Genomic DNA, 129981 nt, shown 5'->3' on the forward strand with positions numbered 1-129981 from the left:
GCAGCGGGCGGACTGCGCACCCATATCACAGGCTGTCAGCTGGAGGAGCCTTATTTAAAGGGACAGTCCTCCAATGCTGCTCCTGCAGCAAAGAACCAAAATTATAGAATGGAGCAGACCAGGGGAAAGGCTGCTCCCAGATTTACTGATGCCTCACTCCTGGTCCTACTGGATGGGGCGAGGAGGAGGAGGGATGTCTTCTACCCGGCGGACGGGAGGAAGTGGCCTGCTTCTACCACCAAGAAGGCTTGGCTCGAGGTGACAGAGGAGGTCACCAGCAGCAGCGACATCTCCCGTACCTGGATCCAGTGCAGGAAGCGCTTCAATGACCTAACTAGGTCAGCCAAAGTGAGTACACTTATTGATTCTCCTGCACTCCGTCTTCCACATCACCGCCCCCACCCCACAACTCCTTCTGCACTGCCAACACTACTCTATCACATCACTCCTCACACCCACTCAAAGCTCATCCTCAACTTACCTGCATTTACTCACCTCCCCAGTACTCATCCCACCACTACCACTCAACCCAATCCTCATACAATGTCATGGCTCTGTCTCAGACTCATCCTCTGATGCACCTCTTTCACGGTCAGCCTCACCCAAACCATTGCATTCAGCGGTTGGCCACATCACCATCCCTCACTCACACCTCTCTACTTTCTCCCCTAATAAGAGAAGAGAGCCCAGAATGCACGGGAGAGGGCGAAGACCGGAGGGGGGCCGCAACATCAGGTCGTCCTCACCGACGCAGAGCAGGAGGCTCTGGAACTAAGCTGCACCCTCGAGTGCCTGTCCATCAGGGACGCCGAGACTGCCACCCGACAAACGGCTGGTGACAGAACTTTAACATTCAGCACTCACAATAGCAAAAGATGTTAACATGCCTTGCCATCTTCAGCACCTCAACATCTGTCATCATGCTTAATATTGCTTTCTGTTCTCTTATAGGGCCTTCAGCGACCGCCATGATGGCGGTGGGCGATTCCTCAAGGGACCAGCCAGCATCTGAGGGGGCACCGTCACACCTGAGCGAGCCATCCACCAGCGCAGATACACACCCCTCCATGGGTCCCCGTCCTCACTTAGTTGGGGTCGCACATGGTGAGTCACCACACACATGTGAGCACGAGCAGACACTGGTGGCAGGGGCAGCTGTGGAGAGTCCGCGTTGGTGGGAGTACTCTTCTCCAGGCTCTGCTCAGCTGGACACAGATGCTGAACCCTGGGGGCCATCCATGAAAAGGAGAATGATCGAGGGGCAGCAGTACATTTGCGAGGTGCTGGAACAAGTGCCATGCGCACTCTCCACAATCGCACAGAGGATGGAGGAGTCCAACTCCTGCATGAGTGGAATGGTGGCACAGGTAAGGGAGGGCATCTCTGAGATACTGTCACAGGGACCTGAGGGCATCTCTGAGATAGTGTCGCAGGTAAGTGTGGGAATGTCTGCGATGGAGGGAAGGCTAGCCTCCATGGAGCTTCAAGCATGGATCACCAATGATTCCAATAAGGCCCTGACAACGGTCCTTCGGACTCAGGGTGAGCAATTTTTTGCCACCTTAAACAGGCAGGCAGATAAACTAGCGCTGGCCTTATAAGGCTTCACACATGTCTTCCAAACTGTCGTCCAGCAGAGTGGTGGGAATGATGTGGGACTAGCCCAGGAAAGGGAAGATGGCGAAAGGGGACATGGAAGTGGGGACACCACTCAAAGCGCCCCCCTCTCAACCAGTACCCGCAATGCTGCCTCCTGTCCAGGTGGTCGAGTTTGCCCCATGCACAAGTGCAGGTGGAGCAGTCTTTGGAGGGGCCCTCACGGGCACTGAAACCCAGAGGCTGTAGCCCAAAGCATGAGGTTCTCCGTGAACACCCATACTTGATGCCACCCATTGGGTCACCCTACAGTGGGTGTATGTATAGTTGCACGACTATTTTGTGCAGGTGCCTGTGGCGCAGCACTGTGTTGTGGAGCTCCACATGGCGGAGGTGGACAGAGTGCCTGGCGAGGCTGGTGATGTTGCTCGTCCTTGGATGAAGTGATGAATGCAGCTATGGCGCCCCCCTATCCTGACAGTGTGAGTTTGAGGGGGTCCGCAAAATAGGTAAATGTGTTTGCACAGCAGAGTTTAGGGTATAAATTAAGCATTTTGAGTGGAAAGACAAAAGTGTTGCAGTCAAAACTTTGTCTGAAGTGCCAGAGAGCCCTGCTGCAATAAATGAGGTTTTCCCCCCACCTGTCAAATAATCCTTTGCATCTCCCACTGGCTGCTGGCTGTAACACGTCTGCTACAACAGGGAGTGTTTCCCACAGCACGGGAAACACGCTGAGGATCCTTCAAAATTGCACCCCTGCCAAAATCTCCACTCAATGAGGTCTGTCAAGTACCTCAAGTATCTAACTAATTCTGTAAAGCAGCATCCCGCCAGCTTTAATTGCTCCGAACCCGCTTTGGGATTCTGCCATTTTAGGAGCCCCCCTGCCCCCAACGCACTTGCTTGGCCATCTGAAAATTGGCCCCCAGGAGACAGTTTGGAAGGTGTAGGTGAAAAGATGGGTTTTGGGAAGGATTTAAAGGAGGGGATAGCAGAGTAGGGTAAAGCAAGGCCATGGAGGGATCTGAAGATGACAACATTAAAAATGCCCCATGGTAAGTTTGTAAAATGCCTAGAAAGTGCAATGGATGTTGAGTATTTTTTTAACCCTGGCTTCATGCCATATTGGAGTTATATATCACATGGTGTCGAGGCCAAGCGGATCTTATACCACTTGGCTTTAGTGCATTCCGGGGTCAGATCAGTATCTGACTGCAAAGTTATGCTGCCACTTTTGCTTTGATGCACATCTGAAACTGTTTTGTATCAGTGCTGATGTGGCAGCATAATGCTACTCTGAAACTTAACAAAATTTCAAGTTCTGATATAGTAATAATTAATGTGCAACTATCACCAATACTGGTAAAAAGAAGCGTACCCAGCCTTTGCCACAGTGATAATATGGCTGGTCCAGTTAAGCTTCTGATTCCCCAAGATATTTATCCTGGGGGAACTTGGCAATAGTGGTGCTGTTGAAGGTCAAATCTTGAGCCTTGAGCTTCTCCTGCCTTGGACTTCTCCCTCCCCGTGACCACATCCGGTCCCCCCACAATCCACTTACCTGACAGCCAGAGACCGTTCTTGTGGGAACATGGTGGCAGACTCTTGCCACGCTTGCTATGCTCCAGTCTACCGGCCTCCATGCCATTCCCGTTGGGTTCGGGTAAGAGTCAGGCCTGGACTATGGCAAGTATAGACAAAATTGACTCAGAGCCAAAGAAGGAGAGGTGACTAAAATCTTGGGTCAGAGGCAGGTTTTAAGGAGGGTCTTAAAGGACGTGAAAAAGTTGGAGAGATGGGGAGATTTAGGGCGGAAATTCCAGAGCTTAGGGCCAAGGTGGCCGAAGGCATGGCCAATGGTGGGGTAAAGAGATAGGAATTCGCAAGAGGCCAGAGATGGAGGGACATAGAGCTCTTGAAAGGTTGTAGGGCTGGAGGAGGTAACAGAATAAGGGAGGGGCAAAGCTATGAAAGGATTTGAGCATGGGGATGAGAATTTTAAATTAAACGGGGAGCCAATGTACGTTAGCGAGCACAGGGATAATGAGTGAACGGGATTGGTGTGGGTTAGGTTTCAGGCAGCAGATTTTTGGATGAGTTCAAGTTTATGAAACGTGAAGGATGGGAGTCCGGCCAGGAGAATATTGGATTAGCCGGGCCTGGAGGTGACAAAGGTGTAGATGAGGGTTTCAGCAGCAAATGGACTGTGGCAAGGGTGGAGATGGGCAATGTTACGAGGTGGAAGTGGGCAGTCTTTGTGATGGAAAGCACCTCCACCTGCTCTATAAGTTGATATGAGGAATCATGAGGAGAACTTGTCTTTGATTAAGATCCTAGAAGTGAGAGGACAGTGTACTATCTCACTGCACAACCTTATTCCCTTTGTAATTAATGGACCAGAATTTGCTGACAGAATAACGGCAAGTTACCCGTTAAAGTTGAAACATATAAAATTCTGACAGTGCTAGACAGACTGGATGGAGGGAGGATGTTTCCCCTGGCTGGGGGGTCCAGAACAAGGGGTCACAGTCTCAGGATATGGGGTAGGACATTTAGGACTGAGATGAGGAGAAATTTCTTCATTCAGAGGGACGTGATCCTGTGGCGTTCTCTACCACAGAAAGCTGTGGAAGCCAAGTCACTGAATATATTTAAGAAGGAGCTAGATAGATTTCTGCTCCTATTTTCTATGTTTCTATGTTTCTTTATGTACACCGTTATTAGTGTGTAAAAAATCCAGCGATTTGTGGCAAGGAAGAGACACGCCGTGAATTGTGAATCACCATAAATTGCTGGATGATTTGCATCGCTCCGCCGATATCCTTGCAAAAATGGGAACTCGCTATTAATCTCCCCATCAGTTTCAAGAAATTGCTGCATTTGCAATGTAAATACGAATTAAACTCACCGCAGAAAGTTAGGGCTGGTATTTAAAGATGTAAGGACCCTTTTAATTACGAGATTTATATTCCTGCAATGCTACTCAACCTCAGAGGCTCAGAAAGGAAACAATTGAAACTGTGGAGTCTCACTCCAGCAGGTAGTAAATTGTTCCTAGAGATTTTTTTAAAAATTCTTACTTTTCCTTTCTGTCTCTTTTCCCTCTCTTTATCCAATCTTCCTTTCCCTCTCTTCAGTTCTCTTTCTGTTTCTAATTTGACACTAATTCACCCTATTTCCATCTCCCTTGTGACCCCGTTTCTTTCTCTTCCTTGAGTTTCATAGGTTAAGGAGATAAACTACTGGTCCTGTCATTCACCAAGGTCCCAGATCCCCCATTACCCGTTAACAACTTGCACTTACAGCGGCGCAAAAATTTTTGAGCCGAAGGATGAGGGAAAAAATCCAACTCATAGGGCACGCTGCGAGATGCTACACTCCAGCAAATTCTGGCCATTTATGTACTAGATGGATGAGTTTTACTGGGCCAAAAAGTGTTTTATCATCCCTGACATCTTGTGCTCTTCTGTCAAGTAAACAGACAACACCTCATGAACCTACATTACTGTAAGTACACATTGTCTTCTGATTTTAGCCTAATTGACAATTTAACCATTTGATAAGTTACAGTGAAATAATTTCAAAGTAAAATAAATGCATTTAGAATTGTTCTATTCCCTTCAAAAGATAACTAATTCAAGATTGCTACAGAGCACGAAACTGTGTGATTACATAAAAATAAGTTCAGACTGAAATGTTTCTCAAAACAAAGGTGAATTCCAGGTTCTTGGGTGTGGGGGGTCGGAGAGAGATTAAATAGAAGGAGAGAGAAAAAGAAAATATTTTGAATATAATACTTGGAGGATGTATGAGAAATTCATCTTTCAGCGTTCCTAACATTTCTCATTGCTCAGTACTCAAAAGAATATTTTCTGTTTTTCAGGAAATGTGAGCAAATTCACACTGCAGAAAGGGTTACGCTGATGCATCCCAATAAAGGATGCGTGCTGCAATATTTTGCAAACTTGATTGTCAGCAAAATGTCTTTTGCATACATTTCTGGCCAGGTGGTCTCAGTGATTCAAACACAGAAACATTAAGCATCATTCTGCTTATCTTATGGATACAGCAATAAATAGCCTGATTTCTCTTCACTAATACTGTTAACATTCATTTAGAAACAAAACATGTTTGGAAACATAAAGTAATTTTTATTGCACGTTATTAGTAGTTCCGTCTACTCAATCAACAAAGACTGAAATGTAAATTACACCATTGACAGATTTAATTGAAAATAATAATAATACACAGATTGTCACACTTCTACATAAACAACTATATTATAATTATGAACACTGCGTGTTATTGATGTACCAAAGATTGTATACACCCGGAATGCTGGGGCTTGTGTGATAATGCAGTGGTATTCCATATATTCCTTGGCAAATAACAATTTCTGGAAAATTTGGTCTAGATTGTCACACCAATTGTCAAATAATCATTTACACAGGTGGATTTTATTTTCATTGGTGTGATTTTTTATTCTACTGAAAGCAACATTTTTCATTCCTAAACAAAAAAGAATGATCATGAAAGAATAAGTGTTGGCATTTCCTTATCGTTACGACAATTGCATTAATGATATTTTACCATACAAAAACTGTTAAAGGAGTTTAACTGCCTTTACTTCTGATTGTTACCACAGACTTTAAAGTGATTTCAAATTTAAGGAGCTATGTCTAATAAATACATCCTAACAAACATATTGAAAAACAGAGGGATTTAGTGAAATGCTCACCCTTATTTTCCAGGAGCAGAATTTTTAAAAATATGCCAGCACAGACTAGGGATAAAACCTGGGACCTCCCCAAACTGTACAGTACAGTACCATACAGACAGCAGGATCCATTTTCCTCAGCAACTTTAATTAAAAATATAGGTTACTCTACACTAAGTACATGTTAGGATAGCTCGGTGCTTAGCGTTCTGACATTCAAACAGCATTCCTGGCAATGTTAGGGAGAGCACAGGTTCATCGATTTTTTTCCCACAATAGCAGCACGATAGTAAGTAAAAACATTTAACAGATTCTTCTGACAGGGTCTAGACATCAAATTGCTAAAATGTTTACCATTTTTAATCACTGCATGTAGCTCATTTTAATACTGAGCTCATTTAATGTGTTAATTTTTAAATGTGGCATAAACAGGTTAGATAATGGAATTCTGAGTTTGTTAATTTCTACATAAACCACTACTTATGAGCTGAGCTGAGTTCATCATGTGAGATAAACCGTGGATCCCACACACTGTTCACTACTGTATACTTCATATATATTCTATCTTTAGACAACAGGTAAGGAAATACAAGAAACTGGAGTTTCTAAGATAATTTGTCAATAATTTACAACCTAATTAAACAAACTTAACACAGCAGTCTTCATTTCATAAAGTTGAATAGCTTAAATGGAATCAATTTTTGGCAAAACGTCACATAACGGTAACTCTTTCCGGAGATGCTTGAAGAACTATTGTTGAAGTGTCATCTGTGAATTGGCTCTTTTCCCAACCCTTGCGTATTTTTCTCAATCTCCTATTGACGCACGGAAGCAGCAAAATAAGTTTCCCAAGGATGACTGTGAAAGGCAGAATAAGAGCTAGCACAAAGTTTGGTGGTGTGTAAAACCTGTAGTACTGCTCCTCAAAGGCTCGCTTCCATCCATAAATCAGAACATGGAAGGTGCTGATAAGGAGGGCCACGTAACCAAGTGTAGACTTCAAGAGAAAAGAAAGGATATAATTTTCTTAGTAAAATCCATTTTCATCATTCAATTTATTACATTTTGGGCACATCTCTCTAAACCTTGAGTAGAATCACTTCCTATGATGAATGAAAATCTATATATTTTAATTCTGTATCATATGCTTTTCTTTCCAAATATGACCCATTGTTTCATCAAGTGGAAACACTATGGAAACCCATAGTGCATTAGTCTTCCCCAGGATATAAGACCTATGTGAGAAAAAGGAAGCATTTTTGCCTAAGATGTATTATTTATTGGATTCTGTCTTGCAGGATTAAAATCAAGGGTAATTTGAAGAAAAAAAGCACAGGTTTTTTGTTGGAGTCAGATTATTGTCTCCATGACATCTATATCAGACATAGACTTGGTCTGAAGCAGTGTTATTCTTCCACTTGCCAAATTTGAGGATATCATGTAGCTGGAGTATAGTGCCTGGAGTTCTGTTTCATCCCTGAGTCTCATTATGTTTATCTAGGTAAAAGCACACCCTGGTTCTTAGGAGACGCAAGATCTGCTTAGAGGGGTAGCCAGTAACACTTAACCCAAGACCTCTCTACCTCTCCTCCTTTAAGACGCTCCTTAAAACCTACCTCTTTGACCAAGCTTTTGGCCATCTGTCCTAATAGCTCCTTATGTGGCTTAGTGTCAAATTTTGTTTGATAATCGCTCCTGTGAAGCGCCTTGGGACATTTTCCTACATTAAAGGCGCCATATAAATGCAAGCTGTTGTTGTTGTTGTGGTTGTAGTAGTATCTGCCATAAAAACCCAAAAATGTAATAATTGGATATAAAAACCTGTCCCATGATATCCATATTAATTCTTTGGTGTTAAAAATTAATCTGTGAAAGATTTTGATAGATTAATGAGAAATTAGTGGTGCATTTATGTGTTATAATTTCTGTGTAATTCACAATACTATTATATTGTGGATTTGTTCCAGTACAGCTGGAACCAGTGGGATGTTGTGTGATGTAGTGCAGGAAATGTTTATGCTTTGAACATTCTGTTCAAATGAGCTTAGTGGAAAAATAAATTTGAGGAACTAAACCCAAGAACGTCAGCAGCTCCAGGAATTTCCTCTGGGCTGACAATTCTTTTTTAAGTTTCAGCTCACATACTATGAGACTTAAAAATTGTATAATTTTACAGTAATAATGCCAGTCAGATGCAAGGTGTAGCTTTATTACTGTAATATTGTCATGCTAAATATATACAAAGATTTTTTTTAAAGGTTTAAAGACTTTACTTCTGCTCTGCCACTGTTTTTTTTCTCCTTGTTCTCTTTGGCTATTATAAAAACAAGCTTTTTTTCTTTCTTTCTTGCCTTCCTTTGTTCTTCTTCCACCATTTAACTCTCATTTGAACTTTTCTTTTATTCATTTTACTTTAAATAACAACTTTTTTCTCACCTGCCTCCATTGACCAGCTGTCAATTTTGGAACTAAAACCCTTATCTATCTCAAGGCTACATTTATATTACAGCTTCTAGAGTGGTAGGTGCAGTGTAGGTTCTAGCCAGGTAATACAGTGTTTTAAAATGTATTTTACAAAGCATCTATAGCACAGAAACAGGCCACTCAACCCAACTGGTCTATGCCGGTGTTTATACTCCACACGAGTTTCCTCCCACACTAATTACCTCTTCCCACCCTGCCCAGTATCTCTCTATTCCTTTCTCCCTCATGTATGCATCAAGCCTCCCCTTGAATTCATCAATGCTATCTGCTTCAACCACTCCATGTGGCAACTAGTTCGACGTTCACACCACTCCGTGTAAAAGAAATTCCTCCTAAATTCTTTATTTGATCTGCTAGTGGCTATCATATTTATGCCCCCTTCTTCTGGACTCACCAATAAGTGGAAACAATTTCTTCACATCCACCCTTATCGAACCCCTTCATAATTTCAAAGACCTCTATCAGTTGTCTTCATAGTCTTCTCTTTTCCAAGAAGAGCCTGCTCAATCTTTCCTGATAGTTGCATTCTTTCAATTCTGGCAACATCCTCGTCAATCTTTTCTGCATTTTCTCCAATGCTTCAATATCCTTTTTGTAGTATGGAGATCAGAACTTCACACAGTGTGGTCTAACCAGGGTTCTACATAAATCTAACATTATCTCCCTGCTTCTGTATTCTATTCCTCCAGAAATGAACCCCAGTACTTTGTTTGCACTCTTTGTGGGCCTACCAACTTGTGTTGTTACTTTTAGTGATTTATGTCCCCGTCTTCCCAGATCTCTTTGCTCCTCTACCCCATTTGGTTTCTTACTTTTCAAGCAATAAGTGGCTTGCTTTCTCCTCCTACCAATATGAACTACCTCACACTTTGTTATAATGAATTTCATTTACCATTTATCTACCCACTCTGCAAGCTTGTTTAGGTCTTCCTGTATTTTGGACAGTGTGCCACATTATTAACTAAATCCCCAAATTTGGTATCACCTGCAAATTTCAACACCATACCTCCAATTACATAAGAACATAAGAAATAGCTGCATGAGTAGGCCATACGGCTCCTCGAGCCTGCTGTGCCATTCGATAAGTTCATGGCTGATCTTCGACCTCAACTTCACTCCCCTAGAGTCCAAAAATCTATCTATCTCAGCCTTGAATATACTCAATGACTTAGCATCCATAACCCTCTGGGGGTGAGAATTCCAATGATTCACAACCCTCTGAGTGAAGAAATTCCTCCTCATCTCAGTGTTAAACGACATTATCCCTTATCCTGCAATTATGCCCTCTAGTTCTAGACTCTCCAGTCAGGAAACTACCTCTCAGCATCTATCCCGTTGAGCCCCATCAGAATCTTATTTGTTTCAATGAGATCACCTCTCATTCTTCTAAACTCCAGAGTGTATAGGCCCATTCTACTCAACCTCTCCTCATAGGACAACCCTCTCATCCCAGGAATCAATCTGGTGAACCTTCGTTGCAATGCCTCCAAAGCAAGTACATCCTTCCTTAGATAAGGAGACCAAAACTGTACACAGTACTCCAGATGTGGTCTCACCAAAGCCCTGTACAATTGTAGCAAGATTTCCTTACTCTTGTACTCCAATCCCCTTGCGATAAAGGCCAATATGCTATTTGCCTTCCTAATTGCTTGCTGTACCTGCATGCTAACTTTCTGTCTTTCTTGTACGAGGACACCCAAGGCTCTCTGAACATTGAATACACAGAAACATAGAAAATGGGAGCAGGAGTAGGTCATTCGGCCCTTCGAGCCTGCTCCGCCATTCAGTATGATCATGGCTGATCCTCTATCTCAATACCATATTCCCACTCTCTCCCCATACTCCTTGATGCCTTTTGTGTCAAGAAATCTATCTAGCTCCTTCTTAAATATATTCAGTGACTTGGCTTCCACAGCCTTCTGTGGTAGAGAATTCCACAAGTTCACCACCCTTTGAGTGAAGAAATTTCTCCTCATCTCAGTCCTAAATGTCCTACCCCGTATCCTGAGACTGTGACCCCTCGTTCTGGACCCCCCAGCCAGGGGAAACATCCTCCCTGCATCCAATCTGTAATAGTTGCTCATCATTTAAAAGATATTCTGTTTTTCTATTCTTCCTACCAAAGTAAATAACCTCACATTTCCCCACATTATACTCCATCTGCCACCTTCTTGCCCACTTACTTAACCTGTCTGTATCCCTTTGCAGACTCTTTGTGGCCTCCTCACAGCTTACTTTCCCACCGAGCTTTGTATCATCAGCAAACCTGGGTACATTACACTCGGTCCCTTCATTTAAGTCATTAATATAGATTTTAAAAAGCTGAGGCTCTTGCACTAATCCTTTCGGCATCCCACTAGTTACAGCCTGCCAACCTGAAAATGACCCATTTATACCTATTCTCTGTTTTCTGTCCGTTAAACAATCCTCTATCCATGCTAATATACCATTCCCAACCCCATGAGCCCTTATCTTGCGTAACAACCTTTTATGTGGCACCTTATCGAATGTCTTTTGAAAATCCAAATATACAATATCCACTGGTTCTCCTTTATCTACCCTGCTAGTTACATCCTGAAAAAAATCGAATAAATTTGTCAAACATGATTTCCCTTTCATAAAACGGGTACGGTAGCATAGTGGTTATGTTACTGGACTAGTAATCCAGAGGCCTGGACTAAAAATCCGGAGTCATGAGTTCAAATCCCGCCACGGCAGCTGGTGAATTTAAATTCAATTAATTAATTAAAAATTCAATTAATTAAATAAAAATCTGGAATTAAAATACCAGTATCAGTAATGGTGGCCATGAAACTACCGGATTGTCGTAAAAACCCATCTGGTTCACTACTGTCCTTTAGGGAAGGAAACCTGCCGTCCTTACCTGGTCTGGCCTATATGTGACTCCAGACCCACAGCAATGTGGTTGATTCTTAATTGCCCTCTGAAATGGCCTAGCAAGCCACTCAGTTGTAAAATCTCGCTACGAAAAGTCATAATAAGAATAAAACCGGACGGACCACGCGGCATCGGACCACTAGGCACTGGACATGACAACGGCAAACCAAGCCCAGTCTACCCTGCAAGGTTCTCCTTACTAACATCTGGGGACTTGTGCCAAAATTTGGAGAGCTGTCCCACAGACCAGTCAAGCAACAGCCTGACACAGCCATACTCACAGAATCATATCTTTCAGCCAATGTCCCAGACTCTTCCATCACCATCCCTGGGTATGTCCTGTCCCACCGGCAGGACAGACCCACCAGAGGTGGCGGTACAGTGATATACAGTCAGGAGGGAGTGGCCCTGGGAGTCCTCAACATTGACTCTGGACCCCATGAAATCTCATGGCATCAGGTCAAACATGGACAAGGAAACCTCCTGCTGATTACCACCTACTGTCCTCCCTCAGCTGATGAATCAGTCCTCCTCCATGTTGAGCACCACTTGGAGGAAGCACTGAGGGTAGCAAAGGCACAAAACGTACTCTGGGTGGGGGACTTCAATGTCCATCACCAAGAGTGGCTCGGTAGCACCACAGCTGGCCGAGTCCTAAAGGACATAGCTGCCAGACTGGGCCTGCGGCAGGTGGTGAGCGAACCAACACGAGGGGAAAACATACTTGACCTCGTCCTCACCAATCCACCTGTCGCAAATGCATCTGTCCATGACAGTATTGGTGGGAGTGACCACTGCACAGTCCTCGTAGAGATGAAGTCCCGTCTTCGCACTGAGGACACCATCCAACGTGTTGTGTGGCACTACCACCGTGCTAAATGGGATAAATTCAGAACAGATCTAGCAGCTCAAAACTGGGCATCCATGAGGCATTGTGGGCCATCAGCAACAGCAGAATTGTATTCCAGCACAATCTGTAACCTCATGGCCCGGCATATTCCTCACTCTACCATTACCAACAAGCCAGGAGATCAACCCTGGTTCAATGAGGAGTGTAGAAGAGCATGCCAGGAGCAGCACCAGGCATACCTAAAAACGAGGTGCCAACCTGGTGAAGCTACAACTCAGGACTACATGCGTGCTAAACAGCGGAAGCAACATGCTATAGACAGAGCTAAGCGATTCCACAACCAACGGATCAGATCAAAGCTCTGCAGTCCTGCCACATCCAGTCGTGAATGGTGGTGGACAATTAAACAACTAACGGGAGGAGGAGGCTCTGCAAACATCCCCATCCTCAATGATGGCGGAGTCCAGCACGTGAGTGCAAAAGACAAGGCTGAAGCGTTTGCAACCATCTTCAGCCAGAAGTGCCGAGTGGATGATCCATCTCAGCCTCCTCCCGATATCCCCACCATCACAGAACCCAGTCTTCAGCCAATTCGATTCACTCTGAATGATATCAAGAAACAGCTGAGTGCACTGGATACAGCAAAGGCTATGGACCCCGACAACATCCCAGCTGTAGTGCTGAAGACTTATGCTCCAGAACTAGCTGCGCCTCTAGCCAAGCTGTTCATTACAGCTACAACACTGGCATCTACCCGACAATATGGAAAATTGCCCAGGTATGTCCTGTCCACAAAAAGCAGGACAAATCCAATCCGGCCAATTACCGCCCCATCAGTCTACTCTCAATCATCAGCAAAGTGATGGAAGGTGTCGTCGACAGTGCTATCAAGCGGCACTTACTTACCAATAACCTGCTCACCGATGCTCAGTTTGAGTTCCGCCAGGACCACTCGGCTCCAGACCTCATTACAGCCTTGGTCCAAACATGGACAAAAGAGCTGAATTCCAGAGGTGAGGTGAGAGTGACTGCCCTTGACATCAAGACAACATTTGACCGAGTGTGGCACCAATGAGGTCAATGGGAATCAGGGGGAAAACTCTCCAGTGGCTGGAGTCATACCTAGCACAAAGGAAGATGGTAGTGGTTGTTGGAGGCCAATCATCTCAGCCCCAGGACATTGCTGCAGGAGTTCCTCAAGGCAGTGTCCTAGGCCCAACCACCTTCAGCTGCTTCATCAATGACCTTCCCTCCATCATAAGGTCAGAAATGGGGATGTTCGCTGATGATTGCACAGTGTTCAGTTGCATTCGCAACCCCTCAAATAATGAAGCAGTCCGAGCCCGCATGCAGCAAGACCTGGACAACATCCAGGCTTGGGCTCATAAGTGGCAAGTAACATTCGCGCCAGATAAGTGCCAGGCAATGACCATCTCTAACAAGAGAGAGTCTAACCACCTCCCCTTGACATTCAACGGCATTACCATTGCCGAATCCCCCACCATCAACATCCTGGGGGTCACCATTGACCAGAAACTTAACTGGACCAGCCATATAAATACTGTGGCTACGAGAGCAGGTCAGAGGCTGGGTATTCTGCGGTGAGTCATTCACCTCCTGACTCCCCAAAGCCTTTCCACCATCTACAAGGCACAAGTCAGGAGTTTAATGGAATGCTCTCCACTTGCTTGGATGAGTGCAGCTCCAACAACACTCAAGAAGCTCGACACCATCCAAGATAAAGCAGCCCGCTTGATTGGCACCCCATCCACCGCCCTAAACATTCACGCCCTTCACCACCAGTGCACTGTGGCTGCAGTGTGTACCATCCACAGGATGCACTGCAGCAACTCGCCAAGGCTTCTTCAACAACACCTCCCAAACCCGCGACCTCTACCACCTAGAAGGACAAGAGCAGCAGGCACATGGGAACAACACCACCTGCACATTCCCCTCCAAGTCACACACCATCCCAACTTGGAAATATATCGCCGTTCCTTCATCGTCGCTGGGTCAAAATCCTGGAACTCCCTTCCTAACAGCACTGTGGGAGAACCGTCACCACACGGACTGCCGCGGTTCAAGAAGGCGGCTCACCACCATCTTCTCAAGGGCAATTAGGGATGGGCAATAAATGCCGGCCTCGCCAGCGACGCCCACATCCCATGAACGAATTTTAAAAAAATGTTGACTCTGCCTATTCATATTATGATTTTCTAAGTGCCCTGTTACCACTTCCTTAATAATAGATTCCAGCATTTTCTCGATGACTGATATCAGGCTAACTGGCCTGTAGTTCCCTGTATTCTCTCTCCCTCCTTTCTTGAATAGTGTTGTTACATTTGCTACTTTGCAATCTGCTGGGACCTTTATAGAATCTCGGGAATTTTGGAAGATCATAACCAATTCATCCACTATCTCTACAGCCACCACTTTTAGAACCTTAGGCTTACTACTGTTCTTCGCAACATTATAAGTCTCTTCTTTTAATCTAATACTATCCTTAACTTCTTTAGTTAGCCACTGATGGATCACTTTTCTTGTGGAGTTTTTATTTCTCAATGGAATGTATAATCGTTGATAATTTTGAAATATTTCTTTAAATGTTTGCCATTGCTTATCCACCATCATACCTTTTAATCTAATTTCCCAATCTACCTTTGGCAACTCGCCCCTCATACCTATGTAATTGGCTTTATTTAAGTTTAAGACTCTGGTTTTCGACTTAAGTTTGTCATTCTCAAAATGTGAAATTCTACCATATTATGATCACTCTTCCCCAGAGGATCCTTTACTAAGCGATTACTAATTAACCCGGTCTCACTACACAAGACAAGATATAAAATAGCCTGTTCCCTGATTGGTTCCATGACATATTGTTCTAGGAAACTGTCTCGAATACATTCCATGAACTCGTCCTCCAAATTACGTTTGCCAATTTGATTTGTCTAGACTACATGAAAATTGAAGTCCCCCACGATTACTGCATTACCTTTCTTATAAGCTCCTATTATTTCCTGATTAATACTCTGTTGAATGGTATGGTTACTACTGGGGGGGTCTATAAACTACTCCCCTCAGTATTTTCTGCCCCTTGTTATTTCCTATCTCCATCCACACTGATTCTACTTCCTGATCTTCCAAGCCAAGATCCTTTCTCACTACTTATGTCATCCTTTATTATCAGGGCTACCCCCCACCCACCCTCACCTCACCCCAACAGTTTTTCCATTCTACCTGTCTTTTCAAAATGTCAAGTACCCTGGACTATTTAGTTCCCAAACTTGGTCACCTTGCAACCACGTTTCTGCAATGGCTATTAGATTAAACCCATGTATCTCTATTAGTGCCACTAATTTGTCTATCTTGTTACAAATGCTTTGTGCATTCAGATAAAGCACCTTTAGTTTTGACTTTTTACCATTTTTCCCTGATTTGACCTTCTTCGCTGATGCACTATTACCGTTAAACTCTCTGTCCCTTCCTGTCACACTCTGCCTATCTTTACCCAAGTTGCAACACTGCTCTATTGCCTTGATTTTTCTCCTTAGATTTCTAAATTTCCCTTCACCTGATGCCCCCACTACCTTTTTGGTTTGAAACCCTATCTAGAGCCCTAGTTATTCGATTCGCTAGCACACTGGTCACAGCCCAGTTTAAGTGGAGCCCGTCCCAACGGGACAGCTCCCTCTTTCCCCAGTACTGGTGCCTGTGCCACATGAATCGAAACCCCTATCTCCCACACCATTCTTTGAGCCACGCATTTAACTCTCTGATCTATTTGACCCTATGCCAATTTGCACGTGGCTCAGGTAGTAATCCAGAGATTATTACCTTTGAGGTTCTGCTTTTTAATTTGGTCCCTAGCTCCTCAAACTCCCTCAGCAGAACCTCTTTTTTAGTTTTACCTATGTCGTTGGTTCCTATGTGGACCACAACAACTGGATCCTCCTCCTCATGCCCCAAGTACTTTTCCAGCCAAATCATTGTAATTGTGGATGACGCTGGCAAGGCTGCAAGTATTGCCCATTCCTATTTGAGAAGGTCTTCTAATGAGAAGATGGTGGTTGGCCATTGTCTTTGTAGTGATTGTTTGTACAATTGAATGCTTTAATGTATAATGGCAACACTGAGTTAACTGCCCAGCAGTGAAAATTAAAATCTAGCCCATAATCTTAAATCATCTTTGTGTAATATGACAAATATTCATGGAAATTATATCAAGATTATCCTAAATCATCTACAGTGTGCTAACACCTAAACCGGATTTAATCTTTTCTATGTTTCTAACATTGGGGTTTCTGCAGGAAGTTGTCTTCTGAAAAACACTTCTACCCCATGTGCTATATTTTATTCTATTTTGCTGTGGTTGTGTTAAGCTTTTACATTAGTTCCTAGCCAATTGGCAGATTATTTCAGAACATGGCTATTTCTAAGTGGTGTTATAGATCCTCTATTGTCGGTGAGATTTTATCTATTCCTTTATGCTACACCTCAAATGTCTGTAAACTTGTATTGGCTGCTGAAATAGTTTTCAAGAAAAAACAGTACACAACTTGCTTCAAATTTATAAAACCCTTGCTGGTGGTGGGATATGTAAGAAGGACTTTATATAATTTATATTTAATTACAATTTTTGAGATTGAGGGCCAGAAATTCCTGGGGCCGGGAAGGTCAGATGCACACAGATTCCAAATCTGCCAGGGTTTCACCCCTTTTCGGCTCCATCAAAAAACCCGGTAGTTTCATGGGTGGGCGCATAATACGCCTCCTACAAATGGGCAGACATATTACAAAGGAATGCAAAAAAGGAAAATGCATCGTAGAACACATTTTTCTCATTTACATCCTTAGCAATGCTTAACAATAGGGATGTCCTGAGACTCCCTGGCATTCAGAGTGATTGACCGGATTACCTAAACTGGCAGAAGAGGAAAGCCACATTTTCAGTATTTTTTTGGAGACCGTAGTTCACTTCAGCATTGTGCTGCAGAGAAACTCCAACCCCCACCACACATGACGGGCAGACAAAAAGGGCAAGGGGGCCAACCCAACATATACAAGGGGGCCAACCCAACCCCATGGTCATCCACTGGAGGCATTCACCAGCTCCGCCCACTCCAAAGCCTCCCCTTGAATTTCAGTGCCATAAAATTTAAATATGGGAAAGGACATTTTAAGGACATCTTTTGTGCTGACACCATTGGGGCAACATAAATATAAAACATGGACATTGAATGCCTCTGGAAAAACAATTTTAAGTTGCACTTTCAGTTTTTAACAGCAAATAATATTCTCATTTCTCAAGAAGGGACCGACTGCCCCAACACAAATTCCAACTTTCAGGGACAAGCTAATAATACACCCGCCCACAATTGGAAGAAGCAAACTGATGATTTTAAACAAAAAACTGCAGATGCTGGAAATCTGAAACCAAAACAGAAAATGCTGGAAACACTCAGCAAGTCAGGCACAATATCTGTGGAGAGAAGTGACAAGTCAATGTTTCCGGCATTGGCCTCCATTAGAACCAGAAATGAGCAGCTTCTCAGAGCCAGGGAAAGGGGAGGGGGAAAAAGACATGTACACAAGAAGAAAAAAAAGATGAGCTGTAAAAGTGATTTAGTAGAGAGCAGGAGGTGGTTAACATACAGAAATTATAATAACTTAAGTCGAAAGGAGGCACGATAAGAGAAATAAAAGACATATATGAGACCCAGAGAATGTGTGAATAGTTAAAGCCGGTTAGTTAAGTTGGAGAGGTGGACCATGAAAACCTAGCAAACCCCTCCCCAACTTATTTATGGTTTTCACAGAATAATGAACAGAGTTGTGGAATTTAAGCTCTAAAACACCTGGAAAAATCATATGATACCATTTAATTAAAAATGGAATTTGATTTATTGAGTCACTGTAAACCAGTGGCCCCGATATTACCCCCAAAATTGAATACACACCCACTTGTTCTAATGCTATATGAGATCTGCTAATGTATATTTAAATATAAGAAGCTCACTCCACAAAAATGCCTTCCACAGAAATTACAGGACTAACAAACTCAGTGACCTTAAAGATGGAAATCCATATGAACAGCTTAGGATAAATATTTCCTAATCTCTGAATTTTCTTTGAAAATCTTTGTTACAGCTGTAGGCTGGATGGAAATGCTGTCCTTCCAAAAAGAAAAAAAATCTATTAACTTCTACTACACATGTGACTTGGTAATAAAACTAAAAGGATCAATTAATGTAAATGAGTTATTTTCCTAATACCAATTTCAATGGTGCATTTTATAACAATTTAGATTTAAATTTTTGAATCCTTTGGGGGTGGCAGCAGTCTTGAGAAGTAGCACAAAACAGACAACTTCAATGGAAAAGAAAATCAAGCGGGGTGTAAAACGAGCTGCCAATTCGCTATCACCTGTTTTGTGCTACCGTCTAAGACCAACGTCACCCCTTTTGTGTCCAAATTCAGGCCTTATTTAGTAATGGGCCAATTGCTGCTAATGTAGCAGTTGTATTTCATGTTCTCTGAATACTGCACTGTTTTTGTAACATGCTCTGATTCTCTGTGCTGACAGTCCTCTCCTGCTCTATTTGAGATAACAGTTCTTAAAGGAGTAGTTACAATCATCCACATCCACTGCTGGGAAGTCTAAGGAGATATATTTCTAAACAGAATCTCCAATTATAGTTTAGGCAGCTGACTTCAGTTAACTCTGAACATTCTGTAATCTGTCAGTTCTCATCAATTTTCCCCATTTCTATGCAAGTAGCATTTGTGTACAAAGGAACTTTGTATTCATTCATTACTGCAGAACATTCCAGCAATGGCTGGTATATTTATGAACAATTAGAGGGATGTGTCAATGCTGAGTTGCATGCTGTAATTAAAAGATTTTTGTTTAATTCTAAGACCAGCACAATAAATAAGCACCATCTTGTAATTATTGCTAACCTAATTTATGTAGGCACATGATGCACAGAGTGTGTGCGAAGGGCGTGGAGGCAAGATTTCCTGTGCCAGCGTTTTGAAGGGCTGCTGGCTACCCTGAAAGATATGCTTCTTTTTTGGCTGAAAGATGGTTGAGGGCAAAATGGTTTTAATCAGCAATCCAGCTTCAGAGCTTCTGCAGCAAAAGGTGGCCCTATTTGGAAGAAACGGCCAGACTGCGATAGAGTAGTACCAGAACAGCGCGGGTGAAAGTGATGGGATCACATAAATGGAGTCTCATCTCTGGCCTAAACCTGGGAGCAGGTAAGGAAGAAATATTTTGGCCAATGCAATGTTGCCAAGGTAACAGTGTAAACGTGGCAGCATGTTAATATGTTATGTGAGGTTTCACTGTAAACTTGGCACATCATCACAAAGGGAGAACACTGTGAACTATGTCAATGTTCATTTGGCCGGCTGCCGGATGGGAAACGGATCAAAAAAATGTTAATGAGGTCCTGCCGTTTTGGCCTCCCCGCACCCCCATAAATATCAGGGCCACTGGCTCAAGTAGCAGTCATGCATTATATCCACCAACTCTGACTCTAAACTACTTAGGATTTCCTAGTTTATATTAGGTTGATTGAGGTCTCCCACTGAAACAATTTGCCTGTTGTCACATATTCCCTTTATCGCTTCATAGAGCAAACTGTCCTTTTTATGTTGACTGTGGGCACTTATCTTTCTTGCTTCTTTTGCCAACCTTAATCCATCCAATATCTCCATTTCCTTGGCTTTCCTCAGCACTTGTCCCTCTGACATGACAACACGGTTCCTGATTGTACTGGTCTCCAGTTCCAATCCCTGAAGGTTCACTCTTGAAATCTGATGTTTGCCTGGCCATATCACTTATCTGAGATGACTTGCTTACTGAATCTAATACTATTCACTCATCCTCAAAAATCTCATCCCTTCTGTCTGCCCTTGTAAGTTTGTGTACTTTGCTTTCTTGAGTCACTATTGGCACTGACCTGGCCAAAGTTCACAGGCTCAGGGGGAAGATGGTCGAGGGAAAAACACAATTGCTTCATCTAAGGCACTCTCCTTGTTAGACGCCGGAAAGTCTGGTGCAAGTAACCAGGTCTGGGGAAGGGGTGCTGGTTTCCATCACCCCCCTCAGAAAGAAGAGACAAGTGCCCCCAGAGGCCACTTTGTAAGGTGACCATAATTAAATTGGACACTGACACCAGTACTGGGGAAAGAGGGAACTGTTCCGTTGGGATGGGCTCCACTTAAATCAGGCTGGGACCAGTGACGTGGCGAATCGAATAACCAGGGTAGTAAATAGGGCTTTATACTAATCAGAGATGGGGAGGGCTCAGGTAAGGGTAAATTTATAAGTATAAAGAGAAAAGTCAAGGCTGTAGAGCAGAGTAGCGATTTGGGTAAAAACAAGCAGAGTGTGTCAAGAAGGGACAGAGAGTTTAACAAAGATAATAGGGCATTAATGACGAGGGTCACATCAGGGAAAAATAGTAAAAAGTTAAAATTAAAGATGCTGTATGTGAATGCACGAAGCATTCATAACAAGATAGATGAATTAATGGCACAAATAGAGATAATTGGGTTTGATCCGGTAGCCATTACTGAGACGTGGTTGCAGGGTGACCAAGGTTGGGAACTAAATATTCCAGGGTACTTGACTTTAAGAAGAGATAGACAAAAGGAGTGGTGGTGGGAGGGCGGGGGTGGGGGGTAGCCTTGATAATAAAGGATGAGATAAAGGCAGTAGTGAGAAAGGATCTGAGCTCAGAAAATCTGGATGTAGAATCACTATGGGTAGAGCTAAGAAATAACAAGGGGCAGAAAACACTGGTAGGAGTAGTTCATAGGCCCCCTAACAGTAGTTATGGTGTTGGACAGAATATAAATCATGACATTAGAGGAGCATGTAACAAGGGTAATGCAATAATCATGGAGGACTTCATATGGATTGGGCAAACCAAATTGGCAAAAGTAGTTTGGAGGACAAGTTCATGGAATGCATTCGAGACAGTTTTCTAGAACAATATAGAAAATAGGAGCAGAAGTAGGCCATTCGGCCCTTCGAGCCCGCTCCGCCATTCAATATGATCATGGATGATCCTCTTTCTCAATACCATATTCCTGCTCTCTCCCCATACCCCTTGATGCCTTTTGTGTCTAGAAATCTATCCAGCTCCTTCTTAAATATATTCAGTGACTTGGCCTCCACAGCCTTCTGTGGTAGAGAATTCCACAGGTTCACCACCCTCCGAGTGAAGAAATTTCTCCTCATCTCAGTCCTAAATGTCCTACCCCGTATCCTGAGACTGTGACTCCTCATTCTGGACCCCCCCCCCCCACACCCAGCCAGGGGAAACATCCTCCCTGCATCTAGTCTGTTTAGCCCTATCATAATTTTATATGTTTCAATGAGACCCCCTCTCGTTCTTCTAAACTTGAGTGAATACAGGCCGAGTTGACCCAATCTCTCCTCATACGACAGTCCTGCCATCCAGGAATTAGTCTGGTAAACCTTCGCTGCACTCCCTCTATGGCAAGTATATCCTTTCTTAGGTAAGGAGACCAAAACTGCACACAATATTCCAGATGTGGTCTCACCAAGGCCCTGTATAAGTGCAGTAAGACATCCTTGCTCCTGTACTCAAATACTCTTGTAATGGCGGCCAACATACCATTTGCCTTCCTAACTGCTTGCTGCACCTGCATGTTTGCTTTCAGTGACTGGTGTACAAGGACACCCAGGTCCCTTTGTACATCAACATTTCCCAATCTATCACCATTTAAATAATACTCTGCCTTTCTGTTTTTCCTTCCGAAATGGATAACTTCACATTAATCCACGTTTTACTGCATCTGCCATGTATTTGCCCACTCACTCAACTTGTCTAAATCGCCTTGAAGCCTCTTTGCATCCTCCCCACAACTCACAATCCCACCTAGTTTTGTGTCGTCAGCAAACTTGGAAATATTACATTTGGTTCCCTCATCCAAATCATTGATATAGATTGTGAATAGTTGGGGCCTAAGCACTGATCCCTGCGGTACCCCACTAGTCACTGCATGCCACCCCGAAAAAGACCCATTTATTCCTACGTTGTTTCCTGTCTGTTAACCAATTTTCAATCCATGCCAGTATATTACCACCAATCCCATGTGCTTTAATTTTGCACACTAACCTCTTATGTGGGACATTATCAAAGGCCTTCTGAAAATCCAAATAAACCACATCCACTGGTTCTCCCTTATCCTACCAGTTACATCCTCAAAAAACTCCAGTAGGTTTGTCAAACACGATTTCCCTTTCATAAATCCATGTTGACTTTGTCTAATCCCGTTGATATTTTCTAAATGTCCTGTTATCACATCCTTTATAATAGATTGTAGCATTTTCCCTACTACTGATGTTAGGTTAACCGGTCTGTAGTTCCCTGTTTTCTCTCTCCCTCCTTTTTTAAATAATGGGGTTACATTTGCCACCCTCCAATCTGCAGGAACTGTTCCATAATCTATAGAATTTTGGAAGATGACAAACAATGCATCCACTATTTCCATGGCTACCTCTTTTCGTACTCTGGGATGCATTATTAGGCCCTGGGGATTTATCGGCTTTCAGCCCCATTAATTTCTCCAGCACTATTTTTTTCACTAATATATGTTGAGGAATCACCCAGGGAACAGACTATTTTAGATCTAGTATTGTGTAATGAGACAGGGTTAATTAGTAATCTTATTGTTAAGGATCCTCTGGGGTAGAGAGATCATGATATGATAGAATTTCATATTGAGTTTGATAGAGATGTAGTTAAGTTTGAAACTAGTGTCTTAAATTTAAACAAAGCCAATTACATCGGTAATGGGTGAGTTGGCTAAGGTAGATTGGGAAATTAGATTAAAAGAAATGATGGTAGAAAAGCAATGGCAAACATTTAAAGAAATAATTCATAATTCTCAACGAATATACATTCCCCTGAGGAATAAAAACTCCACGGGAAAAGTGATCCAACTGTGGCTAACTAGAGAAGTTAAGGATAATATTAGATTAAAAGAAGAGGCTTACAATGTTGCCAAAAAGAATAGTAAGCCTGAGGATTGGGACGGTTTTAGAAATCAGCAAAGGATGACCAAGAAATTGATAAAGAGGGAGAAAATTGAATATGAGAGTAAACTAGCAAGAGGTGTTTGACAAATCTATTAGAGTTTTTTGACGGCGTAACTAGCAGGGCAGATAAGGGAAAACCGATGGATGTAGTATATTTGGATTTTCAAAAGGCATTCGCTAAGGTGCCACACAAGAGGTTGTTACACAAGATTAGGGCTCACGGGATTGGGGGTAATATATTAACAAGGATTGAGGTTTGGTTAACGGACAGAAAACAGACAGTAGGAATAAACAGGTTGTAACTCGTGGGGTGCCGTAAGGATCTGTGCTTGGACCTCAGCTGTTTACAATATATAGCAATGACTTAGATGAGGGGACTGAGTGTAATATATCCAGGTTTGCTGACGATACAAAGCTAGGTGGGAAAGTTAGCTGTGAGAGGACACAAAGAGTCTGCAAAGGGATATAGACAGATTAAGTGAGTGGGCGAGAAGGTGGCAGATGGAGTATAATGTGGGGAAATATGAAATTATCCACTTTGGTAGGAAGAATCAAAAAGCAGAATATTTTTTAAAAGGTGGGAGATTAAGAAATGTTGTTATCCAGAGAGATTTGGGTGTCCTTGTACACAAATCACAGGAAGCTGACATGCAGGTACAGCAAGCACTTAGGAAGGCAAATGGTATTTTAGCCTTTATTGCAAGAGGTTTGGAGTATAAGAGTAAGGAGGTCTTACTGCAATTATATAGGGCACTGGTGAGACCATACCTGGAGTACTATGTACAGTTTTGGTCTCCTTACCGAAGGAAGGATATATTTTCCTTAGAGGGTGTGTAACGAATGTTCACTAGATTGATTCCTGGGATGCGAGGGTTGTCCTATGAGATGAGATTGAGTAGAATGAGCCTATATTCTCTGGAGTTTAGAAGGATGAGAGGTGATCTCGTTGAAATGTATAAAATTCTTAGAGGGCTTGACAGGGTAAATGCTGAAAGGCTTTTCCCCTGGCTGGAGAGTCTAGAACTAGGGGGTCATAGTCTCAAGACAAGGGGTCAGTCATTTAGGACCAAGATGAAGAAAAATTTCTTCACTCAGAGGCTTGTGAATCTCTGGAATTGTCTATCCCAGAGGGCTGTGGATGCTCAGTCATTGTTTATATTCAAGACTGAGATCGATAAATTATTGGACACTAAGGGAATACAGGGATATGGGGATAAGGCGGGAAAGTGGAGTTGAGGTAGAAGATCAGGCATGGTCTCATTGAATGGTGGTGCAAGCTTGATGGGCCGTATGGCCTACTCCTTTCTTATGTAAAACATACCTTCATGTTAGCCATGGGTTAGCCATTTCTGCCTGTGTCACCAGGTGTACCACTGCCATCCCTATGCCCGGTTTCTTGGAGGCCAGGAAAGCAGGAACTCTCAATGTAGGGAGTCCATGACCCTGCCCCCTTATGCCGCAGGTTTTGTAAGGGATGGGCAGGAATTCCCTTCCAAGGCCAGGATCTGGTGTAACCGATTCCATGCCTAAATTCCAGCACTTCCGATGTACTCTCACCGAAGGTACAGCAGGAGTGTGCCAGAAGGGTTACGGATTTTCGGGACCAGGATCTATTAAAATTAAATGCATGTATTTTATGCTTTGTTTTCCTATCTGATTTACAGCTTCAAAAACAACACACAAGAAAAATTGCGTATTGGCTTCTAGCTTGCTGATTGTATTAATTCCTATTGGAAACAGAAACACCTTTTCCACATATTTTGTACATATTTCCACATAATATGGTTCTAATGCATCAGTCGATCTGAAAACACAGCTAGAAGTGGCAATCAGATTTATTACAAAAAGTTGCACATCATTAGGAAATGAAATGAAAGAGAAACATACATGAATAAAGCTGAACTCCCTCCAGTTCAGAGAACTGCTGACTGAAGGGAGTGATGTAACTGCCAGCAATGAGAGTAGGCCCAGACTCATAATTCCAAAGGAGATATACATTTCCATTCTCCACACCTCCTCCTCATTCCAGGAATTTTCATTGTTGACATGAACCTATGAAAGGAGCACAATAAATGCATCAAATCCGATTCAGACATTTTTATCCAAGCCAAGCACTTAAACATGGCTTGTAAACTTATAAAACTTTGAGACAAAATCAGAGTTTGCTTCAATTAAGAATAAAATGAATGACAAGATCAGAAAGTTGGAAAAAAAATTAATTAAAAAATATTATGCCCTGACACAGTAGGAATAATGCTTTAGTTAGTTTCAACTGGATCAACAGGGAAATGGATACATAGCATCTGGGTCACTGTGTCTGCCTACTTAAGAATAGTCTCTGCTCATTAAATTAAGTTAATGCATGTGACGTGTTCAGAGATATTTCTGAAGAACGTGATAAAGTGTTGTATAAATGTAAGTCTTTTTCAGAACATTATACACTTGAGATGAAATGAACTCTCCCACATGCACTTATTTGTTACTAATTCTGTTCCAGCTATACAAGATGCCTAGTAATATGATCTTTAACTGTTACAGACGTCATTGGCAAAGCTTCGTTGTGTTGGAATCTTGTCCCTTCTGGGTAATTTCACCAATGCGCACGACAGTGTTGTAGCCCTAACTCTGGAATGCCTTTCAAGTAGGGCTGCCTGCTGGGAGCATAGGATCAATGAATTTACCATAACAAAAAGGCATTTTACTTAAAATAATCAATTTAAAAGAGTCACTGTATTTGTCTTGAATGCTGCAGTGAGCTGGGAATAAGACAACTCCTCTGCCCTTTAATAGGGGAATTGAACGTAATTTGGAGGAGTGTGAGGAATAATGTTAATATTTCATTTATAAAAATCCACACTTCACCAACTGTTCCTAAGCACTGCAGTTAAAACAAGTGTTACCAATTCCAATGCTACAACTTGCATTTATTTAGAGCCTCTCATGTAGAAAAACATCCCAAGGGGCTGCACAGAGGCATAATCAGACAAAAATGGGCGCAAAGCCAAAGAAGGAGATATTAGGAGGGGTGACTGGTGAAATGATGTGGGTTTTAAGGAGGGTCTTAAAGAGGGAGAGGAAGGTTGACAGGCAGAGGGTTTAGGGAGGGAATTCCAGAGCACGGGGCCTAGACGACTGAAGCCACAGCTGCCAATGATGGAGCTAAGGGAAGAGAGGGATGCACAAAAGGCCAGAGTTGGAGGAACAGAGAGTTTGGGGGCATTGTAGAGTTGGAGGAGGTTACAGAGATAGGAAGGGCAAAGTCATGAAGGGATCTAAATATGAGGATGAGAATTTTAAATTTGAGACATAGTGGAACCAGGAACCATTGTGGGTCAGCAAGGATAGGGGTGATGGGTGAACAGGACCTGGTGTGGGATAGGATACAGGCAGCAGAGTTTAGGATGTGCTGAAGTTTACTGAGCGTGGAGGATGGGAGGCTGGTCAGAAAGTATTGGAATAGTCGAGTCTGGAGGTGATATAGGCATGAATGAGAGTTTCAGCTGCAAATGGATTGAGACAGGGGATGTTATGGAGGTGGTAGTGGGTGGCTTTTGTGATGGAGAGGATAAGGGGGCGGAAACTCACCTCAGGGTTGAATGGGGGGGGGGGGCGGAGATCGTGGGGGGGGGGGGGCTGGAGATCGTTGCCGGGGAGGGGGGGGTTCGCTGCAGATAGGCTTGTTGGGCCTGGGGGAAGTACTCCTGCTCCTCCGGGCCCACAAGCAGCTCAACAAAGGCACTTAACTGCTGTTTCGGGCCTTCTCACCTCCTCTCATGTGGCGTGAAGTAGAAGGCCCGGGAATCCCGGCCCCCGGGGGTTAAAAATAAAAAAGCTGTAAAATGGAGGCCCGCAGCCGCCTTGAAAGCTTTCAGTGACCAACCCGCCTCCTAAGTGCGGGTTGGTCGCCCGCCCCTCGTCCCGCCCCTGTTAAACCAGAAGTAGGCGGGTTGGGATCGGGTTTTAGATTTTTAACATTTTTACTGTCCCCCTGCCTCCAACCCACCCGTTCTTCCGGATTAAAATTTGGGCCCCAGTTAACCAAAAATTAACTTTTTTTTTAAAGACAAGATTCATAAGGAAGTAAAACAGAACTTTAAAAGGGTAAATTTTCATCTTCATCACATGGGCGGTAATCTGACTGAACAGATCACCTGCCCATTATACGACCGATCGGAATCAATAAATTGAAATCGGGCAGATTCTGTAATGGGCAGGCCTGTTCCATCCTGCCAGATTATTGCCCATGCAGGGAAGACGTGAATTCACCCCTAAATGTTTCACAGATGTCTTCTATATATTCGTTTAAGTTTACAGAAGGTAACAGGTAGGAACACAAGTGATGCAATATTTCTACAGGTTGTGTAAATATATAATCACTCGGGGTGGCTTTTGTTGTTATCAAAATGTCCTGAGAATCATGGGTAAATCAGTTGTGGGTAAAATTGGGGAAAAAGCACATTCCTTGACAAGAAAGGCTCGGTTATATTTGCAGCTTACCCCCCTGCTTTGGTTTCATTATATTCAGCTACTCACATTTTGCAAGCTGGTTCAGTCAATTCATTAAAATGGGTAGCTAGCTCAACTTCAGAAGGTAGGGTACTTTAGTATTTGCTCCTGTTGCTCTCTTCTTTTGGATTCTCAACTTTAGTACTGGCTCCCGCTACTCTCTTGCACCTGACTCTTGTCACAATAGATTCTGTCTTGGGATGTCATGCCTGACAAATCACCATTTTGAATAATCGCAGGTAGCTTGGGGCTATAAGTTTAAGCAATATATTACTTATATTGTTACTTGGCTTTTACCAAGTGTTCTTGAGCAGGCCTTTGGAGATGCAGTCTGGGGTGATACATCCTTCAATTTGTCCATTCCTGTGGTGAAGTACTCAGTCTTTGCTTGACAGCTCTTTCAGCAACAATGGAGCAATCTTGGGACAGCATTATCTACATATTTCTTATCAGTATGCTCAAATCTATGTTAGAAATAACACAGCCCTTTCATGGCTTAGTGAGTAAATACATTGCCTGGTGTAGGCCCAAACTACACAGACAAAGAAAGCTCTCGGTTTTATGTCCGCTCTGCACTGTGTTAGTTGATCTCAGCTGGATGGTAGTACAGGCACTACAAATAGCCTCAATGCCCCTGGACTGGGGCTCAAAAGAATTAACCAAGGTTCCTACTTGTGATTGTTATCCAGTCACTCCTGCTGGAAAGTGCCTATATGTGGATGTTAGTTGAGCACGTGAATGGCCTCAGTTTTAATGCTTTCTATGGTTAAACATTCCCAGCCTAGGCCATAGGTCTCCAAATTGAAGTCCATGAGGGCATCAGATTTCTATCTATCTGGGACAGGTACCTGAGAGCGCACTATCCGAGGAGTCTGTATTTTATATTTTTCTCTGCATTTGTTGACTTGATTATTTATTTTACTGTACTGGCACATGTAGGATCATATAGGAATTAGTACAGCTGATTTTCCTGGCTCTGGCGCTTGGGGAACTAAATATTCTCTCGGTGAAAAGGTCCGGAAAGAGGAAGGAGACCCAGATTATCGGGTTCCTCCATCCCTTTGACGCCACCCTGTGATTCCTGGGGGTGGTGCCAGGCCTGTGCCTGCAGTAGGCACAGTTTAAATAGGCCAATGGTGTGAGGAGATAGCAGCACAGTACCAAGCAGTGAAAGGATGCAGGGCTGATTCTCCACCCTCACTTCTTCAAGTTCCCAATCGTGCTATAGATAGAGGCTTTAAGCAGAGGATAGGCAGAAGGGAAGCGGAAATTTGTTAGGGCATCTTCACCAAGCCACTTTACTATATCTTTTGGGAGCCAGTTCAGAGCAGCAGTATTAATGGCCTGGGAGCTGGCCAACTACCCTGCCCTATTGACCACAGCAGATGCATGGCCCGGGACAGAGGTGCAAAGGGGGGAGTGGGGGGTAAAATAGTATGGTAACATCATCTCAGGAAATGAAGGGAAGAAATACGGTCAACAATAGAGGCATTTAAAAAGAAAAGGAGAGGCTCAAATTCTCTTTTTTTTACCTGCTGATAAGCCATGTTAAGGTAGAAATATCGCTCTGAACGTCGCATTGGAAGGCAGAGGCTGTACATTGTGTGAACAGAGGCAAAAAAGAAACTCAAAAGCCCGAGCTGCTTGCGACACTGCAGCCAATGTTCCAGCCAGACAGGAAATCGACGATATTTAGTTCCATAATTCAGCTGGTAAGCAGCTGCCAGCAATCCTGCCAGGTACACGAGTGAGAGGAGGGTAATAGAAACTACAGGCAATGTCTTGTTCACAATCTCAATTGGAATTTTATAGAAGTCACTCTGTTTGTTCTTCACATAGGGGTGTACAATGTCTCGGATGAATGAATATATATAGAAGAAAATGGCTACGCCAATTGCCACAAGCACAGGGCCTTTCCACAGGGTAAAGAGATGCAGGGGCATGTTTTCTATCTCCTTCGCCGAAGACAATGTTCCCATGTCAACCGGAATAAAGTCCAGCTGCCGAGCAAGTTCAATTATCTGTTGTCGGGCTTCCATCACATTGCTGCAAATGTATATCTGATAGACAATCGACAACAAAGCAAGTATGATCAAAGCCCCAAACTGTTTCTCACTGAAGGCCTCATTTTATAATGTGATCATCAAACACATCCTTATTTTTAAGGTGACCTTTTACATATTCTCCCATTACATGAAAATAATTAAATCCCAGTATCACAGCTGATCAAGTCATTTTTCCGTGACACCCCTGCAGGCAAAACATAAAACAAAGATGAAAATGACAGTAGATAAGGTATTTGCACGTTGTTCTTGAAAAATTACAGTAGATTTTCCTCCACTCTCTATTAGTGAAAAGATATGTGATCATAAAGCAGGGCCTAACATTAGGGAATGGAGGAGAAGTTAACCCCTGTACTTTGGATTGGCTTGAGATGACATTGCTAAACTGCTGCTGGTACACAATCAAAAACTCAAAACATCATGGGTTCAAATCCCACTCCAGAACTTGAGCACATAATCTAAGCTGACAATTCAGTGCAGTACTTGGACTGTGACAGGGGTGTCACCCAGGCAATTTGAGTAGTATTCCCAGCTGTCCACCCAGTTGCCCCACTGACCATTTAGCTAAACATTCAGTCAGTGCAGATTGGGGAGACAGAAATACCACAGGGCTGATATCTGAATGGGGAATGAGCAGTGAATGCCCAGGACACACACACAGGATGCTACATAGCACCCCTGCTGTGAACATCACTAACTTAAACAAAAATAGCAGGGGCTGACCAGGTACACCTGGGGGTTAGAGAACTTGGAGCAGTCTGGGGTCTTCCAATTGCTGTGTATGAGGTTGAATGTTACCAATCTTACATAGAACCATAGAAAGGTTACAGCATAGAAGGAGGCCATTCGGCCCATCAAGTCCATGCCAGCTCCAAGTAAGAGCAATCCAGCTAGTTTCTTCATCAGTTCTCCACTATCAATCTTTCTCACAGCCCTACATACATAACTTCTGTTTTATCTCAGTTCTCTCGTTAAACCGAGGCCCTGTCTGCACTCTCAGGTGGAAGTAAAAGATCCCATGGCATTACTTATCCCTCAACAAACACCTAAAAACAGATTATCTGGTCATTATCACATGGCTGTTTGTGAGACCTTGCTATGTGCAAATTGGCTGCTGCATTTCCTATATTTCAACAGAGACTACACTTCAAAAGTACTTAATTGACTGTAAAGCGCTTTGGGATGTCCTGAGGTCATGAAAGGCACTATATAAATGAAAGTTCTTTCACTTGAGCTGAAGAGTAAGGGGTAGCCTAATAGAGGTGTTCAACTTTTTGAAAGCTTACGATAAAGGTAAATAGTAATAGATTGAAATGAGGGTAGAAAAAAATATCTTTATGAAGAGGGTGGTTAGAAAGTGGAATATCTGCCCCAAAGTGTTATTGAAGCAGAGTCCATAAATTGTTTTTAAAAGAAAATTGGATAGTAGCTTGAAAAAGAAGAGAAATATTAAAAAAGGATGTGGGCAGTGCCAGGAGAGTGGAATTAAACTAGGTGGCTGAAGTTGAGAAAAACAATGGCAGAGACTTGATGGGCTGAAGGGCCTTTCTCTACGCTTTAACATTCTATGAAATCTGAGAAACAGAAAACTTCCAAGTTAAGGGGTAATGTTCTGAGGCTAGATTTGAGAAACATTGTTGGAGCAGAACAGATAGAGCTTTACTTTGGAATTGGCTGCTCTTTAAATGTTCCAGGAGTGCTTGATCACTACTGGGAGGATAATGCAGTTCTGGTGCAGTGGCACACCTATGGTATTTCCTACTGACCCTGCACTATAATGTAAGAGTAGATCATTCTAATAAATATTTGGCATCCCGGGTCTCAGCACATGATGCAGAGAGCACCACAGGATGGATTATCGGGTGCAGCCATGGTTACACCTAGAGTCCTGAAACTGAGGGGGGGGGGAATAGCTGGGGCAGACATGGGATAACAACTGCTCCATTTATAGCTTTGGAGGTCCTGCTGCAGGAGATTCTGCAGAGAAGGCTTACTCTTTTTGGTGGTGAGGACCATTCTGTAATAAGGGGCAGCGCAAATGGAGTATGAGTAAATGCTGTCTTACCTGTGGCCCAAAGTTGGAAGCAGGTGAGAAAGAAAGCTACTGGACTATGCAAGGTTGCCAAGGTAAGTGCACTAAGGTGGCTTGATTTCAGCATTGACTTTCAATGTATCGTAACTGCACTTCATTCTAAACTTGGTACATCATAGTGGGAGAATGCATTGCACTTTGCCAATTGTTCATCTTTCTGAGTGCACAAGCATGTGCGTGTTGTTCCTGAACGCTGTTTAATATTGTCATATCAAAGTATTGACCGTGTGGCCCATGAAAAGGGCACGCTTCCAGCACAAGGTACCTGAATGCTACATAAGTCACACACTCACATAAGGATGCGGGTATTCTGGGCACATGGGTGCCACATCTTCTGTAATAAAAAAAACTTGTGGTCTTATCCTGGACCCCCGTGTTGGCCCGATTTCCACCAGTTATCAATGAGGTACTCCTGGCTTCACCACGTGTGGGGAGTCCCCTGCCCTAGCCCTGGCCCTGTCCTTCTTGTGCTGATGGCTTTGTTTGGGGTGGGCAGAGGTTCCACCCCTGAGGCCAATCGGATGGATATTCTAACCTTAGGCAGTGACACAAAGCTATGCCGGGAGTAATAAGTAGGAGTTACAGCACAGAATCAAGCCATTCGGCCCAACCATTCCATATTGGTGTTTACCCTCCGCGTGAGCAAATAGCTCTAATCACATTTACCCACTCTATTCCCATAGCCCTTTAATACGTTTTCCTTAATCCACCTATCTAATCTAACCTCGGAATCCAATTGAGTACGTTGGAAGGACTTTGGGGCCACAGCATTTACATTTTTGAGCAACCAGAATAAAATGGTAGGTACCAAGTGGTAGTGTTAGACTACCAGGGTTTAATATGAAATGAGCTTGGATAGTCTCCACTCAGTGCATACTGGTGCTACTTTTTGTAAACCTTAGATCCTAATCAGCATTTTCTAGTATGAATCATTTATGTTTTTTTTGTAATGAATTATTTCTGAAACCTTGACTATGACTCTTAAAACCACATCAGACACACACATTCCTCCTTGTCTATGACAACAGATTTTTAAATCTGTTTTCCTTCCAGCTGTCTTCTTTGGTGTATCTTCCAGTTCTGCAAGATTACTGCTGTTATAATTAAATACCAAGAAAATATTGTGTTGGTATTTTGTAATTTTTGGTACCGCTTTGCAATGTTTGCACTTGGCAGCTTGCCCCATATTCTCACCAACTGTCACATGACAATCACAGTACAGAAGGAATGTCCAAACTTCTTGTTTTTGTAGGTCGCTTAGATGAGTACTAAGGAGCCACATTTAAAGCTTAAGATCAATGTTCCCATTAATTTGCATATCTCTCAGCCTGTTTGTAGGAATAGATGTTTGTTCTGGTGGATAAGGGTGAGGCAGTGGATGTTATCTATCCATATAGATAGCAAAGTATTAGGTTGGACTGATGTGGGGCTGAAAGATAGGGAATGCATGGGGAAGATATCAAAGTAGATAACAGTTGCCTGAGGTGTTGGGGCTAATGTTGTCTATAATTTTTACAAATGAATTAGAAGACTGATTATTGTCCAAGATGTCTTAAGATTGCAGATGACTCCAAATTGGGTGCAGTGGCAGTACTAATATGCAATAATCCAGAGGAACCTGGACAGGCTAGATCAGTGGACAGAGAGGTGGCAGATGGAGTTCAACATGGATAAGTGTAAAGTCAGGAGATTAGGAAGAAGATGCGAGAATGTGGATTACATGTTAAATGGCAACATGCTTAAGGTAACAGAGCAGGGAAAAGATCTGGTGGATAGATTATTTAAACCATCAGTTCAGTGTTCACAGGCGGTCAAGAAAGAAAATAAATTGTTCGGATGCGTAGCTAAGGGTGTGACTTAGAAGTCAAAAGAAGTGATGTTGAAGTTGTATTTGGCCTTAATGAGGACATGTCTGGAGTAGTCTGTTAGGTTTTGATCTCTTTATTACAGAAAGAATATAGAAGGCGGCCAGAGGTGGGCCACAAGGCTGATCCCTCAACTGAAGGCAAAGTTATGAGGAAAAAGATTGTCTACCCTGAGGTTTTACCTTCTGGAGAAGAGGAGAATGATTGTGGTCTTAAGATTTTCACAGGAATGGAGAATTTGGATCCAAGAAACAAGATTCAAGAATAGAGGACACAATTTCAAGTTGTGTCATAAGAAAATAGGAAATGTAGGCAACATTTTTTAGTAAGAAGGTGTTAGAATTGTAGAACAGATAATGCACTTGCCAATACAAGTGCTACTCTGGTGCTGACCTGCACGGGGCAGGGGAGGAGAAGGTTTGCCTGGCCCCTCCCACCTTGTGCAAGGGGGTCGATTCAATGAATAGTTCTTTTAAAAAACTAACTATTTCTTCACGGGTCCAGGCTGCTTCCCGTGCACATCGCCCAGCCCCAGCGCCCCCCACCCCCATGCCCATGGGGCCACTTCCACATAATCTGGAGGCCTGTAAACCTCATCTCAGTCACTGTACCAGCCTCCAGTCCTATACCAGGTCACAACTGAGTCAGGGAAGTGGGAATGCCCAGAGTAGGGAGCTGTGGGCCCTGGGTTGTCCCCTGCTGTCAATGGCCTTGTAAGGGGCAGGTGGAGGTTTCTGTTAAATCCCAGAAACAGCAGGAACTTGTCCCAGACAGGCCATTGCCATTTTCCAATGGATTCCCTGAGGAAATTCAAGGCCAATATGCTTTCTTTTTTTGAAAAAATGAAGTCTGTTTATACAAGGTATAAAAGAGAGATGGAACAAGACGCAATGCTTTATGGAAAAATAACCCCCAGAGCTCAAATTATAAGCCCAATATCAGTTAGTGGGAGTGCAAAACAGACAGTAGCAGATCAGCCGCCCATTATATACCCCCCTGACTTTCCTTTCCACTGCGGTGTGTATAACGTGTGGCTGATCTGCTACTGTTTGTTTTGATTTGTGTACTTAGAGGTGTAAAGAGAGCTAATAGTAACAAAATATTAAGATACCTATAATGTGGAACTGAACTATAAAATAATAATAGTCCCAGGTTTGATGCTCAGTCAATGCTAAGATAGCTGATCTCATCCATAATGCAGTAGGGGTGCTGGAATTAATGTCAGTATTTCTGAACTGGAGGTGGGGCAGGGCAGGTTTCCCACCCTTCAGCCTTATCCAGTATTTTCTGAATGTGTGCAGACATAAGGTGAGGATAGCGATGTGCTCAGCTGTGATGTCCCTGCAGCACTCATTGTTGAAGCCAACACATGAAGAACTGTGACTTCAGAGAGGTGCTGGAGGGCACCCATTGACTATAAAACACAAATCAGCACCTTCAGGAAAGGGAGAGAGAAAATGCACAGGTTACAAGAAAACAGACATCCGAAAGTATATTGTACAAGACAACATATTGTCTGCACTGTGTTACAAGACAGTAAAAGATTGAGGTGTTGAGATGACATAAAATTGCAACAGTGAAACGTGAGAGATTTAACGGAATCTCAATCCTTCGAAGTGTTAGTGCCTTGGAACATGTTCCAGGTAGTGTTATTGAGTATATTATATAAACCTAACATCAGCTAATGCCATTTACAAGTTTCTACTTTTGACAGCAGGAGTGTTGTGGCCAACAGTGGTATTTTGCCACCTATGATTAAACACATGATTTGATCAGAAGTGATACAGTGCTCTGTTTTTAATGAATGCCAATGCATCTTCAAGGAAATCTCACAGCAATTCAACGTAAGCCTGCAATGGAAGGATTTAGAAGAAGTTATAATAATTCAAGGCAGCAAGTTCACAAACTTTAAAGGTTTTTAAAACACTAATACAATGTGTGCCCAACTCAAACCTAACTTCCTAGTTTGAGCCCAATAATTAATGTGCATTTTATTCATGCCAGAGTAATAACTGCACATTTTGTTAATAAATTAAAGCACTCTAAAAAGCAATGTTAATGTGTTTACCATTTACAAAATACTGCACCTTTAAATTTTGTTCCATTTATAATATGCAGTTTGGCCCTATATTAATAAAAGACTTCCAGCACTGGTTACAGGACACTACTCCCTTTATTATCTGCTTTAGGCATCAACCTTGGCTCAGCAGTAACACTCTCGCCTGAGTCAGAAGATCGTGGGTTCAAGCCCCACTCCAGAGACTTGAGCACATAATCTAGGCTGACAGTTCAATGTTGTCTTTCGGATGAAATGTTAAACCGAGACACATCTGCTGTCTCAGGTGGGCCTAAAAGATCCCATGACACTATTCAAGGAGCAAGGCAGTTCTCCCAGGGTCCAGGCCTATATCTATCCTTCAACCAACATCATTAAAACACACTATCTGATCATTAATCTCATTGCTGTTTGTGGGACCTTGCTGTGGGCAAATTGGTGACCACATTTCCCTCCATTACAACAGTGACTACATTTCAAAGTACTTCATTGGCAGTGAAGAACTTTGGGACGTCCTGAGGATATGAAAGGTTCGAAATAAAAGACAGTTTTTTTTTAGTACTAATGGGGTAAATTGAAATGTTAGCTGAATGGTACTAAATTACTAAAAATAAATTAAATTTTACCTCCAAGAATCAGCAACCAAAACTAAACATACCAGCAAAATTCTATTAACCTGAATACTGGCACAAAATAGTTCACTACATTTGCAAACGCTGTGAAGGATAAAAATACATGACCCAGTTTCTTCACTGTGCAGCGTGACAGGGCAGCACAAACTTAAAGTGACTTTGATAATAAATACAAAAGAGTAGTTGGAGCATTTTAATAATTAATATTTTAATTGTGGCTTTTCTGGAGAAGGGAAGAAACATTACAAACTGCACCACAGGCCTAATAGATGAAGAAACAAGCTGCATTTGAATTGCATTAAATTGTGTACTTCAGCCTTACATATAGTTTAGTGATACCTTCATTGGAACAGGTTATAGGCTAAAGTCAATTTTACAAAACACTTCAGTACTTTACTTCAACTGAGATGAATAAGATTTACTGAACACAAGCTTCTATGATGAAATGGGCCTGTACATCTGTGAATTTAGGAGGCCAAGTTTAATGAATGCTAAATTCCCGATTTATTTGGAAATATTTTATTCTTATCTTTGTAATCTATTTGTTAACTCGAGTATTATTAGTCAGATACTGACCACAGATTTACGACTGAATTCCCCCTAATTTGAAGCAGCAAATATAACATTCCTACCTGTTGGTTAGCATCTTTTGGACCAGACTGCAGCGCCCAGGCAGATATTACATTAAAGCCTTTTACCACCATGGAATCTGGGAATAGTGAAGCAAGATATTCTGCATTGGCTTCTGGGTACTGGTTTATTCGCACATTGTTACTCACATCCACAAGGATTTTGCCTACCAGTAAGTGCTTGAGATCCCACAAGGAAGCATAGTGCTCTCGATGTATAGCAACAAATATGAGATTTGTTTTCGTAACAGCATCCTCCTGATGCGTGATATCAGCAAGAGGAGGGAAGAACCCAACAGCTCGTTTGGGGTTTCTGCTTCCTATTACAACTGAGTACCCAGACCGGATAAATCTGATCGCCAATGATTTGGCAAAATCTCCACTTCCCAAAATCCCTATGGCAGACTTGGACGCTTCCTTAAAGCCACTCATGCCATTTGGTAAGAAGGTCTCACTGGCATCTTTTGCATTTCTCATGATGGAGAAGGAATCCATTGCTGCAAGGCAGAAACTGTTATGATGGGGGGGAAAAAATGGAACAAAATTATTTTAATTCATGAACATTTCACAGTTGCTTTTCCTATTTAAATATATGGCGATCCGTATATGACTAAATGACTGATTTGGCAGAATATTTGCGAGAAACATTTAGAATCACATTGAACTTAAGTGGAGCTGCAATTTGACTGAAATCCAAAAAGTTCCTATTTTAAAAGGGCAACTCCAAAAATGGAAGACATACTTCACAAAACCACAAAGGATTGGTCATGCATCCCACAATCTACTAGGGATCAGTCACATTCCTCTCTTCCCCTTCCAAAACCACACGACTGGGAAACCACACTGTACTTCCCCACCGAGACCTGTTGAAATTTTATACATTGGAACTCTATCCACTTACCCCTACTCATATATGCAAACACTCCCAGACTGCTAGTGATCTGACTCACTCCCTCCCCTTCCACCCCACTGAACTAGACAGCTAGGGATTAGGCATTTGATCATGTGTGTGAGTGCTACCACTTTCTTTTGATGTGGATGTCTAAATCTTAAATGGTCAGAAAGGAAGTCAAATTCACAATTTTCTTAAGAACTGAATGCTGTTGTAAAAATATTGCTACCTTTACAAAGGGATTAGAATTACATTAATCTTAAATTTTACCTTGGGCATTTACTAGATTTCCAATTCCATATAGGACTTCATTATTGTAATTTATTTGAAGGAGAGCATACATCTATGTTTTTATTCACCTACTTCAAACCATCACAGTAATGAAAGCCTCTTGGCCATAACCAAACATCTCACATATTCTTTGACACAGAAAATTGTAAAGATAGCAACAGCACTTAAAATATTGCACTGTTAAAGCTATTTTTGTCATAATGATAGGGACAGAGGAAGAATACAAAAACTATAATGAAAAAGGTCAGTAAGGATTTAAATACTGTAAACTCTGTTTTGATAAGTTAGGTTTTCATTTCATTTGTTTTTAGGTCCTCCAGCACCTTTTGCTTTAAAACATCATAAGTACAACAAAACATGTGTCTTCTATAATCCAGACTTTATGGTAAATGTTTTCTAATTCAGCCACTGCAGTGTAACTTCAAAGGATCTTTTATTACCCTCTTCATACACTACTAGCATAGTATATTCACTAATGCGTTCACTGAAACAGGTTCAAAATTAAACTTGAAACCAATCTAGTTAGAGATGGAAATATTAACTGCTAAATGTAAGACATAAAGCAGTACATCGCCACAGCAACATTTACACAAGCAGAAGGCTAAATGCAGCATTTGATTTGAATTCTTCAGGCATTTATATTAATGTATTTTTCCATGTACAGATACAGATTCTCAGGTATAAAATTAGAAATTGTATCACCCCCAACTGGTTATATTATCTTGTTTTTACAAAAAGAAAATGGTTAGTGAAAATTATAAGCACATAGAAAAAAATACTCACCTCTAAATCATCAAATATTCTAACCACTTTACTAAAAAGCAAAGAGGAACAGCAAAAGACAACGAAAATGCGTCTAACTATTGAGCAGAATGCTGCTAACTGAAGGACTAATGCAGGAATTGCTTACTGACCTTGTTATAAAGCCACACCACCTCTTTTACTGATCTCTCCAGATAATTACTTGAAATGGCCAATGGAATTGTGATCTGGTAGGAAAAAAAAAGAGGCCATTATTAATATGGGGATGATTGCATATTTGACTTTGAGAAATGCTTTTCTTGTCCTGAATGACTGATTTTTGTTGAAGGGAACATCAGGGACTCATCTGTATGCACATGGTGTCCTGTCCAGCAGCACGTCACAGTTCTACAGAGTGAGTCATTTACCAGCCCCTTCCGTTTTTTTCTCTCTCCCTCCCTTTCACCTCCCCCTCATGATTTTTGGCACAGAGATGCACTAATTTTAAGGCACTACGAATCTAGAATGTTGGCCTTCAGTTTTAGTTCATTATAATAAAATTTCAATTTTATTCATATTGGCAATGGTCATACATAATATCAATATGTTTTAACCAACATCTAACAAATAATATTTGCAGGATCAATAACTTCATACAGTTATCTATTTCATTCACAGCTCTGGATTACAGCAGATTCAGTTGACTATTGTCTGTATTTTAATAAACACTTTGCATGTCTATAGATGGACTGAATTAATCACCCTCTCCCACAAAAAATTAAAGATTAATAGATTGAAAACACAAAAATAAAAAGTGATAGAGCTTCAGGCACTAGATAAGTTTTTGTTGCTGATATCAGAAAATATATTACAAAAGATACAACAATCCATCAACCACAAAGCTATTATTTAGTTACATATTGTACAGGTTTTTAATTGAACTTGAGTTTTATTATGTGCATTTAGTGTTTTGTTATTAGGTGTATTTAATGTTTGGTAGCTTATGTGCTTATTGGGGTTGGGGGGGGGGGGTGGAGGGAAGAGAAAGATCACACTAAAACCAATATTGTTTGTCTGATACCCAAATTCTTCACCTCAAATTGCCACCAACAATACTTCACTTTAGTGTCTTTCGGATGACATGTTAAACCAAAGATCCGCCTACCTGTTCAGGAGGATGTAAAAGATCCCCTGGTTCTTTTTCGAAGAAGAGCAGAGTGTCCTAATCAATATTCATCCCTCAACCAAAACCACCACAAACAGACTAATGGGTCATTCATTTTATTGCTGTTTGTGGGACCACCCAATGCGCAAATTGGCATCCGCGTTTTTGTACAAAACAAGACTACACTTCAAATAGTAATTCATCGGCTGTGAGAACTTTTGTCACTTCCTGAGAGCATGAAAGGTTCATATATAAATACAGTTGTATTGCACATGGGAGACAAGATCAGTGGCACTTTTCTTCTCAAGTGGAGTGAACCAAGGTTGAGGGGGGAGAAGAGAGAGAAGGAGAAGGGGAAGAGAGAAGAAGGAGAAGGAAAACTACTGGAGACCATTGTCAAGGACAAAATCAATTCTCAATTGGAGAAGCATAGGTTAATAAGGGACAGCCAGCATGGATTTGTTAAAGGCAAATCACATCTGACTAACCTGATTGAGTTCTTTGATGAAGTATCAGAGAGGGTTGATGAAGGTAGTGCAGTAGATGTCGATATGGACTTTAAAAGGCATTTGATGAAGTACCACATAACAGACTCATTCGGAAAATAGAAACACATGGGATTAAAGGGGACAGTGGTAACTTGAATACGTAATTGGCTATGGGATAGGAGGCAGAGAGTAGTGGTGAATAGATGTTTTTCTGATTGGAGAGAAGTATGCAGTGGGGTCTCCCAGGGATCGATAATAGCACCATTGCTTTTCTTGTTATATATAAATGTCCTGGACTTGGGAATAGGGAGTACAATTTTGAAATTTGCAGATGATACAAAACTTGGCAACGTAGTAAATAGTGAGGAGGGTAGTAACAAACTTCAGGAAATAGACAGACTGGTGAAATTGGCAGACACATGGAAGATGCAATTTAATGTGGGTAAGTGTGAAATGATGCACTTTGGGAGGAACAACATGGAGAGGCAGCATAATCTAAAATGATACTATTTTGAGGGGGGTTCAAGAGCAGACAGACCTGGGGGTGCATATACACAAATCTTTGAAGGTGGCAGGGAAAGTTGATAGGGCAGTTAAGAAAGCCTATGGGATACTTGGCTTTGTAAATAGGAGCATTGAATACAAAAACAAGGAAGTCATGCTATACCTTTACAAATCACTGGTTAGTCCTCAGCTGGAGTATAGTGTACAATTCTGGGACCCACACTTCAGGCAGGATGTTAAGGCCTTGGAGAGGGTACAGAGGAGGTTTACCAGGAATGAGGAACTTCAGTTATGTGGAGAGACTGGAGAAGCTGGGATTGTTCTCCTTAGAGCAGAGAAAGTTAAGGGAAGACCTGATAGAGGTATTCCAAATAATGAGGGGTTTTGATGGAGCAAAAAGATAGAAATTGTTTCCTCTGGGAAGTGGGTCGGTAACCAGAGGTCACAGATTTAAAATAATTGGCAAAAGAACTAGAGGGGAAATGAGAAGAATTTTTTTCACACAGAGGGTTGTTAAGATCTGGAATGCACTACCTGAAAGGATGGCGGAAGCAGATACCATAGGAATTTTCAAAAGGCAATTGGACATGTGCTTGAACAGGACTAATTTGTAGGGCTACGGGGAAAAAGCTGGGCTATGGGACTAAATTGGACAGCTCTTTCAAAGAGTCGGCACAGTCTCTATGGGACGAATAGTCTCCTTCTGTGCAGTAAAATTCCATGTTTCTAAGCAGGAGGAAAGGGCAAGAGAGAAGGGTGGTGGTGGTGGTAGGGGAGGACGGCAACAAGATCTCTAATCCAAATGGAATCTCTTCCATTATCCTCAAGATAACTGCCCCTGAAGTTACCCTGACCTTTAATACTACTCTCAGGAGACCGTTCCTTTTTGGAAATTTGCTTATGTACATCACATCTTTAAGAAAGGTGACAGTTCTTATCTTTCCAGCTATTAATGTCCTTATATTGCTAATTTCTAAAGAGGCAATGATTAACTCAAATTATCCACCGTCTTGAAAGTTCTAGCATAATTTATGATCATGGCTATGGCTGAAGCACGGCCATTCTACTAGTGAACTATGTTATGAAAATCAGGAACTCTGTGAACATTTTGGTCAATAATCAGTCATTGTCTTGGACAACTGTCAGGCCTTGCACAGTGCACTTCTAAAACATTTACCATCATATGGCCTCCAACCAAAGCCATGTTCATGTCTATCTAGTTTCTTCTCAAATAAATGCATCTCCTGTAATTGATGGCACATCTTCTGAATGTTTCGCCATTAACTCAAGAATTCCCGAAGGCACTGTCCTCTCTTCCACTCTGTTCCTTCTTTATATCCATGACAGCCTCCAAATAACTTCACTCTTTTGTAAATAATCTTACTCTACATCCATTAATCTACTTAAGATTGTATGTTTACAGTGCTCGTGGCCTCTGGTCTTCTCCAAGTGCAATGACTAAATCATGAAGAGTTTTGATAGAGTAAATAGGGAACACATTTCCTCCGGTTGGGGAGTCAGTGACAAAGCATGATCAATTTAAAATAGCCAGTGAGTGAAAAGAGAGGTTAGGAGAAATTTCTCTGTGCAGCAGGTTGTTGGAGCGTGGAATGCTTTGCCTCAGGAAGTGGTTCAGGCAGAATCCATTGCACTTTTTAAGGGAAAGCTGGATAAATATTGAAACGGAGGACTATGGGAAGAGTGGAGCAGAGGGATTAGTTTTGGATTGAAGAGCCGGCACAGACATAATGGGCTAAATGCCTTTAAACTTCTCTGGTCCTAAAAGAATAAGTACTTGGCTTCAGTGGTGGATGCCTACCAAACTTTGAGACCTTGGAAATATTTGAAAGCCTGGGTATCTGGAAACCTGTACACTCCAGAGTTTTGGTTCCAGGCACGCATGTCCATGTAAACAGAGCAGCTCAGAGGATGGGTATTCTGCGTGACTGGCTCGCCTCCCAACTCCCCAAAGCCTCTCTACCACCTACAAGGCACAAGTCAGGAGTGTGGTGGAATACTCTCGACTTGCCTGGATGGGTGCAACTCCAATAACCCTCAAAAGGCTCGACACCATCCAGGACAAAGCAGTCCGCTTGATCGGCATCTCATCCACTGGCTTAAACATCTACTCCCTCCACCATCGGCGTACCGTAGCTGCAGTGTGTACTATCTACAAGATGCACTGCAGCTACTCACCAAGATTTCTTCAGCAGCACCTCCCAAACCCATGACCTCCACCACCTAAAAGGGCAAGGGCAACAGGTGAATGGAAATACCAATGCCTCCAAGTTCCCTTTAAAGTCACACACCATCCTGACTTGGAAATATATCGCCGTTCCTTCACTGTCACTGGATCAAAATCCTGGAACTCTCTACCTAACAGCACTGTGGGAGAACCTTCACCACACGGACTGCCGTGGTTCAAGAAAAAAGCCCACCACCACCTTCTCAAGGGCAACTAGAGATGGGCAATAAATGCCGGCCTTGCCAACGATGCCCACATCCTGAGAATGAATTAAAAAAAGATTTATTGACATAGGCTCAGCTACGCTGGCTGAACGTGCTAGTACCCATGGTAATACAAAGGAATTTTCTTAAAGGACATCTAAGAAACGCCACCTTCTTTAACTAAACATAGGTCTAATTCAAACAAATGCATCTTCAGAATAAATGTAAGGACTTGCACAACACCAGGTTATAGTCCAACAGTTTTATTTTAAATCACAAGCTTTCGGAGCTTACCTCCTTCGTCAGGTGAGTGAAGGGTTCTAAAAACGCATAGCATAAATAGTCAGAGAACAATGCCTGGTGATTACAGATAATCTTTCCAACTGCCCGCTATCACATCTCGGCTGGGAGACGATCACAGCAATCAAAGGTGTCGTTGGTGTTCAGACAGGTTAGCCACGGAAAATATTACATCCCAGTATACTGAATACACAATGGGACTGGGAGGGAACCCTCCTGTCTGGCGATTGTTGTGCGGTGTCCGTTCATCCGTTGTCGCAGTGTCTACATGGTCTTGCCGATGCATACACTGACCATGCAGACACTGCGACAACGGATGAACGGACACCGCACAACAATCGCCAGACAGGAGGGTTCCCTCCCAGTCGGGAAACACTTCAGCAGTCAAGGACATTCAGCCACCGATCTTCGGGTAAGCGTTCTCCAAGGCGGCCTTCGAGACACACGACAACGCAAAATCGTCGAGCAGAAATTGATAGCCAAGTTCCGCACCCATGAGGACGGCCTCAACCGGGATCTTGGGTTCATGTCACGCTACACGTAACCCCACCAGCGAAAAAAAGTTATCTGTTTTTAATACAACTGGACATTCTCTCTCTCTCTCTGCCTTTCGGGTCTCTTTCTCTCTCTGTCTTTGTAATCTGACCCATTGTGTATTCAGTATACTGGGATGTAATGTTTTCCGTGGCTAACCTGTCTGAACACCAACGACACCTTTGATTGCTGTGATCGTCTCCCAGCCGAGATGGGATAGGGGGTAGTTGGAAAGATTATCTGTAATCACCAGGCATTGTTCTCTGACTCTTTATGCTATGCATTTTTAGAACCCTTCACTCACCTGACGAAGGAGGTAAGCTCCGAAAGCTTGTGATTTAAAATAAAACTGTTGGACTATAACCTGGTGTTGTGCAAGTCCTTACATTTGTCCATCCCAGTCCATCACCGGCATCTCCACATCTTCAGAATAAGGCAGAGACTTAACTCTGTTCTGTAGAAAATCAGCTTTTAAGGAGTATCATGTAAAGGAAAAAATTTTTGCAACAAACTACTAACTGTCATTGTGGTCAGAACAGCTGAACACTTTTGTATATTAGTTTTCCATACTAGAACAAGAATACCATCTGCAAACACATTACTTTTTATAGGTTTTTCTCTGGCTTTGTTCCAGATGTGAATGCTATACAGATATACAGATAGCAATAGATGTTATAAAGCTTGCTTGGACGCCAAACCAAAATCTACACAAATTCTCCCAGCAATTTGAAATGAGTCCTGTTAAGTTAATCTTCAACTAAATTTTAAATCTTCAAAACGGCTACACGAAAATCTAAAAAATATCCCAGATTTGTAACAATTTAAAATTCTGAACTGAATTTAAAAAGTGGAGATATATAATAAAACGACAACAGCATTACGGCAAACTTCAACAATGGATTCCAGTACGTACAAATGACAACCCACTTTGGATTCTACAAAGTATATTGTAGTCATTGAGGAAAATAGAACTGCACCAATAATTTTGCACTATGACAGTGGTTATAATGGCAGGTTTTAATTTTCACACAGACTGGGAGAAGCTGAACAGCACAAGTCATAAAGGCAGTGAATTTCTAGAATGTATTTGGGATAGTTTTCTAGAACAATGGGTTTTAGAACTGACAAGGGAACAGGCCGTACTGGATTTAGTGATGAGTCAAAGAATGGCTGCTGTGGAAAAGGGGAAAGTGTCACGCTAGTATAGTAGAGACCTCATTTCTGAAGTGCATTGGTGGGACAGAGTAGAAGGAACTTTACTGTGTATCCTCACATTGCTGTACCTGACTTTACAGCATTTTTTGACAGGGTTGGATGTCTAAAATGGAAAGCGTATCACATTCTCACCCAAATGTGACATGGAATAAGGGAACAATGGCATGCTGGATGTCCTGCTTAGGCAACTCAGATACAAGAATTAATCTGCGGTCCAGTTCCTAGACTATGCATTAATACTAATGTTTACTTTTTCTCTGCCGGCTGGATTTTTGCTGTCTAAATGCTCATGCAGCCTGTCATCAATGGCTATCTAAGTTTGCCCAATACAGTGATTGAATATGTACCACAGAGAACAGAATTTTGTACAGCAGTTCTTTTGTAGTTTTCAGTCTTCTCCCTCACCATTGCTCCACAACTGGGTCTTTATTCTGGGTGAGGACCCATTCCAGCTCAAAGTCAATCATGTACCTGTCTCTTAAACTTAATTTGATAATCAAGAGGAGCTACAGGAGAAAGCAAAATCTCATTAGGTGTAGACTCCTTTGAGATCTCATTTCGTGCCCTGGTGCTGATCCTATCAAAGCAGGATATAAATTCAGACTTTATCTTTGTAATGCACCAATGGGATGAGTCAATTTAATCATACAACATCCATACAACTGCTCACTTGAGTATCGCTGGACAGAAGGAGTCATAATCAAGAGGGTTGATTTTCTGTATAAGAGCTGCCCAACAAAAACATCAAGACATCGTTCTCATAACCCAAGGAAAGTTTGATGGATGGGACATCAGATAGTTGACATAGTGGAGAGTATCGAAGGCATCCTGGTGGATAACAAACACATTAAATAAGTTCTACATTCAGTATGTAGACAGGATGTTGTCAAAGGTATTGCTATATCTACCCATAGCTCTGGAAACTGATGAATCTATGATTGTAACATTGGAAGACAAATTTTTATAGTCTGTAGTTTCCTTCTACTACCACATAAGAATGTAAGAAATAGGAGCAGGAGTAGGCCATACAGACCCTCGAGCCTGCTCCGCCATTCAATCAGATCATGGCTGACCTTTGACCTCAACTCCACTTTCCCACTCGATCCCCATATCCCTTGATTCCCCTGGAGTCCAAAAATCTATCTATCTCAGCCTTGAATATACAGCCCTCTGGGGTAGAGAATTCTCAAGATTCACAACCCTCTGAGTGAAGAAATTCCTCCTCATCTCAGTCTTAAATGGCCGACCCCTTATCTTGCGACTATGCCCCCTAGTTCTAGACTCTCCAGCCAGGAGAAACAACCTCTCAGCATCCACTCTGTCAAGCCCCCTCAGAATCTGGTATGTTTCAATGAGATTACCTCTCATTCTTTTAAACTCCAGAGCCCATTCTACTTAATCTCCCCTCATAGGACAACCCTCTCATCCCAGGAATCAATCTAGTGAACCTTCGTTGCACCGCCTCAAGGGAAATATATCCTTCCTTAGATAAGGAGACCAAAACTGTACACAGTACTCAAGGTGTCGTCTCAGCAAAACCCTGCACAATTATAGCAAGACTTCCTTACTCTTGTACTCCAACCCTCTTGCAATAAGGACCAACATATCATTTGCCTACCTAATTACTTGCTGTACCTGCACGCTAACTTTCTGTGTTTCTTGTACGAGGACACCCAAATCTATCTGAACACGAACATTTGATAGTTTCTCACTATTTAAAAAATATTCTGTTTTTCTATTCTTCCTACCAAAGTGAATAACCTCACGTTTCCCCACATTATACTCCATCTGCCACATTCTTGCCCACTCACTTAACCTGTCTATATCCCATTGCAGACACTTTGTGTCCTCCTCACAGCCTACTTTCCCACCTAGCTTTGTATCATCAGCAAACTTGGATACATTACACTTGGTTCTTTCATCTAAGTCATTAATATAGATTGTAAATAGCTGAGGCCCAAGCACCGGCAAACCACAAGTTACAGCCTGTCAACCTGAAAATGACCCGTTTATCCCTACTCTCTGTTTTCTGTCCATTAACCAATCCTCTATCCATGCTAATATATTATCCACAACCCCTTGAGCCCTTATCTTGTGTAATAATCTTTTATGTGGCACCTTATCGAATGCCTTTTGAAAATCCAAATGTGCTACATCCACTGATTCCCCTTTATTTACCCTGCTAGTTACATCCTCAGAAAAACTCTAATATATTTGTCAAACACAATTTCCCTTATCATAAAACCATGTTAACTCTGTCTAACCATATCATGATTTTCTAAGTCTCCCGTTACTACTTCCTTAATAATGGATTCCTGCATTTTGCCGATGACTGATGTCAGGCTAACTAGCCTGTAGTTCCCTGTTTTCTCTTTCCCTCCTTTCTTGAATAGCGGTGTTACATTTACTATATTCCAATCCACTGGGACCATTCTAGAATCTAGGGAATTTTGGAAGATTATAACCAATTCATCCACTATCTCTGCAGTCACCTCTTTTAGAACCCGAGGATGTAGGCCATCAGGTCCAGGGGATTTATCGGCTTTTAGTCCCATTAGTTTCTCAAGTACTTTTTCTCTACTGATTTACTTACTTTAAGTTCCTCACTCTCATTAGCCCCTTGGATCCTCACTATTTCTGGTATTCTTTTTGTGCCTTCTTCTGTGAAGACAGATAGAAAATATTTGTTTAACGTCTCTGCCATTTCCATATTCCCCAATATAATTTCTCCTGTCTCAGCCTCTAAGGGACCAATGTTTACTTTTGCCACTCTCTTCCTTTTTACATATTTGTTGAAGCTTTTACAATCTGTTGTTATATTTCTTGCTAGTTTACTCTCTTATCCTATTTTGTCCCTTTTTTTCAATTATTTGGTCATCCTTTGCTGGTTTTTAAAATTCTCCCAATCCTCAGGCTTACTACTCTCTTTCGCAACATTATAAGCAATAAGCTTCTTTTAATCTAATACTATCCTTAACTGGGTGACATGGACATGTTGGGCCGAAGGGCCTGTTTCCATGTTGTAACTTCTATGATTCTATGATTCTTTGGTTAGCCACAGATGGATCACTTTTCCCGTGGAATTTTTATTTCTCAATGAAATGTATATTCATTGAGAATTTTGAAATATTTATTTAAATGTTTGCCATTGCTTATCTACCGTCGTACCTTTTAACCTAATTTTTCAATCTATCTTAGCCAACTCGCCCCTCATACCTATGTAATTGGCTTTATTTAAAGACTCTAGTTTCGGACTTAAGTATGTCACTCTCAAACTCAATGTGAAATTCTATCATATTATAATCACTCTTCCCCAGAGGATCCTTTACTATGAGATTACTAATTAATCCTGCCCCATTACACAATACAAGATCTAAAATAGCCTGTTCCCTGGTTGGTTCCACAGCAAATAATTTTGCTCACTTTTTTCTAGGTGCATTCCACTAATACTTTGCATCCTCCAAAGTGACATTAACAGGAATTCTGGAGATTAAGGGCATTTCAAAGGCAACCCCAAGTGCCTTGGTTTCCTTTAATGTTAGCTGTCTCTTTTGCTGGGGGATCCCATTGACCAGGCACTAACTGATTAACAACTTCTAGCAAGAGTAAATTTATACTGAATTGATCAATGTTTTTATTGGGTTGAGAAAGGTAAATCCTTGCAATAATGTTTACAGTGCAGGGGAGTGATAATGAACCTTTACAATTCTGTTACTCAGAATTTGATTTAAATTACCATTATCACCAAGTCACATTTTGTGACATTACCTGGCCGAAATGTGTCAATGGCTTGATTGAGGGTCCACTGTTCTAATCAATTTAAAACAAAACAAAATGCAACCTTCAAAAAAATAAGGGTAAATGGTATAATTTTTAAAAAATGTAATGTATTTTGATTTCTTTATTCATTCTTCCTCTGCATTTTTCTTTAGGATCTATCCACCATGGAGTGCAATCTCCAAGAACCATGGAAGTTCACAGAACAGAAAGAGGCTATCTGGCTCCATTGAGCCTGTGCTGGCTCTGAGTTCAATTCAAAACTAATCCTGCTGCCTTGTTCTCTCCCCGTAGCTCTATATATTTGTAAGAGGCTGAATAAATTCAATGATAATGCAGCCTCGCAATAAACTAAGAAGATTAATGTAACTTCAGGCATTTTTTGTTATTCAAATCGAAAAAGTTGCTATCTTCAGTTGGTAACAGCTAATCTCTCCATTCTCTACTGTAGTCCCAGCTAGAAGAGTTTATTTAGTCATATATGATAACAGTTTCTAATAGGACGTTTTAACAGCGAGTGTGCAATAAGACCTGAAAGATTAACTCAGTTGCATGAAAGGTCACCGACCTAAAATGTTAACTCTGTTTCTCTTTCCACATATGCTGTCTGACCCGCTGAGTGTTTTCAGCATTTTCTGTTTTTATTTCAGATTTCCAGCATTTGCAATATTTTACCTTTGCAAATATTTCACTCGTCTCTTGTATTCACATGCTGGATTCCGCCATAGTCGAGGATGGGGATGTTCAAGGAGAATAATCCTTCCATTAGTTGTCTCACTGTCCACTACCATTCTCAATAGGACGTAGTAAGGCTACAGAACTTTGCTTTGATCCATTGGTTGTGGGCCTGCTTTGCTCTGACAACAGTATACCACTTTTGGTGTTTGGCATGCAGATAGCCCCATGTTGTGGCTTCACTGGGTTGGCACCTCATTCTAAGGTACGCCTGCTGCTGCTCCTGCCATATCCTTCTACATTCCTTTAAATCAGGGTTGCTTTCTAGGCCTGATGGTAATGGAGGATGTGCCTGACTACTTTATGGATTGTGGTGGTAAACAATTCTGCTGCTTCTGATGGCCCACAACACCTCATGCATGCACCTCTTTTGAATGACATTTGAGAAAAGTGTGATACATACATGTTACAGAAGTGTTATCTTGGCTTAGTTGGTATAACTTTCAGCCAAGCAAAAAAGCTATGGGTTCAAGCCCCACTCTAGGACTAAGGCACATAGTTTAGGCTGACACTTCAATGCAGTACTGTGGGGGTGCTGCATTGTCAGAGGTGCTGTCTTTGCTAGATGAGACATTAAACTAAAGCCTCATCTGCCTGCTCAGTTGGATGCAAGAGATCCCTTGAAATTACATGAAGAGCAGGGAGTTCTCTTGGCCAACATTTCAAGCTTAACCAACACCATCAAAAACAGATTAACTGGTAATTCATCTCATTTGCTGCCTGTGGGATATTGCTGTGTGCTTATTGGCTGTCACGTTTGCCTAAAAATGAATGTACTTCACAATTAATTCATTGGACATGAGGTCCTTTGGGATGTCCTGACAACATGATAAGGCACTTTATAATTGCAATTTCTCTCACATGTTCAACATTTTCAAGTGTCACACTTTGCTGTGCGAGCACCACCCTAGCTGCAAGACTTTTACTATACTCGCAGATCTCGCATGGTGATGTTTTTGGTGAGTCAGAGATCATGCTGTTGTAAGCGGGTGGGAGAAAAGGTGCACATCTCTAGTGAAATAATCTGGAACGTTTCTAAGACTTGTGCCCAGAAACCTTGAAGTGAGTGTCTTTTGATTAGTTATTTTGTGGAATCAATTGTTTTACTCATCTCAAAATGGATCTGGGTAGATTGAGGAAGTTGGCAAAAGACTGGGATTTGTCCTTCAATGCAGACAAGTGTGCAGTTATGAATCTGGATGCACAGAATTTGGGGAAAGAGTATAACATGGGTGGGTGTAAGTTAAAAGTGATTAGGAGGAAAACTTGGCAATGGTCACTGACTGTTCCTTAAAAAGTTCAATCTCAGCGTCAGTGGCTATGACCAAAGTAAGCAGGGAACTAGGCTATAATGCCCAGATCATTCAGTATAAAACTAGGGCCACAACAATAGGGTTATATGAGACTTTGGTGTGACCTTATGGAGAGTATTGTGTACACTTTTGGTCTCACCCTACTTAAAAAGACATTTTGGCTCTAGAAAAGGACAAGAAGGATGATCCCTACCCTACGTGCATTGAACTATGGAGAAATACTTTGTGCTCTGTGTTTGGAGTCACTTGAGAGGCAAAGACGTAGAGGGCATCTAATTCAAATTACTAAGGCCATCGAGAACATACAAGTTGAATGATTGAGATAATGAGGGCAGGTAGAACTATTGACCATCCATTTAAATTGAGAAAACAGAGTGAAGTTGGATGAGTGGAAGTTTTATTTTTCACAGAGGTTGATTACCATCCCCAGAATGCTGTTCCACAGTTAATGAAAACTGACTCTTTGCAGTCATCCTTCAGAGAGGCATTGAATGCATTTTTGGAAAATTATGAGATCACAGCAGATGGAAGAAAAGAATTTGGGTAATAACCAACAGATTGAGGCCTCCTGCAACTTGCCTGATCATCATGGAGGGGTCAGAGGGGAATTTTTGACAGAGGTTCCTGAAATTGGCTATAGTTCTGTGCCTTTTCTATCTCTCCCAGGATGTGTGGAAAGGGTAGGGCTATAAGGGCAAGTCCAATAAGAATGCGTATCGGCCCGATGGCCTTTTCTCATCATGGGTACATAACATAACCAATGGAAAAGATACAGTATGGATTCACTTGGATGTCACCAAGAATGAAAGGTTGCAGTCATGGAGTCTGGCGAAGTTGAGGGGAATTTTTTCACTAGAATGGTTCCAGGGATGAGGGACTTAAGTTATGTGGATAGACTGGAGAAGCTGGGATTGTTCTCCTAACAGCAGATAAGATTGAGAGGAGACTTGATAGAGGTGTTCAAAATCATGAGGGGCCTAGACAGAGTAGATAGAGAGAACCTGTTCCCATTGGCAGAAGGGTCAAGAACCAGAGGACACAGATTTAAGGTAATTGGCAAAAGAACCAAAGGCGACATGAGGAAAAACTATTTTACCCAGCGAGTGGTTACGATCTGGAATGCACTGCCTGAAAGGATGGTAGAGGCTCATTCAATCGTGGCTTTCAAAAGGAAATTGGATAAATACTTGAAGGAAAAAAATTTGCAAGGCTACGGGGAAAGGGCGGGGGAGTGGGGCTAGCTGGATTGCTCTTGCAGAGAGCCGGCATGGGCTCAATAGGCAGAATGGCCTCCTTCTGTGCTGTAACCATTCTACGATTCTAGAGGTAAGCAGGTTAAGGAGTGACTTAATAGGAGGTTCAAGATTATTAAGAGTTATCATAAGGTAAATAATGATTGATTTGTCGACTAGGGGAAACAGAAGCTCACTATCGCTGCATAAAAATCTTTATGTAGGCAATTATTGTTTTTCACTTTTCAGTATAAACAAATAAATCGGAATGGTTAAAGCATCTGTGCTCCCAGAGTCTCCCTGAAGTTAAAAAAAACAAGCATTTGATAATCATGTGACTCTTTTGAAAAAAAAAATCACCCTCCAGTTCATTTTGAAATAATTTGGAAAAACAAATTCCTAAATACTGGTATAGCCCAAAACATGTTATCAGCTACACTGAGAAAATCATAATGAAATACGCTGCAAGATTCTCCACATCGCACATGCTCAGTCTGTGGTATCCGAGGAATTGCAAACACAGGTGGGAGTTGAGAACTTTCACTGACAAGGTGATAGCTCTGGTTTGAATATCAACTCCAGGCATTGGCCATTGAGAAAGACAGAGGCCTCCAACTAAAAACATTAATGAAGATACTCAGACACAAAAAAGACAATTTTATAGCAATGTTTAATCGTGTTAGTGAACTATGTAATTTTTCATGTTTTTATTATGTTAGAAACCTTATTTTGAGCCCTGAATAATTGAAGAAAAGAAAAAATAGCAAGCAGGTTTTAGAAAACAGATTTTGATTTTGGAAAAGTAATGTGATTGACTTAGTTCATGCTGTTTTTACTGGTAATTTTGTGTCACCCATAGTTAAGGAGTTCTGACTTGTCACTTCTTTGCAAATACAAAATTTGAGCCAACCAGCTGCAAGAAATCTGCATATGCTGTGCCAAATGCAACATCTGTAGTGTGATGCACAAGACATTTTTGCTGACACCATTTAGATGATAAGCAGATCTTATGTGGCATTGCTCATGGTGTGCCAGACAAAATGCGGTTCAATATAAACTACAGATGTTATGTCATGTAAGGCATAACATCCCATGACCATTGGTTTACAGTGACTAAGTCAAATTCCACTAATATGTGGTATTCTGGGATTTTTCCAAGCACTTTCGCAACTCTGTCCATTATTCTGAGAACTGTAAATCATTGGCCAAATATATTTATTTTCAAAACTTGCATTTATATAGCACTTTTGACATAGAAAAAAGTCCCAACGTGCTTCACAGAGGCATAATTTTTTTAAAAAGACACCGAGCAAAAGAAAGAAATATTACAAGTGATGACCAAAAACTTGAAAATGTGTATTACAAAGGGTCTTAAAGGAGTAAAGGGGCATGAAGAGGAAAAGGGGTTTAGGGAGGGCCTTCCAGATCATGGGGCCTAGGCACAGCAAAGGGAGGGAGAAAGCACGAGGCCAGAATCAGAGGAACAGAGGGTACGGCGGGGGTGGGGCAGGGCAGAGGGCATGGGGATTGTAGGGCTGGAAGCAAGTTACCAAGATGGTGAGGGACAAGCCAGAAGGGCTTTAAACATGAGGATGAGATTTTTAAATTTGAGCAGTAGGCCGTCCAGCCCCTCGAGCCTGTTCCGTCATTTAATTTGATCATGGCTGATCTATGTCTTAACTCCATTTACCAGCCTTGGTTCTATATACCTTAATACCCTTACCAAGCAAAAATCTATCAATCTCAGTTCTTAAATTGTCAATTCACCTAGTCTCAACAGCCACTACCCAATACTACCTCCAATAACAAGGATAATTTGCAACAAAAACAGTCCAGATAAGTAAAGGTACAAGAACTCTAACCCATAATCTGGTACATAATGGAATAGATTGGATTTATGAAATCTAAGAGTCAGTATTGGGGAAGATAGAGATTGATTCTCAAGAGCATTTAAATTCCTAGGAGGACAACACAAATGGAACTTTGGGACATGGTCAGAAAAACTAGTACCACCATTCAGTGGAAAAGTCTTGACTGTATTCTCACATATGGATCCTAAACTCTACACAAAATATAATACAATGAAATATGCAGTCCTTAATTGTTATAATCTCACATCAGAAATTTATCGACATAAGTTTAGAATGGCATAGAAAGTCCCTAATTGTACATACAATGAATTAGTTCTAGAGATGCAGGGTGCATAGAAACTGCAGCTAGAAGCAGAAGATGAAAAGTTGGATGAGGAGATATTTGGAAAGGACATTTTTTTTTACTGGGCAACAAATAAAAAAACTTCAAGTGAGATGGCTGAGAATGTTAGCCATTATTGGCTGCAGGAAAATTGAGATGCAGGTTGGAAGACAAATGTTCCACACTGGCCAACCAGCAAACAACTCACTGAGCCTGCACAGTGCAGCCAAGCAAATCACAGAGGCGAGACAAAGGAAATTAAACGTTTTAAATGCAATAAAGTGGGACACATGAATTAACTGCTGGTCAGAGAGGGTCTAGGTGCAATCAGTCAGGAAGGCAAAATTCCAGTGAGAAAGGAAACTGCTGGGCTAGTAGTGATCTGACTGCAGGAAATCTGCAATAGTAGTGAATGAGTAGCAAAAAGAAGATTGCATCATATGGTGTGTATGCGATAGTGGTAAGCACATTTGTTATGGAGAGATTCACATATAAAGGGCAAGACTGCCCACATTTATGGTTCTGTGGGGTGGCAGATGTACCTATTGGCCAAATTATGGCTAACATTCTAGACAGGATTAATTAATGACCTCATCGTAAAGGTGCCTCTAGGTAGCACTGATCATAATATGACTGAATTTCACATTCAGTTTGAAGGAGAGAAGAGTAAGTCTAAAACTAATGTTTTAAACTTAAATAAGAGCAATTATGAGGGCATGAAGACCAGAGCTGGCTAAAGTGAACTGGGGAACTTAGGTTAAGGGATATGTCAGTAGAGATGCAGTGGCAGACATTTAATGAGATATTTCATAACACTCAGCAAAAATACATTCCAGTGAGAAAGACTCTAGGGGAAGGACGTACCATCCGTTGCTAACTAAGGAAGTTAAAGATAGTATCAAATTGAAAGAAAGTATACAATTCCGCGAAGATTAGTGGCAGGTCAGAAGATTGGACAGAATATAAAAAACAGCAAAGAAAGACTAAAAGAATAATGAGGGAGAAATTAGAGTACGAGAGAAAGCTAGCTAGAAATATAAAAAGATAGTAAGAGTTTCTACAGTATTTAAAAAGGAAAAGAGTAAGTAAAGTGAGCGTTGGTCCTCTAGAAAGTGAGAGTCTGGGGAATTAATAATGGAGAATAAGGAAATGGCGAATGAATTGAACAGATATTTGTGTCCATCTTCACTGTAGAGGATACAAATAACATGCCAGAAATAACTGTGAATCAAGGGGTGAAAGGGAGAGAGGAACTTAAAACATTTACAATCACCAGGGAAAGGATTTTGAAAAAATAACATTAGCAGTAAAAGCTGACAAGTCCCCAGGTCCTGACGGACTTCATCCTAGGGTCTAAAAGATAGTAGATGCATTGGTATTAATTTTCCAAAATTCCCTAGATTCTGGAAGGGTTCCATCAGATTGGAAAATAGTGAACGTAACTCCTATATTCAAGAAAGGAGAGAGACAGAAAGCAGGAAACTACAGGCCAGTTAACTTACCATCTGTCATAGGGAAAATGCTACAATCTATTATTAAGGAGGTTATAGCAGGGCACTTAGAAAATCTCAATGCAATGAGGCAGAGACAACATGACTTTGTGAAAGGGAAATCATGTTTGACTAATTTATTAGAGTTCTAGAGTTCATTGTGTAGGGGTTAACATATTAGCATAGATAAAGGATTGATTAGCTAACAGGAAACAGAGAGTAGGCATTTTAGGACAAGAGCAGCAGGCACATGGGAACAACACCAGCTGCACGTTCCCCTCCAAGTTACACACCATCCTGACTTGGAAATATATCGCCGTTCCTTCATCGTCGCTGGGTCAAAATCCTGGAACTCCCTTCCTAACAGCACTGTGGGAGAACCTTCACCACACAGACTGCAGCGGTTCAAGAAGGCGGCTCACCACCATCTTCTCAAGGGCAATTAGGGATGGGCAATAAATGCCAGCCTCGCCAGCGACGCCCAAATCCCATGAACGAATAAAAAAAAAAATGGGCCATTTTCAGGTTGACAAAATGTAACAAGTAGAGTGCCACAGGGATCAGTGCTTGGGCCTCAACTATTTACAATCTGTATCCATGACTTGGGTGAAGGGACCGAATGTATGGTTGTTAAATTTGCTGATGACACAAAGGTAGGTAGGAAAGTAAGTTGTGAAGAGGACATAAGGAGTCTGCAAAGGGATATAGATAGGTTCAGTGTATGGGCAAAAATATGGCAGATGGAGTATCATGTGGGGAAATGTGAACTTGTCCACTTTGGCAGGAGGAATAGAAAAGCAGTATATTATTTAAATGGAGAGAGATTGCAGAACTCTGAGGTACAGTGGGATCTGGGTGTCCTAGTACATGATTCACAAAAAGTTACTATGCAGGTACAGCAAGTGATTAGGAAGGCAAATGGAATGTTGTCATTTATTTAAAGGGGAATGGAATATAATACTGTGTGCATTTCTGGTCTCCTTATTTAAGAGCATAATTGCTTTGGAGGCGGTTCAGAGAAGTTTCACTCGACTGATTCCTGGGATGAGAGGGTTATCTTATGAGGAAAGGTTGGACAAGTTGGGCCTGTATATACTGGAGTTTAAAAGAATGAGGGGTGGTCTTATTGAAACATATAAGATGCTGAGGGGATGTTTCCCCTTGTGGGAGAGACTTGAACTAGGGGCCAGTTTAAAAATAAGAGGTCTCCCATTTAAGATGGAGAATGAGGAGAATTTTTTTCTCTGAGGGTCGTGAGTCTGTGGAACTCCCTTCCCCAGAGAGCGGTGGAGGCAGGGTCATTGGATATTTTTAAGGCTGAGTTATATAGATTCCTGATTAACAAGGGAGTCAAAGGTTAGAGTAGGTAGACAGGAAAGTAGGGTTGAGGTCACAATCAAATCAGCCATGATCTTATCAAATGGCAGAGCAGGCTCGAGGGGCTGAATGGCCTACTCCTGCTCTTAATTTGTATGTTCATACGTATGTTCGTAATAGCCTATATAGACCACTTAAAAAGTAAGAGTTTCAGCATCCATATTATTTGAGGTTTTGGTACAGGATGGTTTAAATATCAGATGTTATAGCCAACATATTTAGTGAGAAGGAAAAGCCAAAAAGAGGAGCCAGTGCAGTGTAGAATCAGCACAATCAGCTGCAGCAGACGTGGTCAACATTGTACAAGGAAAGACACTTCACCTGCTTAAACAGGGTCAAGTGGTCACTCTGTCCATAGGCAAAAGACCTGCTATATTAGTGAACATTTTTTTTGGGACAGCCAGGTACATCCCAAAATTCACCACCATACTTTAGACATCCAAGCCCAATTACAGAGAACTCTACATATGTAGAATTTTCATTTTCCCAATATGAAGTGCACACACTGTCCCTGTAGGAACACCACCTACTTACCTAAACCCAGATAATTTAAGAATACGTTGGTAAGAACCATGGTTTAGAAAACCCTAATGTGTGCTTAGGAACACTGTAAAAATGTAATCAACTAATAAGACACAACTTACCAGAACATTACTCTGTTAAGCTTATTACATAGTTGTCTGGAGCTGAGTGGCAAGAATCACTGCTGCCAGTTACAGATCTTCACCTCCAGATCCCATCAATGAGCCAGACTGATCCTTAGGTCATCAACAACACTCCTGTATTGCAGAACAGCCTGGTTCAAGTATAGGATTACTGAGTTTATCACACAAAATCAAATTGGTGCCAATCTTCTATTACCAGGAGTGTCATCTTGGCATCAATTTGATTCCAAAATAACGCCAGTTAACCCCTCACACGGACGACAGTCATTAGTTGACATTTAGACAGCTGACAACCTCAGGTTTGAGCCTCACTAGGCAGGCACCAGGAACAGTGGGGGAAAACACAGACTCCAATATAAACAGTTCCACAGCCTCCTGTTAACCAATCTATCGTTATGTTAATAGGCCGTATTCATAGTTTGTTTGAATTGGGCGAGAAGACTCTTATTGGTGCCCGGTAGGTTTCCGTCTGCTGCTGGTCTAGGTTCAATCCTGATCGTCATCGTTGCCCTAATAGCCGATTGGAACATCTCCACATGTCTTCGTCAGTGCCATTTCCTGACGCCTCTTCAATGGGGCAACTATTAATCTGCTTTAACCATCCAGCTGCATCAATAACGAGCTGTACGGAAATAATCAGCAACACCAGCCTCGACTCCAGCAAACCCTGACAACCTTCAGTGCAACTCAGCTCTTTCCAAACCCAGGGTATGCTCCATTCCAACCCTCTTCTGAGGGGTGATCTAACAGAAGCATTCCAAAAATTAGAACAAAACTACAATTATTAAGATGCAGTTCAAATATTTAAAACATGTCTAGATATTTCCTGCTGTCATTGGGTGCCAGTTTAAAATAAACCGTCTACCACGTATCAAAATCTGAAATGAGAATATTTATCACCAGTGAATGGATTGAACAACCAGCTCCCCTCCTTGTTTTAGGAATGAATCCCGCCCATCTGTCAGTCACTCTCAAGGGACGCCGCGCTGTTATCGTCGACTTTCTCAAATTATAATGAAACATTTAATTTTACTGCAATCTATTTGAAATTAGTTTTATTTTCCCCAGTAGTAAACAAATCACCTTTAACTTAATAATCCTTTAATCGTTTAGTTAGGAATGTTGTAATTTTACTACAGGCACTTGCACTATGGAAATTGCTAACTTGCACGGATAGAGCGTTCCTGCTTACGTCTGCACGCAGCCAAAAAGGGGAAAGTCAATGAGGTCTTTGTTTTATCCCTTTAGAATATATCGGTGCAGTTGTTCATCGAGGGATTTCACACTAAGTCGTTATTTTATGAGCGAACAAATAATACTTAATATCCCTCAGTTCTCGATCGCTCATTAAGAAAGATCGCACGACGAGTCTTTGATATTACCTATTTATTCGCCCATTTACTATCGACCCCTTTATAGTCATCAGGTATAATATTTTGTAGTACGGCTATAATTCTGCAGTTGAAAATGGAAGGGAGCAAATCATTTTACCAGGGCCGGGTTCGAATTATTTTGTAATAAAATGACTTTCAGCTACAAACCAAACCTAGTTACAACCCTGAACAGAAATGGCCCCAAAAATAGGACAGTTTCGATGGTCGAATGTCACAGTTGACAAATTTAAGAATTAAATTAAATCTTTGACCAGCATACAACAACCTTGAAGGAACTGTGTATCAGGATCAAAATATTTAAAATTGTAATTATGTGATGCCCAAAACCTGTCTGAACTCCCACCCCTATTCAGGAGCCATTATTTAAGAAATTGACTTATTCTTTCCTTGATATCGCTAAAACTGCTATTAGAGAGTCAGATTTAATATAGCAGAGTAATCTAGATATTAATAATGTAGACTAGAGCCCTGGTTAGACCCCCTGGAGTATTGCTTTCAGTTCTGAGCACCACAACTCAGGAAGGATATATTGGCCCAAATTTTGCTGGAGTGGAGCATCTTGTGACGCGCCCTGTTAGACTTGTTTGTGTACGTTTAGGTTTAAAAACTTCTTGCCCACAAGGTTGCTGGAAGTGCGAGCTGATAACAACAAGAGCAACATGGTACTTGGGACCTTGGTGAACAATGGGACAAACAATGCATCTCCTTAACCAATGAGGTTAAAGGATTGAGAAATAAAGAGAGAAGGACTGAGAATTAGAGTAGATGAAATTGTTAAATCAGGTACAGAAAGAGAAATAAAGAGGGGGAAAGAAAGATTGGATGAAGAGAGGGAGAAAAGAAAAACAATTAAAAATTAAAAATTTTACATTTTTAAAATCTCCAACACCAATTCACATTTGGAAGGAATGAGACTCCACACTTTTAATCGTTCACTTTCTGGGCAAGAGAGGTTGATTGGCAGTCATTAACAATTATCACATCATTAAGAGGGTACTTATGGTGTTAATTACTAGCCTTAACTTTCTGTGGTAAGTTTAATGGGCAATTCATAGAATCATAGAACGATACAGCACAGAAGGAGGTCATTCGGTCCATCATGCCTGTGCTGGCTTTTTGGAACAGTTATTTAATTAGTTCCACATCCCTACTCTTTCCCCATAGCCCTGTAAATTTTCCCCCTCAAGTATTTATCCAATTCCCTTTCAAAAGTTATGATGTGGCGATGCCGGTGATGGACTGGGGTGGACAAATGTAAGGAGTCTTACAACACCAGGTTATAGTCCAACAGCTTTATTTAAAATCACAAGCTTTCGGAGGCTTCCTCCTTCGTCAGGTGAGTGTGGGATTCCATAAAGGTACAGTATATATAGTCAGAGAACAATGCCTGGTGATTACAGATAATCTTTCCAACTGCCCGTTATCAAGGCAATCAAAGGAGTTGAATAGTGTTCAGACAGAGAAACATTACATACAAGACTACTGAATACACAAACGGTCAGAACACAAAGACAGAGAGAGAGAGAGAAACATCCAAAAGGCAGAGAAAGAGATAGAATGACCAGTTGTATTAAAAACAGATAACTTTTTTTCGCTGGTGGGGTTACATGTAGCGTGACATGAACCTAAGATCCCGGTTGAGGCCGTCCTCATGGGTGCGGAACTTGGCTATCAATTTCTGCTCGACGATTTTGCGTTGTCGTGTGTCTCGAAGGCCGCCTTGGAGAACGCTTACCCGAAGATCGGAGGCTGAATGTCCATGACTGCTGAAGTGTTCCCCGACTGGGAGGGAACCCTCCTGTCTGGCGATTGTTGCGCGGTGTCCATTCATCCGTTGTCGCAGTGTCTGTATGGTCTCGCCAATGTACCATGCTCTGGGGCATCCTTTCCTGCAACGTATGAGGTAGACAACGTTGGCCGAGTCACAGGAGTATGAACCATGTACCTGGTGGGTGGTGTCCTCTCGTGTGATGGTGGTATCTGTGTCGATGATCTGGCATGTCTTACAGAGGTTGCTGTGGCAGGGTTGTGTGGTGTCATGGATGCTGTTCTCTTGAAAGCTGGGTAATTTGCTGCGAACGATGGTCTGTTTGATGTTAGGTGGCTGTTTGAAGGCGAGTAGTGGAGGCGTGGGGATGGCCTTAGCGAGGTGTTCGTCGTCATCGATGACATGTTGAAGGCTGCGAAGAACATGGCGTAGTTTCTCCGCTCCGGGGAACTACTGGACGACGAAGGGTACTCTGTTGGTTGTGTCCCGTGTTTGTCTTCTGAGGAGGTCGACGCGATTTTTCGCTGTGGCCTGTCGGAACTGTCGATTGACGAGTCGGCCAACGTTGTCTACCTCATACGTTGCAGGAAAGGATACCCCGGAGCATGGTACATCGGCGAGACCATGCAGACACTGCGACAATGGATGTTATCTGTTTTTAATACAACTGGACATTCTCTCTCTCTCTGCCTTTCGGGTCTCTTTCTCTCTCTGGCTTTGTAATCTGACCCATTGTGTATTCAGTATAGTGGGATGTAGTTTTCTGTGGCTAACCTGTCTGAACACCAATGACACCTTTGATTGGTGTGATCGTGTCCCCGCCTAATATAAGATATGCGATTTGAAAACCTTTCACTCACTCACCTGACGAAGGAGATGATCTCCGAAAGCTTGTGATTTTAAAATAAAACTGTTGGACTATCACATGGTGTTGTAAGATTCCTTGCAATTATATAGTTGTAAACAATTTTACAACACCAAGTTATAGTCCAGCAATTTTATTTTAAATTCACAAGCTTTCGGAGGCTACCTCCTTCCTCAGGTGAACGATGTGGAAATCTCGTTCACCTGAGGAAGGAGGTAGCCTCCGAAAGCTTGTGAATTTAAAATAAAATTGCTGGACTATAACTTGGTGTTGTAAAATTGTTTACAATTGTCAACCCCAGTCCATCACCGGCATCGCCACATCGCAATTATATAGGGCACTGGTGAGACCTCACCTGGAGTACTGTGCACAGTATTGGTCTCCTTACCTAAGGAATGATATAGTTGCCTTAGAAGGGATGCAACGAAGGTTCACTAGATTGATTCCTGGGATGAGAGGGTTGTTCTATGAGGAGAGATTGAGTAGAATGGGCTTATAGTCTCTGGAATGTAGAAGAATGAAAGGTGATCTCATTGAAATGTATAAAATTCTTAGCGGGCTTGACAGGGTAGATGCTGAGAGGCTGTTTCCCCTGGCTGGAGAGTCTAGAACTAGGGGTCATAGTCTCAAGATAAGGGGTCGGCCATTTAGGACCGAGATGAGGAAAAATTTCTTCACTCAGAGGGTTGTGAATCTTTGGAATTCTCTACCCCAGAGAGCTGTAGCTGCTCAGACATTGAGTATATTCATAGAATCATAGAAAGGTTACAGCACAGAAGGAGGCCGTTTGGCCCATCGAGTCCGCGCTTACTCTATGCAAGAGCAATCCAGCCAGTCCCACTCCCCCACACTAACCCCATAGCCCTGCAAATTTTTTACTTTCAAGTACCTATCCGGTTCCCTTTTGAGGACCTTGATTGAATCTGCCTCCACCACCCCCTCGGGGAGTGCATTCCAGATCCTAACCGCTCGCTGTGTAAAAAAAGTTTTCCTCATGTGTCACCTTCGGTTCTTTTGCCAATCACCTTAAATCTATGCCCTCTGGTTCTTGACACTTCAGCCAATGGGAACAGTTTCTCTCCATTTACTCTGTCTGGACCCCTCATGATTTTGAATACCTCTATCAAATTTCCTTGCAACCTTCTCTGTTCCAAGGAGAACAACCCCAGCTTCTCCAGTCTATCCACATAACTGAAGTCCCTCATCCCTGGAATTATTCTGGTAAATTACTTCTCCACCCTCTCTAAGGCCTTCACATCTTTCCTAAAGTGTGTTGCCCAGAACTGGGCACAATACTCTAGTTGTGGCCGAACCAGTATGTTATAAAGGTTTATCATGACTTCCTTACTTTTGTACTCTATGCGTCTGTTTATAAAGACCAGGATCCCCTCTGCTTTTTTAACCACTTTCTCAAACTTTTTTTTATTCGTTCTTGGGATGTGGGCGTTGCTGGCAAGGCCAGCATTTATTGCCCATCCCTAATTGGCCTTGAGAAGGTGCTGGTGAGCCACCTTCTTGAACCACTGCAGTCCGTGTGATGAAAATTCTGCCACAATGCTATTAGGAGGGAGTTCCAGGATTTTGACCCAGCGACGATGAAGGAACGGCGATATATTTCCAAGCCGGGATGGTGTGTCACTTGGAGGGGAACGTGCAGGTGGTGTTGTTCCCATGTGCCTGCTGCCCTTGTCCTTCTAGGTGCTAGAGGTCGCGAGTTTGGGAGGTGCTGTCGAAGAAGCCTTGGCAAGTCGCTGCAGTGCATCCTGTGGATGGTACACACTGCAGCCACAGTGCGCCGGTGGTGAAGGGAATGAATAGGGTGGTGGATGGGGTGCCACTCAAGCGGGCTGCTTTGTCCTGGATGTTGTCGAGCTTCTTGAGTGTTGTTGGAGCTGCACTCATCCAAGCAAGTGGAGAGTATTTCATCACACTCCTGACTTGTGCCTTGTAGATGGTGGAAAGGCTTTGGGGATTCAGGAGGTGAGTCACTCGCCGCAGAATACCCAGCCTCTGACCTGCTCTTGTAGCCACAGTATTTATGTGGCTGGTCCAGTTAAGTTTCTGGTCAATGGTGACCCCCAGGATGTTGATGATGGGGGATTCGGTGATGGTAATGCCGTTGAATATCAAGGGGAGGTGGTTAGACTCTCTCTTGTTGGGGATGGTCATTGCCTGGCACTTGTCTGGCGCGAATGTTACTTGCCACTTATCAGCCCAAGCCTGGATATTGTCCAGGTCTTGCTGCATGTCAGCACGGACTGCTTCATATTCTGAGAGGTTGCGAATGGAACTGAACATTGTGCAATCGTCAGCGAACATCCCCATTTCTGACCTTATGATGGAGGGAAGATCATTGATGAAGCAACTGAGGATGGTTGAGCCTAGGACACTGCCCTGAGGAACTCCTGCAGCAATATCCTGGGGCTGAGATGATTAGCCTCCAACAACCACTACCATCTTCCTTTGTGCTAGGTATGACTCCAGCCACTGGAGAGTTTTCCTCCTAATTCCCATTGACTTCTATTTTACTAGGGCTCCTTGGTGCCAAACTCGGTCAAATGCTGCCTTGATGTCAAGGGCAGTCACTCTCACCTCACCTCTGGAATTCAGCTCTTTTGTCCATGTTTGGACCAAGGCTGTAATGAGGTCTGGAGCCGAGTGGTGCTGGCGGAACCCAAACTGAGCATCGGTGAGCAGGTTATTGGTGAGTAAGTGCCGCTTGATAGCACTGTCGACTGCCCTGCCACCTTCAACAATTTGTGCACAAATACCCCCAGATCTCTCTGTTCCTGTACCCCTTTTAGGATTGTGCCCTCTAGTTTATATTGCCTGTCCTCGTTCTTCTGCGTTAAATTTCATCTGCCATGTGACCACCCATGCCACCAGCCTGTCTATATCCTCTTTAAGTCTATCACTATCCTCCTCACTGTTCACAATCCTTCCAAGTTTCGTGTCATCTGCAAATTTTGAAATTGTGCTCTGTACACCCAAGTCCAAGTCATTAATATGTATCAAGAAAAGCAGTGGTCCCAGCACCGACCCTTGGGGAACACCACTGTGCACCGCTCATCACTACTCTGTTTCCTGTCCCTTAGCCAATTCTGTATCCATATTGCTACTGCCCCCTTTATTCCATGGGCCGTAATGTTGATGACAAGCCTACCATGCGGTACTTTTGAAAGTCCATACACACCACATCAACTGCATTGACCTCATCTACTCTGTTACCTCATCAAAAAACTCTATCATCTTAGTTAAACACGATTTGCCTTTAACAAATCCGTGCTGGCTTTTCTTAATCAATCCACACTCATCCAAGTGACTGTTAAATTATGTCCCAGATTATTGTTTCTAAAAGTTTCCCCACCACCGAAGTTAAACTGACTGGCCTATATTTGCTGGGTTTATCCTTACTCCCTTTTTTGAATAAAGGTGTAACATTTGCAATTCTCCAGTTCTCTGGCACCACTCTCATATCTAAGGAGGATTGGAAGATTATGGCACCACTGCAATTTCCACCCTTACTTCCCTCAGCAACCTCAGATGCATCCCATCTGGACCGGGTGACTTATCTACTTTAAGTACAGCTAGCCTTTCTAGTACCTCTTCTTTATCAATGTTTTGCCCATCCAGTATCTCAACTATATTTTCCTTTATTAAGTCTCTGGCTACATCTTCTTCCTTGGTAAAGACAGATACCTCGGCCATGCCCTCTGCCTCCATGAGTAGATCTCCTTTATGGTCCCTAATCAGCCCGAACCCCTCAGTTTACTATTTATATGCCTGTAGAATGGATTCCCTTTAATGTTGGCCGCCAGTCCATTCTCATACTCTCTTCTTTGCCCCTCTTATTTCCTTTTTCATTTCCCCTCTGAATTTTCTATATTCTGCCTGATTCTCACTGTGTTATCAACCTGACATCTGTCATACGCCCCTTTTTTCCACTTCATCTTACTCACTATCTCTTTTGTCATCCAGGGAGCTCTGGCTTTCGTTGCCCTACCTTTCTCCCTCGTGGGAATGTACCTAGACTGTACCCGAACCATCTCCTCTTTAAAGGCCGCCCACTGTTCAATTACAGTTTTGCCTGCCAATCATTGATTCTAATTTACCTGGGTCAGATCTGTTCTCATCCCACTTAAATTGGCCCTCTTCCAATTGAGTATTTTTCTTTTAGAGTGGTCCGTATCCTTTTCCATAGCTATTCTAAACCTTATGACACTATGATCGCTGCTCCCTAAATGCTCCCCCACTGACACTTGCTCCACTTGGCCCGTATCATTCCCTAGAACCAAGTCCAGCAATGCCTCCTTCCTCGTTGGGCCGGAAACCTACTGAAGAAAGTTATCCTGAACACATTTCAAAAATTCCTCCCCCCACTTTACCTCTTATATTATCCCAGTCTATAGTAGGATATTTGAAGTCCCCCGTTATCACTACTCTATAGCTTTTGCACCTCTCTGTAACTTCCCTGCAAATTTGTTCCTCTATATTCTTCCCACTAGTGGGTGGTCTATAGAATACACCCAGTAATGTAATGGCACCTCTATTGTTTCTTAACTCTAACCAAATAGATTCTGTCCTGAGATCTGTGAAGACTGAGATTGATAGATTTTTGGAATCAAGGGATATGGGGATACAACAGGAAAGTGGAGTTGAGGTAGAAGATCAGCCATGATCTTGTTGAATGATGGAGCAGGCTCATGGTCTACTCCTGCTTCTGTTTCTTGTGTTCTTAAAAGATCCCATGGCACTATTTTTGAAGAGGAGCAGAGGAGTTCTCCCTGGTGTCCTGGCCAATATTTATTCCTCAACCAACATCACTAAAAATCTGGTCATTATTTCATTGCTGTTTGTGGAACCTTGCTGTGCACAAATTGGCTGCTGTGTCTCCTACATTACAACAGTGACTACACTTCAAAACTACTTAATTGGCTGTGAAGCGCTTTGAGACGTCCTGAGGTCGTGAAAGGTGCTATATAAATTCAAGTAATTTCTATATTACAGTCAATTTTGAGCACTCTACCTTCAAAAGAACATTGATGTATTGGTATGAGTTCTCAGAGAAAAGCAATAAGATGATTCAGGGAATTAGGACTTTGTGTTGTGGAGAAAGGTTCACAGAACTAAACTTGATTTCACTGGAGGGGATGTGAATCATTGGTAATGTAGATGTAAGCAGGTTGGAAAGGAAACATTTGCAGGGCTATGGGGAAAGAATAGAGGAGTAGGACTAATCGGATAGCTCTTTCAAGGAGCCGGCACAGGCATTGTGGGCCGTATGGCCTCCTTCAGAGCTGTATGATTCTAGGTTATTTAACCTAGCCTCTCATCACAGAAGTGGAGGATACAAACAGATTTTATAAGTCCCTCACCAAAAAAAATACTTGACTCCTATCGAAAGAGTTGATTCTTTGGTTGATTTGCTTTAGAATGGAGTTGAAGATCATAATGGTAAGGATAGACAAAGATCACTTCCTCCACAGAACAATATTACTAAGGAATGAGTTATAGATGATAGTTCTCTCAGGATTGAATTTTATGTTTCCAAACATCTAATTGAAATGATTACCATAAAATCAGTTTTTCTTGTAGATGATAAATGATAGTTGCAGCCAAGTAAAGAACTATCTGAAATGTGTACAGGTCCAAGTATGTAAATTAGGTACACACAAGGACCAATGTAGCTTCTCTGAACAGTTACCAAAAAAGTACAATCAAAATTTTATATTCAGGAGAGGCTAAATGTTTGATTTTTTAAACATGTTGTGCTTTTTGTGTATATGTTTGAACACAATCATCTCACAGTCTCCTTCACTTGCAAGAATTTTGACCTTATTACACCATACATTTCTTTCTGGAGTTAAACCTGTCTAAACAGTGCACAATTCATTGCTCCTTCCATTGGTTTCATAGAGACTTAACTTAATTGTTGACTCAATGCAAACAGAACTAGAGTGAAACCTAAATCTGCTTTTGTGCCATTAATCTCCAAGCAACTTTACACTCCCTTGCATTCTGAAAACTAGCATGCCTGGATTAAATTGCCTATTTGTGTTTCAGGATAAACTAGCTAGTTTCTGAGTTAAATGCATGCTGGGAAATTTTGTATCCCATGTTGGTTGTTAGCATATTTTATAAACATATAGGTGGTATTCTTGCTGGTGCTGTGAGAATCAAAATCCATTATTTTATGAAAACTATAAATGAGTGGTCTTTATTTTGTATACATTCCTTTACTTATGTATTTAATTTCTTCTCTCACCATTTTAAAGCTGAGAAAACACAGCAAGATGATATACAAGGCATACCAGTAGGAGATTTTAGTTAAGGAGAAAAACATTGGCAAAAACATTTTGAGTGATTCATCTCTTCAACTTTTTTTTATTGGTCAACTGACTAGTCATGTTAGTCATTCGGGAGTGGTTGATTTCATGAGTTCATAGAAGTTTTTCATTGGCAGTTTATGAACTGTTTACCTTGGTTTTGATTGGTATATTTCCTACCTCTTCTGACTTGCTGATTTACTTTGAGCCAATCAACAAAGTATGATGGTAAAATGTTCTAATAGGGTTTTCCCATTATAAGATGTTGAGATACAAAGTGTAACTGAATAATTGTGACACAGGAAGTAAGGTAAATGTGAACAGGAAATGTGTGTCATACACAAGATTTAGTATATGTACATACACTAGGAGATCTCCTGTGCTGTTCATGGTAAGTTGGGGGATATACTAAAGCATGTTGGCTGAAATGTGATGACTGGAAATTCTATACATTTACGAAATAAACTCTCCCGTAGCACTGTTCATAGTGACTTGGTTAGATTGCAGGAGTACTTGAGAGGAATTGGCATTTGGGAGTATTTGGATGCTGGGCTTCAGGGTGGAAGACTAGTTGGAGGGGTGGGGCATAGGACTATTTTGGCAGGTGGGAGTGGGGGGGGGGGGGGAGGGAAGAGAGAGTGGGAGAAATGTGAGAGAAAGCGAGAAAAAAGAAACAAGTTAGCAATGATCTAGGAGTTTTAGGAAATGGTGGGGGACTGACAGTACAAGAGGGAGGTTGGGGAAAACTCATACACCTAATGCCTATTACCCTGTGAACTTCCACCAACTGCCTTCCCTTGTGATACTTGAAGCAGAACCCCAACACCAGCAAACTTTTTAACCTTCTCCCTTTTTAGTTTAATGTTCATGGCTTCAGCTGTAGTTTAGTTTTGAAATTGTGGGGCCACTACCTCTGGCTGTCAATGGATAATCTTTATTTTGTTCAGTCACACTTATTTTTCCTAGCCACTTTTTCCCTCTTCTCCTGTCAGCCTTGGCTCAGTGCTTTCACTCCAATCTCAGTCAGGTGGTCATGGGTTCTAACCCCATTCCAGATATTTGAACACATATCTCAGGTTGACACTTGGGATTTGGGACATCATAAGGGCATGAAAGATGCTATGTAAGTGCAAATTCCTTATTCCTCCTGAATGTATTGGTTCCTTGGTGGAATTCTGTTCCACAAACAGTACTCACCCTTCAGTACCTCACACAAGTGGCCATGGTTCATGTGTCAGATTTGATAGCATGACAGCAGGCTATTTCAACCTGAGAGAACATCAGAGCTGAGCCCAAGTTCTGTTCCACCTGATCATACATATAAACTTCTAGCAAGGGTCAGTGAATAGCAAATGAGGAACGGGAACCAATTTTTCCCCTCCATCGCCTTGGGCATTGAGGCCAATAGTAGCCCCCCCCCCCCCCACCAAATCACTGCACTGGCTGTAACTACAAGATAATTATGAATGAGGAATGCCATTCAGCCCATCTTCATTCATCTGTCCAGAAAGGCACCTAAAGTCCCTCCCTGCTGCATCTAATCTTTGTTAAACAATTCCAGGGTTTTCACCTTCACTACTTCAGCTACAGGTCCATTGTAAGTATTGATCACTTTCTGTGTGAAGAACTGCTTGATATCAGTCCTAAATTTACCTTTTACTAGTTTGAATCTTGTCCTACTCACATTTTAATTCAATGTAATATTTCAAATTTACCTTTTCCATTCTTATATACCTCTAAGAGCACATCTGAGTTGTCTCCTTTCCAGGCTGGAAAAGTATAGGTTTCTCCAACCTTTCCTTGTAACTCAGACCTTTGACAGGATGGGAGAGAGAAACCAGGTAACTGCAGGACTGAGCACTTGAACAAATAGGAATTAATCAGAAAGAGCCAGCATGGCTTTTTTTTTAAAAAAGGTAAATCATGTCTGACTAATGTAATTGCATTTTTTGAGGCGGTCACTAATACAGGTTGATAAAGGGAGTGTCTGTGACTGTTATCTATATGGACTTCCAGAAGGCATTCGATAAGGTTCCATATAAGAGATTATTAGCAAAAATGAGAGCTCATGGAATTGGTGGTTGCCTTTTGACTTGGATTGGAAAATCGGAGACAGGAAGTGAGGATAAAGGGTACATACTCTGTGACAAGTGGCATTCCCCAGGGATCTGTTCTGGGGCCTCAGCTTTTCACTATATTTAGTAATGGCTTGGATGAAAGAATAGTGAGAATTGTATATCCAAGTTTGCAGATTATATTAAGTTAGGAGGGATAGTAAGTAGTGCAGATGGGAGCAGGAAGTTGCAAAGGGACAGACAGATTAAGTAAGTGGGCAAACTATGGCAAATGGAGTTCAATATGGGCAAGTGTGAGGTCATTCACTTTAGAATCACAGAATGATTACAGCACGGAAGGAGACCATTCAGCCCATCGAGTCCATGCCAGCTCTTTGCAAGAGCAATCCAGCTAATCCCACTCTCCCGCCCTATCCCCGTAGCCCTGCAAACCTTTCCCTTCAAGTACTTATCCTAATCAGTTTTGAAAGCCACAAGTGAATCTGCCTCCACTACCCCCTTGGGCAGTGCATCACTCGCTATGTAAAAATGTTTTTCCTAGTGTGGCCTTTGGCAAAAGAACCAATCACCTTAAATCTATGTCCTCTGGTTCTTGACCCTTCTGTCAATGGGAACAGTTTCTCTCTATCTACTCTGTCTAGACCCTTCATGACTTTGAATACCTCTATCAAATCTCCTCTGCTCTTAGGAGAACAAGCCCAGCCTCTTCAGTCTATCCACGTAACTGTGTCCTAGGCCCAACCATCTTCAGCTGCTTCATCAATGACCTTCCCTCCATCATAAGGTCAGAAATGGGGATGTTCGCTGATGACTGCACAGTGTTCAGTTCCATTCGCAACCCCTCAGATAATGAAGCAGTCCGAGCCTGCATGCAGCATGACCTGGACAACATCCAGGCTTGGGCTGATAAGTGGCAAGTAACATTCGCGCCAGATAAGTGCCAGGCAATGACCATCTCCAACAAGAGAGAGTCTAACCACCTCCCCTTGACATTCAACGGCATTACCATCGCCGAATCCCCCACCATCAACATCCTGGGGGTCACCATTGACCAGAAACTTAACTGGACAGGCCATATAAATACTGTGGCTACGAGAGCAGGTCAGAGGCTGGGTATTCTGCGGCGAGTGACTCACCTCCTGACTCCCCAAAGCCTTTCCACCATCTACAAGGCACAAGTCAGGAGTGTGATGGAATACTCTCCACTTGCCTGGATGAGTGCAGCTCCAACAACACTCAAGAAGCTCGACACCATCCAAGATAAAGCAGCCCGCTTGATTGGCACCCCATCCACCACCCTAAACATTCACTCCCTTCACCACCGGCGCACTGTGGCTGCAGTGTGTACCATCCACAGGATGCACTGCAGCAACTCGCCAAGGCTTCTTCGACAGCACCTCCCAAACCCGCGACCTCTACCACCTAGAAGGACAAGGGCAGCAGGCGCATGGGAACAACACCACCTGCACGTTCCCCTCCAAGTCACACACCATCCCGACTTGGAAATATATCGCCGTTCCTTCATTGTCGCTGGGTCAAAATCCTGGAACTCCCTTCCTAACAGCACTGTGGGAGAACCGTCACCACACGGACTGCAGCGGTTCAAGAAGGCGGCTCACCACCACCTTCTCGAGGGCAACTAGGGATGGGCAATAAATGCCGGCCTTGCCAGCGACGCCCACATCCCGTGAACGAATAAAAAAAACAAAAAAAAAAACTGAAGTCCCTCAACCCTGGAATCATTCTAGTAAATCTTTTCTGCACCCTCTCCAAGGCCTTCACATCCTTCCTCAAGTGCGGTAGCCAGAACAGGACACAATACTCCAGTTGTGGCTGAACCAGTATTTTATAAAGGTTCAACATAACCTCCTTGCTTTTGTACTTTTATGCCTCTATTTATACAGCCCAGGATCCCGTATGCTTTCTTAACTGCTTTCTCAACCTGCGCACATATACCCCCAGATGTCTGTTCCGGCACACCTTTTAGAATTGTACCCTTTAGCTTATATTGCCTTGCCTTGTTCTTCCGACCAAAATGTATCACTTCACACTTTTCTGCGTTAAATTTCATCTGCCACGTGTCCGCCCATTCCATCAGCTTTCTATGTCCTCTTGAAGTCTATCATTATCGTCCTCACTGTTCACTACCCTTCCAAGTTTTGCGTCATCTGCAAATTTTGAAATTGACACCCAAGTCCAAGTCATTAATATACATCCAGAAAAGCAATGGTCCCAGCACCGACCCCTGGGGAACACCACTGTATACCTCCCTCCGGTCAGAAAAACAACCATTCACCACTACTCTCTGTTTCCTGTTACTTAGCCAATTTCGTATCCATGCTGCCCCTTTTATTCCATGGACTTCAACTTTGATGACAAGCCTATTATGCTACACTTTATCAAACGCCTTTTGGAAGTCCATATACACATCAACCGCCTATGTTTAGACCCAAGAAATATAAATCAGAGAATTTTCTAAATGGTGAGATTCTAGGAATTGAAGAGCAGCAAAGAGATTTGGGAGTCCAAGTCCACAAATCATTAAAAGCTTGTAGACAGGTACAAAAAGTATAATGGAATGTTGGCCTTTATCTCAAAAGGACTGGAATACAAAGGGAAGTTATGCTTCAGTTCGGCAGAGCCTTGGTCAGACCCCATTTCGAGTACTGCATTCTGTTTTTGGCACCACACCTCAAAGGATATACTGGCCTTGAAGGGGGTGCAGTGCAGATTTGCCAGAATGATATCGGGGCTTAGAGGGTTTAATTATGAGGACAAGTTGCATAAACTTGGCTTCTATTCCCTTGAATATAGAAGATTGAGGGGTGATAAGTTTATAAATATAATTATAATTAATCTAACTAGAAGGTTTATCTTTTATTATATTTGTCCTACATTGATTACAAACAGTATAACATTTTTAATATAACAGGCATTAGGAATAATGCTTCTGAATACAAAAGACCGATTAAGTGATCATCTGTAAAATATTACATCCTTATAGCTTCAGTACGTTACTTCTTGAAAATGCAGTGCAGTTTTACTACATTAAAGGCACTATATAAATAAAAGTTGACAAATCCCCTGGACTTGATGGCCTACATCAGTGTGTTCTAAAAGAAGCGGTGGCTGCAGAGATAGTGGATACATCGGTTATAATCTTCCAAATTTCTCTAGATTGTGGAACGGGCCCAGTGGATTGGAAGGTAGCAAATGTTACTCCGCTATTCAAGAAAGCAGGGAGAGAGAAAACAGGGAACTACAGGCCAGTTAGCCTGACATCAGTCGTCGGGAAAATGCTGGACTCCATTATTAAGGAAGTGGTAACAGGGGACTTAGAACATCATAATATGGTTTTATGAAAGGGAAATTGTGTTTGACAAATTTATTGGAGTCTTTTGAGGATGTAACCAGCAGGGTAGATAAAGGGGAACCAGTGGATGTAGTATATTTGGATTTTTAAAGGCATTCGATAAGGTGCCACATAAAAGGTTGTTACACAAGGTAAGGGCTCATGGGGTTGGGGGTAATATTAGCATGGATAGAGGATTGGTTAAAGGACAGAAAACAGAGGGTATGGATAATCGGGTCCTTCTCAGTTTGGCAGACTGTAACTAGTGGGGTGCCACAAGGATCGGTGCTTGGGCCTCAGCTATTTACAATCTATATTAATAACTTAGATGAAGGGACCGAGTGTAATGTATCCAAGTTTGCTGACGATACAAAGCTAGGTGGGAAAGCAAGCTGTGAGGAGGACACAAAGAGTCTGCAAAGGGATACAGACAGGTTTAGTGAGTGGGCAAGAAGGTGGCAGATGGAGTATAATGTGGGGAAATGTGAGGTTATTCACTTTGGTAGGAAGAATAGAAAAACAGAATATTTTTTAAATGGTCAGAAACTATTAAATGTTGCTGTTCAGAGAGCCTTGGGTGTCCTCGTACAAGAAACACAAAAATTAGTATGCAGATTCAGCAAGCAATTAGGAAAGCAAATGGCATATGGGCCTTTACCGCAAGAGGGTTGGAGTACAAATGTAAGGAAGTCTTACTGCAGTTTCAGGGCATTGGTGAGTGTACAGTTTTGTTCTCCTTATCTAAGGAAGGATATACTTGCTTTAGAGGTGGTGCAATGAAGGTTCGCTAGATTAATTCCTGGGATGAGAGGGTTGTCCTCTGAAGAGAGGTTGAGTAGAATGGGTCTATATTCTCTGGAGTTTAGAAGAATGAGGTGATCTAATTGAAACATATAAGATTCTTAGAGGGCTTGACAGGGTAGATGCTGACAGATTGTTTCCCCTGGCTGGAGAGTCTAGAAATAGGGAGCATAGTCTCAGGATAAGGAGTCAGCCATTCAAGACTGAGATGAGGAGGAATTTCTTCAGAGGGTTATGAATCTTTGGACTTCTCTATACCAGAGGGCTGTGGATGCTAAGTCATTGAATATATTCAAGGCTGAGTTGGATAGATTTTTGGACTCGAGGGGAATCAAGGGATATAGGGATCGGGCGGGAAAGTGGAGTTGAGATCGAAGATCAGCCATGATCTGATTGAATGGTGGAGCAGGCTCGAGGGGCCGTATGGCCTACTCCTGCTCATATTTCTTATCTTATGTTCTTAAGTTGTTTTCACAGTACTGCAGCATCTTATTTTAAAGAAATTCATATTAATAGAATTATTTTCTACATTGGCACAGCAATTAGCATTACACATAATTAATCCATTTTGCATTGCTCAGTCACTAACCACCTACAAATGTCTATTGAACCCTTAACCTATGAAAACATTTAAGGATCTTCATAAAGCAACATTACAAAAAAAATGCAAAACACTGAACAAAAAGTAGAACACAGAATTACATGTGTACGAATGAACTTTCTTCCAGCAGTAGTTTAAAGTGCCATTATATTAACAACTATTACTAAATTGGGATTCCATATCAGCAAGATCCACTAAGGATAGATATTGGCACACAGTATTTAAGGCTGGGTACTACTGGTAAATGTCATGCATCAAGCAAAGTTCAACTTCTGCTACACAATAAAGAGAAATAATTCAATTCCATTACTTGACAAAAAGACTTCTTCAATAGCCACTTAAAATCTAGTTGCAGGACATTACCCTTTGAAAAAGTTTAATGTTGCACATGTATAAAATCAAAAAGGTAATTCTAATCCCACATACTGATTGATAATGTCAGAAAAACAGCAATATGCAGCATTAAGTTCAAGATAAAAGTGCTTTTTTAAAAAAAAGCATACACAAGAAAAATTTAAAACACTTCAATATTTCTCAACATAACCACATAGATGGAAAGAGCAGAACTGCCCTAATGCCCCTAAATGGCTAATTCTGGTTATGGGAGAATAAGTGCAATGACTAAAATTCCTATTAAGTCATTTATTTTCTGGTCTTTAAATTCTGGTCTGTCCACTGGAAGTAATTATATTATTTTTATGATCAAACACAATATGATGTCAGACTTCATTATTGAATAGTAAAAAAAGATTAATTCCTATTTGAATAGAGGGTAATGGTATTAGTTAAAATCTGCAACTTTTCAATGACCAGCTTGCATGCTGACTACTAAATATTTTAACAAATGCCTAGTTACCTCATCTGAAGTATGGGAAATGAAACAAGTTTCCTTTCGAAGTACTGTTCTATCACAATACTAATATCAAGCTTTGTATATTTAAACAACCAGATAAGAAACATTTTAAAAAAAGAAACAAGACAAAATAAAAAACATCCCGTAGTGCACAAAAGACAAACACTTGCTATACATGTACATGAATCACAATATGCAATCACAAGATCTACTCATTTGCACTATGTGGTCATTAGTGATCTTCTACTGCACATGTTAATCTTTTAGCATTAGCCTCGCTTTCCACAGCATCAGTATTAAGAGTGGGGTCCATTTTATATTTTGACTTCCATTCCCATCCTCGGCGAATTTTACCCAATCTTTTTGCAAGACATGGGAACAGAAATATTGTTTTGCATATCAAAACTATAATAGGCAGAAAAACTGCAATTATAAATGTTGGAGGTGTGTACCAGACGAAGTACTTGAGCTCCACCCACTTTCTCCAGGCATACACCAGTGCATGCAGAGTACACAGGAATAACGCGCAATATCCCATCTTTGACTGCAACACAGACATGGTATAAAAGTATTAATATGCTGGTTAAAGAAAAACACTTTTGACTAAGTATCAAAAGCAAGTTCCATCAATATGCCACACTATGCTACATACAAAATAAACACTGCTCCAAGGAGAATGATAGCAGGAAAAATTATTAGTTTTCATTTTTTACATCAGTTTGCATCATTAAACCCATGAAGTTGGTCAAACAATTTAGAAATTGGCCATATAATTTGTGCACAATCATATGATATGCTGGTAATTTAGCTGTTATAATAGGGATGGTTATATTAAAAAAAACGTCCATGTGATGGCTTTTGATTACACACTACCAGGCTAAACCATTATTGACAAGCATGTCTGCCCTCACGTCCTGCATTGTACCTGATCCTGGATATCCAGCAGTTCTGCTCCAAGTGGAGATTCACGAGTGGCTTTGGAACAAATTTCCTACTGATCTTCTACACTGTAGGGGAGGTTAGGTGGGCCCCCACCTCTTTGGAGTTACACTTATAATTGGAAACTCAGCAGAATAGTGGACAATCCAACCAATGCGCCCACACCCCATGGCCGTGGTGCCACACACTGATGCTTCAACATAAGCCATTTTGTATTTGTTAAAAAGGTACCTGTATACACTGGAATTCTCTCCAATTCAATGAATTGTTGACAGAAGGAACTGAAGTCACAGCCAATATGGCAAGAACTGCAAGACCCAAAATTCCTAGAGAAACATAAATTTCCATTCTCCAGACATCATCCTCAATCCAGGCATTTTCTTTGTTTTGTTTCACCTGTTATACCAATATCCAATTGGAATAATTAATTAAGACCAAAACATCAATATGTCAGTTAACTGTAACTTGAAAGTTTTTCTTTCCACACAAAAAATGCATGTTGGTTGCAAATTACTTTAAAAGTAGCACAGTGAATCAATTCAAGCTTTGTTTGAAAGGGCAACTTGCATCATAAATTCGGTGATCATAGTGCCAGTTCTCAGTCACAGAATCAGGAACCAATTCCGCATGACTAAGGGCAGCCAAATGTGTAAACCGTCCGGGAGTGAAAATAAAAATAGCAAATGCTAAAATCTGAAATAATAAAATACACATCACATCCAGTGGAGTTGGGGAAACATAAAAGCTGTTCAAAAACAAATAAAATGTGAATTTTGTGCATTGTACTTCAAACTTTGCAGTCCCCATAGTCCTCTACCACTTATCAAATTGAGAATCCGCCCATTGAAATGATTTAATGTGGCTAGCTTTCCCTTTTAGAATTTGAGAATTTGCTATATTGGCTCAGTATGCAGCAGTTACTTGTATCAAGCTTTTATCAAAAAGTCACTAAGCAACTTTAACAGGTTTCCTCTTAAAAGGGGGAGTGGGACTAGCTAGATTACTCTTGCATAGAGCCGGTGCGGACTCGATGGGCCAAATGGCGTCCTTCCGCTGTAACCTTTATGATTCTAAACACAACCCGACAAGTATGAAAACACTATAGTTGCCATATCCAGAACAAGGACCATTACAACGTCCTTACAAATACTGAAACTATTCATTGGTTATAAATATGGTTCAGAAGCACCAAGGAAGCTGGAGCAGTCTTGATGTTTTCCTAACTTTTCATCATTGAAAAAGTGAGCATCTGAAATAGCTATGTTTAATGTTTCTCCACCCTCAACTTCCTTTTTTTTCCTAACTCTTTTAATCAGCAGGTCAACATTTGACTGTTAATAACAATTGCTGAAGGGTTATTTTTTTAAAAACTTAAAACATTAGCCCATCTTTTCTCTTTCCAGATGCTGATTTTCCAGTTCAAAACAGAAATCCCAATCCCTCTAAACATTCTGTTAAGGAAATTCAAGCTAAGCATAACTTAGGTTATAATTATGAGCAATAACCAACACTTATAATCCAGCGTACTATCCTGTATAGGTTGAGTCATTGTTTATGCTGTGGACTGTTTCATGCCTGCTGTATGTACTCACTTTCTGTTAACAGGTGTACTTCTCTTCCCCTCCCAAGAAGATGTACTCAGCTACCAGTGTTCTGGTCAACAGTTGGCCAAACAAGGGACAAGTTCAAGGAGCACTGAAGTTCAGGACTCAACTGTCTGAATGGAAGACCAAAACACTGCTAGACCCAGCAGGATGTTTCTTACTCTAGGAATGTAATACGCAACCTTAAAATGGACCCCATGGGGTCACCTTCAGTGTACATCCAGCAGGCAGTGAGCAAAGCAATAGCAACACCTGCCATTGGCAGTGAGAGGTCCAAACCATTTCAATGGCCAAGTCTCAGTAGTGATCAACCTTTCCAGTGAATTCCAAGTGCCAATAGTTAGCTTGTCATTGGCTGGGGGTGGGCAGGAAATCCAGCGGGCCATCCATAGAGCAAGGGCATGCAACAAATTAAAGGGAAGAAGGATTAGCAGCAAGACGCAGGGAAGGGCAATTATGCTCATCCTGCCGCCCTAATAAAGGGCCAAATTTTCCCCAGAGCTGCTTCCAGCAATCCCTTTAAGGGACACTGGTTCTCATAGTTTCCCACTGTGTAGTGAGTGATTCCAGCACTTAACTGCAGAAAAATAGCATCAGGGTCCGAACAACGTCACAGAACCCAGATTTGCTTTTAATTATGAGGCTGCTGCCTGCTTCTGGCAGGTAGCTAGCTGTCTGAACTGAAGCCCACTCAGAAATGGCAATAGGCAGGAAATCGTTGTTAAGCTTATTTTTGTTATTTTGATCTTGCTTGCACCCCATTCCAGATGAAAAATGGGGCTCCTAGAGACACCAAAATTGGGTCTCATATGTGTAACACAGGAGAGCACTAATGCTCCGTACCAACAAGTGATTACATTTGTGATTATAATTTTTCTCCATGACATGTTTCCAACCTCAGCATCAACAGAAGGTAGAGTGGAAACAAGGCCAGGCTCCCCTCCTATGTAGAGTAAATACCAATCATCCTACTAATCAGGTCAAGAGCACATAGTAGAATAAGCAGGTCACCTGCTAACAATTTATTTATTTAAAAATGTATTTTTTTTAAAAAAAAGGAGGCAAGGGCTTGAATTTATATAGTATTCAGTTTTCAATTCAGTGTTCTAAACAAAATTCCAATTAGTCAAGAACAAAAGAATGGGATGCTAAAAGGTCATTTGGCTTACTGGCTCAATCCTTCACAGAAAATGAACGAATAATATCTGGGTAGATTGCAAAGCTGTGTGAGCAAATTCTCCCAGCTGAAACACTTTTACTAAAAAAAGATAAGGGACTGGTACAAATTAACCTGAAGTTAAACAACAAATTATGGTGAGGTAGTGTACACAAGGAATTTTCAGGATACAGCAGATGTAACAGTTTGTTAATGATTCATTTGATGATATAGCAGCTGCTACATGTTTATTTTAGCAATAATAAATTGTAAGCAAACTCAAGTATGTCCGAAATATTTGATAACCCACAAGATCAGTACAGGGAAGTTGGAGATGCAGTGATAGTTTGCAAGGACAGAACGATTGAAGGTGGATTTTTTTTTTTGAGGGGGGCGTGATGGCAGTTCTTGAAAGGGAAGGGGGCTGTACAAGTAGAGGGAACCATTTAAAATGTCAGATGGCGTGGAGGCCAGGAAGGGAAGTTGGGTGATCAGCAGTTTAGTGGGAATAGGGTCCAGAGAGCAGGAAGTGGGTTTAAGGAGTCAGTTGGTAGTGGAAAAAAAGCAGCCAGAGAATATCTCTGCTCTCCAGGATAATCCTGGACTAGTGGGCAGTTTTGGCAGAGAAGAGTGAGGCCCAATCGTGCTTGATGTTGTGCAGCCAGATCTGGTGATGGATGGCTAAACCTGTTGCGCGTCAGATATGCTCAAGTCTGTATCGAGGGAGCTAAGATGGGGCCATACTGGGGGAACAACCAGGATGGGAGGGTGTAATAGTTTTACTGGGGACAAGGGCATCAAGGGTGGATGAGAGGGAGTGACTGAGCAGATCGACAGCTGCAGAAATATCATGGCAAATGGAAGGCCAAAGGCTATGTGGTTGGCAGCTTGAAGCAGCAACAGTGTGTGACTGGTGGGGAGGGGGAGGGATAAGTTTTTTCCCCCCCAGGAGTACACACAGAAGGGAGTGGTTAGAGATTACCTTGTCTGTGATCGAGACCATATACGAGTAGAGAAGCCACGTGAGATGGCAAGGTCAAGGGGGTGACCATGAATATGGGAAGGAGAGTTTATATGGAGGGAGAGGCTTAGGGAGGTCAGTGAAATCAGAGGTGGGCTCAATGTGATTTGAGATGGAGACTGAAAATCAGCAAGGATGAGGAGTACAGAGGCTGAGGGGGCTTGCGAGGGCAATAGAGAATGAGGATTTTAAAGGACAGATTAGAGGGGCGGAACAAGATAAAGGTGCCAGAGGGGATGCAGTTGGGATGGGGGAGAAATCAAGGTGTTACTTGGTGAAACAGGCTCAAGGGGCTGAATGGCCTACTCCCGTTCCTATGAGATAAGGGCCAAACCACCACAGTGGCGATTAGGATGGGACTGGATGGAAAATATAGTCAGGCAGAGAGGCTTCAGAAAGGGGCAAGGTGTCACCACCAGTGAGCCAAGTTTCAGTCAACGCCAGGATGTCAATGCAAATGTCTGAAATAAAGTAGTGAATACCAAGGGCCTTATTCGCAAGTGAACAGACATTCTGCAGGGAAATGGGGACAGGGGCGAAGATCTGCTGACAAAGTTCGAGGGGGTGGGTTACATAGGCATGGCAGAGACATCTCCTGCTTGAAAACAGAGGGTAGGGAGGAGACAATATGAGAGAGAGTCAAAAGTTAAAACTCTGAGGTCCAGTGGTGGGGTGAAGTTGACTTGTAGAGAGCACTCAGTCAGCTTGGAGCATCGATGAATCAACATCCAGGTTCAGAGGCAGGAAAAGATAAACCAAAATGACTAACTTAGCAAGTATTCACAGCATTGAGGCATTAATGTATTGTGTGGGATTTAATGTGAATCCTACACTAGGCAAATATTCACAGCACTGTTGAAATTTTGACAATACTATTTGAAAAAGAACATATTATGCAATTCAGAGCTTGAGAATTTAAATTATAATCAAAAGTGAAAAGATCAGTTTGATGAAAAGGTCCAGTGTGTTAAGTGAATGCCTGGCTCCTTCATTGCTTCCATCTCTCCACCTTTTCCTTTCTCATTATTTCCTTTTCCATTGCTCCTTGGCAGTACTTGACAGCAGTTTCTGTGACTACTGCCAGCACCTACAATCTAGTTTATACCATTACTGCTGCCAGAGGTAGTACAATAAATAAGTGTCCCTGAAGTAAGATACAAAAAGGCCCATTTTACATCTTACAGTAGATATGAATTTACAGTGCAATCACCCTTCCAAAATTGACTCCTAAACAATGGTTTATTTGGGAACTTAAGCAGCCTTGGCTCAGTGGTAGCACTCTCACCTCATTGTCAGAAGGTCATGAGTTCAAACCCCGACTCCAGAGCTTCAGCACATAATCTAAGCTGATACTTCGGTGCAATACTGAGTGAGCACTGCACTGTCAGGGTGTTGTCTTTTGGATGAGACATTGAACCAAAGCCCAGTCTGTCCTCTCAAGTGGACATAAAAGATCCAATGGCACCATTTGAAGAACAGAGGAGTTCTCCTGGTGTCCTGGCCAATATTTATCCCTCAACCAACCCCACTAAAACAAATTGCAAAGTCATTTATCTCATTGCTGTACTCAAATTAGCTGCCATCTTTCCCTACATTACAATAATGTGGAGATGCCGGTGATGGACTGGGGTGGACAAATGTAAGGAATCTTACAACACCAGGTTATAGTCCAACAAATTTATTTTTAAATCACAAGCTTTCGGAGATTATCTCCTTCGTCAGATGAATGAATGAAAAGGTTCTCAAATCGCATATCTTATACTATGTTGGGACAGCATCACACCAATCAAAAGGTGTCGTTGTTATTCAAACAGGCCAGTCACGGAGAACAGCACGTCCCAGTACACTAGATATACATTGTGTCTATTACACAGGCAGGCAGAAAGAAACTCAAAATGGCAGAGAGAGAGAGAGAATTTTAAAAAACATAATTTTTTCCCCCTTTTTTGCTGGTGGGGTTACGTGTAGCGTGACATGAACCCAAGATCCCGGTTGAGGCCGTCCTCATGGGTGCGGAACTTGGCTATCAACTTCTGCTCGACGATTTTGCGTTGTTGTGTGTCTCGAAGGCCGCCTTGGAGAACGCTTACCCGAAGATCGGTGGCTGAATGTCCTTGACTGCTAAAGTGTTCCCCGACTGGGAGGGAACCCTCCTGTTTGGCGATTGTTGCGCGGTGTCCGTTCATCCGTTGTCGCAGCGTCTGCATGGTCTCGCCAATGTACCATGCTCCGGGGCATCTAGTATGTCTGTTACCCAGTTTTCAGGAGAACAGCGTCCACGACACCACACAACCCTGCCACGGCAACCTCTGCAAGACATGCCAGATCATCGACACGGATACCACCATCACACGAGAGGACACCACCCACCAGGTACATGGTTCATACTCCTGTGACTCGGCCAACGTTGTTTACCTCATACGTTGCAGGAAAGGATGCCCCGGAGCACGGTACATTGGCGAGACCATGCAGACGCTGCGACAACAGATGAACGGACACCGCGCAACAATCGCCAAACAGGAGGGTTCCCTCCCAGTCGGGGAACACTTTAGCAGTCAAGGACATTCAGCCACCGATCTTCGGGTAAGCGTTCTCCAAGGCGGCCTTCGAGACACACGACAACGCAAAATCGTCGAGCAGAAGTTGATAGCCAAGTTCCGCACCCATGAGGACGGCCTCAATGGGGATCTTGGGTTCATGTCACGCTACACGTAACCCCACCAGCAAAAAAGGGGAAAAAAATTATATGTTTTTTAAAATTCTCTATCTCTCTGCCATTTTGAGTTTCTTTCTGCCTGCCTGTGTAATAGACACAATGTATATCTAGTGTACTGGGACGTGCTGTTCTCCGTGACTGGCCTGTTTGAATAACAACGACACCTTTTGATTGGTGTGATGCTGTCCCAACATAGTATAAGATATGCGATTGGAGAACCTTTTCATTCATTCATCTGACGAAGGAGATAATCTCCGAAAGCTTGTGATTTTAAAATAAATTTGTTGGACTATAACCTGGTGTTGTAAGATTCCTTACATACATTACAATAGTAATTGCACTTCAAAAAAAACTTCATTGGTTGTGAAGTGCTTTGGAACATCCTGAGGTCATGAAAGGTGCCATATAAACGCAAGTTATTTTCTTTTACGTGATCCTCTTGGTTTAGAAGGCAAGATAAGCAGCCTATAATGTCTCCATGGACATGGTCAACATTGCTCCTTGGATGGCTTGCCAGCAAGTGTGCTCATCAGATGACTGAAGAGTTCACTCCCACAGATAATCTGGATGAGTCTGGGTAAACATGTTAAGAATGGAACTGAACTCTGATCTCAAGAGCAGTCTTTTAGCATCACAGCTGCAAATGATCTACAATAGATGACATCTGAAAATTCCTCGATACATTGGCCCTGATATTACCAGGGAGGCGGGTTGGCAGCGGTGGAGGGGGGGGGGGGGGGTCGACTGGGCGCATGGGTAACTGGCCCAGTGAAATCAGTCTGTTCCCCACCCGATCGCGAGTAAATTGAAGCTACTTACCTTGGCTTCCGGATTTCCCGTTGGAAACCTGCACAGCAGGCGGACTGCGCACCCGCATCACAGGCAGTCAGCTGGAAGAGCCCTGTTTAAAGGGGCAGTCCTCCAATGCTGCTCCTGCAGCAAACAGCCAAAATTACAGCATGGAGCAGCCCAGGGGAAAGGCTGCTCCCAGGTTTAATGATGCCTCACTCCAGGTCTTACTGGATGGGGTGAGGAGGAGGAGAGATCTTCTACCTGGCGGATGGGAGGAAGTGGCCTGCCTCTGCTACCAAGAAGGCCTGGCTCGAGGTGGCAGAGGAGGTCACCAGCAGCAGCAACATCTCCTCCACCTGGATACAGTGCAGGAAGCGCTTCAATCAGCCAAAGTGAGTACACTTACTCATTCTCCTACACTCCGTCTTCCACATCACCGCCCCCACCCCACAACTCATTCTGCACTGCCAACACTACTCTATCACATCACTCCTCGCACCCATTCAAACCTCATCCTCAACTTACCTGCACTTACTCACCTCCCCAGTACTCATCCCACCACTACCACTCAACCCAATCCTCATACAATGTCATGGCTCTGTCGCCCTCTGATGTATCTCTTTCACGGTCACCCTCACCCAACCTGCCACTACCTCTGCTGCAGCCACAGGGGATGCATCACGTATGAGTAGTAGGAAGCTTAAGGCAAAGGTTTCGTGAGCACAAAGGGAATGCACAAGGGTGTTTGATGGTTTGTCATGTTTTCTTTAATTTAGATTTGATTTTGGTTCAACTCACAATAAATATTATATTGTCACCACTACTGCCACGTCTTGGCCATTCTTGACTGTCTTGTGCAATAAGTCCCTTTCATGAGGTTCTTCGTGAACACCCATACTTGATGCCACTCATTGGGTCACCCTACAGTGGGTGTATGTGTAGTTGCACGACTATTTTGTGCAGGTGCCTGTAGCGCAGCACTGTGTTGTGGAGCTCCACATGGTGGAGGTGGAAGGCGTGCCTGGAGAGACTGGTGATGTTGCTCGTCCTCGGATGAAGTGATGAATGCAGCCATGGCGCCCCCCCCATCCTGACGGTGTGAGTTTGAGGGGGTCCGCAAAGTAGGTAAGTGTGTTTGCACAGCAGAGTTTTGGATATAAATTAATAATTTTGAGTGGAAAGACAAAGGTGTTGCAGCCAAAACTTTATCTGAACTGACAAGAGTGCCCTGCTGCAATAAATGAGGTATTCCCCCCAACTGTCAAAAAATCCTTTGCATCTCCCACTGGCTGCTAACTGAAACACATCTGCTCCAACAGGGAGTATTTCCCACAGCACGGGAAACACGCTGAGGATCCTTCAAAATTGCACCCCTGCCAAAATCTCCTGTCAATGAGGTCTGTCAAGTACCTCAACTAGGTAAGCAAGTATTTAAATTGTCATCCCGCCGGAGTCCTGCATGCGGGAGCTGCGCGCGCACCTGAACAAGTCACTGGGGAACCCGGAAGTGGGCGGGTTGGAGCCGGGCTCCGGGATTCCCCGATTTTACGAGCCCCCGCCAACGCACCCGCTCGGCCATCCTAAAATCAACCCCATGAGGTGGATAACAGCAACTATTTATATAATGCTGGAGAAGCTCAGCAATTCGGGCAGCATCTGTGGAGAAAGAAACAGTTAACGTTTCAGGTCGAAGACCTTTCATCAGAACCGGAAGTTGTTTTAAAGAGTTAAAGTTTTTAAGCAAATACAGAGCCAGGCACAGGGGGTGGGGGGGAAGGGGAGGAAAGAACAAAAGGGAAGGTCTGCGATAGGGTAGAGGGTACAAGTGATTAAATGACAAAAGGGTTGAGACCATGCAAGGAAGGTGGTAATGGGACAGGTTAAGAAACAAAAGATGTCTGGAGTAGCTGTAAATAGAATCATAGAATCATAGAAGTTACAACATGGAAACAGGCCCTTCGGCCCAACATGTCCATGTCACCCAGTTTATACCACTAAGCTAGTCCCAATTGCCTGCACTTGGCCCATATCCCTCTATACCCATCTTACCCATGTAACTGTCCAAATGCTTTTTAAAAGACAAAATTGTACCCGCCTCTACTACTGCCTCTGGCAGCTCGTTCCAGACACTCACCACCCTTTGAGTGAAAAAATTGCCCCTCTGGACCCTTTTGTATCTCTCCCCTCTCACCTTAAATCTATGCCCCCTCGTTATAGACTCCCCTACCTTTGGGAAAAGATTTTGACTATCGACCTTATCTATGCCCCTCATTATTTTATAGACTTCTATAAGATCACCCCTTAACCTCCTACTCTCCAGGGAAAAAAGTCCCAGTCTGTCTAACCTCTCCCTGTAAGTCAAACCATCAAGTCCCGGTAGCATCCTAGTAAATCTTTTCTGCACTCTTTCTAGTTTAATAATATCCTTTCTATAATAGGGTGACCAGAACTGTACACAGTACTCCAAGTGTGGCCTCACCAATGCCCTGTACAACTTCAACAAGACATCCCAACTCCTGCATTCAATGTTCTGACCAATGAAACCAAGCATGCCGAATGCCTTCTTCACCACCCTATCCACCTGTGACTCCACTTTCAAGGAGCTATGAATCTGTACTCCTAGATCTCTTCTGCAACAGCAGAACTGTTACCAGCACCTACTGTGCGAGAAAATGGGAGCAGTGGTTATGATCTGAAGTTATTGAAATCAATGTTGAGTCCGGAAGTTTGTAAAGTGCCTAAACAAAAGACGAGGTGCTGTTCCCCGAGCTTATGTTGAGTTTCATTGGAACAGTGTAAGAGGCCGAGGACAGAGGTCAGAGTGAGAGTGGGATGGGGAATTAAAATGGCAAGTGACCGGCATCTTCCAGTTCTGACGAGAGGTCTTGAACCTGAAACGTTAACTCTTTTTTTCTGCGGTTTACTTGTACTTTTTTTCACTTCAGTATACTGCATCCGCTGCACACAATGTATTGGGGAGACCAATCGCAGATTAGATGATCACTTTGCTGAACACCTCCGATCTGTCCGTAAGTATGACCCTGACCTGCCAGTCGTTTACCATTTTAATTCCCCATCCCACCACTCTGACCTCTGCCTCTTACACTGTTCCAATGAAGCTCAACGTAAGCTCGAGGAGCAGCACCTCATCTCTCGTTTAGGCACTTTACAACCTTCCGGACTCATTGATTTCAACAACTACAGTTCATAACCACTGCTCCCATTTTTCCGGACAGCAAGTGCTGGTAATGGTTCTGCTGTTGCTATTTACAGCTATATCTGACATATCTTTGGTTTCTTTACTTGTCCTATTACCACCCTCCTTGCCTTGCACCATCATCCCTTTTGTCATTTAATCACTCCTTCACCCTTCCAGAAACCTTTTGTTCTTTCCTCCCCCGCTCCTTTCCCTGGCTCTGTACTTGCTCAAAAACTTTAACATCTTCCAGTTCTGATAAAAGGTCTTCGACCTGAAACGTTAACTCTTTCTTTCTCCACAGAAGCTGCCCGACATGCTGAGCTTCTCCAGCATTTTTGTGTGTTTATTTCAGATCTCCAGCATCTGCAGTATTTGGCTTTTGATTTATATGATGCTGCTCACATAAAGCGAGACCTCTAAGCACTTTACACAGGAAAGGAGGTGAATGCTAAGCAAGAAGCAAAAGAACTTGGTGGAGGACAGATTGAAGAAGCATACACAAGAGTGAGAGCAAGGCAAAATGGTCAATGGGAATCAGGGGGAAAACTCTCCAGTGGCTGGAGTCATACCTAGCACAAAGGAAGATGGTAGTGGTTGTTGGAGGCCAATCATCTCAGCCCCAGGAGTTCTTCAGGGCCGTGTCCTAGACCCAATCAGCTGTTTCATCAATGACCTTCCCTCCATCATAAGGTCAGAAATGGGGATGTTCGCTGATGATTGCACAGTGTTCAGTTCCATTCCCAATCCCTCAGATAACGAAGCAGTCCATGCCTGCATGTAGCATGACCTGGACAACATTCAGGCTTGGGCTGATAAGTGGCAAGTAACATTCACGCCAGACAAGTGCCAGGCAATGACCATCTTCAACAAGAGAGAATCTAACCACTTCCCCTCAACATTCAACGACGTGGAGATGCCGGTGATGGACTGGGGTTGACAAATGTAAGGAATCTTACAACACCAGGTTATAGTCCAACTGTTTTATTTAAAAATCACAAGCTTTCGGAGGCTTTCTCCTTCGGCAGCTCGCTCACCTGACGAAGGAGAAAGCCTCCGAAAGCTTGTGATTTTTAAATAAAACAGTTGGACTATAACCTGGTGTTGTAAGATTCCTTACATTTGTCAACATTCAACGGCATTACCATTGCCAAATCCCCTACCAACATCCTGGGGGTCACCATTGACCAGAAACTTAACTGGACCAGCCACAAATACTGTGGCTACAAGAGCAGGTCAGAGGCTGGGTATTCTACAGCAAGTGACTCACCCTCCTGACTCCCCAAAGCCTTTCCATCATCTACAAGGCACAAGTCAGGAGCGTGATGGAATATTCTGCACTTGCCAACAACACTCAAGAAGCTTGACACCATCCAGGACAAAGCAGCCCGCTTGATTGGCATGCCATCCACCACCCTAAACATTCACTCCCTTCACCACCGGCGCACAGTGGCTGCAGTATGTACCATCTACAGGCTGCACTGCAGCAACGCGCCAAGGTTTCTTCGACAGCACCTCCCAAATCCACAACCTCTACCACTTAGAAGGACAAGAGCAGCAGGCACATGGGAACAACACCGCCTGCACGTTACCCTCCAAGTCACACACCATCCCGATTTGGAAATATATCGCCTATCCTTCATCGTGGCTGGGTCAAAATCCTGGGACTCCCTACCTAACAGCACTGTGGGAGAACCTTCACTACACTGACTGCAGCGGTTCAAGAAGATGGCTCACCACCACCTTCTCAAGGGCAATTGGGGATGGGCAATAAATGCCAGCCTCGCCAGTGAAGGCTACATCCCATGAATGAATTAAAAAAAAGCAGGACCCTTATATCTGAATCAGTGGCCACTGACCATGGAACCAGAGGAGGGAAGCGGCAATAATAATAAAAATCAGTGAAATAGAATGCGAGTTTAGACGCGAGGGTGGAAAAGATTTCCAAAATAGGTTGGGACGATGCCATGGATGCATTTAAAAACAATGAGGATGTTGAAGTTAATTAACTGGATCTGATGAGGCTGAAGTAGTGGGCATGTGGAAGGGAATGATCAACTGAATTTTGTGAAAGTTGGAGGTGGAAAGACTGCCAAGATAGCATTTGAGAAATCATTCCTTGAGGTGATGAATGCTCTGAAGAGGGTTTCAGCGGTGCTAGGGTGCGAACAGAGGAATATTCCAGCAGCAAAAAGGAGATAGTCTTGGCAATAAATCAGATGCAGAGTATAAATTTCATCTATGGGTCAGACAGGGAAGCTGATGGAGTCAGAACCAGAAGCTGGCAATAGTTCCCAGGACTTGATGTCAAGGCAGGCAGTCAGATAGTACAGTAACAGCTCTGGGTCAATGATGGTGACAAATATTGTACAATTGGGTGTCATCGGCATGCATGTAAGCAGACCATGTGCTTGTGGATGATGTCATCAAGGGGTAGCATGTAGATGAATAGGAGCCAGCAAAGAGAAAGTAACTGAACTCCAAAATCTCAATCAATTCATACCAAAGTATCTGAGAGATCTATAAAATTAGAGATTAAAATCACACAAAACAAAATATAAACATGGATTTAGTTAACCAATGCTATAAGTACACAAATCTCTCAATTTTAATCCAGGACTAGACCCACTCACAGCCAATTCATATGATTGAGTGTTTTACTAAACAATGAGAAATATCATCAGGCTTTTGGGTGATCTGATCTAATATTAACCTACCAACAAACATATGAAGTGGAAAGCAACCAGTCTATTGATGACCAAGATGTTTCTTACTATAGAATTAAGACATACGATTCTGGAAGAACGAAGAAAGACAGCAAGGCCGAATACTGTTCTTTCACATCTGGGACCTGGGTTAAAATCCACCCCATCTTAATTTGAATAAAGTCCATTACTGACTAACATTGCTGTGTGAAACGACTGAAAAGTCGTGATCTCTAATAGGTTTAAGTTTATAATGCAAAAATGCCCATAAGTAGGCACAAACTGACAAATTCATTCATACGAGCCTTAAGGATGTTTGGTAAAAAATTATGTTGGTGCAGTACATGCCAGCCTTGTGATAATTCGCAAAGAAACATCATATAAGAAAAACAAATATGCTAACGGTCTCACTTATTCTTACCTGTTGATATGCCCAGTTGAGTAATTTGTATCTGTATGATCTTCTCATAGGATAGCACAGACTGAAGAATGCATGCAGCACAGCATAAAAGAAACTGAGGAGTCCTAGTTGTTTCCGTACCAACATCCAGCCAGCAAGCCACTGAGGAAAACGTCTGTATTTGGTACCAAAATGGAGCTGGAAAACGGCTGCCAAAATCCCTGGTAAATACACTAAAGCCAAAAGTATGATGGCAACCACTGGCAGGACTTTGTTCATGACCAAAATGGGAATTTTATAAAATACATTTTTGTTTTCAGTCATATAGGGGTGAATGATATCCCTGAGAAAAGTGTATACGAAAACAACAATGGACAGTCCCCCAGCTAGCTTGATAGGCAATTGCCAGAGCGGAAAAAGCACCAGTTGTCTATCTAGTTGTGAGGGATATTCAAAGTCGTCAAAAGGAAGATGATTAGGTGATGTCAAATTTCCTGTTGACATCCTGGAATCCTGCAACACAAATTAGAGTTAGAGTCAGTGAACGAATGGGAGTACATGGTTTTCAAACAGGTAGAATATTCCTTTACTGCGTTCTACAAATACTGAACTTGAATAACTGGACAAGTTGTACACACAGCCTTCATAGCTACCCATCTTTAAAATAACCAGTCTTTATTGCAAGTAGAACTGCTCATTCCAAATATCACAGATTTTCTTCTAACTAATGCAACCTACAAGTGGAATTGGAGTGGGGGGGGGGGAGGGGCGGAGAAAGAGAAGCAGCCAATCAAAAGAGTCAATTTATGCTCATAGTTGTTAAGTGTAAATTACTTTAGAATATTTAAGGACATTATATGAATTTTACTATAACTGATGAAGGTTTGAAAAGAAACCTCAGTTCAGCATACAAAAAGTATTAAATAGCATGGATAAAGTAAGCCAAGTATTCAAAGTTTTTTTTGATACAACTTATGCCCCCCCCTCTCTAAATCACTCTTAGCAGCATTACAAATACCCAATTCACTTAAAAGGAAGTTCTGATGTAGCATCAGGTTGTTTTAATGAGGTGCTGCAGCCAAGCCAAGGAAAATGCTTAGATCGGCTTTTCTTGCTTCCCAGGGATTCACACTTGGACACTACATTGGGAATCTCTGAGCGAGTTGCCAATTCCCCAGGTCCAGGCCAACTTCACATCCAAGTACCAATTGAAGCCTCACGATAAACATTTCGTCCCATCCGTCCTCAAAACGCAGCTGCAGTGGCCTTTTATAAAATTCTGGGTTCTTAAAAAAAAATTGTATCTTGTGATGTTTCTTTAAGCATTGGAATGAGAAAAGCCTGTACAACCCACTGAGGGTTGCTCCTTCCAATGGATAATGTAAAGTTTATATAATCACGAATTCTCTCAAATTTAGTCTTCTGGGAAGTAAATAACCAGTTAACAGTTTCAAAGAGAAAATAAATCCCTGAAATTCCTCACTGGCCTTGAAGATAGTGGAGTGAAAACACATTATTCAAGCAGATCTGTTGCATTTTACAGGTGACATCCCATGGTTAGAAGATGATTGGAACCAGTGACCCATGAAGATTTTGAAACACCAATGCATATTCTTAGCCCCATCATCTTCTACTCAAGAATTAGAAACTTTCATTGCCAGACTCATGGATAATGTATTAGTGTAGATATTCCTTAAATAAATTCCAATCAATAAACACAGTGAACTACATTGGCTCCTGGTCCCCCCACACGTCAAATTTAAAATTCGCATTCTTAGGTTTAAATCCCTTCATAGGCTGAATAAGACTCTCTCTAAATCCTTCAGCCCCACAACCACCACTCCCCCCACTGAACTTTCTGTTCCCAACTCTAGCCTCTTGCACATACCCCCACCTTTCCCACTACTGATGGCCTTGCCTTCAGCCACCTAATTCCCTCCCTAAACTTCTCCACCTCCTTTATAACCCCCCTTTTCACCAAGCTTTTGGTTACCTTTCCCAATATCTCGGTTTGACTCAGTGTCCACTTTTTCCTTATAACACCGTGGGACTTTTTTTTTCTACTTTAAAAGGGTGCTATACAAATGCAAGTAGTAGTAGTAGTTGTTGTTGTATTCTCCATCAGAATTTTTAGCCTTACTATTTGTGCAATTCAGCCTCATCTGTTATGCTCCATGACTAATTCCAAGCTCATCATGATGCCAGTATTCCCCCAAATTCTTTTAAGCATTTGCTTCTAATTTCATCTTTTGTCATGTTAGATGGTAATGTATGCAGCAAATAATTAATACTTAGAAAGTGTCTTAAAATTAAGTCGTTTCCCAATTTTAAAATTATACTTCTGCTCTACCCCCTGTATTTAGCACTCCAAACTTGCTTCCACCTATTTATTTCAAAACAGGCAAGTCTTGGTATTCCCATCGCTTAAAGGAAACTAACAATCTAATTCTAACAAACGGTAGTTAATTTTGCATTTAAACTTCTGTTGAGACGAGCAGTGGCTGGGAAAGCCTCAAATATAAAAAGTGCTATGTAACATTGCCTGTCTCCACACCTGCCTCAGCCCATCTGCTGCTGAAACGCTCATCTATGCTTTTCTTACCTCCAGGCTCAATTATTTCAATGCTCTGTTGGGCGGCCTCCCATCTTCCACCCTCCATAAACTTCAGCTCATCCAAAACTCTACTGTATTCTAACGTGCACCAAGTCCCGTTCACCCCTGCGCTCGCCGACCTACATTGGCTCCCAGTCCAGCAACGCATCAAATTTAAAATTCTCATCCTTGTGTTCAAATCCCTCCACGGCCTCACCCTTCCCTATCTCTGTAACCTCCTCTACAATCATAGAAAATAGGAGCAAGAGTAGGCCATTCGGCCCTTTGGGCCTATTCCGCCATTCCAAATGATCATGGCTGATCGTCCAACTCAGTACCCTGTTCCCGCTTTTTCCCTATAGCCCTTGACCCCTTTAGCATTAAGAAATATATCTATCTCCTTCTTGAATACATCTAATGACTTGGCCTCCACTGCCTTCTGTGGTAGAGAATTCCACAGGTTCACCACCCTCTGAGTGAAGAAATTTCTCCTCATCTCGGTTCTAAATGGCATACCCCGTATCCTGAGACTGTGACCCCTGGTTATGGATTCCCCATCCATCGGGAACATCCCCCTTGCATCTAGTCCTGTTAGAATTTTATATGTTTCGTTGAGATCACCTCTCATTCTTCTAAACTCTAGTGAATATAGGCCTAGTCGACCCAATCTCTCCTCATTCATCAGTCCAGCCATCCCAGGAATTAGTCTGGTAAACCTTTGTTGCACTCCCTCCATGGCAAGGACATCCTTCCTCAGATAAGGAGACCAAAATGCCACACAATACTCCAGATGTGGTCTCACCAAGGCCCTGTACAACTGCAGTAAGATATCCCTGTTCCTGTACTCAAATCCTCTTGCAATGAACGCCAACATACCATTCGCCTTCCTAACTGCTTGCTGCACCTGAATGCTCGCTTTCAGCGACTGGTGTACAAGGACACCCAGGTCTCGTTGCACCTCCCCTTTTCCCAATCTATCACCATTCAGATAATAATGTCTTTCTGTTTTTACGACCAAAGTGGATAACCTCACATTTATCCACGTTATACTGCATCTGCCATGTTCTTGCCCACTCACCCAACTTGTCTAAATCACATTGGAGCCTCTTTGCGTCCTCCTCACAGCTCACATTCCACCCCAGCTTTGTGTCGTCTGCAAACTTGGAAATGTTACATTCAGTTCCCTCAGCCAAATCATTGATATATATTGTGAATAGCTGGGGCCCCAGCAATGATCCCTGCGGTACCTCACTAGTCACTGCCTACCACCTGGAAAAAGACCCGTTTATTCCTACTCTCTGTTTCCTGCCTGTCAACCAATTCTCAATCCATGCCGGTATATTCCCCCCAATCCCATGTGCTTTAATTTTGCACACTAACCTCTTGTGTGGGATCGTATCAAAAGCCTTCTAAAAATCCAAGTAAACCACATCCACTGGTTCTTCCATATCTATTCTACTAGTTACATCCTCAAAAAACTCCAGTCGATTTGTTAAGCATGATTTCCCTTTCATAAACCCATGCTGACTTTGTCCAATCCCATTAATGCCTTCCAAGTGTTCTGTTATCACATCCGTTATAATAGACTCGAACATTTTCCCCACTACTGATATTAGGCTAACTGGTCTGTAATTCCGTTTTTTCTCTCCCTCCTTTTTTAAAATACTGGGGTTACATTTGCCAGCCTCCAATCTGTAGGAACTGTTCCAGAGTCTATAGAATTTTGGAAGTTGGCCACCAATGCATCCACTATCCCCAGGGCCACTTCCTTTAGTACTCTGGGGTGTAGATTATCAGGCCCTGGGGATTTGTCAGCCTTTAGCCCCATTAATTTCCCTAGCACTATTTTCTTACTAATACGGATTTCCTTCAGTTCCTCCCTCTCACTAGACCCTTGGTTCCCTAGTCACACAAGCCTTTGAGAACACTGCGTTCCTCTAATTCTGGCCTCTTCGGCATCCCCAATTTTCTTCACCCCCACCATTGGCGGCCTTACCCTCAGCTGTCTTGGCCTCAAGCTCTAGAATTCCCTCCTCCTTTAAGACAGTCCTTAAAACCTACCTCTTTGACCAAGCTTTATGGTCACCAGTACCAATATCTCCTCATGTGACTCAGTGACAAATTTTATCGGATTACGCTCCTGTGAACGTTTAACTAAAGGCATTATATAAATACAAGTTGTCATAAGCCTTCATTGCTGCTCTTTTGTATTGCTAAAAAATACCAAGGTGCAGCTCAAGTGTTCTTTGGATAAATGTGAAAAGTTCAGGCTTAAGCAATTCTCAGGTGAAGCTGCTCCAGTCACCGCATTGTAGAGGACTGACAGCTCAACATTGCAGACAACCTATGGTAGGCAAGTCTTGGCAAGTTTTTGACTCACCTCCATGATTTCCTCACGTCGCAATGAAGTCCTCAAGCAAGTAACCATTTGAAACTAGCTACTAAAAAAGGCCTATAAGTTTCCCTTTGATTTCCCATCCTTCTGGGGAAGTGCTTGGCCTTTACATCGCACCTCCTCACAATGGCAGTCAAGATCAGGAACTCAACTGTGTGTGGGGGTAGAAATTATTAGAATCAAGAGTTTCACCACTCTATGGTACTTAATGCAGTGGTGCTCCAACACACTATGACAGTTGATCAAGTCATTTCTACCAATCTTTCATTAAAACCATAGTTTGTGCAAACCTGGAGAAATAATTTGGATTTGTTACTGTACAGCACTGATATGATTTGCTTGGTTTGAGCCAGAAAGCATCAGGATCTTTGTAGGGTTGAGGGGTTGCCAGTCTAAAGGTAGCAAATTATTCTCAAAGCCTGTTTCTATGTGCCCTGTCATACAGCCAAGCTTTGTGTTTGGCACAACTTACAAGGTAACAACAAAAGATTGTTTGAATTCTAGAAAAGTTGTACTCAAATATATCAACTGCTTTCAGTTGATCAGAGGAGTTAGACAATTACATACAACTTGACATTATTTATAGCTGGAGTGAACAATCTAGATTAAGACACTGGCAACCGAGTATGCATATTTTTTTCTCTTTCCTCCTTTCAGATTATAACCAAACAAGTTAAGTTACTGATTAGAACAGTTATACACTTCTGGAAAAAACAGGATAATTAGCAAATGGTGGTCACAGGATAAGTTACCAAATGGGCCCAGATCTGTTTGTAGAGTACTTCTGTCCAAATGATTTTAAAAAAAAATTCTGATAAGTTGCAAATCATGTTCATAATATAAAATAACTCAATCTCTCTCATGATTTTACATAAAGATCATAAGTCAGCAATGGAGAAAGCCTTGTTCGCTAACTGGTCTTTTAATTATCACTTACAGATAATTAGTAAGTCAGGACTTACCAATATCTTTTTGCAATTTTGAAGTTTTTGTAATGTCAAGCAGTTACAATACTAGAGAGAGGGCAAGCTGGGCTGAAGATCATGAGGTATAAAGTAATGTGATATAAAAGCACAAATAACTGTTTGTTACCACAGACAGCTGAGGCCAGGTCAGGCGGGATAAAGGGTTTGGGTCCTCTTTCATTATTTTACCCCTTAAGAGGTTGGAATCTTAGTTGTTCCATGTACATTTTCTGGTGCATCAATGTCGGTGTAGTATTCTACATATGGTCCAAACAAAAGCTAAAGATTGTTATAATTCTGCAGTCACGAGAGCAGTGGAGTTTTCAGAACTTTCTTTCCCCCAAAAAGGAAATGGAATTGCCTTTATCCTTCCATAATGGATAAAGAGTGGAGTGAGAAGAGTGCATGCAGCCATGCCATTCTCCAATATGAAAAAGTAGGAACAAAAAAAAAAGCCAGTCAATCCAATTCATCAAATAAGGTAGTAGGACAAGTTGATAAAGCTGTTAAAAAAGCATATGGAATCCTTGGCTTCATTAATAGAGGCATAGATTACAAAAGCAAGGAAGTTATGCTAAACTTTTATAAATCACTGGTTAGGCCTCAGCTAGAATATTGTATCAAATTCTGGGCACCACACTTTAGGAAGGATGTCAGGGCCTTAGAGAGGGTGTAGAGGAGATTTATTAGAATGATACCAGGGATGAGGGACTTCAGTTATGTGGAGAGACTAGAGAAGCTGAGATTGTTCTCCTTAGAGCAGAATAGGTTAAGGAATGATTCAATAGGTGTTCAAAATTATGAAGGGTTTTGATAGAGTAGATCGGGAGAAACTGTTTCCATTGGCAGGTGGATCAGTAACAGATTTAAGATAATTGGCAAAAGAACCAGGGGGCAGGGCAAGGTGGGAGGGGGATGAATGATGAAAAATATTTTTATGCAGCAAGTTATGATGATCTGGAATGCACTGAGAAAGGGTAGTGGAAGCAGATTCAATGGTAATTTTCAAAAGGCAATTGGATATATCCTTGAAAAGGAAAACATTTGCATGGCTATGGGGAAAGAGCAGGGGAGTGGGACTAATTGGATAGCACTTTCAAAAAGAGCAGGTACAGGCACAATGGGCTGAATGGCCTCCTTCTGAATCTGTAATTCTATGAAATAAGGTTGTTAAGTTGAAGGGGGCATTTAACCTTCCTACTTTGGCACCAAAGAATTAAATATATATTTTTTAAGTAATTACTTTGACCAACTGCACTTTTGCTTCAATCTGCGGCAATTTTTCCACAAACAGTTGGCAATTTACTCAAAATATTTTCCTTTACCTCTTGATTTTTTAAAATTTTGATGTATTGCTTCTTTTGTTGGTGGTTTGAAATTTGTGCCTAATGACTCTTTGATTCTTGAGAAAGAGTGACAGCTTCTTATTCAATTATAAAACTGCAGTTCTGGGAAGAGCTTATCCTGGAGTTTAGGTACAAAAATGCTTTGCCAGTTGCCAGCTTTCTCTCCAGATAATCCCATCACAACAGTAAAAATGCAAATAAAAACATCAATATAATTTGTAACAGTCTGTGCGCCACACTACTTTAAAACATGTAGATAACTACAGTTCTTAAAAGAAAAAGTAGTTATCAAGTTGGCCTAATTTATGTTGAGCGAACAATAAACCCAAGCTAAAGAAAGGTTTAAAATAAATGTTAGTGCACATCCATTTTAAAGCCATCACAAAACATAATGCTGGCTAGTGTGTACACTCCATGAGGACTAATCACTGCATGGATGTTTGTAATGAAAATACACAACTTCTGGGCTTATAGGAACTCTTAACAGGGAGCATTTGAATACATGGTTTTTAAAAAAGTGTCATGTATCTACATTAATACAGATGAGGGAGACCCATCTCAGTTCATCCTCCCAAGGAAAAAAAAACTTAGTCTTTTCCCCACCCCACCACTCCAACATAGTTAAACTGGAACCTAAATGAATCCAAGATTCTTGCTTTCTCCTTCACTGAAAAGCCTATTCCAAATGTTGATCACTCTATCCTTGAAGTTTTTCCAGATATCTGCTCAAAGTTGATGCTTCAGCAGTTTTTGCCTATGCCCCTTATTTTACTTATCTTGGATTAGTCTGAAGTGGTGGCCTGTGCAGATCATAAGATTTGTGAGCTCAAAAACTACAAACACCTGGAATCTGGACTCATAAGATCTCATGGCTCTTGTAGCTCATTTAAAAATTGTGAATTACAGTCATCATCCTAGCTTAACAACTGAAAATTAATTCCTACTGATATACTAAACTGCAGCAAAACAAGAAAAATGTGTTCTCATTGCTGGATCATTTCACCAGTTCCCTTTCTATCAATCTTATATTATCCTTCTGTTACTTGTAATTAAAAGAAAATATACCTTAAACATAATCAAAACTTTTGTTCTTAAAAATCATTTATCTACAGTGTAATTTCTCACTGAAACATGATCACACCAGAAGTGGGGTAACCTGTTAAATTGCGGTACAGAAGAATCTGCAGGACTCAACGCATAACCACATGGGTCATGAGCGTTCTACATCAGCGGGAACATCATTGACCAGGCTGCAAATTTTGATGGTCAGTTTAAAATGCAAACTCTTTTTGCCACTATAAACAAGGTATTAGAACTGTTCAAATTACATAAGTACAAAAAAAAAATCACGTACACTACGTTATTAGATGACTTCGTGATTTTAAACACAAGGTTACAATAGTTTTCTTTATATTGTTTTAGGGAATGATGATCCTTGCCACGAGGGAGGATAAATGCTCGTCAGTATTTCTCATAATGACATATTCAAACCATGTCATCGCACAAGAGTATATGCCAAACTTTCAGTAAACAGTGCTTCTTTAAAAAGACATCTATATACTATTTTACCATTTTCATGTTATTTCTTCCACTTGTAGACAATTCCATTGCATACATTTCATCTCCATTATTACGAGTGGGGCAGGCAGTCTCAACATCCATTAGGAGTCACTGTTAGTACCTGGAACAAACAACAACAAACATGTACACTGATTCTAGCACAAATTCAAACCTAGAATAAACTTCTTATGGACATGACCTTGGCCAAAAAGGAGAAACACCAGCACAAATATATCATTAAAACAAGTCAAATTCGAACACTTTTAAACACTCTGATATCCAATGAAATTGGAGTGTCGCCAGGAGCAACAGCAACTCCACCATCCGCGCCTGGTTTCCCACTCATGGCACTAGCCCCGACTAGCCCCATTCCATCTGCGGCTATTTAAACCAATTTAAACCAATGTAAACCTACGCTGCCCGTAGCACGTAGTAACTTCCAAGAGCGAACCAGAGTCTGTGTGCGGCGAAAGTTAGCACAATAGAACAGGGAGCGCTCAATGACCGCCACCTCGCTGGGAAGCAGCTGTTGCCGCTGCCCCACACTTCCTAAACTGTTGTCAACCCTAACCAACGAGGCACTAAGACCAGGGAAAGTAACCCAGGTGCTAGGCACTTAAACAGAACCCTGCTTCTTCTCCCCGCGTTGTATATACCGTGCTGTGCCTTGCCATTCGTATTATTCAAAACCCGCCCTCCAGCACCTTGATTGGTCCCGACATCCTGTCAATAACACCCACCCCAATGGATTGCGTCGATGATTCAGGATGACGGTGCAAATTACAACATACCTGTGTCCGGCAGGACTTTTCCATCAACTCTTTTTTAACTAAACAGTGAGATATGAGGTCGCCCCAGTGTCATCAGCCGCAGATGGAACGGGGCTAGTCCGGGGGTCGCGCCGTGAGTGGGAATCCAGGCGGGGATGGTGGAGTTGCTGTTACTTCTGGCGACACTCCAATTTCATTGGATATCAGGCTGTGTAAAAGTGTTCGAACTTGGCTATATTTGTGCTGTTGTTTCTCCTTTTTGGCCAAGGTCGTGTCCTTAAAAAGTTTATTCTAGGTTTGAATTTGTGCTAGAATCTCCGGCAGTGTATATAAATCGTGTTGTTTGTTCCAGGTACTAACAGTGACTCCTAGTGTAAACGAACAAAAGTGCCCCCTTTTTAGAGGGGTACAAATGATAAACATCCACATCATACAAAAAGACAAAGGAAACTTATCAAATTAAATAATATTATTTTCGCTGTCGATCAAGCGCTCTGGTCCCTGCGGTGCCCACCGCTTGCGGTAAGGCTCAAGCGTACCGCCAAACACCACATGCTCCTCCAGGGTCACCCTAAGCGCAATAAGAGGGAGAGGCAGGCAGCGAGAGCGATCACCACCACGGGCTGCGTCCAACCTGGACCTGTGGAAGGCCACCTTGGCCAGGCTCAGGGGCAGACCCATGAGGGGACCCAACAACTTGCCCGCGCCCCCCCCAGATGGCCAAAGATCGTGGGACTGAAGTGGAGCCGGATGTTGAGGAGCAGCCCCTTCAAATTTTGGAAAAGTGGCTGCAACCTCTCACATTCCATGTGAATGTGATATATGGACTCATCCAGGCCGCAAAAGTTACAGGTGGCCCGGGAGTCCTTGAAGTGACTTAAAAAACTAATGGACAGTACTGCTCCATGCAACACTCTCCACCCTAAATCCCCAATGGTGCAGGGGAGGACACACACGTAGACAGCCCTCCATTGGGGTTCCCCGCCTCTGCCGGACGGCAAGATAATGTGTCTGGATAGAAGACGAGGATGAGGAAGTGGAGAGTGTGCAGGAGCAGCCCGTACAGGAAATCCCTCCGTGCAGAGTGAAGTGGCACGGAGGGAATTTCTGGGAGACTGCTCAAGTTGTGAAGCACAGGTTCCCGAGGGAGGTTTTGGGGCCTGGCGCTGATGAGGAATTCCTCTATAGCTATTTAACTACTTTACAGAGGGTGGCAAATGATATTATAATTCCTTGACATACGGCTGGCTAGCAATGGTCTTTTCCAGTTCTGTATTCCTAAGTTCAGAAGAGGGAAGGTGAATAGACAGATTCACACACAGTGTGGTGACACTTTGGAATGGACTGCTCAGGGAGGCAATCAAGCTGATAATATAAGCAATTTTAGGAGTTGGAATTGGAGAGGCATTTGACGAGAAAACCAAGTGAGGAATAAAAGTGGTGAACTGCATATTCTGTTTATGAACTCTGGGGCCAACCAGATGGGCTGAAGTGGTTCTATAAGTTCCAGTGTTCAGTAGAATGAACTGGTAAACAAAATTGAAAAGGTGATTGCATCAGTCTACTGAAAAATAGGATGCTATATCAGTTATATTAATAATTTTTTAAATTTTATTTTAATATGGTAATTTGAGAAGTAGTATACTGTATGTCATGTATGGGATTTGTTTCCAACATGCTAACCTCCAAAATTTTGACATTTGACTCTCTTTTTCAGTTTTTTGGAATAGACTTTTTAGATAATACACACATACAAATATTTTCATGTTTATTACTTCATAGATTACTTCATATCTCACAAAGTTAGACAGAAACAATCGTAATAGTGAATCATGGACGTTGTGATAATCTATTACTTGCAAAATAATATATTTGTTTCTTGACTCTGTCAAGTTGTTTCTTGCTATAATACTATTTTGAGCCCAGAAATTATTGTTGGCACTATTAGAGATGAACACTTACTGTATTTGTATGTTATTGCTTTGTTTGCTATTATAACACACACATAAGAACATAAGAACATAAGAAATTGGAGCAGGAGTAGGCCAATCGGCCCCTCGAGCCTGCTCCGCCATTCAATAAGATCATGGCTGATCTGATCCCAACCACAAATCTAAAGAACACAAGAAGTCGGAGCAGGACCCGGCCACATAGCCCCTGGGCCCTCTCCGCCACCCACAGGGCATTGACCGATCCGAACTCAGCTTCATGTCCAATTTCCTGCTCGCTCCCCATAACCCCTAATTCCCTTTACTTCTAGGAAACTGTCTATTTCTGTTTTAAATTTATCTAATGATGTAGCTTCCACAGCTTCCTGGGGCAGCAAATTCCACAGACCTACCACCCTCTGAGTGAAGAAGTTTCTCCTCATCTCAGTTTTGAAAGAGCAGCCCCTTATTCTAAGATTATGCCCCCTAGTTCTAGTTTCACCCATCTTTGGGAACATCCTTACTGCATCCACCCGATCAAGACCCTTCACAATCTTATATGTTTCAATAAGATCGCCTCTCATTCTTCTGAACTCCAATGAGTAGAGTCCCAATCTACTCAACCTCTCCTCATATGTCCGCCCCCTCATCCCCGGGATTAACCGAGTGAATCTTCTTTGTACTGCCTCGAGAGCAAGTATGTCTTTTCTTAAGTATGGAGACCAAAACTGTATGCAGTATTCCAGGTGCGGTCTCACCAATACCTTATATAACTGCAGCAATACCTCCTTGTTTTTATATTCTATCCCCCTAGCAATAAAAGCCAACATTCCGTTGGCTTTCTTGATCACCTGCTGCACCTGCATACCAACTTTTTGATTTTCTTGCACTAGGACCCCCAGATCCCTTTGTACTGCAGTACTTTCCAGTCTCTCGCCATTAAGAAAATAACTTGCTCTCTGATTTTTCCTGCCAAAGTGCATAACCTCACATTTTCCAATATTATATTGCATCTGCCAAATCTCCGCCCACTCACCCAGCCTGTCTATATCCCCTTGCAGGTTTTTTATGTCCTCCTCACTCTCTACTTTCCCTCCCATCTTTGTATCATCTGCAAATTTTGATATGTTGCACTCGGTCCCCTCCTCCAAATCGTTAATATAGATTGTAAAGAGTTGGGGACCCAGCACCGACCCCTGTGGAACACCACTGGTTACTGGTTGCCAGTCCGAAAATGAACCATTTATCCCAACTCTCTGCTTCCTGTTCGATAACCAATCCTCCACCCATGCCAGAATATTCCCCCCAATCCCGTGATTTTTTATCTTAAGTAATAATCTTTTATGTGGCACCTTGTCGAATGCCTTCTGGAAGTCTAAATACACTATGTCCACTGGTTCCCCTTTATCCACCCTATACGTTATATCCTCGAAGAACTCAAGCAAATTTGTCAGACATGACTTCCCCTTCATAAAGCCATGCTGACTTTGTCCTATTAAATTATGCTTATCTAAATGTTCCGTTACTGTCTCCTTAATAATAGACTCCAAAATTTTACCCACCACAGATGTTAAGCTAACTGGCCTATAATTTCCAGCCTTCTGCCTACTACCCTTTTTAAATAACGGTGTTACATTAGCAGTTTTCCAATCTGCCGGGACCTCTCCTGAGTCCAGGGAATTTTGGAAAACTATCACCAAAGCATCCACAATCCCTACTGCCACTTCCCTCAAGACCCTAGGATGGAAGCCATCAGGTCCAGGGGATTTATCCGCCTTGAGTCCCATTATTTTACTGAGTACCATCTCCTGAGTGATTTTAATCGTATTTAGCTCCTCCCCCCCGAGAGTCCCCTGTTTGTCCAGTGTTGGGATATTCTTAGTGTCCTCTACTGTAAAGACTGAAACAAAATATTTGTTCAGCATTTTTGCCATCTCCATGTTTCCCACCATTAATTTCCCGGTCTCATCCTCTAAGGGACCTATGTTTGCCTTAGCCACCCTTTTTCTTTTTATATAACTATAGAAACTCTTGCTATCTGTTTTTATATTTTTTGCTAATTTCTTTTCATAATCTAACTTCCCTTTCTTAATCAATCCTTTAGTTACTTTTTGCTGTCTTTTGAAGAATTCCCAATCTTCTATCCTCCCACTAAGTTTGGCTACCTTATATGTCCTTGTTTTTAGTCGGATACTATCCTTGATTTCTTTACTTAGCCACGGATGGCTGTCATTTCTTTTACACCCTTTTTTCCTCAGTGGAATATATTTATTTTGAAAGTTGTAAAATAACTCCCTAAATGAACACTACTGCTCATGTACCGTCTTACCCTTTAATCTATTTTCCCAGTCCACTTTAATCAATTCCGCTCTCATACCATCATAGTCTCCTTTATTCAAGCTCAGTACGCTTGTTTGAGAATCAACCTTCTCACCCTCTAATTGGATATGGAATTCAACCATGTTGTGGTCGCTCGTTCCAAGGGGATCCTTAACTAGGACATTATTAATTAATCCTGACTCATTACACAGGACCAGGTCCAAGGTTGCCTGCCCCCTTGTAGGATCAGTTACATACTGCTCAAGAAATCCATCCCTGATGCACTCAATGAACTCGTCCTCAAGGCTGCTCTGCCCAATTTGATTTGTCCAGTTAATATGATAATTAAAATCCCCCATAATTATGGCTGTTCCCTTATTACATGCCCCGACTATCTCCTGATTAATACTTCTTCCAGCAGAGTTGCAACTATTAGGAGGCCTATATACTACGCCCACTAATGTTTTTTTTCCCTTATTATTCCTTATCTCCACCCAAACTGTTTCATTATCTTGATGCTTTGTCCCAATATCATTTCTCTGTATTACAGTGATTCCTTCCTTTATTAACATAGCCACCCCACCTCCCCTTCCTTCCTGCCTGTCCTTCCTGATTGTTAAATACCCTGGCATATTTAATTCCCAGTCGATGTCACCCTGCAGCCATGTTTCTGTAATGGCCACAAGATCATACCCATACGTAGTTATTTGTGCCGTTAACTCGTCCATTTTATTACGAATGCTACGTGCATTCAGATAAAGAACTTTCAAATCTGTTTTGTGACGCTTAGTTCCTGCTTTTTCCTTTTTTAACACTTTACCTATTACTCCATACCTTCTGTCCCTTCCTGTTACGCTTTCCTCTCTCTCCCTGCTCAGGTTCCCAACCCCCTGCCACTTTAGTTTAAACCCTCCCCAACAGCACTAGCAAACACTCCTCCTAGGACAGCAGTCCCGGCCCTGCCCAGGTGCAGACCATCCGGTTTGTACTGGTCCCACCTCCCCCAGAACCGTTTCCAGTGTCCCAGGAATTTGAATCCCTCCCCCTTGCACCATTCCTCTAGCCACGTATTCATTTGAAATATCCTCCTATTTCTACTCTGACTAGCACGTGGCACTGGCAGCAATCCTGACATTAACCTATTTATTTTAAGCTAGGCTTTGGAGCCAAAATGAATCACTGATAATATAATATAGTAGAAAAAATGCTTCTCATTGCAGTAACTGTCACAGATCCTAATGTACCTCATGGCTGCCCAAATCAATCTGACCTTGTGTTATCTGCCATCATGTTATTGGAGCCAGTGTATAATGTACATCTTTGGATTTCACAAAGAAAGAAGCTGTCCATTCAGTTTCACAACTTGAGACTGACATTTTTGAGAAAAGGAGTGATGTTTTATTGTCATTTTTCCTAATCCTTCATCATATCATAATTATTTTGCCCCTTTGATAATATGTAACTCTTCAAAATTAGAGTTCAATCAAAATGTACAGGGGAACCAATGAGTTCACTGACCAATTCTATCTAGTTTCAGCTAGAAAAATCTTTTCTTCCAAGGAGTGATGATATAGTTAAAGATGAGATGTTCCTAAATTATTAATGAAATACCAAGTTTAAGAAATAGGAGAGGTTAAATCAATAAATCAATTCATGGATTTATACTAGATATAATAGCAGTGTTACAAATTTTGGGTCTGCCTAGATATTGCTCTGGTTAGTATGACCAGTATCTCCCATAAGCCAAGTTCTTCATGATCAGGATTTTGCATTTGCTACCCAATATTTAGAAGTATAATAGTGTAAACTGGGGGTGTAATAATGAAACCCGCGATATATGAATTAAATATTATGATACTCGCATGTGGGGCTTTTCAATCTGCCAAAAGGTGGACTGACCTTGCTTTAGTGAGATAAGGCTAGATATAATTCATTAAACAGCTTTATTTTACAGTCAGTAAGTAAATGTACAGAGTAACAGTTATAACAAATCTCACCTGAGCACAATTTCAGTTCCTCTTTGTAAATAATAAAAATACACCACACTGACCCTTTTAGCAAGCTAAAAAACATTCACTTTTCTTGGACAGTTTTTTTCTTTGAAATCTAAGTCCAGGCTGGTTTTCTTCTTCAAAGAAACTCCCTCCTCCCTAGCTCACTCAACAGTCTTTGTTGGAACTGACCCTGATAATGTGCTTCACCTTTTTTTGTCCCCTATGTCCAAGAAGTGCAGGCGGCTCAACCTCCAACCTCTCATCTGACTAGGGTTACATAGGAACAGGAGTAGGTCTACAGCTCCTCAGCTCCTTGATCATGGTTGATCTGTACCTTAACTCTATTTACCTGCCTTTGATTCATATTCCTTGGTTCCCCTATACCAAATTAAATCTGTCGATCTCAATAGCTGCCTTTTGATGTGAACTCCAAGTGTTGGAAAAATGCCTGAATTATAACTGAATAATATAAAAACATTTGTGTTTCTAATCAAATTATTTAGAATTCTTCTTCAAACTGCCTAACCACAACAAACTAACTCGATTGAGAAATGGTTTAGTAATAGAAAGCAGAAAGTCATCTGCCCAAGGAACAAAATACTAATCAACACATGCTGTGTACATATTGTATAAAGAAATAATGGTTCAGTTACATCGCTGCAATTCATGCCAGATTTCAAGTAACAGTCTAAAATGGCTCATTGTTGACTTTTTCAGTTTATGGCATCATTTGAAGCTATCAATGAAATTCCTGCCCAGTATAACTGCCAGGTCATGTCAGATGCCACTTCCTCTTTGATAACCACTGTAATCTTTTATGACCAATGAAAAATGAGAAAGCAGAAAGATTGATACTTGAAAGCTCCACATATGCTCATTGCTGTAAATCAGTATCAGCTGTTTACTATACCGAGGAAATGTGAATTAGTTTGTGCTTTTCAATTTACTGATTAATTGCACAAATCATTTCAAACCCATTCAATTACAAAATAGTGAGATTTTAATGTCAGCTTTTCATTTATAATTGCGCCCTCAAGCTCAGCTCTGATAAGATCAGTCCCATAAGTATAGAATTTCCAGTCTACAAACCCATTTCCATTGAATTCAATATCAAGAATTCCGGAAATAAAATATTCCAGCCCAATGAGGAAGGAGGCATTGCTGGATCTAGTTGTGGGGAATGAAGTGGGTCATGTGGAGCAAGTGTCAGTGGGTGAATACTTAGGGAACAGTGATCATAGTAGCATAAGGTTTAGATTAGTTATGGAAAAGGTCAGGGAGCAATCTGGAGTAAAAATACTTCATTGGAGGAGGGCCAATTTCAGTGGGTTGAGAACAGATCTGGCCCAAGTAAATTGGAATCAAAGATTAGCAGGCAAAACTGTAATCGAACAAATTGGCGGCCTTTAAAGAGGAGATGGTTCGGGTACAGTCTAGGTCCGTTCCCACGAGGGGTAAAGGTAGGGCAACGAAAGTCAGAGCTCCCTGGATGACGAAGGAGATAGAGAGTAAGATGAAGCAGAAAAGGAGGGTGTTTGACATATGCCAGGTTGATAATACAAGTGAGAACCAGTCTGAATATAGAAAGTACAGAGGAGAAGTGAAAAAGGAAATGCGGGGCAAAGAGTATGAGAATAGACTGGCGGCTAACATAAAAGGGAATCCAAAAGTCTTCAATAGGCATACAAATAGTAAATGGGTAGTAAGAGGAGGGGTGTGGCCAATTAAGGACCAAAAAGGAGATATACGCATGGAGGCAGAGGGCATGGCTGAGGTACTAAATGAGTACTTTGCATCTGTTTTTACCAAGGAAGAAGATGATGCCAAAGTCACAGTAAAAGAAGAGGTTGTTGAGACACTGGATGGGCCAAAAATTGATAAGGAGGAAGTATTAGAAAGGCTGGCTGTACTTAAAGTAGATAAGTCACCCGTCCGGATGGGATGCATCCTAGGTTGCTGAGGGAAGTAAGGGTGGAAATTGCAGTCGTGTTGGCCATAATCTTCCAATCCTCCTTAGATATGGGAGTGGTGCCAGAGGAATGGAGAATTGCAAATGTTACACCTTTGTTCAAAAAAGGGTGTAAAGATAAACCTAGCAACTACAGGCCAGTCAGTTTAACCTCATTGGTGGGGAAGCTTTTAGAAACGATAATCTGGGACAAAATTAATAGTGACTTGGACAAGTGTGGATTAATAAAGGAAAGCCAGCATGGATTTGTTTAACTAACGTGATTGAGTTTTTGATGAGGTAACAGAGAGGGTTGATGAGGGCAATGTAGTTCACGTTGTGTATATGGACTTTCAAAAGGCGTTTGATAAAGTGCTACATAATAGGCTTGCCAGCAAAATTGAAGCCCATGGAATAAAAGGGGCAGTGACAGCATGGATATGAAATTGACTAAGTGACAGGAAACAGTGTAGTGGTGAGCAATTGTTTTTCAAACTGGAAGATATACGGTGGTGTGCCCCAGGGGTCGGTACTAGGACCACTGCTTTTTTGATATATATTAATGATTTGGATTTGGATGTACAGGGCACAATTTCAAAATTTGCAGATGACACAAAACTTAGAAGTGTAGTGAACAGTGAGGAGGATAGTAATAGACTACAAGAGGACATAGACAGGCTGGTGGAAAGGGCGGACACATGGCAGATGAAATTTAATGCAGAGAAGTGCGAAGTGATACATTTTGGCAGGAAGAATGAGGAGAGGCAATATAAACTAAATGGTACAATTCTGGAGGGGGTGCAGGAACAGAGAGACCTGGGGTTATATGTGTACAAATCTTTGAAGGTGGCAGGACAGGTTGAGAAAGCAGTTAAAAAAGCATGCGGGACCCTGGGCTTTATAAATAGAGGCACAGAGTACAAAAGTAAGGAAGTTATGTTGAATCTTTATAAAACACTGATTCAGCCACAGCTATTGTGTCTAATTTGGGCTCCGTACTTAATGAAGGTGTGAAGGCCTTAGAAAAGGTGCAGAAAAGATTTACTAGAATGGTTCCAAGGATGAGGGAATTCAGTTATGTGTGATAGATTGGAGAAGCTGGGGTTGTTCTCCTTAGAGCAGAGAAGGTTAAAAGGAGATTAGTAGATTTAGATAAGAGAAGCTGTTCCCGATGTTAGAAGGGTCGAGAACCAGAGGACACAGATTTATGGTGATTGGCAAAAGAACCAAAGGCGACATGAGGAGAAATCTTTTTACGCAGCGAGTAGTTATGATCTGGAATGCGTTGCCTGAAAGGGTGGTGGAAGCAGATTCAATTGTGGCTTTCAAAAAAGAATTGGATAAATAGTTGAAGGGAAAAAACGTGTAGGGCTACAGGGAAAGAGCGGGGGAATTGGACTAATCGGATTGCACTCACAAAGAGTCGGCACGGGCTCGATGGGCCGAATGGCCTACTTCTGTGCTATAACTATTCTATGATTCTATGATTCTATGGTGTCATAGTAAAGAGATGACATGATTATGGTTACGTGCTAGCAAAACATTAAATAAAGGCTGGGGTGCTGTTTGCCTTGCGGAGTCCCTGTGCAAAGGTTGGGTTTGGGGGCCCTACATTTTACTAGACAATGATTCTAAATACTACCTAGTTAATCTGGTTTTAAAACCGCACACAATTATTGGTGAAAAGGCAATAATATAAAAATAGTTCACAAAATAATAAACGACAATGACAAGAGTAAATTGCATCAAACGATTGTTAAGGTCTTGAAACTAATGTTAATTCAGTATATGAGCCATATGACAACCCAGAAACTAGCTTTAGTTATGCTTTAGCTGCAGTGAAGTTGAGTAGTCGAATGGTATTTACAGTTCGTAAGTCTGAATTTCATCTTCTCCCACCTCGGCCATGACTTTTGGTGGGCGTGGATTAGGTGAGAAGGCGAGCGCTGAGGTTGGAGCCAGCTGCAGGCTGCCCCGTGTCCCCTGGGTTACAACTCTTATTATCCCTCTCACTGACCCACAATCTTGCGTTCACTCACATTCTCTCACTCACTCTTACACTCATTCACACTCTTATTCACTCACTCACTCACTCACTAAGTCACTCTCCATATTCGCTCACTCAGCTACTCACACTGACCCCTTTGCTCTCATATACACTTACTCTCAGTCTCACTCTTTCACTCACACTCTCAGTCTTTTACTCAATCACATTTTCCCTCACTTTCTCTCACTCACTCGTTTGTGCTCAATCACTCTCACTGATTCACTCACTCACTCCCACTCAGCAACACATCCTATCTACTCTCATGTTCACTTACTCTGTCTCACTCATTCATTCTCATGTAGTCTCACATTACTCATTCTCTCACTCTCATATGCGTTCACTCACACTCAAGTTCCTGCACTCACTCATTCTCTTGCACTCTCCCTCACTCAGTAACTCACCCCTTTTAAGCAAGGGGACAAGAGACTGTACCCTGATCCCAGAGTTAAAAGGATTGATTGTACCCCGACCTCAGAGTGTGAAGAGATTGTACTCCTTTTCATATTCTCTCTCTCTCTCTCTCTGTGTCCTGGCCTCTCTCACCGACTTAATTCCATTCTCCTTGCCATTTTGTTCCTTGGGACCTCAGCGACAAATTCATTAGCAGCACAGTATCAGCAGCCCTAATGTGAAAGTCTGTCTCCAGAATCAACGCCTAAAGTTCAGCCAGTACTTGAAGCGCAGGACTCCTGACTGGGACATACATCCACTAATTTCTGCCTCTGGGACCGAATGCCTGTGATTCTCTTTCCTTTACCAGAGGCAATTTTTTTTTTTCAGCATGCCTATTTAATATATGACTACAAACAAGAAGTACTAAATTACCCTCCTGATTGTGCTTGGTGCTATATTGCATGTCAGTATGTCCCATGGAACGTAGGTGTCCTTTCACGCGATCCGGTTGAGGTATTTGTCTGGCTTGGGGCCCTGTTCAATTACATGAGTTGCATGGCCCTAACGCTGCCCCTAATAAAGGAGCACACAATGGCTCAGGCATAGCCCTGCAAAATTGGTCCCTTTGGCCCCAATTTTCTGCCTGGAAAATGGGCACAACGAGGACCAATTTCTACCCCAATATGTCCTGTTATGGTATCTGCGCCATTGTGAAGGCCAAAATGACAACTCTGCAGCAAAGCTATTGAGGAGGCTCTTCTGGAGACTGAACAGATTGAGTAGCTTTTCATCATGCTGTCTTGTCTACTTCAGGGTTAGGGGGGTGAAATCAACCAGCGTTCCTCCCTCTGAACGTTATTCAGCAGTCTATGTTGGAGGTGCATGTATATGGGACAGGATCAGGCTTGGTTCCGAAGCAGGCTTTTCATGGTTCAGACATGAATAATGGCCACGGGCGAGTATCAATGGACAACTGGTGCCACGCACTGCGGCAGGGAATCAATGAAAGGAGAGAGGAAAATTGGTGGAGAAAACTGGTAAGAGAAAAGGTCAGCCCTGCAAGATCAAATTCCACTTTAGATAAAAACAATTATAAACTGCAGTTTTACTCCATGGTTACTTAAGATCAAATTTAATTTCTTCTTTCCCATAACACAGTAATTTGCAATAACATGATTGCTTGAATAGAATCTCCATGGTTGCGTAACAAATCCACTTTTTAAATGAGGTAGCTTGAGCAAACTAAGAAACTTGTTTACTAACTTACAATAATGTATTACCATGTTGGCCGTATATCTTTATTATTACTCAGAGAGAGTCAGAGGATACAGAAGCATCATAACATGTAACACAAAATCGTTTACATGGTTTATCTGGGATTTCCGCTGATCTTCTGCCGAAGTTACATAGGCCGATCAAGAGAACTCCCGAAGAAATTCCTGCTGACTGTGTTATAGCTGATTTGCCTTGTCAGCCTTGGTTCAGTGATAGCAACTTACTTCTGAGTCATAGGGTTGTGGATTCAAGCCCTACCCAGAAACTTGAACACATAATCTAGGTTTACACTTCAATGTTGTACTGGGAGAGTGCTGCACTGTGGGAGGTGTTGTCTTTCAGATGAGACTTTAAACTGAGACCCGTCTGCCCTCTCGGATGGATGTGAAAGATCCCATAACACTATTCAATGATGAGCAGAGAAGTTCTCCCAGCGTCCTGGCCAACATTTATGCCTCAACCAACATCACCATAACAAATTATTTGGTCATTTTTCTCATTGCTGTTTGTGGGTCCTTGCTGCCTGAAAATTGGCTGCTGTGTTTGCAACAGTCACTACACTTCAAAAAATACTTAATTAACTGCAAAGTGCTTTGGAATGCCTTAAGGTCATGAATGGTGCTATGTGTAAGGAAATATTAATTTAGAATGTATTTAGGAGAACCAGGCTCAAAAGGATTAAATAGTCAAAGCTTTAGCTGAAATTGCTGTGTCACTAAGTAGACTGCTTTTGAGTTAACTTACTAAGGCTGCAGGATGAATAATGGCCATGAGCATCCTGTTATTGCAAACTAGGGAGGAGAACACAATGGTTTCTTCACTCCTTCAGACATACTCGCATGCTGAAGCTAGCTAGAACTCCCGTTAGCTTCAAAGCCTATAGGATGATCCATCAACTGCAGGAACTCAGGAACACTGTGCTAAGAATAAGGAGAGGTAAGGGGGTTACAAGGTCCTGTCCCATCTGGACAAGTATGTGTTGTTTTGGAGATTACTTGATTGGATGTATTTTGCTGCAGTTCCTTCTTTTGGGGTATAACTGGAGATGAGTCTGAGATTTTGTTAGTGTAGCAGTGAGGGGAGCGAGAGGTGGACACACCTTCTACCCAGAATGGAACGGGTAATAAAATTCTTGTTCTGTACTGATAACTACTGCTTAGACACTTGCACATGTCGATCCTTGTGTGAAGTTAATAAAGTATCACTATATCCAATTGGAGTCCAGTCGAATCATTCTGACAAACTGGCGACTCTGGGGGACTTGACATATAGTGATATTTGTTTTCTTTAAACGAGGTCCCAGGGCTGACCTATTTGATTGGTACATCGGTTTGGGAAGGAAACCTTAAGGGCGTGCAGGCGACTAGTGTTACTTGCCGGTAGTCAACGTGTTCCATAATGACTAGCTCCACGGATTGTAAACAATTTTACAACACCAAGTTATAGTCCAGCAATTGCTGGACTATAACTTGGTGTTGTAAAATTGTTTACAATTGTCAACCCCAGTCCATCACCGGCATCTCCACATCATAGCTCCACGGAGGTAGAGAAAGCATTATTAGAGAAAATGGGCGTAGCGGAATTACTGTCTATGACAGGGAATGAGGAGGAAAAATGTATAAAAAGGTGGTTAATTATGTCCAGAAATGAGTGGATGAGAAAAAGATTAAAATGGGAGGAAGGTAGACAGTTGTTGGTCTATGCTGCACATCTCTGCAAATCAGGGCAACCAGATAAGAGGCGACTTGGAAAAGGAATTTTGCCAGGTAAACAGATGTTAGTACAAGAAGTCAATAGATCACAGGACCTATCATTTATGTTACAACAGCATAATAGTAGTTGTACAGTGGCCACACTCACGATTGGGGCACAAGAAACTAAGGAGGAAATCAGTAGGTTAGCAAAGATGAATGGTAATTTGAGGCGAGAATTGGAGAATACGAGGGGAGCCCTTAGAGAGATAATGGATAAACCAAACAAGGAGGCCGACCACACTAAATGTAGACTTAAAGTCTACGAGTTGCAAGGTAAACCAGGATGCCAGTCCGCCTTAGTGTCGGCTATCACTACGGAGAGTCCAGGGGATGATACAGACTGGGATTAACTAGACAGAGTGACAGTCGTAGAGATTCTAGAAAGTGAAACGAGAAAGAGAATCAGAACTCTTGGCTGGTTCCCTGTTCTCATTCGTATTCTATGTTGCTATACCCCTCCCTTCCAGCAATGGAGGAGAAGGAGAAAACTTTTAAACAGGAGAGTCAATACAAGCCTGATAAAAGGTCTTTCCCACTTGAGATTTTAAATTGGTTCATAATTGAGTTAAGTAGGAAACATTGGAAATTGAAAATGGAGTGCAGAGATAAAGGATAAATGATTTAAAACAGGAGAAAGGGGCAGAGGGAAGATTCCATCCCTCTTCTTCTGTTACAAACGAGAGAATTTTCTTTAGTTTGAGTATTTTTAGCCTCTGCAAGTCTCTTTGAAAGAATGTGTGTGAGGTGTGAAAGTTTTCTGTTGGCTGCTCTGCTCCCTTTTCATAGCTTGTAAACAATTTTACAACACCAAGTTATAGTCCAACAAATTTATTTTAAATTCCACAAGCTTTCGGAGGCTTCCTCCTTCGTCAGGTGAACGGTGTGGAAATTTCCGGTCCCGCTCCGGGATTCTCCGATTTTCGGAGCCCCCCCCGCCAGGAACACACCCGATAGCGGGTGCTAAAATGATGCCCTTTGCCTCTCAAAGGCTCGGATTTAACCCATTCAGGGTTATTTATTGTCTTTTGAGACAGTATGCTCGGGGTGGCGGGGGGAGATATAGGAGTTACATCCAAAAGTAATTACAAGCACTTCTGTCTCTACCATAAAACCACCAAGACTGAACATAATTTGTTTCTGAAATTGGAATTGATAAGATGAATTGATAAGATAAATTGATATGAGTTGCTGTTCAAGCAATCGAGAAGGAAAAATTTACCTGTAGTTTAACGGGATAATCAAATTATATTTTAAAATAAAAGGAGTCGAGTCTAAGTGGTTCCTGCCCAATGCTGTGTATCAAGAAAGGTTTTTTGGGGGGAGGGAATAAAACTGTACATTGACAAGTCCTGTCAGTCCAACAATACTGCTCTCTGGAATTAGAATAATATTGGAATGATGGAATGGACTCAGGCACAATGTAGCAGGATATTTTGGGAAATGAAAAGCGGTCCAAGAAGAATTTAAGTAAAATTCACCAAAAATGTACTGGTATTGGACCAGACAGTAAATATTGTATTGGATAGTAAAGTTCCTCTGGGGCTTATGAATGAGATGAAATGGAAATATAATGGGATGTGTAAAATTGGATGAGAGGAAGTGATTGAGGATATAAGGTAGAAACAGTGAAATTACACCACCAAATGGGAATTTTTCTATGGTCATTGTCCTAGGTGATTATGGGTGAATTTCAGGAACTAAATCAAAGGGGTTAGGGAAAGTCAGGTGAGTGCATCCATGAATAACATAAATTACCTGGGCATGATTTACTAAAGATATCAATCTGGTATAAATGTACAATCTGGTGAAAGTCAGGAAAGTATAGTTGAGAATGGTAGATTGATAGCTTTGCCTTGGAGATGTTACCATTACCTGAGACATCAGGACCCTGCAGGGGGAGATAAGCAAAGCCCGCCATACACCCCCCGATCTTTTGATAAGATAACCTGAAAACCCAATAATGGCTACAGTGGACATGAAAGATGCCATCAATTGGAAACGGAGATCAGGATGAAGAACATGATTACAAAAGCCTATGGCCTGGTGAGCTATTGGAACCACTCTTCAAACAGAGCAGTTGCTCTTACAGGATTGAATCTTACTGAACATATGAAGTGTGCCATGGAAAAAACATTCGCCAATCTCATGAGGAAAAAGAAACTGGCCAGCAGAAAGTTAATTTTCAAGAACGTTACCTGTGATATGTTACATGAAAGGCAACTAGTATGCGGAAATACATGAAGATGCAGCATTGAAGAACAGGTCTCAGACATGCTCAGTTACTGAAAATTACAGCATGACATGAAATGGTTAATGTAGCTCAGGAGAGTGAAAAACCTTTTAAACAAGGCACAGACTCATCGGCCCCGATATTACCAGAGAGGCGGGATGGCAGCAGTTGGGGGGGGGGGGGGGAGGAGAATGGGCATGTGGGTAATCCGCCCAGTAAAATCCGACCATTCCCCACGCGATTGCGGGTAAATTGGAGCCACTTTACGTGGCTTCTGGGTTTCCCGTCGTAAAACTGCGCAGCGGGCGGACAGCGCACCCGCATCACAGGCTTTCAGCTGGAGGAGCCCTATTTAAAGGGGCAGTCCTCCAATGCTGCTCCTGGAGCAAACACCCAAAATTACAGAATGGAGCAGCCCAGGGGAAAGGCTACTCCCAGATTTAGTGATGCCTCACTCCAGGTGCTACTGGATGGGGTGAGGAGGAGGAGGAGGGATATATTCTACCCGGCAGACGGGAGGAAATGGCCTGCTTCTACCACCAAGGCGGCCTGGCTCGAGGTGGCAGAGGAGGTTACCAGCAGCAGCAATGTCTCCCGCACCTGGATACAGTGCAGGAAGCGCTTCAATGACTTAACTAGGTCAGCCAAAGTGAGTACACTTACTCATTCTCCTACACTCCATCTTCCACATCACTAAACCCACCCCACAACTCATTCTGCACTGCCAACATGACTATCACATCACTCCTCACACCCACTCAAACCTCAAACTCAACTTACCTGCACTTACTCACCACTTCCTCACCTCCCCAGTACTCATCCCACCACTACCACTCAACCCAATCCTCATACAATGTCATGGCTCTGTCTCATACTCACCCTCTGATGCATCTCTTTCATGGTTAGCATCACCTAAACCAATGCATTCATCGGTTGGCCACGTCACCATCACTCACTCACACCTCTCTACTTTCTCCCCTTATAGAAGAAGAGAGCCCAGAACACACTGGAGAGGGCGAGGACCGGAGGGGGGCCGCAACAGATCGTCGTCCTCACAGACGCGGAGCAGGAGGCTCTGGAATTGAGCCGCACCCTCGAGTGCCTGTCCGTCGGGGACGCCGAGACTGGCACCTGACAAATGGCTGGTGACAGAACTTTAACATTCAGCACACACAATAGCAATTGATGTTAACATGCCTTGCCACCTTCAGCACCTCAACATCTGTCCTCATGCTTAATATTATCTTCTGTTCTCTTACATGGCCTTCAACGACCGCCGTGACGGTAGAGGGCGATTCCTCAGAGGACCTGCCGGCCTCTGAGGGGGCACCGTCACATCTGAGCGAGCCATCCACCAGCTCAGACCCTCGGTGGGTCCCCGTCCTCAGTTAGTTGGGGTCGCACATGGTGAATTAACACACATGAGCATGAGCAGACACTGGTGGCAGGGGCAGCTGTGGAGAGTCCACGTTGGTGGGAGCACTCTTCTCCAGGCTCTGCTCAGCTGGACACAGATGCTGAACCCTGGGGGCCATCCATGAAAAGAAGAATAATCGATGGGCAGCAGCACATTTGCGAGGTGCTGGAACAGGTGCCACGCACACTCTCCACAATCGAGCAGAGGATGGAGGAGTCCAACTCCTGCATGAGTGGAATGGTGGCGCAGGTAAGAGAGGGCATCCCTGAGATACTGTCAAAGGAATGTGAAGGCATCTCTGAGATAGTGTCGCGGTTAAGTGCGGGAATGTCTGCGATGGAGGGAAGGTTAGCCTCCATGAAGCTTCAAGTACGGCTCACCAATGAGTCCATTGAGATCCTGACAACGGCCCTTCGGACTCAGGGTGAACTGCCGCTTTAAACAGGCACTGGCCTTAAAAGGTTTCACACATATCCTCCAAACTGTCGTCCAGCAGAGTGGTAGGAGTGATGTGGGCCTGGTCCAAGGGAGGGATGATGGCGAAAGGGGACATGGAAGTGGGGACGCCACTCAAAGTGCCCCCACGTCTCAACCGTTGCCCCCCTCTCAACCAGTACCCGCAATGCTGCCTCCTGTCCAGGTGGCCGAGTCTGCCCCTGCACAGGTGCAGGTGGAGCAGTCTTTGGAGGGGCCCTCACTGGCACCGAAACCTAGAGGGCGTAGGCCCAAAGCATCTAATCGGTCAGAGCATGAACAAGAGCAATCTGCCACTACCTCTGCTGCAGCCACAGGGGATGCACCATGTAGGAGTAGTCGTAAGCGAAAGGCGAAGGTTTTGTGAGCACAAAGGGGATGCACAAGGGTGTGTGACGGTTTGTCATGTTTCTTATTTATATTTGCTTTTTGTTAATCGCACATTAATTATTATTATTGTCAGCACTACTGCCACGTCTTGGTCATTTTTCACTGGCTTGTGTAATAAGGCCCTTTCATGAGGTTCGTCATGAACGCCCTCACTTGATGCCACCCATTGGATCACTCTACAATGGGTGTATGTGTAGTTGCAAGACTATTTCGTGCAGGGGGTGGGGTGGGGGCTGGTGTGGCCGCTGCTCTGTCCAGGTGGTGAGGACTGGACTCTTCACACTGTCTGATGTTAGGAGAACCGTTCACATATCAGTGACTCCCTGGCCTCACGAGCAGCCAGGTGAGCCGCTGTTCTGCCCATGGGTTGCTCATCCTCCTCCTCCTCAATGTGGGTCGCAGATGAGGATGGGGCCTCCTCCAGCGGCACCCCTCTCTGTTGTGCTGTGTTATGCAGGGCACAACAGACGACTATAATGCGTCCCACTCTGTCTGGTGCATATTGAAGCGCTCCCCCAGAACGATCAAGACACTGAAGTGCATCTTGAGCAGCCCTATAACATACTCAATTGTAGACCTGGTAGCGATGTGGCTGTCGTTATATGGATGCTGTTGCTCGGCGGTGGGGTTCCTCAGAGGTGTCATCAGCCGCGTGTGCAGGGGATATCCCTTGTCCCCAAGGAGCCAGCCTTTACGGGTGTTCAGTGCATGGAAGAGGGGCAGGATGTTGGACTCCCAGAGGATGAAGGATTCGTGGCAGCTGCCAGGGTATCTGGGGCACACGTGAAGGAATCTCTTGCGGTGGTCACAGACGAGCTGAGTGTTGATGGAGTGATAGCCCTTCCTGTTGATGAACAGTCCTGGCTCGAGTGGAGGTGCTCGTATTGCTATATTGGTGGAATCGATTACACCCTGCACCTGTGGGAAGCCAGCCACACCGTGGAATCCCACTGCCCTCTCTGTCTGGCTGAGGTCGTCCATGGGAAAGTTGATGTAATGCGAGGCCCTGCGAAACAAACCGTCGGTGACCTGCCTTATGCACTTGTGTGCAGACGACTGAGAGACCCTGGCGATGTCCCTGGTGGCATCCTGGAATGATCCGGAGGCGAAGAAGTTGAGGGCAGTGGTGACTCAGCGACAGGTAAGGAGATGTTGCTCGGCCCAGCTGGGAGCAGCTCGGCATGAAGGAGGCTGTAGATGTCCGCGACTACCAGGAAGCTAAGCCTCGGTCTGTAGACCCTGTTGCGAGGGTAGTGCCTCCTGCGACGTCACTCACTCTGTTGTTGCCCTCCGTGCTGTTGTGCAGGTGCCAGTGGTGCAGCACTGTGATGTGGAGCTCCACGTAGCGGAGGTGGACAGCGTGCCTGGCGAGGCTGGTGATGTTGCTCGTCCTCGAATGAAGTGATGAATGCAGCTATGGCGCCCACCCCCCCCCATCCCGACGGTGTGAGTTTGAGGGGGTCCGCAAAGTGGGTAAATGTGTTTGCACAGCAGGGTTTTGGGTTTAAATTAAGAGTTTTGAGTGGAAACACAAAGGTATTGTAGCCAAAACTTTGTCTGAATTGACAGAGAGCCCTGCTGCAATAAATGAGGTTTTCCCCCCTTCCTGTCAAATAATCCTTTGCATCTCCCACTGGCTGCTGGCTGAAACACATCTGCTACAACAGGGAGTGTTTCCCACAGCACGGGAAACACTCTGAAGATCCTTCAAAATTGCACCTCTGCCAAAATCTCCACAATGTGGAGATGCCGGTGATGGACTGGGGTTGACAATTGTAAACAATTTTACAACACCAAGTTATAGTCCAACAATTTTATTTTAAAATTCACAAGCTTTCGGAGGCTTCCTCCTTTCTTGACATTCACCTGAGGAAGGAGGAAGCCTCCGAAAGCTTGTGAATTTTAAAATAAGATTGTTGGACTATAACTTGGTGTTGTAAAATTGTTTACAAAAATCTCCACACAATGAGGTCTGTCAAGTACCTCATCTATTTGCCTGACTATGTAAAGCTGCCTCCCGTCGGCTTTAATTGCCGGTGCAAGTACCGCATTCGTGAGCTGCGCGCGCATCTGAACGCATCACTGGGGAATCCGGAAGTCAGCGAGTTGGAGCCGGGCACCGAACCCGCTCCGGGATTCCGCCTTTTTACCAGTCCCCCCACCCCCAACGCACTCGCTCCGCCACCTGAAAATCGGCCCCATAGAGAAACCAACTAATTGTTTCATTAATCAGGAAACAATGATACTAATTAGAGGGATTGAAATTAAAGTAAAGAGGGACATAGAAATTTGGATTTCCAAAATTCAGGGTTAGGTTCCTTTGAGTTAACAATAAAATTGGGACAACTGAGGAAAAATATCCACAAGATGGATATTAATAAAAGGAGAGCTGGAGAATCTTTTAAATCCATGATTTCTTGATAATATGGTACAGTGTAGTTTTCTGTATCCTGTATTATGATTTTCTTTGTCTATATCACAATGTGTGACATTGAACAAATGAAACTGAGAAGCCATATGTATATTTCTATGTGGTGTTTATGTAACAAAATGAAACTCAAGGTGATCTTAGACAAGACCAAGAAGTTACGGGGTAAGGTGAAAATTGACCCAGAGAGGTTTCATTCAGGTTCAAAGGGAGGGAAATGTAAGAATGTGGTTTAAAGTCAATATCCTATCTCACACAGCTCGCATAAAGCTCCCAGGCATTTTAGCAAGAGGGCACTGCTGGGGGAGACAAAGTTGCTGTCTCTGTGTGAACAAAATCAGCTTGTAAGTGAGGAGATAAAGGATGAAGTAGTCACGCTATGTGGTATGGTTCATCTGAAGTTGTTTAACACAGAGCCAGCATGGGAGTGGGATAATTTACGACTCGGAGATAAGACCAGAGATGCGTATGTGCAACCTCAACAGCTGAACAGTATAAAGAAAGGGCACACTGCACCCAAAAGTTAGAGCTCTTGGGACAGTTGGAAGTCCACAGCCCACTTAGACCAGAAGAGCAAATGGCTCAGATAGGTATGTGATGCCGACAAGATGAGAACGTTAAAGCCATGTGGCTGTTGAAGATTGAGATTGAAAGACTGACATGAAAGAACGCAATGCTGATATTGACAAGGGGACATGAATCATGAATGATGGGTACTATGTATAATGTCGGACAGAATCCATGGGTAAGATTACCCTCATGTGGCTTTGTGCTCGCCCAGGGAATCATGATAATTGTTTTAATCGTGGTATTAATATATTTGAAACGGATCCTGACGAAGGTCAACCGTAGACAGCAGACCTTAGAAACCACAGCTTTGCTCAGAGGAAAATTGGATTGGTGTGAAGACTCGAGAGCTGGACTCTCTCAGCCTCAAGGTGGGGACTGTAAGGAAATATTAGTTTAGAAGGTATTTATGGACGAAAATGATTATATCTGTCTTCTTGCAATTGTCTCTGCTCTTTACATTGGATGTACTGCACAGAAACAGGCCATTCAGCCCAGCTGATCCATGCCAGTGTTTATGCTCCACATGAGCCGCCTCCCTCCCTACTTGATCTAACCCTTTCAGCATAACCTTCTATTCTTTTCTCCCTCATGTGTTTATCTAGCTTCCCCTTAAATGCATCTATGCTATAAATGCAATGCCATGCTTTGCTTTGCTCTAATTCTTTTTGTGTCACTCTCTGTCTTTGTCATTCACTCTCTTTCTCTCTCCGTATGGTTGTCACATTCTTTTCTGACCGTGGTGTCTGTGTTACTCTGTCCAATTCTTTCTGTTTTTTCTCACCCTTTCTGTAAGTTTCTCAGTACCTCTGGGGGTGATTTTCATAGTGCTAATCAGACGGGCGCTGGGCGAGGTGTGCCATTTTCTTGGCCGGGTCTAATTTAAAATAAAGCAGCAATCTGCCAGCACAAAATACGTGCCCTACAGGCAGCTCACTGATTTGGAGGGAGGGAGATCCGGTGGGGCAGCCATTACTTAAAGATATCCTGCAGCACCTTAAAGAGGAGGACCTTTTTACAATGATAAATAACAGGCAGCATGTGGAGCAACAGGCAAGATGACTTCTCTCAGGGCTCCCAGCTTCTCAGATGCAGTCGTAGAGGTGCTCATTGACCAAGTGAGCAACAGGAGGAGATCCTCTTCCCTGCCAATTGACGATGGGTTCCAAGACAAATTTTTCAGAAGGCATGGAAAGAAGTGGCAGAGCATGTAAATGCCACAAACATTGTGCCCAGGACCTGACTGCAGTGCAGGAAAAATATAATGATCTGACCAGGACTGCCAAGGTAAGGCTCTCTTTCACATCTCTCTTCCTCGCTGCACAGCCCTGCGTGACCATCCTGTCGACCCAGCATTATCAATCCTTCCTTTCCCCACTTCGCATGCCTCTCCTTAAGTCAGCATGGAACACTTCATTGCACCTCCTTTCTACCTGCACTCACTCCCTCAAAACCTGCTACTGCCCTCGGAACTACTTTCTCTTATTGCCTCATACATCTTGAAAACTTTGAAACAGGATACAAAATAATCAACTTCCATTCTTCTTGCAGGAAAAGCTGTCATGCAACAGAAGGCAGAGTACAAGAAGAGGAGAAGGTCCTGCCACTCTACAGACATTGACACCAATGGAAGCAACTGACATCATTGGCTTTAGGAAAAGGGGGAGAAAACAAAACCATAAGCTGCAGCCTGCAGAGGCTCGCAGCTGTGGGACTGGCTGCCGTTATTGGGGTCTTCTGGCTGCTTTTGTAGAGCAGCAGCCAGAAGGCCTACAGGCTCGAAGGTCTCATGGTAGCCTAAAAATAAAAAGTGCCACTTGCCTTTACAGCCTTCTTGCTTTGCTACTAGGTCGCCTGAAACCTCCAATCTGAGAGACTCCCAGGCATTAGACCAGCTTTTTGGGGTTCCATTGGAAATGAGTGCCTATTGAACAGAATCACAGGAAATTGAGGAAAGAGCAGTAGGAATGCCCCCTCCCACCTCATTATCATGGCTACCATGGTCCTACAGCTGGTTCAGGCGTAGGGCTAAGATTACCTGAGGTGGATTTTGACTTTTGGCCGGAGCACACTGGCCGGCCTCCAATTCCGGCGATGAAGGTGCGGCCACGCTTTTAAGGCCCTAGCCTTATTTGAATATGGCAGATGAGCTGCAAACGACAAGCAGGTGTCCTTTTGCAGCTCGCTGCTCTTCAGCCACTGGGAAGCTGATAGAAGCCCAGAGCTAAGTGCTCGGAGGGAGGGGGGTGGCAGTGGCGATGCAATGCAGAGGTGGGGCAAGGCTGGGCTGGCAGTGGTCCGCAGTATTATTATGGAACCAGGAAAGCCCTCCTGCTCCTTCCGGCTTCAAATGTTTTTAAATTTTTCTGTCCATTTCTTGATTGGAACTCCAGTGGACATGGACGGAGCATTTGCGTTGCAATCATGTATCCTTTAAATTGCAATTGAGATATCTACTATGTCATTAGGACCCCGAATTGTATGGGAAAGATGCCTACCACTTGTTTTAGACTTCAGCCGTCCAGTTAGGCCTCTATGAAAGTTACAGCAGGCCGATTATCGGGATTAACGGAGGAGTAAGGCTACCAGCCCCATTTTTAGGCCCTTGCCACCCCGTTAATATTAATTTTCACAAGTGAAAATCGACCCCTGCTGTGTGGAGAAGTCCAGGAAATCCCAGGGCAACATAAAGGAGTTTGGGTTCCCACATTCCAGGTTTCTGCCACCTTTCCCTCATTTCCCAGGTGCTATCAAGAGCAATATTGGGCCAAAAGGTTTTAAAGGACTTGTGTTATATATTATCGCAATGCATATGATACAATATATAATGAAAGTAACCAACAGTTTTTTTTGTACAAAGGATTAGAGATGGTTTCAAAAAGTAATGAAAAGTAGACAAAATTAACAAGGTCAGATAATGTTAAAAGTATTGTTTTGTCTTTTACATTATTGACATTCTCCATGCCTACAGCACCACCATCTGTTCCTGAACAGAACAGAAGTGGTTGGGTTCAGATTATTAATTGTACTATTTCACATGCTAGTCAGTTTCACAAGAACTCAAAATACAGAATTCAACCCTAATCCTAATAAAATTGCTCTACATCACACTGTACAACAGTATCTAAATAGAAGACCTATTAGTAATGACTACAGTATGTACATGTTTTTAAAATCATATTTATCAATCAATAACAAAATGTGAGAACTAAACAATTTATCTTTTGGGATGAGATATTTAGTTATATTGTATGGAATCGCTGATAAGGTAGAAGAAATCTGAAGTTATTTTTATACATGCAAAATAAATATAGTTGGAACATAGTAAATGAATTTCAGGCAGGCTGCACTCTGGATCTAAATAACATTGTGCTTATCATCAGTATTCAGTATTGATCTGTACCTCAACGCCATTTACCCGCCTTTGCTCCATATTCCTTGATACCCTTACCCAATAAAAATTGATCAGTCTCAGTGATGAAAATGTCAATTGACCCAGCATCCACATTCTTTTGGGGGAGCGAGTTCTGTATTTTTACTACTCTTTGTGTGAAAAAGTGCTTCCTGATTTCACTCCTAAATGGCCTAGCTCTAATGTTAAGATTGTGCCCTCTTGTTCTGGATTCCTCCACCAGAATGCTTCTCTGTATGTATCCTATCGAATCAGGTTATCATTTTAAACACCTTGATTAGATCACCCCTCAATCTTCTAAACGCAAGGAAATACAAGCCAAGTTTATGCAACCTGCCCTCATAATTTAACCCTTTAAGCACTGGTATAATTCTGGTGAACCTGTGTTGTGCTAAAGTAAGGAAATGGCAGATAGGTTAAATAATTACTTTGCGTCAGTATTTACGGTAGAGGAAGAGGAATAGCATGCCGGACACCCCAAGGAAACTAATTTTGAATCAGGGATGGGGACTCAGCATAATTAACATAAACAAATTAACAGTAATGAAGAAAATAATGACACTAAAGAGTGACAAATCCCCAGGACCAGATGGTTTCCATCCCAGGGTTTTAAAGGAAGTAGGTGAGAACATTGCAGATGCCCTAACTATAATCTTCCAAGTTCTCTCGATTCAGGAACTGTTCTTTTAGATTGGAAAATTGCACATGTCACTCCACTATTTAAGAAAGGTGAGAGAGGGAAACCAGGGAATTATAGACCAGTTAGGCTAATAACTATTGTCGGGAAATTACTAGAGTCTATAATTAAGGATAGAGTGACTGAACATCTTGAAAATTTTCAGCGGATCAGGGATGGCCAGCATGGATTTGTAAAGGGGAGGTCATGCCTGACGAACCCGACTGAATGTTTTGAAGAAGTGACTAAAGTAGTGGACAGGGGAATGTCTATGGATGTTGTTTATATAGACATCCAGAAGACATTCGATAAAGTCCCTCATAAGAATTGTTAGCTAAAGTTAAAACTCATGGAATTGAGAGCAAATTATCGACCTGGTTCGGAAATTGGCTGAGCAGCAGGAGACAGCAAGTAGGGATAATGGGCAGGTACTCAAATTGGCAGGACATTACTAGTGGAGTCCCACAGGGATCTGTGTTGGGGCCTCAACTATTCACTGTATTTATTAACAACTTAGATGATGGGATAGAGAGCCACATATCCAAGTTTGCCGACGACACAAAGATAGGCAGCATTGTAAGCAGTGTAGATGAAAGCATAAAATTACAGAGAGGTATTAATAGATTAAGTAAATGGGCAAAACTGTGGCAAATGGTTGGCAAACTGTGGCAATGTAGGAAGTGTGAGGTCATCCACTTTGGACCTAAAAAGTATAGATCAGAGTACTTTCTAAACGGTGAAAAGTTCGAAACAGTGGAGGTCCAAAGAGACTTAGCTGTTCATGTACATAGATCATTAAAATGTCATGGACAGGTATAGAAAATAATCAAAAAGGCTAATGGAATGCTGGCCTTTACATCTAGAGGACTAGAATACAAGGGGGTAGAAGTTATGCTACAGCTTTACAACGTCCTGGTTAGACCACACCTGGAGAACTTTGTTCAGTTCTGGGCACCGTACCTTAGGAAGGATTTATTGTCCTTGGAGGGAGTGCAGCATAGAGTTACTGGAATGATACCTGGATTCCAAGGGTTAAATTACGAGGAGATATTACACAAACTAGAGTTGTATTCCCTGGAATTTAGATTAAGGGGTGATTTGATCGGAGTTTTCAAGATATTAAGGAGAACTGATAGGGTAGATAGAGAGAAACTATTTCCGCTGGTTGAGGAGTCTAGGACTAGAGAACATAGCCTAAAAATTAGAACCAGGACTTTCAGGAGTGAAGTTAGGAAACACTTCTACATGCAAAGGATGGTAGAAGTTTGGAACTCTCTTCCGCAAACAGTGGGTGATACTAGCTCAATTGTTCATTTTAAATCTGAGATTGATAGATTTTTGTTAGCCCCATATCTCTTAATACCTTTGGTTAAGGTGGGTATATGGAGTTAGGTCGCTGGTCAGCCATGATCTCACTGAACGGCAGAACAGGCTCGAGGGACTAAATGGCCTACTCCTGTTCCTATGTCCCTATACCCCTTCCAAGACCAATATATCTTTCCTGAAATAAAAACAGAAATTGCTGGAAATACTCAGCAGGTCAGGTATCATCTGTGGAGACAGTAACAGTGTTAACGTTTCAGGTCAATGACCTTTCGTCAGAACTAGAAGGTGTTAGAGATGGACAGCTTTTAAGCAAATACAGAGCCAGGGAAAATGGGGGCAGGGAAAGAACAAAAAGGAAAGGTCTGTGATACGATGGAGGGCACGAATGAATAAGTGACAAAAGGGATGATGGTGTAAGGCAAAAGGAGATGATAATGGGACAAACATGGAAACAAAAGATGGGTCCAGAGGACGTGTAAATGGTTACAGAATGTCCAAGAGGAAATAGGAGCAGTGGTTAAGATCTAAAGTTGTTAAACTCAATGTTAAGTCCAGAAGGCTGTTAAGTGCCTAGTAGAACGATGAGGTGCTATTCCTCAAGCTTGCATTTAGCTGCATTGGAACTGCGTAGGAGCCCGAGGACAGAGTGGGAGTGGGATAGCAAATCAAAGTGCCAAGTGACCGGAAGCTCAGAGTCACGCTTTCGGAGTGAACAGAGGTGTTCAGCAAAGAGTCAACCACATTGGTGTGGGACTGGAGTCACATATAGGCTAGACCGGGTAAGGACAGCAGGTTTCCTTCCTTAAAGCATAGTAGTGAACCAGTTGGGTTTTTATGATAATCCAACATGTTCGTGGTCACTTTTACTGATACCAGGGTTTTTAAAAGTGGATTCAAATTCTCAAACTGCCATGGTGGGATTTAAACTCAAGTTTTCTGGACTGTTGCTGCCCCTTCAAATAATAAAAAACAAGGATGCAACCTCGGGCACTTTAGAAATATGTGAAATGTTGTTTTGTACTGAGCACAGAGCGGGCACACGGCCAGGAAGTTGATGAGGTGGCTTAAGTAGTGATCTGAGGCCACCGTGCTGTGCAGCACTCTTCACCTAGGTCCTCACTGGTACTGAGAAGGGTCCGAATACAGAACCTTTCACTGGGGATGCTTGCCCATGTCAGGAAGCAGAATGTTCCAACAGGATGTACTCTAACGGAAGACAAAGGCGAGGAAGTGGAAAAAATAGAGCAGCAGATAAATCAGGAACTCCTTCCAAGCAGAATGGAATGGCAAAGAGGGAATTTCCAAGAGGCAGCTCAAGTTGTGAGGTGAAGGTATTGGACAGGTGGGTTTAATGTCTCTGCCAATTAGCAGCTCCCTCTCAGGGGTGAGATTGGTCAGAACTGCTCCATGCCCCTCAGCTGCCTTGGTACAGAGTAAGGACCTAATGCGGGTTTGGTTTTGTGGAGCCCGCTGGCAATGCGATGCACCCGTTTCCAAGGCATCCAGGTGGTGAATGCCTCTAGAGATGTCAAACTGATGCCCCTGCTTTCCAATGTGTCCCTGACTCTGGGGACATTTACAGTAAGGGCTTGTCTTCCCTCCCCTTAAGTGCCTGTGAAAAGCATACGCAGTTAGGGGGTGCGCAGGAAGACGTCTGTGAGTATCACTGCTTCCTTAGTTGGGAGAGAGCCCCTGCTGGAAGAAACCAGGTCCAGACTTTCAGCAAGTCGCAAAAGAAGTCCAGCAGGAGGGATAAGGAAAACCCCCGCAACTTACTGTAAAGGATCTGCCTGTTGTAATTCAGGCCATGCAGCTGGCGGAAGAAAATTGTCAGCACTGTCCACCACTTGTGAGGACCCTAAATGTAAAGATATCTTTGCAGGGTCTGAGTGTGCAGGCACACCAGTGTCTGACAGCACTCCACAATTGAGGGCAACTCCCACAGAGACCAAGTACAGAACTTTGTCCTAGTTTCTTCTGGATATTGGTGACAAACTCAGGGGGAGAGGTCAAAGTGACTAGTCGGTATCACAACATGATGGCCACCAGTTGATTTATAAGCAAAACTCTCGCCCTGTGGAAAAGCACTCAGAACAGTCCTGTCCAGCATGTGCAATGTCCGGAGGCACTCGTCTGCAGCTCAGTCCAGTTGATCTCAGTGGGGTTCAGGTAAACTCTCAAGTATTGGAGATAAGTGGTCTGAAGCTCCTCCAGCAAGGAGTCTACCTGCCATTAACCCACCAAAAGTCCAGAACACTTACCCCTGTTGATCTCTGCAGAGGATGTGGCTGAATATACCCACTCACATCCCCTGCAAGTTAAAAGATCCCCTACTGTAAGAAGCACGTCATTGGCGTAAACTGAGAGAAAGACCTCTGTTTT

General features: G+C 42.5%; 2 protein-coding genes across 5 annotated transcripts; both read right to left on the reverse strand.

The window, feature by feature from the left end:
- Positions 1–5726: 5726 nt before the first annotated feature.
- steap2 (STEAP family member 2, metalloreductase) lies at positions 5727–91498 on the reverse strand. Of its 4 annotated transcripts, none has more exons than XM_068007061.1 (6): positions 91414–91498; positions 39566–39640; positions 37472–37979; positions 29664–30191; positions 25513–25677; positions 5727–7310 (listed from the first exon to the last, which is right to left on the reverse strand). In XM_068007061.1, exons 3-6 carry the CDS (start codon positions 37961–37963, stop codon positions 7026–7028), a joined length of 1470 nt encoding a protein of 489 aa, XP_067863162.1. In that variant the 5' UTR covers positions 37964–37979; positions 39566–39640; positions 91414–91498; the 3' UTR covers positions 5727–7025. The 4 variants fall into 4 exon arrangements, with proteins under 4 accessions (XP_067863162.1, XP_067863161.1, XP_067863163.1 ...); XM_068007060.1 differs by lacking the exon at positions 91414–91498 and adding an exon at positions 58808–59556; XM_068007062.1 differs by lacking the exon at positions 91414–91498 and adding an exon at positions 46717–46859.
- On the reverse strand, positions 74131–100880 carry LOC137342935 (STEAP1 protein-like). Its single transcript, XM_068007064.1, has 5 exons — positions 100667–100880; positions 100261–100372; positions 91414–91905; positions 78034–78198; positions 74131–77407 (listed from the first exon to the last, which is right to left on the reverse strand). The coding sequence occupies exons 2-5, from the start codon at positions 100351–100353 to the stop codon at positions 77096–77098; spliced, it is 1062 nt and encodes a 353-aa protein (XP_067863165.1). The 5' UTR covers positions 100354–100372; positions 100667–100880; the 3' UTR covers positions 74131–77095.
- Positions 100881–129981: the final 29101 nt, after the last annotated feature.

The sequence above is a fragment of the Heptranchias perlo genome, chromosome 2, assembly GCF_035084215.1.
Source record: "Heptranchias perlo isolate sHepPer1 chromosome 2, sHepPer1.hap1, whole genome shotgun sequence".
NCBI lineage: Eukaryota > Metazoa > Chordata > Chondrichthyes > Hexanchiformes > Hexanchidae > Heptranchias > Heptranchias perlo.

Coding starts and splice junctions, on each gene's coding strand:
- LOC137342935 (XM_068007064.1), bottom strand. CDS start 100,353: ATGGATGTTGAGACTGCCTGCCCCACTCGTAATAATGGAGATGAAATG. Junction 91,906..100,260: donor GAAGAAATAACATGAAAATG/GTAAAATAGTAT, acceptor TTTGTGTTGCAG/GATTCCAGGATGTCAACAGG. Junction 77,408..78,033: donor GAGAATTCCAGTGTATACAG/GTACCTTTTTAA, acceptor TCTGTGTTGCAG/TCAAAGATGGGATATTGCGC.
- steap2 (XM_068007061.1), bottom strand. CDS start 37,963: ATGGATTCCTTCTCCATCATGAGAAATGCAAAAGATGCCAGTGAGACC. Junction 30,192..37,471: donor CAAAAGATGCTAACCAACAG/GTAGGAATGTTA, acceptor ATTGTCTATCAG/ATATACATTTGCAGCAATGT. Junction 7,311..25,512: donor GGGAGTTCAGCTTTATTCAT/GTATGTTTCTCT, acceptor TTTCTCTTGAAG/TCTACACTTGGTTACGTGGC.